At 46.0% G+C, this 143772-nt stretch overlaps 4 protein-coding genes across 9 annotated transcripts in view; 1 reads left to right on the top strand and 3 right to left on the bottom strand.

Moving 5' to 3' along the window:
- Positions 1-10926, bottom strand: part of RCAN3 (RCAN family member 3) — a 36795-nt gene extending 25869 nt beyond the window's left edge. The window contains exons 1-2 of one of the 5 annotated variants that reach the window (XM_074976232.1): positions 10791-10920; positions 9909-10000 (exon numbers count right to left, since the gene is read on the bottom strand). The gene's annotated coding sequence lies outside the window, so the exon portion shown is untranslated. Of the gene's footprint in view, positions 1-9908; positions 10001-10595; positions 10693-10790 lie in introns of those variants that run through there. The other 4 variants (XM_074976231.1, XM_074976237.1, XM_074976233.1 and 1 more) reach the window with 4 other exon arrangements.
- Positions 10927-23846: 12920 nt separating this feature from the next.
- Positions 23847-50131, bottom strand: NIPAL3 (NIPA like domain containing 3). 2 transcript variants are annotated; one of them, XM_074976299.1, is made up of 12 exons: positions 49867-50131; positions 47080-47469; positions 43672-43740; positions 43393-43564; positions 43235-43294; positions 40914-41035; positions 37837-37933; positions 35410-35545; positions 33861-33949; positions 30348-30411; positions 28411-28505; positions 23847-27103 (listed from the first exon to the last, which is right to left on the bottom strand). In XM_074976299.1, the coding sequence occupies exons 2-12, from the start codon at positions 47176-47178 to the stop codon at positions 26904-26906; spliced, it is 1203 nt and encodes a 400-aa protein (XP_074832400.1). In that variant the 5' UTR covers positions 47179-47469; positions 49867-50131; the 3' UTR covers positions 23847-26903. The 2 variants fall into 2 exon arrangements, with proteins under 2 accessions (XP_074832400.1, XP_074832399.1); XM_074976298.1 differs by having other exon boundaries at positions 40914-41059; positions 49867-50129.
- A 4549-nt stretch (positions 50132-54680) lies between these two features.
- On the top strand, positions 54681-79892 carry STPG1 (sperm tail PG-rich repeat containing 1). Its single transcript, XM_074976240.1, has 8 exons — positions 54681-54762; positions 55960-56063; positions 63061-63162; positions 64631-64804; positions 69757-69868; positions 71244-71409; positions 74679-74869; positions 79816-79892. Exons 1-8 carry the CDS (start codon positions 54681-54683, stop codon positions 79890-79892), a joined length of 1008 nt encoding a protein of 335 aa, XP_074832341.1.
- Positions 79893-85526: 5634 nt separating this feature from the next.
- On the bottom strand, positions 85527-122110 carry GRHL3 (grainyhead like transcription factor 3). Its single transcript, XM_074976239.1, has 16 exons — positions 122094-122110; positions 120301-120487; positions 119011-119072; positions 116175-116511; positions 113761-113840; positions 110899-111052; positions 109466-109577; positions 107500-107594; positions 104779-104937; positions 101635-101713; positions 99821-99954; positions 98464-98501; positions 97684-97772; positions 96991-97076; positions 95466-95530; positions 85527-86427 (listed from the first exon to the last, which is right to left on the bottom strand). The coding sequence occupies exons 1-16, from the start codon at positions 122108-122110 to the stop codon at positions 86313-86315; spliced, it is 1809 nt and encodes a 602-aa protein (XP_074832340.1). The 3' UTR covers positions 85527-86312.
- Positions 122111-143772: the final 21662 nt, after the last annotated feature.

Below are 143772 nucleotides of genomic sequence, written 5' to 3'. Positions count from 1 at the left end.
AGAGGGTGATATGGGACATCTCCCAAAACATGCCACTTTTACGAGCAGCTCAATGCAGTCCTTGGGAAGAATCCAACCATGGTCACCAGGAACTGCATGGATTCCTCAGGAGACCAAGTTTGGGTCTCCAGTGAGAGCAGCAAGGGTAAGAGGGAGGCAGAGGCTGATGACAAGGAAGACACTGCCAGTCAGCAGATTCCTCAGGAAGCTGATCCTGCCAGTGAGGAGCTCTTCCTCACCCTGGAGCCAGCACCCTCATTGACATCTGATGCTCTGGAACCCACCATTGCTGGAAAGTGTTCCTAAACATTGCCCAGAGCATCTGCCTCTGCCACCCGGGCTGGCATGAAATTTTTCCCCCTTGATTTGCAAATATTACAGAGAATACAGCATGTTGAACCCACAGTGGGGATGTTGGCTTTGCAAAGGTCCAAATGGGTCAAAGGGCACCTGAATCTGGCTTTTAAATGACCAAAGGCACATTCCACTGCCATTCTGCACTTGCTCAGCCTGCAGTTGAAGTGCTCCTTGTTGCAGTCCAGGGTGCCTGTGTGATGGAGTGGGGGGAGTGCATGTGTGAGTCAGGCTGGATGTCTGAGGCAAGCAGCAGCTCCCAGTGGCTAAGGATGACCCTGGGGCTACAACTGGCAGGTAACACCTCTGCCTGAACAAAGAGCAGGGAGGAGCTGAGCTGGGTTTTGAATCGGGGGCAGCAGTTAGAGGCTAGGAAAAGGGAGAGCTGGAAGGCAGCCAGCCTGAGGAGGGGGAAGCTACACCCCAGAGGGGCACCCCTCGGGGTCTTCTCCCCAGGCCGGGTTGGAAGGACTGTCTCTGGCTGCTATGCTGTCGCTTCTGTGAGAAACTGGGCATCTGTTGCCTAATAAACCTTCTGTTGTACCTGCTGAGTGAGAGTCACTCCTGCCAGCGGACGGGGTGCAGTGCAGGGGGACCCCTGAACCCCATCACAGCCTGTGTATTGCTTCATGAGCCAAGGGAGCAGAGGGTACGAAGAGTTGCCATTGTCACTATGGGCATCTTCATGTTGCCATTCTTGATTTTGTGGTCTGGGAATAAAGTCCTATCCTCGAGCTTTCTGTACAGACCTGAATTTCTAAAGATACAAGTCATGCACCTTTCCTGACCATCCCATGCAGATGCCAGTGAAATGACCTTTGGATCCATCAATGCCTGCAACACCATGGAGAAGCACTACCTGTGGTTTATGTACTGAGGCTAGGAGGTCCAGGCCAGGATGGGGATGTGCATTCTATCTATTGCCCTACTGCAGTTAGGAAACTCCATGGCAGCAATGCCATCCACTATGTCCTGCACATTTCCCGGAGTCATGGTCTTCTGCAGCAGACCAGCACTGATTGCCTTGTCTACCTGGATCACTGCAGTCCCTACTGTAGATCTGCCAAAACTGATTTCCAACTGACTGGTAGCTGTTGGGTGTTGCAAACTTCCATCGAGCAATTGCCACTCATTTGGGAACTGTGAAAACAGGTCTCACTTTGGTATTGCAGTGCTTCAGGGCAGGGAACAGCAAATCACAAAGTTCCATGAAAGTGGCCTTGCAAACAAGGAGGTTATGCAGCCACTGGTCATTCCAGACCTCCAAAATGATGTGGTCTCATCAATGTATTCTGGTTTCACGTCTCCAGAACCAGCACTCCACTGCATGCAATGCTTCCAGGGCAGCCAGCAACTGTGCATTTCTGGTCTCTAGTCCTTCAATGTCATCTGAATCATCTGCGTCTGTCTCATCCTCCTACTGGCTTTGTCTAATAAAATACCCACAACACTTTGGGGAGTGGCCATAACACACTGTGCAATGGCTCTGTGCTGTTGAGGATCCATGCTAATGCCATGCAGTGGTATGAGCTGGGGCAGGCTTTGGGAAAATGGCATGAAATTCCATGGGCCATTTGTTTTCCAATGGAGGGCATTTCACTCTGGGATGATGAAATCAGATACCCACAAACACTTGTGGCACATTTTTTCCCTATAACACACTGGCAAAAAAAACCCAGAATGCAAAGGGGCATCTGCATATGATTTTATATAGAAGTAGTCATGCAACATGCATTCTTCAAGTGATTTAAAAACTAATCACACAGTTATTTTAAATTTAAAGCAAAAGTAAACACACTTTTTCATCAATCCTATTTTTATGAAAGGTTCATAAAAGAGCATCTGAAAATATAAAACTTCCCTTTCTGGTCAGGCTGAAGTTTGAAAGCAGTAATGCCCAGAGAGTGGTTCACACTGAAACCTGAGAATACATCACCATATATACTGCAGAATGAAAGCTTTTGAACTAAAATAAGAGTATGGATATCTGAATCTTATTCTGGACACACACCCTTTCAAGAAAGCAGCTGACCACATTAAGACAGCATGTTGCTTTTACAATTTGATGCATATGTTGGCCTTATGCAGTACAGCACTCAATGTGCTAAAACTGTCAACACTGAATAGTTGAAAGGAAAGAGACCAGCTGTCTGTCTTGAAGAGCCTATGGAAAAAAAATGAAAGAAGGCTACATGTTGGTTTAATTAAATCAATAGGATAAATCATGTTTATTAAAATATTCCACAAGGCTAAATAAGCAGACAGAAATTCATTCTGCTCTCTGGAAGATACTAGTTATTTCTTCCAGAGGTAACCAATGCTCGTAATTATCTCAGGCAGGACAATTAACATCACCCCCGCCCCAATGTATTTGATATGTCAGCTTTTCTTTTTTTTTGGTTCTCTGTACTTACAGATGTCAGTCTGTACTGGAAATGAGATTGATCTGACGAAGTGGGTCTGTCCCACGAAAGCTCATCACCAAATAAATCATTTTGTTAGTCTTTAAAGTGCTACATTTCTGCTGTTTCGTTTTGTTAGAGGTAACCACAGTTGCTATTTCACTGGTTAAATATTTTTAAATCAACTGACCAGCAACTACTTAAGTATCTTTATTACACAAAATTTCCTCATGCACGATGCATTTTGTCAACAACAAATTTAAAAATAACTATTGTCTCTCTTGGAGGAAGTTTGAGTTTAAAAGCAAAGAACAGAGTCAGGAGGAGTAGGCCCTAAATCTCAGTTAAATTACAGATTTGTAGTGACACTTAGGGCAACTCACTTCACTCGTTTTTCTTCCTCCCCAGTTTTAAGTGGAGAAAGCCTACATCATCCTGGTATTTTAAACTCTTAGGCTGTGTCTACACTAGTCCAAAACTTTGAAATGGCCATGCAAATGGCCATTTCGAAGTTTACTAATGAAGTGCTGAAATACATATTCAGCACCTCATTAGAATGCCGGCAGCTGCGGCACTTCGAAATTGATGCGGCTTGCCGCCGCGCGGCTCATCCAGATGGGGCTCCTTTTTGAAAGGACCCTGGCAACTTCGAAATCCCCTCATTCCTAACAGCAGATAGGAATAAGAGGATTTCGAACTTGCCGGGGTCCTTTCGAAAAGGAGCCCCATCCGGACGAGCCGCGCGGTGGTGAGCCGCGTCAATTTCGAAGTGCCGCAACTGCCCACATTCTAATGAGGCGCTGAATAGTATTTCAGCTCTTCATTAGTAAACTTTGAAATGGCCATTTGCACAGCCATTTTGAAGTTTTTGGCTAGTGTAGACATAGCCTTAATGTTTATAATCTACTATAAGATCTTTGAGTGGAAGGCAGTACAGAAATGTAAACTACTTGAGAACAGATTTTTGCTTATATAACATCTGAACAATCAAATCATGTTTTGTTTCTAATAAATATGAAATGTAGTATTTGTTATCTGACACAAAACCAATTACAAAGCAGTAGTTGTAAAAGTTCTCTCATTCCATTTAAACTTGAATTATTTTATTTATTTTTATTAATAATCACAAATTTGTTCACATAAAATCAATGTCCTAAATTTAATTTTGTCTGAACTATACACAAGTGACAAATTTGAAAACAAAATGCCAAATATTTAGAAGTTATTCACTGAAAAGCATTACAATCTAGACCACAGATCAACATTAGACACCATATCCCACATCTTTTAGACAAACTCACTCTTACTTGTTAAATTGCAGCTACTGTATTCATATTCACCAGTATAAATCCTGAACTGAAGAAATGATGAAGTGAATGAAAAATCAAAATCACCATGTTCAACACACTTTCAATCCTTGTATGTTTTAGCTTTTAAAATTCAGGAGTTGGAGACAAAGTTTAATAATCAAGCAACTTTACATTCTAACAAAGTCAATGAAGAAAAAGCAACTAGTATGACTGGTAAATAAGATGCATTCTGAATTAAATATAAAACAATCAGCGTGTAACTCCTAGCAGTCAAGTGGGGGAAAAAAATCAGTCTACAGCAGTTGAAGGATGTGCATTTCAAAAGATGTATTTAAACCAGACTGGGGAATAAAGGAAAGGTGAGGGGAGTGAGCAAACAGCTACTCAGTGTAGAACTGAATTTCAAATTCCAGCATTGCCAAGTTTTAAAATCCTAGAAGTTGGATATTATACCAGAAATAATGTCTGCCACTTCATAACACTGATGTCATCAGGTTCTGCAATAATCAATTGTGATAGTGACACATGATGAGGAAAAGCATACTGAAACTTCGATTTGCAACAAATTGTTTAAAACAGACAATCTATATTATGTAAACAATGCATGGACAGAGTAAAGAAAAAAGTATAACGACTTAAATACAGATAGAACTTCAGGGTGTAGTACAAACCAATACACAGTAAAGCGGCTCAAGTATAGCATGAAGTGATCCAGTTAACAAGATGCAGATGAAGTAAAAGGTAGTAGCTGAAAAAGGCTAAAAGTAACAGTGATCCCATACTGTTGTATTTAAACTAGTCTAGTGAAATTTAACAATATTATATAATTAGTATCTTAACATGGACACAAGGATCCATTTCTAAGTAATTGCATATAAGGCCATCACTTAGCAATGAACACCCACCAACACTCCGATATGAGGCAGACAACCATCATCCTTCTTGCAGATGGGGAAAAATAAAACAACCCAATAGATGTGGAGGTTAAAATGAGTTGACCAAGGCCAGCACAGCTCTGTATCAGAGTGAATTTAAAGCCCTGGAGTTCCTGATTTGTAGATGTGTGGTCAACCATCTACATCAGTGTTTCTCAACTTTTTTTTTTAAACAAAAGTACCCCTTTTTCAAATTAAAAGAAAAATCATAAGTACCCCCCACTAACTACAAGTTTCAGATTTTTTTTCTAGCATTGCAGCACATTTGTTTAAGCAACTTAATTGTAACTGGTTGGTTGGAAGAAATTGTCACCAAGCAATAAACCTGCCATCGTACTTGTGATTGTGCAAAAAGGATCAATAAAAAATTAGGTGAACATAAAATAAATCCTTTTTTTTTCATAAAAAAGGTTGAGAAACACTGAGTTCAGGTACCCCCTGGAGGAACTCAGAGTACCCTCAGGGGTACATGTACGCCTGCTTGAGAACCACTGCTTTACATAATGATCACATTACCCCATTTACAGCATAAACACTCAAACATGAGCAAAATGCTGATGCTTGCTGAACAGCAGTTTAAGAAGTTATTAAATATATTAATGCTATAATTATAAGCATTATTACAGAAAAGGGAAGCTCTCTGACTAAAGCACAATAGCGAAGTTCCCTGGCTTCTCTTTCCAGCTCTGCCTCTTGGGCTGCGTGTACACGGGCACAAATCTTCAAAATAGCCATATTTCGACGATTACTAATGAGGCGCGGCTACACGGGGGTCCTTTTCGAAAGGACCCACACCTTTCAAAATCACCTTATTCCGATCATCAATTGTGGCATTGTTAATGAACATCATCATGTTGCGAATAGTTTGATGCAACAAAAATACTATACACCATTTTCTGATTTGTGAACTAATGGTTTTGCACAGCACTAGATTATTCACAGTGATGGCTGCAGCTTAGAGATTCTATTGCCATTATGTAGATAACTTGCTTCTCTTCACACTGACCAAAAATGAATCACCAGATTAATATTTTTATATCTGAGTGAGGGTATAAAAGAGGAAGCTTGGGTAGTTGCAAGCAGCAGCAGAGACCGCAGCTGCTCCCTTCAGCTACTGCAAGCAAAGTCTGTGGAAATGAGCACTTACTCTACTGCCAATTCTAGCTGAAACTGAGTTTCAACACATCTTTCTTTTGTGGCCAGATGAAATGAGCACAAAACTCCTGGCATTCTGCATTTTTTACATTAAAATCTTCTTTGCAAGTGTAAAAAATAATGAGGAAGGACACAGTCAAGGAGCTTAAATCCACAGCTAATATTATTTTCTATTTTTTTAAAAATAAGAATGCACCCCCTAATTCTAATGATAAATAACAAATCTAACTCTGCTCATTTTGATAAGATCTTTATTTGTTGCAGACTTTCCAAAAATATCAGTTCCAGCAAACCACAGATAGCATTGCAACAACTATTAAACTAGTTGAAAGACTAATCACAGAACCATTCAAGGCGCAACTAAAATAAGAGTGTGATAGTCAAAAAGAAAGGAACTGATGGACATATGGTACTTCAGAATTTATTATTTCCAGCAGGGTAGAGGGAAAGCTATCTTTTACCAGACTATATCCAAGTACTGTACTGTACATTTTTCAGAGTCTAGTCAAGACAGGAAAGAGGAGCACTAAAATGTGAATAGTCTGAACACCACAATGAGACTTCCAAAGCTCAGCCTCAGCCTCTGACCCTCATTCAACACGTGACCTTGGGAAGACAGCAACCTTTCTCTAAATATTTTAATGCACTCACCACTGAGAGGCACAAACTCGCTGACCTGGTTCCTCTTCTATAAAAAGGGGATAATCTTACCTTATGGGTCAGGCACTTCATTTTTAATTATTTTGACCAGTGTCTTAGTTTTATAAAAGCTATTTTTGACCAATTTTCACCCAAATTCTAGTCCACTCAAATACATCGAAATATTATTACAAAAACCGTATCCATTACGTTAGGTAAATATTAACAGAGAGAAAGCCATGCTAGTCTATATACTATCAAAACAAAAAAGCAGTCAAGTGATACTTGAAAGACAAACAAAATAATTTATTAGGTGAGCTTTTGTGGGACAGACGCACTTCTTCAGACTACAGCCACACCAGAACAGACTCAATATTTAAGACACAGAGAACCAAAAATAGTAATCGAGGTTGACAAATTAGAAAAAAATTATCAAGGTGAGCAAATCAGAGAGTAGAGGGGCAGAAGTGGGGGGGAGTCAAGAATTAGATTAAGCCAAGTATGCAAAAGAGCCCTTACAATGATCCAGAAAATTCCCACCCCGGTTCAAACCACATGTTAATGTGTCGAATCTGAATATAAAAGAGTTCAGCAGTCTGTCTTTCCAGACTGTTATGAAAATTCCTCTTCAGTAAGACACAAACTTTTAAGTCATTAACAGAATGGCCCACTCCATTAAAAAGATGGCTGACAGGTTTGTGGATCCAGAGTGTTTTTATGTCTGTTTTGTGCCCATTAACTCTTTGTCTAGGAGAGTTTGAGGTCTGTCCAATATACAAAACATCTGCGCATTGTTGGCACATGATGGCATATATGATGATAGCTGAAGAACATGAGAACATACCCGTGATTCTGTGAATAACCTGGTTAGGTCCAGTGATGGTATCTCCTGAATAGATACATGGACAAAGTTGGCAGCGGGCTTTGCTGCAAGGAACAGTTCCAGGCCTGGTGTTCCTGCAGTACAGACTGTGGCTGTGGGTGAGAATCCCCATAAAGTTGGGAGGTTGTCTGTAGGAGAGATCAGGCCTGTTACCCGGGGCCTTTTGGAGTGTGGCATCCTGATTAAGGATAGGTTGTAAGTCTTTAATAATGAGTTGCAGTGGTTTGAGTTGGGGGCTGTAGGTAATGACCAGTGGTGTTCTGTTCTTGGCTTTTGCAGGCCTATCTTGGAGTAGCTGGTCTCTGGTTATTCGTCTGGCCCTGTCAATTTGTTTTTTTATTTCTCCTGGTGGGTAGTTCAGATTTATGAATATTTGGTTAGATCTTGTAGTTTTCGGTCTCTGTCAGTAGGATCAGAGCAAATGCGATTGTACCTAAGGGCTTGACTGTAAACAATGGATCTAGTTATGCATGCAGGACGGAAGCTAGAAGCGTGTAGGTAAGTATAGCAATCAGTGGTTTTCCGGTAGAGCGTGGTACCGATCAGGCCATCCTTGACCCACTTTCGAACGAACCCCATCTACTTTGCTCTCTTTCTGTTGAAAGAACCTTTTCTGAAAAGAGATTATGCAATGAAACGCAAAATACATAAATCAGTGCCTCATTCGCATTTTCAATTTGCCTAATTTGCATTCTTCTTTCAAAAGAGAAATGCAAGTTTAGACATAGCCTATGTATTGTGATATATAGTGTCATAAGATAACTTACTGGACAGAAAACTTTACCTGTAAGAACACCTAGGCACTTCAAAAAACCAGTACCCCCTGACACTATCAACCACTCTGCAGTGCAGTATTACTGCAGGATTAGTGAGTACCTGTATATTATTTTATACTTTATTCATTTTATTGTGTTAAATTTCTTTAAAAATTGATGTTCCTTTGGTAAATGTATAATTCTTATTTAACCAAAATATTCTTCCATTCTCCCAAAATGCCAGATAACATGTATCTTCCTTTAGCCAATGTGAATTCTCTCATTTTTAGATGCTTAAGTGATATAATACACTAGGACTACTTTGATTCTGTGAACCAAATCAGGAACCTTCATCACTCAGTTGATCTGACCCCTTATTAATTCCTTTATTCCAATGAGAAATGATAAAATCTGCTTAGCACACTTAGACACCAAGAGAATGGATAATTTTAAAAATACTGAAAGGTGTGTTTTAAAAAGCTTTATATAGCATCATAAGGCCTTGTCAACAACGAGAATTTTTGGAATTCCCCCCCCCCCCCCAATTGGTCAAGAATCAGAAATAACAGGACTACCAGTGACTGAAGTACCACCAGAGGTCTTAACATTACCTTTTCTAGGTCTGCCCTGAGCATTGTTAGATGACAGAATGGAAAGAACGACAGCAAGTGATAAAATTAGCACTGCCTTTCTCCCACTACAATTGTCAGAAATTTTCCAGTAGTTGTTAGCTGTGACAAGGTCAAAACATGTACGGCACTTCAGACAGACATCTCTGTTCCCAAAATGTATAGTCAAGTGTGAAATCCTGCCAACTCAAACACAAAGTGTAATTTTACCTTTGTAAGTAAAGTCATTTAAATCAATGTGTTTTCAAGACCAGCACCAAAATTGAGAAATTACCTGTCCAGTTATAACAAAAATGGGAAATGAAGGCTCTAAGAATCAACTAAATAGTTAAATATATTGCTTTGGTTCTCACACCATAAGAATATTAAAGACCATTTCGAAAACATACAGATGCAGGAAACAAAACCATATTTTTTTTTTAAAGAGCCCACAGAACATGTGATGCCTAACCACTCTAGGACTAGACACAGAAAGGTAGTCCTGTTAGTCTGTATCTTCACAAAACAAAAAAGCAGTCATGTAGCACTTTAAAGAGTAACAAAATAATTTATTAGGTGATGAGCTTTCCTGGGCCAGAGTGACTTCATCAGATCTGGAAATCTAAAGAAGATGAGCTTTTGTGGGGCAGACCCACTTCTTTAGATTTCCAGATCTGATGAAGTCACTCTGGCCCAGGAAAGCTCATCACCTAATAAATTATTTTGTTGCTCTTTAAAGTGCTACATGACTGCTTTTTTGTTCTGTCACTCTATGACTGTTGATCCAACCTTGTGTTATATTACCATGTACTGAAAGAGAAATCAATGACTGTACCCTTAAAACAAAATGCTTGCTTGATATCTCACCTCACCCATTCTAACTGCAAATAAGAGCAAGTTGCAGATCTGACACAGCTCAAGGCAGAAATGGCTCTGAATAGGTTGTTCTGCTGCTAGATCTTCCACGCACAAAGAAGAGATGATTATTTCAGTACGGTCGCCATGCAGGCAGGTTATTATACAACTCTTTTACATTCTCTGCACGCACCAGCAACACATTGTGGCTGCGCTATCCCCTTCGCGGCTGAGACACTGACACTCCAGCAACCGGTGCCTACAGGTGGGAGGCAAACAGGCAAGCCCTCCCCCTGGGAAGCAGAGGAGCTGCGTGGAGTTACTCCACCACCGGCTTCCAGAAGGAGATCCGCAAGCCGCAGAAGTTGCAGGAGAAAGCACAGCAGCTGCTGCCCCAGGGGGAGGGAGCGCTGCAAACTTTAGGCAACTCCTCGCTCCTGGGTAGCCCCCCTCCAGCGCCAGCTCCCGTCGGGCAAAGGGGGGGGGAGTTGAAGGGAGGGGGCAGCCTGAGACGTGAAGAGCCCCCCCCCCCATTCAGCCATTCCCGCTTCACGCCCAGGCTGGGGCCCGCAGCAGCACCAGGGATGCTTCGGGGGGGGGGGGGGGAATTCAACTGAGCAAACAGCCCGTCCCCGCCCTTGGGAGGCCAGCGCAGGCCGCCGCCTTCCCTCGCCCCGATGGGCTGAGTGCGAAACCCACCGCAGCCCCAGGGCGGCTCCAAGCGCGCGCGCGCGCCCGCATCACCTTCTCCTCCTCCCCGCGCAAACGGCCACGGAGGGGCGCGGAGCGGCTCCCCGGGGGGAGTGTGAGGAAAAAGGGGCGGGGCCGGGCGAGCTGGGAGAGAAAAGGGGCTGGGGGCGGGGGAAGCGGGGGGGCAGCTCGGTCAGGACTCACCGTCCCCGCCGGGGGGGGGGTTCCCGTCGGCCGCCGCGCAGCGCCCGGCGCCCCCTCAGCGGAGCGCGAGCAGGACCAAAGGCAGGGGGGGAGGGGAAGCCGGCGCAGCGATGGAAGCAGCTGAGGAAGCTCCCCCCTCCCTGCCCCGTCTGGGCGCGCGCACTGTCGCTCTCCCAGGGGACGCGCGCGCGCGCTCCCGTCCCGGCAAGGCCGGCCGGGGGAATGACCCGGATGGAAGGGGGGGGTGGTCCGGGTCCTGCGCATGCGTCGGCTTTTTGCCCGGCGATCGGGTTTCGTCGGCTGTGCCCGGCCGCCCTTGGGGAAAGGGTGTGAGGGATGAGCGGGAGCCCCGCCCCTGGGGCGATGGGGGGAGGGACTGGTTAGGGGGCATCGCCTGAGGGGCTAATGTGGGGAGGGATTGGGGAGCTGGGTGCCTCGAGGTTAGAGAGAGAGCAGAGCCCTGGTTAGCCGATGGCTGAAGCTGGGACAAGCTGAAGTTGCCGCAGCTCCCTCCCTTTGCAGAAGGGATGGAGATGGGGGTGCCCAAGGATGCAATTCGGGGGGCATTTAGGATATACTACACATGCGTGTGTGCAGCCACAGTGGGGGAGGGGGGGTCAGATTAACATTCACAAAAACCTTCAGTGAAGATTATTCTGGAATTAAAATTATTTAATTAAAATTATTCTGGAAAGATGTCCAACATAAAAAATTGCAAGTAAAATGTTTGTGAAGGTACATAAGATAAAACAGCTCTTTGTTTGGCCTAACACCTGATATTGCAATACTGCACATACCAGGATCTCTTTTTCTCATGTTACACGTGCATCACTGTTTGTCTCTTAAGAGCGCGGGTACCTTCAGAAAGTAAAGTCACTTAAATTGGTTTTGCACTAATTGCTAGCAAGTTCTCAACCAAGAACGTGCTGAGGAAAAACTTGCCTGGAGCCCGAAAAAGCAAACTTACAGTAAAATAATCTCCATCCCCCCACCACAGGCAAACAGCCGCAGAGAAAAATGGAAACCAAAATGACTGGTTGATTAACACATTCCTCTAAAAACCGAAATATTGCTTGTGAGGTCACAGCACCTGCATTATTGCAGCAGTTTTCAGGGAAGCCCAAGGAGACCGTGTCTTAATTAGAAGTATGGTGATTTCTGTTTGTGAGAAAAGCGAGGCCCCATGAGAGAGAATCCCAGTCGTCATAGATTCAGCTGCCGACAGTGAAGTGATGGAAGCCAATGAAGGAAGCCTCCAGTGAGGAAAGTAAAGAACTAGGAGAAGGACTAATGAGTCTGTGGTGGCCATTTAGTTAAGGGATATAATAACTGGCAATTTCTTTCAATTGTACTTCAAGGACATGAAACTGGGAACAGTCACATGCAGGCATATCGTGCCTGGAAAGAAACTGACTGAGACATGCCTATGATTGGGGAAAGTGTATACATAATCGACTGCAAAATGCTATTAAAGCTGAGAGGGAGATGGGGAGAGTGGGACTGAGTATAGTGTTGGATTGCATTTTGTTACTGATAGAGAGGAATTTAGCATTAAGAGGTAAAAATGAAGAACAGTGGAATTTAAGGAATGGAAATTTTATAGGGATACAGGTTGTACCTCCCAAAACTGTGATTCTCTGGCCCAGCAGGACCACAAATGTTACTGAACCAGAGAATCCCAGGCTAGGAGGCTATTTAAAGGAGGTCAGCTGCTGGGAGCTGGCAGGAGCCCAGCAAGAGGAGAACCCGGTTGGGCTTGTGCCCCTGGGACTAGGGCAGTGTTGGCAGTCTTGCTGGAACCGGTGACCTGGGGCCTGAGCTGAGTCAACATCCTGGTAGCAGCTGCAGCTGGCAGGGATGGAGATGATGTCCTGCTCCAGACCTGGGGACAGGGCTGGAGCCAGCAATCCTGTGGTCAGCTCTGGCAGCTCAGCTATATCCAGGGTTGGGGCCAGAGTCCAGGGCAAAGCCAGAGGTAAGGGTGCCACTGAGGCTTGAGGTGGGGCAGCTGGAGGCTGGGGGGCCAGTGGGGAGGAAGCAGAGCTAATGGCCAGGTGGGGCAGCAGGCTGTGGGGCTGGAAGCAGGGGACCTCCAAGGCAAATTCCCTTACTCGGGAATGGTCAGGCCACGAGAGTGCTGGACAAGGGAGTTGCAACCTGTATTAGAATTCTGAAGTCAGTTCTATAATGTGACAGCTGGACATCTCCAAAAAATTAAGGCAACAATTGGTATGAAATCATGTTTGAATGGGTGTACACAAAATGAATATCTAAAGTTCATCTTGTGTTTCATTTGTTGCATATTTAAAAACCTAAATTTTAGCTGGAAAAAATGAAGAAGAGCTATCTGAAATGGAGCCCCACAATATTTATATGACATGTTGCTAGCATTGCATTAGTTATGAATGTTCATCCATGTTAACACTGCTAAAAATTCAAAATACAATTTTCATCACTCCCAATCCACCCAGATGCACGTCTAGCTCTGGGTTGGTAACAATGGCAGAATAAGAGAGGGATCTCTAGGAATCCATATTTCTTCTATCACAAAGTAAAAACAAGTATTGGAGGGGTAGCCGTGTTAGTCTGGATCTGTAACAGCAACAAAGGGTCCTGTGGCACCTTATAGACTAACAGAAAAGTTTTGAGCATGAGCTTTCGTGAGCACAGACAAAAGCTCATGCTCAAAACTCTTCTGTTAGTCTAAGGTGCCACAGGACCCTTCGTTGCTGTTAAAGTAAAAACAACTCATCCTGTGATGAGATTCTTTGCCTACCCCCAGCTGCCCAAAGTCTGTGATAAATTTGCATATGGTTACCTAAGATTACATCCAAACCAAGAGAACAACAAGAAGTCTTGTGGCACCTTATAGACTAACAGATATTTTGGAGCATAAGCTTTCATGGGCAAAGACCCGCTTCATCAGTTGCATGAGTGGGGTGGGGCTGGTTTCAGAGGGGTATTTAAAGAGTGGGGTCCCAGTAAGAGGGAGGGCCAGAACTGACAAGGTCTATTCAGCAAGGTGGAATGGCCCAGTATCAACAGTTCTTATCAAAAGAGGAAAAAAACAAGTCAGATCAGACAGGGGGATGTGAGCCTTTGTCAGAGTCTAATGGGGAGATATTAGCACCCAGAGCAGAGAAACTGCCTTTGTAAGCTGCGAGCCACTCCCAGTCTCTGTTTAATCCATGGTTAATGGAGTAAAATTTGCAAATAAATTGCAGCTCAGAGATTTCTCTCTCCATTTGATTTTTGAAATTTTTTTGTTTCAGGACTGTCACCCTAAAATCTGCCACTGAGCATCCAGGGAGATTGAAGTGTTCTCCCACAGGCTTCTGTATATTACTGTTCCTGATGTCTGATTTATATCCATTTATTCTTTTACCACGAGACTGTCCAGTTTGGCCAATGTAAATTGCAGTGGGGCATTGCTGGCACATGATGGCATATATTACATTAGTAGATGTGCAGGTAAAGGAGCCCCTGATGGTATACTTGATGTTAGGTGCTGTGATGATGTCACGGGTGTAGATACGTGAGCAGAGTTGACAGCAAGTACTGTTGCAGGGGCTGGTTCCAGGCCTAGAGTCACTGGTTTGTGATTTGTAGTGGTTGGTGAGGATTTGTTTAAGGTTGGCAGGCTGTCTATAGGCGAGGACAGGCCTGCCTCCCAAGGTCTGTGAGAGTGAAAGATCATTGTTCAGGATGGGTTGCAGATCACTGATGATGCAGTGGAGAGGCCTTAGGTGGGGTCTGTATGTGATGGTCAGTGGTGTTCTCTTGTTTTCCTTGCGAGGCCTGTCTTGTAGTAGGTGGCTTCTGGGTACCCGTCTGGCTCTATCAATCTGTTTCCTCACTTCCTTAGGTGGGTATTATAGTTTGAGGAAAGCTTGGTAAAGGTCTTGTAGATGTTTGTCTCTGTCTGATGGATCAGAGCAAATACAGTTCTACCTTAGTGCCTGGCTGTAAACAATGGATCATGTAGTAAACTAAGTGCATACAAACATTTGCCTGTATTTGTATCTTCCATGATAGGCAAAAAACAATTGCTGTTGAATTTCACCCTTTTGTTGATAATTTTTGCCTTCATTCTGTAGCTACGGGGAGAGGTCAGCTGCAGGAAAGGATTTCAATTTCATAGGCTGAATTAACCTGTTTTAAATGCTTTCTTTAGTTTACCTATGGCCAAGGGCAGAAAAGAATGTTAGTCTGGTCTCTCTTATTACCCTTTCCACTTATGTCTGTTCAAAGGAGGATAAAGCAATCTCAAGCATTATTAATTTCACTTCTGTGGGCAACATACTTTGCCATTTAAATGCTGCATCAATATGTAGTTATCATTTATTATTGTAGCCTTTATGGTTGTGATCAAATGCAGTGTCAATGTAGCATGTGATGCTTCTCTTAGGGACAAGAATATATTCTGCTCCTATATAGGGACTGTAATAACTCTAAGGCTATGTCTACACTAGCCCCAAACTTCGAAATGGCCATGCAAATGGCCATTTCGAAGTTTACTAATGAAGCACTGAAATACATATTCAGCACCTCATTAGCATGCGGGCAGCCACGGCACTTGGAAATTGAGGCAGCTCGCCGCCACGCGGCTCGTCCCGATGGGGCTCCTTTTCAAAAGGACCCCGCCTACTTCGAAGTCCCCTTATTCCTATGGGCAAATGGGAATAAGGGTACTTCAAAGTAGGTGGGGTCCTTTCGAAAAGGAGCCCCATTGCGACGAGCCGCATCAATTTTGAAGTGCCACGGCCGCCTGCATGCTAATGAGGCACTGAATATGTATTTCAGCACTTCATTAGTAAACTTCAAAATGGCCATTTGCATGGCCATTTCGAAGTCTGGGGCTAGTGTAGACATGGCCTAACAGTTCTTATCCATCTGTCAACTGATTCTGCATAGGCATATTTATCTAGTTCCTTTGATCCTAAAACACAAATTAATCATGTCTATAATATAGATAATTTCATCTAATGATGAAATGCAGCCATTTCAGAATGCAATGCAGTAACTGTTTAACAATATAGTGTAGCAAAATTCTACTGAACAATGGAAGCTTCTGTTTCCATCTGAAACTGTGCGGTAAATGTTGCCAGTGCCCCTGTCCTACATTTTAATATTTCCACTTTCATATTTTATAAATATAGTAGTGATCAGTGTTCCCACTAATCTTTTATATGTATGTGCAAAATAATTTTTCCATGTGCACCAATGCCTGTATGAATGTGCACCACCAGTAGAAACAAAAGAACCTAACAGTGGGTGCTCTTCTAATCACATAGGCAGCATCTGAATCCTTCCTGAGTGGCTGCACAAGCGACAGCTTACAAGGAGCTCTAGTAGTAAGTCCCGTCAAAAGCCTTTTTAATACCAGGTCATGTGGCTTTTAGTACTTTTTTCACTTGTATATGGATCCACAGTGTATAGATTTATGTAAGAGCATTCTCAGGGTTATCTTCTGCTTCACCTTTGGGAATATGGTCCGCATATAGTCAGTATCAATGAGGTTGGCGAGCATTCAATAGAGATGTATTGTCATTATTTTGAATTTCTAATCTCTATTTCATTAAAAGGCAGTGATAGGAAATGCTGATACATTTTGAAGGTCCTCCAGACTTGAGAGCAAACACGTGATATTCCATAGAGAAAACATCTCCAACCCTTCCTGTCATAACAGCAAGATAATAGATGAGTATCTCCTCAGAGAGATGCCCGCTTCAAGCACTCAAAAAAATCACGTCAGGCCCCAAAAATCATGAAGTTTTTAAAAATCAAGAACCAGAAGCTAAATAGAACCCACATTTTCAAGCTTTTCTCTAAAAGCATAAGGGGTAGACATTTTTTAAAATGTCTAACTTTCTTATATAATTACTTGAATCCAGGCAATAGGTCTTTCCAGCTCAGTATTGCAGCCAGCACCAAGTATTGTGAGATATGACAACACTGCAGCTCCCGTCCCTATAAATCTCCCATCCAGAAGTACATTTTATTCACTTTGAATATACATATCATACGTTGCTTATAATTCCCCACTGTCATGACTTCTCATAATAGGAACGCAACAATTACAATTGCACTATTGATAAAGACAGAGTTCCATAGATTTCAGCAGAAACTTTTATTAAGTCTGATTTTTGAAGAGCTCACCGAGAGGACAATTAAACAAACATGCAACACTGCTAATGAAAAATTAAATTATGGTTCCTAATGTGAAGCTGTTTATTTACATGTTTTAACATGAACAAAATTTCATAAGCAAATCATTTTATATATCAGCCAACATCAGGCCTGTATCCCCCAGAATAAAGTTGCAAGTGAGAGAGACATTTAGTATATTATTTAAGCACCTGGTACATTGAAAAGCCACACAGTTTCTACTGTGGAGACAGTAAGTGACCATCTCACAGTCTATAAAGCAGTTTTTAATTCTAAGACTTAAGGAAGGCATTAAGGGATGAGCAGAATAGCAGTATTCCCATACTCAACCATTTTAGTAAGAGCAGGAACAGTCCACTGGTTTCTCTGCACACTTTAAGGATTTGACTGTGAGAAGCTGTGCATCAATGGATACAGTCAGTGGGTTGTGAAGTTGCTTTTTGCATCTCAGGATCAAGCCTGGCATGAACAAGCTCAGATAAAATATACTGCTTAAAATATTTTTTTAGAATAAACAAACTATTTTAGAGGTTGCAAGGATGTATGACAGTGAAGGAGAGATGGAGATGTACTCCTTTTAAATTCTAATGATGAGTTTAGCTGTAAATATTTGCTGCAACTTGAATTGCAATCTATGGCCTCTCAGCCCCAAGGAGTACTTGGAAAGAGATATAAACTGAGATTTAAAATAGTCCATGTGACCTGCCCTGTAAGCGTGCTCTAGGATGGTAAATGGTTGGGAGAAGCGTGGTTTGATACCTCATGCTCTGTAACTGCTGGGGTTAGAAGACTTCTTAAAACAGACTGCAGGGTTTTTCAGAATTGCATGTGAGCTTCTGAGGGAGTGCCACACACTCAGTCCTACCAGGGTAACAAGCATGGTAGCTGCAACACAGCATTGAGGAATAATTCAGAAAAAGTAATGGTGAAGACAGGAAGAGCAAGGGAGGTGACCTGAAGACATTTTAAATGTCTTTCATACATGCAGAAAGTACTGTACTACTGAAGTACAATCTATTTGACCATATCATGAATGGCAGTAGGACCTACATAATAAAACTTACATTGGTGCAGATGCTGCACCTGTGTTAGTTTGTTTAGCTACAATTCTACCTATGTGCAGCACCCAATGCTGCGTTAGCATGGCATTCTGAAGTGGGCCAAGCTATTATTTTTGTACAGATTACACGTACAACACACCTTCACTGGAGCCACTTGCTAGAAAGCTTTAAAAGTGAGTTTTATTGAAAGCAAATGCTATGAACATTTAATTACATCTAAAAATGGCCCATTAACCCTTGAAATTACTTGAACTGCTGAAATCCTCGGAGGAAGATATTTCCCTGTACTGGGGTCTCTTTCTACCAGTAAAAGGGTCAAAGTCTGAAAGCTCCCAGGTCCTGGACAGGGAAAAGGAAGACAGAGACAGCCACATGTAGAACCAAAAGTGCGAAGAGCAGAAGGGGTGCGTCAGGGAATGGGTGCAGCATTGTGGAGATCTGTAGAAGGCTGCCGTAACTATTATGCCTGGCAACAGCACAAGAAGTGACTTACTTGCCATAGCCCCCAGTCCCTGGGCTGAGAGTTCTATGCGCTTCTAAGGCCTGGTCTACACTAGGTGATTAGGTCGAACTTAGCTGACTTAGAAAACAACAAGAAGTCCTGTGGCACCATATAGTAGTAGGCATCCTTCAGTCTGCATAGACTATGGATCGCGCCCTTTATAGTTTCAATTGAGGACTTCATTTACAGCGTCTACTGTGACTATGAAGACCCACATGAGAGTGACAGTCCTTGCTGCATCTCTTGCAGATGTGGCGGGTGTCTGGCAAGTCCTTAGTGTGCTTTCTGTGTGCTCGCTTCTCTGCTAGCTGTCTATCCTCATTTCGCCCTTTTGAAGGCCCTTGTGTAACCCCTGCCTCCATCTGCCGCGGTCGTCTGCTAGTTCTTCCCAGTTGTCCAGCTCGATGTCTACCTCTCTGAGGTCTCTCTTGCAGACATCTTTGTAGCACAACTGGGGGTATCCGGGAGGTCTTTTGCCAGTGGCTAGCTCACCATACAGGATGTCTTTTGGAATCCTTCCATCATTCATCCTGTGGACGTGGCCAAGCCAGCGGAGCCGACGCTGCCTGAGGAGGGTGTGCATGGTTGGGATTCCAGCTTGCTCGAGGACGGCGGTGTTGGTCACTCTGTCTTTCCATGATATTCCAAGGATGAGCCGGAGGCAGCGCAAGTGGAAGACGTTCAGCCTCTTTTCCTGGTGGGCATACAGGGTCCAAGTCTCGCTACCATAAAGGAGGGTGCAGAGGATGCAGGCTCTGTAGACTTGCATTTGGTGTGAGCGTACAGCTTGTTGTTATTCCACACTCTGTTGCTGAGTCTGGACAGAGTTGTGGCCACTTTTCCGATCCTCCTATTTAGCTCAGTGTCCAACGACAGGGTGTCAGTGATGGTGGACCCGAGGTAAACGAACTCGTGGACCACCTTTAACGTATAGTTGTCAATGCTGATTGATGGGGATTCAGCGACATCCTGACCGAGTACGTTTGTCTTCTTTAGGCTGATGGTAAGCCCAAAGTACTTGCACGCTTTGGAGAACTGATCCAGCAGCTTTTGAAGCTGGTCTTCTGTGTGAGACACTACAGCAGCATCGTCTGCGAACAGATATTTTGGAGCATAAGCTATCATGGGCAAAGACCCGCTTCATCAGTTGCATGAGTGGGCACTCAAGCATCTGATGAAGCAGGTCTTTGCCCACAAAAGCTTATGCTCCAAAATATCTGCTAGTCTATAAGGTGCCACAGGACTTCTTGTTGTTCTCAAAGATACAGACTAACACGGCTCTCTCTCTGATACTTAGCTGACTTAGGTCAGTTTTCTAAGCAATCAGTCCATGCTACAGGATGAATTCTGCTGACTTTAAAGGCTCCTAAAGTTGATTTTGGCGCTCCTGCTTTCCAAGAAAAGTAATGCCAAATTTGACCTTGTATGGTCAACTTTAGGGTACTGCAGACAGAGTGTTATGAAATTCAATATTCTTGACCTCCTAGAGGTGTCCCACAGTGCCCCAATGTGACCACTCTGGACACCACTTTCAGCTCCACTGCCTTCCGAGTGTGCAGAAAATGGTTCTGGAAAGTTTTAATTTCATTTCTTGTCTGGCCAGTGTGGCAAGCAGAGCAAGCAACACATCTCAGCAGCACATCAGGCCATGAATTTCCAGGCTGTAAACGAGCTCCAGCATGGAACATGCTGGAGATCCAGGGCTTTCTTGCTGTGCGGAGGGATGAAGTTATTCCGGCAGAACTATGAAGCAGCAAAAAAAAAAACAAAAAAAAAAACCACAGACATCTATGCCAAGATCTCACAGGGCATGGTGGAAAACGGATTCATTAGGGACTCTCAGCAGTGATGCATGAAAATAAAGGGGTTCCCGAGGGAAGGGAACTTTCACAAGCCCAGCAACGTTGGGAGGAGAAGCATGTGTTGTGTGCGAGAGCCACACAACCCTGACAGCACAAGCCACACTGCCATGCCTCCCTCCTTTCCTTTCCCTTCCCTTCTCTGGACTTCCTAGGGAAAAGGAAATTCTCACTGTCCCAGCAATGCAGGAAGGGGAAGCACATGGGACCACAACAACCACAGACCCCAAAGCCAGCATGTTGCCCACCCCCTTGCAGCATGCAAAGCTGCAGAAACTGTTTTTGGCGTAAGGCTTGAAAGCATGACCCCAATCTGTGCCTTACCATGACTGGAAACATTCCAAGTCAGGCAGGTCTCTTAAGATCTCTGTGAACAGAAGATGCTTAAAAGCAAAAAAATTATCCTTGTATTTAATACATCCCTATTGTTTGCCACAGAAGATCTTTCATGAAATTACTTTGTGTGTTGTAAAACTTATCTACACGGAGAGAGATTTACTAGTGTCTGGCCTTCATTTATGTTTTGTTGCACTGTGTTTAACAGCCAGCTCTGTGACCATCACTCCCCAATGCCCTCCAGCTGTTAGACTGGCACGTATCTGAAAGACAAAATGAACTTGGGAAGATACGTTCATAGAGAAAATGCAAACTGCCCACACAGACTGGGCACAGTTAAACACATGGAGGAGAACCATGCTGGAGGAGAGGAGAGCACTCAGAGAGTACAAAGTCCAGACTCATGAGGAGATATTGAAGTTCATGATGCAGTAAATAGATCTGAGATGCCTGGTTCAGAAACATAGGGCACAGACCGCCACTGCAGCCCATGATGAACTATCTGCCCTCCTTGGCTACGTCTACACATGCACGCTACATCGAAGTAGCTTATTTCAATGTAGCGACATGGAAATAGTCTATTTCGATAAATAACGTCTACACGCCCTCCAGGGCTGGCAATGTCGACGTTCAACTTCGACGTTGGGCAGCACCACATCGAAATAGGTGCTGCGAGGGAATGTCTACTTGCCAAAGTAGCACACATCGAAATAAGGGTGCCAGGAACAGCTGCAGACAGGGTCACAGGGTGGACTCAACAGCAAGCCGCTCCCTTAAAAGGCCCCTCCCAGACACAGTTGCACTAAACAACACAAGATCCACAGAGCCGACAACTGGTGGCAGACCCTGTGCATGCAGCGTGGATCCCCAGCTGCCGCAGCAGCAGCCAGAAGCCCTGGGCTAAGGGCTGCTGCACAAGGTGACCATAGAGCCTCGCAGGGGCTGGAGAGAGAGCGTCTCTCAACCTCTCAGCTGATGGCTGCCATGGCGGACCCCGCTATTTCGATGTTGTGGGACGCAGATCGTCTACACGTGCCCTACTTCGACGTTCAACTTCGAAGTAGGGCGCTATTCCCATCCCCTCATGGGGTTAGCAACTTCGACGTCTCGCCACCCAACGTCAATTTCAACTTCAAAATAGTGCCCAACACGTGTAGCCATGACGGGCGCTATTTCGAAGTTGGTGCCGCTACTTCGAAGTAGCGTGCAAGTGTAGACGCGGCCCTTACCATGTTCTGTACCCTCCCTGCGTAAGCACTCCAGAATTCTGATCAATCAAATCAGTGGTAGAAGCCTCTGGGCAGGCTGCTCCCTCTCCCATTCCATAGTCCATTTCCTGCTCCACTGTCCCCCAGCCCACTGCAGAGCCCACCTGATCCAGTCCATGAGGCCAGGGGCTCCACACCTTCCACCCTGCTGCAGACCTGATGCCATGGAGGGGAGCTCAAAGCCTTGGGGTATGGATTCAGACAAGCCACAGTCTGAATCTGGACTGGGGGCTGGATGTTCCCCACCTCTGCCTTACTGCCTTGGTATCTGGCTGCTCATAATTAGTGGCCAGGTAATCTGCCTTGGCCCTCCAGCCTGGCATGACTTTTCCCCATAATTCTCCCATAAGTTATGGAGCACACAGCAGACTCCCACCACAAGGGCAATGTTGCTTTCACTGAGGTCTAACTGAGTCAGGAGGCTCCTGAATTTGGCTTTTAAATAGCCAAATGCACATTCTACCACCATTCTGCACTTGCTTAGCTTGTAGTTGAACTGCTCCTTACCACAGTCCAGGCTGCTGGGACATAGCTTCATGAGCCAAGGGAGACAGAGGTAAGCTGGATCTCCTAGGATCACTGTTGGCATCTCCACACCTCCAATGGTAACTTTCTGGTCTGGGAAGAAAGTTCCATTCTGCGGCTTTTTGGGCAGACAAGAGTTCCTAAGGATGTACACATCAAGCACCTTCCCCAACTATCCCACACTGATTTCAATGAAATGGCTCTTGTGGTTCACCAAAGCTTGCAATACCATGGACAAGTATCCTTTGCAGTTTATATACTCTGTGGCAAGGGGATCTGGTGCCAAAATAGGGATGTGTGTTTCATCTATTGCCCTGTCAAGTTGGAGAAATCCATCGTGGCAAAACCATCCACTACATCCTGCACATCTCCCAGAGTCACTGTCCTTCATAGCTGAAGGGTATCGAATGTCTTGTCTACAGCAGCCCCAATGACAGTTCTCACCACTCCAAATTGACTGCCCACTGTCCAGTAGCTGTCTAGCATTGCAAACTTCCACAGCGCTACTGTCACTCACTTCTGAACTACTAGAGCAAGTCTCATTTTGGCATTACTGTGCTTCAAGGCAGGGGAAAGCAATTCACAAAGTTCCATGAAAATGGCCTTATACCTCCAGAAGTTTTGTAGCCCCTGCTGATCACCCCATACCTGTAGAACAATGCGGTCCCACCAGTCTGAGCTTATTTCATGGCACCAGAACCAGTGTTCCACTGTGTACAAAGCATTAAGTGTAGCCAGTATCTCAGTGTTCCTCTTCTCCAGCGGGTCACATTCATATACATCTGTGTCCTCCTCAGAGTCTCCATCGCTCCGATAGCTGCTTGGGCTCTGCACATACTACAGCACAATGCATGGGGTGCTCATAATACTTGCCACAACAGTGTGAAGCTGGATGGGGTCCGTGCAAGCATCACAATGGCATCTGAATCTGGGTACCCAGTGAAAAAAGGGCACAAAACCACTTTTTGCTGTTACTTTCCAAAGGGAGGGGGAGGCAATATGTGCACTGTGGGATGCTGATGACACACACCCAGAACCACCTGCTGCACTTTTTCGTCCTGTCAGACACTGGGACAGAAATGCACAATGCAACAGGGCAGCAGGAAATGTGGGATAGGTACCCACAGTGCATTACTGACAAAAGTTGTTTGGGGACGCGCTCCATCAAATTCATGTGCAAGCTAGCACATGCACCCTTGACTTTAGGAATTTGGTGCTAAAAAAATTGACCTTAAATTTGACCTAATCTCCTAGTGTAGATGTACCCTTAAAGGCACAGTAGAGAATCTCCTCCATGATATTAGGGATAAAGACAAACATACTAAAGAGCCTAAATATTTAGAGTTCAGGAATTTTGCATTTTATTTTAAATGCTGCTATGAAACCCCAGAGGCAGCTGCAAAAACTACATTTGAGTAACACAAAAGGACTGTAGCCTATGGCAGGATCAATAACCCAAACACAGTGTCTGAATTACATCATTATAGTAGGATCAGGCACTAGTTTATACTTCTGAATACAACGCAGACGACTCCAGGATATAGAGTTTTAGAATATTAACCATTAAATTTGAATGCATTTGTGGTTTAGCGCAGATCTGTACTGAAAAAGTTTTGGTGGTTTAATAGCCACAGTGTCACAATGCCTACTGCCTCAGTGATTTAAAAGGACGAGCTATGAGAAGCGAGAATTCTTTCCTCCACCCCATGCCCTTTTTTACCATTCTGCTTTGTATCTTTAATGGACAAAAACCACACATCCATTCACAAACAGTTGACTACTGTGGATTGAAAGCCAATAGTACTAAATCAATAAATGTCATGGGGAAATCAGTCTGTTTAATGTACTGGCAATACTAGTCCATTAACTTTGTTATCTTGCTGAAGCACAAAAAGCATGATAGGCAAAGGCAGATTTTTCTCTAGGTTTCATATGCATGGATATACAGTATTCCATTGATAAGCTATGAACTGTTATACGTGCCAAGTGAGTGAAGCAGCTTTGTGTAAAGTAAGAGTATAGAAAGTGGCCAGCTGCCCTTTGAGCTCCTTTATACATTTTTAAACTGTTCAGAATGTTCCAAAGCAGTGTCATGTATTCGCACGTGTAAGTAGCAGATATAGTCAATTCTGCAAATGTATGCAGAAGGACAAGTCTGTTCTCCTATACCATGGGTCAGCAATCAAAATAGCAAGAAGAGCCATCTTTTCCAATTTGATAAGACACTCAATAATTCAAAAGCCGCAAAGCGCCTGAATACGGGATGATCCTTTATAAATAACAACAAACCATACTTTTTGTAACCCCTAGTTTAAGAACAGCGCACGCACAATGGTTGGTAAAGTGGTACATGTTTACTGCAGGATGTTCAAACACTTTTTACATATTCTATTTCCTCACACTTTATGTGTATGTTTGTACCACTGTCTTCCTGACTTTCACTCTGGAACCTTCTCTCTCTCTGGAAGACGCAAGCGAGAGTTATCCAACGTTTCAAAATTACTTATTGCTTCCTATTTAGATACGACTTGTTCACTTTTGGGCTTTAAGATGTTCATTGTTTATCAAAAATAATGAGTTGGTTTTTTTTTTAAACTTTGTGATTACAGCACTGGGTGCCACAAAGAAGTCCTTAAAGAGCCACATGTGGCTCCAGAGCCACAGGTTGCAGACCTCTGTCCTATACGATATATTTCATCCAAATCAATGAACTTCTTGTGGATTTTTGCTCGGATTGCCAACTGGATGGACTGGACACCATTTGTGGCAATGGTATCTGGTCCAAAAAGTTGGCAACCCTAATTTTTGCTGGAGAGTGCAGAATCTGGCTGACTGTATACAAACACAAACTTTTGGAAATCCTATGTCCTCTCAACCAGTTTAGGTAGGAGTAGCCTTGTACAGTGCACTCAAAGCAATTGCTGTTGACTTCAAAGCAGCTTCAGCTTGTTTGCTATGAAGATAGGCTGAAGTGCAGCAAGCAGATTTAAAATTCCATTCTTTAGCAAGAAAGATATAGTTAAAAAGAGGACCAAAAAATGTCAAAGCGCAACTGCCTGAAAAGTAGATGTAACTTACATACAGCTTAAGCTTTACACTCTTAAAAACAGATATTTTGATCACAGCTTAAGCTTTACACTCTTAAAAACAGATATTTTGATCACATCTTTAATCTGACAAAATTCTTCTCTATCTGCTTTGAACACCTTTTAGAAGATAGAAAGTTAAATATATTTTAGCCTTTATCATGAATGAACACTGCTGTGTTTTTGTTACCCTGCTCACAAGTGGTGAACCATTCATGTTCTCTTATTCCTGTTAGATTGCCCACAAGTAATGGGCTGCTGCTTTTTTACTTTTGAAGGAAAACAAAACCTCACAAACCAGACTGAGAATTTCAAGTCTTCCACAGGGATTTGGACACCATCAAGCGTTCAAATCTTTTATGCAATTTTGAATAAAGATCTCAGTCTGAATCATTTTATCTGGAAACAAAACTGAATTTAGGCCTTACAAAGAAATACAACACCAAGAAGTTAGTAAATCTAAATTTGGACCAACTACAATGCCATTTTAAATTTCTTTCCACGTATTATTTCACTGAGTCAATTTCTGCATCATCTAATCCAGCCTGTGACAAATCTTCTGAAATCAGAAAACTGGTGATGACTATCACATGTCCTGAATACACACTGATGCTACAAAAAACAAAAAAACAAAAAACAAAAACAAAAACATTTAACATGCACATCTCACTCAACCTGAGAGAGAGGAGCAGTTACTGAGAATGCACAATATTTGCAGTCTGGGAAAAAAAAAGGAAACAGATAATTTACGTCCTTATTCCAGTGTTTTATACCATTCCTAAGACACAGTACTGGCCAATATTCTCTTTTGTCTTAGTTAAGAGACATTTTAATGCAATGTTAAAGAAGTGTTCATGAGGTAATCAACTCATCAAGGTCCAGCTTTCTGGAACTCCTTCATAGTTGACACATGATAAACCAAATTTTGTCCTGAAGTCCTGTTGACTTCAGCGTGTTGCGTCTACTGCTGGCAAAGCTGAAAAGCAGTTTAGACTCTGCACTTCACAGTGCCAGCAGTCTGGTCAATGTCAGATAACCACAATACTGGCTGTCATTTCATGTTTGCAATTAGCAACCTTAAAAGAAAGGCCCTGATTTCCTGCTAGCTTAAGATAATTGCTTCTAGGTTCACAATTATACAGAGTCCTTTATTCAAACAGTCTTGAAAATTAAGTTTGAGACTAATTTTAAACTGTACTCAGTTCAGCTTTAAATTACTCATTTATAATTTAATGGCTGTAAAAACCAAAGCAATAAATAAATACAGGCCACACTCTCGTTGCCCTAAGTCAGCTTCTTAAAGATCACTCACTCCTTTTTACTGTGCTCCAGCACACGGTAGGGCAGTGCAGAAACTCCCTTGGAACCATGTTCCTCCTGTACTATTGGCAGTGTGGCTGGAGTGTAGATCTCTGCCATGTTATCATTGTTCTCTAGGGCACCATAGGAAAAGGAAGTTTTGAGGTCAGGCTGAACTGCAATTCCTCTGTCATGTACATTCTGCATGCCTGCAGCAAGGGAAGGAAATACAGAGATTAGATGGATAGCAAGAGAACTCCCTCCCGCCTCCACTCTATTATTGACGGAATTACACACATTTCTGGACTAGCCCAGAGCCTCTTCTGCTCCCCGGCTTCTGCCAGAGCCAGCTGTCTGATCTGGACCACAGCTGGCCTAATCCAGTCTGCAAGGCTTGGAGCTCCAAACCTTCCACCCACCACAGGCTGAATTCTATGGAGGGGAGCCAAGCCATGAGCTGGATCCAAGCTGAGGACTCGGGGTTCCAAACCCCTGGCATAGAGCTTCTCCCTTACTGGTGTTTTCAAGTCACTTATAGATTAAAAGGTCTGATTTTTATTAAGATTGCTTCAGATTCTAAACCCCATTTTTATTACCACTAAGGCCATATCACACCCCTCTGGCATGGGCACTCCCTCTTTAATGTCCCTTTACCAACCCGTGACAGCGAGATAGCCCTGTTAGTCTGTATTCTTTCAGAACAAAAAAGCAGTCATGTAGCACTTTAAAGACTAACAGAATAATTTATTAGGTGATGAGCTTAAGTGGGACAGACCCACTTCTTCAGATCATAGCCATACCAAAACCAACTCAATATATGCAGCACAGAAGTCCAAAAATTGTTATCAAGGTTGGCAAATCCGAAGAGCAGAGGGGCAGCAGGAGAGGGGTGTAAGGTGGGGAAGTTAAGAGTTAGATAAAACTAATCTAAATCTAACTCCTAACTTCCCCACCCTACTCCCCTCTCCAGCCACGCCTCTGCCCTTCTGATTTGCCAACCTTGATAACAATTCTTCTGACTTGTCAACCTTGATAACAATTTTTGGACCTCTGTGCTTTATATATAGAGTCTGTTCTGGTATGACTATGATCAGAAGAAGTGGGTCTGTCCCACAAAAGCTCATCACCTAATAAATTATTCTGTTGGTCTTTAAAGTGCTACATGACTGCTTTTTTTTATCTTTACCAACCAGAACACTGTAAAGCATTTTTGGAGTAAGTGCCAATCGAGCCCTCTGGTTTCCTATTAAAATAATTGTGACACCAAAACTGCATCATATCAGCTTCATAGTGACCATTTACCCTACAATGAGCTATCAAAGACATAGAAACAACCCATCCTGAAGAGAAAATTATGGATTCATAAGTAGTTTAATAAACATAAGAAAATAATACAACTGGTTGCAACACCAAACAAATGTTAACATAACATTGAAAGAGAAATCAACACAAATGTTTATTGTGATAACTGATGTTTAATGGGCAGAATGGCAAAATATTAGACTTTTCCTGTTACCTGGCATGGCATCCATTGAGATATAAGGTTCAAATGAAATGGATTTCTTCTTGTTTCTTGTGATTAAAAAGATGCCTACAAATGCAATGAGGCACCTGAGAGAGAAAGGTGGGGAGAGGAGAAAAGATCTAGTGAACTGAATGGGAAAAGAACAAGTCAACATGGAAATGTTGTTTTTTCTGAACATGTACCAAAAGTACAACACGGAGCTGGAGGAAACAGAACCTGCAGAGCAGAGTTACAGCCCTACTCGCCAGGGGGCAGTGTCTCTTAGTTGAATAATGACTGTGGTCACAGTCGTGAGATCCATGCTGCATGCAATTAGTAAGCAGAACGAGTCAATGCTCTGTTATTAATTTGCACTTATGGGAAGCTCCGAAGTCTTGCAAAATTACAGGGGAATGGTAACAGACCAAATCTGATTCACTCTCACTAAATTCCAAGTTTCAACATTCTGACTTTTTAGGCATGTATGTAGGTAAATGTACTGACGGTTCTCAGCTCTAATGTCTGCACTGTGCAAACAAGAAGAGATCAGCTTAATTCGTACTTTCAGTGCATTAGTGTTTGTATTAATTTGTAAGGTAGCCTTAAGCAGAGGACACAGTGAAGGAGCTACATTGAACACATTATAACAAGACTCAATACTTAGAAATATAGTAAACTCTTTCACATCTGGCAGCCCCAGGACAGGGAGATCTCTGGATATTCAAATATTCTGGATAATAGAATTGTACACCTAGCAATGCCTAACACCAAACAAGATTAGCTATTAAAAAAAACAAACAAAAATGTATGCAGAGTACTTTATTTTCCAACACCAGTAGTACTGTACACTGTAAACTTATACGGTATATGCTGTATTTTTTTAATTTACTTTCACTATACTGTACTTACAAAAAACAACTAACATTTACTTATGGTTGAAATGCTGGTTATTCAAGAATTTTGGGTGATAGAATGCCAGATATGAAAGAGTTTACTGCATAACTAAGAGCTTTAATGATCTTATCTGCACTTCATGAGTATCCATTCAAGGCTTGACTGGACTCCCCCAGACCCTGTCCCTGCCCAGCCCAGCATAGGTTCAGCATAAAACCTGGGATGGATTGTCTGAGAATGATTAATTATTTGTTTGTTCTAGTCCTGCTTGGAAACCAGAAAGGCACAAAGGTCAAGCAGAAGTGGAAAAAGTACCCAAAAAGTAACTTGAGTAGAAGTGCAGCTGCTTTCACTTCTGGATACTTGAGTACAATCAAGATGAGACAGGCATGTGCACTTTTACTCAAGTAGCTTTCGGGGGGGAGGTGATGGTGACTTGTACTTACTGACATTCCCCATCCTCTACAGCAGCTGTACTTTTACTCAAGTAATTTAGGTACTTTTTCCAACTTTGACTTTAAGGTGTCTCTCCTCTGTATGTTAAAGGGGATAAAGTTAATGGGTATCAAGATTCACACTGCAGGGCATAAGCTGATAGCCATCTAGGGTGAGGAAGAAGTTTCTCCACGTGGTACAGCTGTTGCACAGTTAAACTTTTATACCCTTCTGGAAACAACCACCTTTGGCTAATGTCAGAGAGAGAAGATATGGATTTTTAGGGCTATTTTATATTATATAATATAAAATATATATATATTTTATATAATGTCAGAGTGAATGTATGGTAGTGTACACATCAATAGAGACTAGAAGACAAAGCAATAGTATGAGTCCAAGATGTCTCTTAATAAAATAATTCATGCCCCAAAGAACAACAAACTCCCTCTCCTTTCCTGCCCCCACTTTGTTATGTTTCGCCATGTTTCAATTTTCTAACACAATAAGGGAGAGGCAAATTCTCATTAGTTGTAAATCAGCGAAGTTACAGTCATTTCAATAATGCCAAAGGGGTTTTACATCAATTGAAGTCTGGCTTGGCACTTTTAAAAACATACCCTAGTGCAAACATGCATATATGGAGAACATCTTCACCGGTGAAGTCCAGGTAGAAGGTTGCTCCTAAAATAACAGGAGATAACATGAACAGATTTTAGCATAAGTGAGATTCCCTCCCCACTGCAACTGAGCAAGAATAGTTACATCTTAAAACAACGCTTCGTCCGGCAATCCAGTCATTGTCAGAAAAAAGACTGTGTAAGAGACCAGAATTGAAAATTAGGCATCTTTGTTTTAGTTTCCTCTGAAGAAGCTCTTATAAAAGGGGAGGATCGTGGGGAGGGAGGGCACTGTGGCACAATACAGGAGCTCTCCTTCCCCAGCTTCATGTGCATGGAGTGTGTTGGCACCCAGCTGCCGCTGCCTGCAATGGCGCTGAGCAGCAGTTGAGGCACCGGAGGCTGCTGCCTGCTGGCAGGCTGCGGGCAGCAGCTGGGCTCTGCCTTTGTGTGGGTGGCTCAGAACCTGGGGATGAGCGTGCCGAGAGCCGCGGGCGGTGGAAGGAGCTGGGCCAGTGTGCAGGTCCTCTCCTGGTGAGAGGGAGATGAACGCGTGAGGGGAAGAATGGGACAGGAGCAGGGAAGGGAAGATTGGGGGGACAGAGGACAGGAATGAATGATGGGCTGGGAAGGTCAGTGCCTTCTCACACAGTAGAAGCATTTGGATTTAACAGACATCCCTTCCTCCATTAGTCCATTAAGTTGAGAGTTTACTGTATTGGCACTCTAGTGTGGATACAGTTATACTGTTGTAAGGGGGCCTTATGCTGGCATAGGTCATTCTTCTTCCTATACAAAAGAATAGTTACACGGGTATAAAAACCTTTAGATGTCAGCATAATTCCATCTGCGCAAGAGAGCTGTATCACTGGTATCATTAAACAATGCATGCGTTTAGGCAAGCCCCCACCTCCCATAAAAAAAGCTATAAGAACTAGGAATTTTATTCATTCGGGGCAAATCCTTCCCTTTATAAGCAGATGAAATGTTTCTTGTAAAATTTCCTTTAGACAAGTTATATTCTAGGATGGAAAAACGCTGGCACTCCATTTCCTATCTAACATCACAACCACCTCTAAGGCTGCCATGCCAGTGATTAGGAAGAAGGCTTAGCTTATTAGCACTGAGGAGCAGAACCATATAGGCTACCCTGGCCAGAATGCACAAGCCCGGCCTTGAATGGCAAGACATGATGAGTATCTTTAATTACGACAGGAAGTAAATTCCCCAGCCATAAAAGCCTATGGTGCAGTCCTGCCAAGAGATCTCTGCACTTGCTGAAGTCAACAGGAGTTGAGGGAACAAGTCACCATGCAGGACTGGTCTCTAAATACCATGGCACCTACTCATTTAAATTTATAATTGAGGCAAACCAAATATCTTGCTGGGTGTGACTGCAATGCCTGACTGGGAACACTAGAGAAAAATCAGACCGAAAAACTGGGTCACAGCCATTCAGGGCCCTGAATGAGAAGGCCATAATCTAACTCAATATGTAATTTACAAGAGTTTCATAGCCATTGCAGAGATGGAGGCCCTGTCTACACAGAAGTGTTTTACCAGCTACCCAGGAATAACCCTCATAGTTACACAGGTTGAACCTTTCTAGTCCGGCACCCTTGGGACTTGACCAGTGCTAAACAAGAGACTTTGCCAAACCACAGGAGGTCAATATGGACTAGCAGCATTAGCAACACTTGGACTGCTTACTGGGGTCTTAGAAGACACTTAGGAGTAAATTACAGCTAAGCAACAGCACAGAACACAGAGCCAGGACTGGTGGCTGTAAAACTTTATGGGACTGTGGGGAACTTGGCCACACCCATGACAAGTGGACATTCAGCTAACTAAAATCATGCTAGATTATGACTGTTGCTTGATATATCAGATTATGGATGTTGCCTGATGACAGAGAGCTGGATTAGAGATGTTCAACCTGTGCAAGTATAATCCACATGTTTGGACTCCAACACGAGAGTGGCTTTTTCATTGTTGCTGAAATCCCTTTCCAATTGGTATACACTAAATCAATCAATGTTAAAAAAAAAGTTCCACTTTTTTACTAAAAGCACCCACACACAGACTACATTATTAAATTTGCAGATGATACCAAGCTGGGAGGGGTTGAAACTACCTTGGAGGATAGGGTCATAATTCAGAATGATCTAGATAAATTGGAGAAATGGTCTGAAGTAAACAGGATGAAGTTTAATAAAGATAAATGTAAGGTGCTGCACTTAGGAAGGAATAATCTGTTTCACACATACAGAATGGGAAAAGACTGTCTAGGAAGGAGTACAGCAGAAAGGGACCTAGGGGTTCGAGTAGTTCACAAGTTAAATATGAGTCAACAGTGTGATGCTGTTGCAAAAAAAGCAAACATGATTCTGGGATGCATTAGCAGGTGTGTTGTGAACAAGACACGAGAAATCATTCTACCGCTCTACTCTACGCTGGTTAGGCCTCAGATGGAATATTGTGTCCAGTTCTGGGCACCCCAATTCAAGAAAGATGTGGAGAAATTAGAGAAGGTCCAGAGAAGAGCAACTAGAATGATAAAAGGTCTGGAGAACATGACTTACGAAGAAAGGCTGAAAGAATTGGGCTTGTTTAGCTTGGAAAAAAGAAGATTGAGGGGGGACATGATAGCGGTTTTCAGATATCTTAAAGGGTGTCATAAGGAGGAGGGAGAAAACTTGTTCTTCTTGGCCTCTGAGGAGAGAACAAGAGGCAATGGACTTAAGCTGCAGCAAGGGAAGTTTAGGTTGGACATTAGGAAAAAGTTTCTAACTGTCAGGGTGGTCAAGTACTGGAATAAGTTGCCAAGGGAGGTTGTGGAATCTCCCTCGCTGGAGATATTTAAGAACAGATTAGATAGATGTCTATCAGGGATGGTGTAGATAGTGGTCGGTCCTGCCGTCGGGGCAGGGGACTGGACTCGATGGCCTCTCGAGGCCACTTCTGGTCCTAGTGTTCTATGATTCTATGATCTGTATAATTATATGAGTATCCATTTATACCTTAGGTAATGCTGATAAAAAACATTCCCATGGGGACAGGGCCTGAAACAGGAATATGCTCAGCCTGTAAGGATGGGAGCTGCAGTATCCTAACCATAATGTGACCGAGATTTTTACAAAAAAAGAATCACAGGAGACTCTTCTTGAGAAATCAGAAGACCTTCTCGCTAGCATCAGTCTCACTTTACTGAATGCTGTTGACATTTGACAAATAGTAGAGGCCTCTTAGCCAGGGGCCTAAGCTATATATCTAATAAGCATTCAGATCACCTACTCTTTCATACTTTCGGGCAGAGAGAGTAATCCCGTCTCAGACAAAAGCATCAAATCAGCTGTCAGATCCTCAGAGAAAGTTTTTTTCCAACAACCCAATGAGAGATTTCAAGCACAATAAACCTATCTTCCTCAGGTAGAAACCAGGATTTTTTCCCAAAGTCGTTTGCTCTTATTTTAAAAGAACACCAAATCTGACAACACTGCAAAAGTGTTTTACCTGCTGTAATTGCTGTTGCTGTGGACAGGATGTAGCCTATGCTGGCAATCTGAGATGAGTCATACAGCTGCGAGGCTTGAGTTAAAAACCTTCAATACAATGGCACACAATTCAGGTTGATATATCTTAAAAATCAATGCTCCTTATTCACAGCAGTTTAAAAGGGGAGTTGGACCCAAAGGAAAATCCTGGCCCCATTGAAACCAGTGAGAGTTTTACGATTGATGTCAACAGAGCTGGATTTCATCCCAGATTTTCAAGAAGTTTATATCCATGTTGCTAATGCCAGGGTAAAAGGAGAGTGCTGATAACTCTTCTTTCTGTAGTGCAGGGAAGAGGAACCTATCACAGGCCATTAAGCCACCATAAAAAAACTAATCAAATTGCATGCCCTTCTCCTGGCCCCAGCAGGGAGCTGCCATGGCCAGGGAAGAGATGCCCCTCCCCACCACCCCCAGCACAGACTTCGTGGGGAGGCCAATTGAGAGAAGCACTTTTGTCCCAGCCACACAACTCAGTGCTGGGGCTGGAAGAGCACCTCTTCCATGACAGCTCTATGCTGGGCCTGGCAGGCAGAGGCAGTGCTTCGTGCAGTAGCCCTGAGACTCTGCATGGGGCTTACCAGGCAACTGCATGGCTATGTAGCCGCACAGCTTAAAGGGCAGGCTGGGAGCACAGCCGGGAGTGGGAGCAGGAGCAGAGACCCTCGTATGGGGCCAGCAGCAGCCAGGACCCTGCATGTGGAGCTGGTGGCAGAGCCCTGGTTTGGTGTCTGGCAGCAGCAGGGATCCTACACAACACCTGGGGATGCTGCTGCAGCACCCTTAGTTCCCACGATTCTGTGCGGAGACTTAGGGCTCTCCTCCCCAGCCTGGGAGGACAAGCAACACTTCCTGCTCCATGGGGTGCGTGCTGTGGGCTGGATGAAATTAAGCAATGCACCAGATGTGACCTGCAGGCTGTAGGTTCCCCTCCCCTGCTGTAGCGTATGGCAGACTTGATCTATAGTGATAGCAGAGGGTTACCGGTGCTCTCCCTGAAATCAAGTCTCAGAGTGGTAACCATGTTAATCTGTATCCACAAAAACGACGAGAAGTCCTGTGGCACCTTATAGACTAACGGATATATTACAGCATAAGCTTTCGTGTATGCATCTGACAAAGTGGGTCTTTACACTGAAATCAGTGTCAAAACTCCAACAGTTTTCAGCGGGAGTCAAAATAGGGGCTTGATTCCGAAAGCTGGCTTGCAGGTATTGGCAGACGGTATCGGCATCAAGTTGTCATTAACATTACGGTTTCAGAAACAAGGCTGCTGTTCTATTGTTAATTACAATCTAGTACTTTTCTTTAATTCTCAGTACTACGGTTATTATAAAGAAAGTGGTGTTTACATCAGAAAAAGATGACAAACTTCCCACTGTCAGGACCAGCACAAAGCTAGCAATTTAATTACCTATTACCCATTTGGGTTGATTTCTAAAACACTTAAACTACATGCTGCTGCACAGCAGTAGGCTACAATAGGAACAGAGACCATATCAACTCACGTTGCTTGAAAGACCGCTGTTGCAACCATGCACACCAGCATGATATAGAATATAGGGTAGCCGAGTTGGAGGCTTCCTTGTATTGAGACAACAATCATTCCCGCCACAGCCTTCACCGTGACTACAGTCATAGATCCTGTGGATATTAAGCAAAGCTCGGTTGTAACAGCACAGCATGTATATCACGGGATTGTTAACTGGAATCTCCAGAAAAAACAGGTGGCTGCTAATACAGCAAAAGGTGACAAGAACCTCAGCCTTCCTTTTGCATAATACAGAACGGGAAGTGTGATTCTTGACTGTTTTTTTCCAGTTCTGCCACTGGCTCACCATATGTCCTTGGGTGAGTCCCTTAAATCCAGTGTGTGGGTGCTTCCCCACCTGTAGAACATGAGTATTTACCCAATCTCCACTGATGTTTAAGTAGTGCCTTCAGATCAGACAAAAGGGACTAGATGCATGCACGTATGCCTTGCTTTTGTTGGCACACCAGTTTGTTACTAAAACTGAGGAATTTTCTACACATATGTCAGGAATTAGGGTTGGGAAAAGCCAATCTTATCCCCATGTCTGCAAGCACAACTCAAGGCAATTCAGAATTAAAGTGGCCACTCTATCCATGCTCTGTCAGGCTACCAGTTAGCAATCCAGTACCTGTCAGTTCATTACGGTAGTTAACACAGTGATGGATACAAGTTGAACTTCTCTAGTCCGCCACCCTTGGGACCTGACTGGTGCCAAATGAGAGAATTTGCCGAACCACAAGTCAGTATAGTCTAGCAGCATTACCAACACTCCCACTGCTTACTGGGCTCTGAGAAGACATTTAGGGGTAAATTACAGCTAAATAACAGCACAGAACACCGAGAGCCAGGACTGGTGGCCGTAAACAAACTTTATGGGACTGTGGGAGACTTGGTTACATCCATGAAAAGTGAACATCTGGCTAACTAAAATTATGCCAGACCATAGATGTTGCCAGGCGAGAGAATGCTGGATGAGAGAGGTTCAACCTGTAGTATATATAACTTAAAGCTTGAGAGAGTACTGCAGCACAAGAATATTGCTTTCAGAGCACTGGATTATAGAGCTAGTTATAAACCAAGTGGAAGCTTTAATTCCAAATTCTCTAGCATGTCAGGTGATGCTATGACCTTTCTATTACTTAGTTTACTTGGTGTTTCTTCTTACAGAAGGAAAATGCTAAAGGGAGAAATCCTGACCTCTCTGAAGTCACTACAGAAAGCATGTGGAAGCACTGGAGAGTGTCCAGAGGAGGACAACAAAATGATTACGGGGCTGGGGCACATGATGACCTATGAGGAGAGGGTGAGGGATTTGGGTGTATTTAATCTTAGAGGAGAAGAGTGAGGGGAGATTTGACAGCAGCTTTCAACTACCTGAAGGGGGTTTCAAAGAGGATGGAAAGAAGCTACTCTCAGTGGTGACAGATGACAGAATGAGGAGCAATGGTCTCAAGTTGCAGTGGGAAGGTCTAGGTTGGATATTAGGAAAAACTGTTTCCCTAGGAGGGTGATGGTGCACTAGAAAGGGCTATCTAGGGAAGTGGTGGAATCTGTATCTCTGGAGGTTTTTAAGTCCCAGTTTGACCAAACTCTGGCTGGGATGGTTTAGTTGGGATGGATCCTGCTTTGAGCAGGGGGTTGAATTTGAGGACCTCCTGAGGACTCTTCCAGCCCTATTCTGAGTAACATCAGTGAAGTCAGGATTTTGCCCCATCTCCAGAGACTTTGCAGATTCACATTTAATCTAGAAGACCTGGGTATTTATGGCTTCTTCAGGCTCCCACACAAGGGCAGTGAAAGTGTCACAGCTCTTCCTTCAAAACTATAATGGCTCTCACAACAGTAATGGTGATCATCTTCCATTCTCCTCTAGCACCTCCCAGCTGAGGTTCTCCAGCATTAGCTTCTCCAACATCCCTGCCTTCCATTTCACAGATAGGGAAATGGAGACCCAGAGAGGTCAAATGCCTTAATACAGGTCAGTGTCAGAAGAATTCCCTGATTAAAAATCCTGTATTTTAGCTACAAGCTCCTCCTCCTATCTTAGCTGAAGTCATAAGATACTTCAAAGTGTTTTACAAACATGGACACCATACGCTGCCATTAACATCACGTGCAGAGTCTAGATTCTTATTGTAACGGGGTTCACCTGCTTGTGAGCATCCCTCTGTGGCAAAGGGGTGCCACATAAGGTCTTTGTCTGGTGGTCTGGCAGGTTCTGGGGCTAGGATCTGACTAGCCCAGTCCTGGGCTTTATTTGCTTTTCATAAACATTTCTGGAGCTAATTATTGTGATTAGTAATATAATATGCATTAAGGTTTTCCCACCACCACGAGCACTTCACTCTTTTGCTGTATTAAGGCACAGTAAAAAAAATTTTGAAGATGCACTTGAACTTACCCAGCAGGGCTACAAGCAGAAGAATAACTACTATGTAGTTTGCTTTTTTCCTCTTGTAAAAATACAGCAGCAGACAGAACATTATGATTTCCACAAGCTAGAAAAAATGAAGAAACGTGTATTAGAAAGTGAGGAATGAGGTCGAAAATTGTTTTTCTTGCAGTGTTTGTGGCTTTGGTGCTCGGGTTGGTAATGGCAAAAATACCTAGTTCTTTTCAACAGTAGATCTTGAAACTTTACAGAGGAGGCCAATATCATTATACAGGTAGGGAAATAGAAAGGGTGTGACATGGCTAAGGTCAGGAAGACAGGTCAGTAGCAGAGCCTGGAATAGACTCTAAGTCTCCTGCATCTCAGGCCTGTGCATTACCCACTAGGCCACATAGCCTCCTGTAAGCCACCTATACAATAGATTTATTTGCTGCCACAGCACTGCCTGGTGCCATGAAACTTGATGGGTGACAACAATACTGGGCAGATCTTCTCTTATTGTGGTACTGGTAATATCCATGAAAACAGAGGTAAGATCTAGCAGAGCCATAGATCAAATTCAGCCCTGATCTGAATGGATGAAATACTGTGACTTTTGCAAAAACAGCACAGTGAGATTTTCTGGGCACATTGTGCTAGTTTAATATATGGAGATACACATCTCACAGAACTGGAAAGGACCTTGGGAGGTCACTGAGTCCAGTTCCCTACCCTCTTGGCAGGACCAAGCACCATCCCTGACAGATTTTTAATGTATTTGCCCTAGACCCCTGAATAGCCTAATCAATGACTGGGCTCACAAACCTGGGTTTAGCAGGCCAACGCTCAAACCACTGAGCTAATAAAACGGGCCAAATAGCCCCAGCTGTGCACCTAGCTCACTGTCCTCATTCGGCTTTCTCTGAAGAGGTTTCTGTGGTCTCCATCCTGCCTGAGGACACTCCCCAACACCCACTAAAGTCAAGAGGGCTCTTTCAACTGACTTCAAGTGGGACTTGGACGGGGTCCTAATTATGAGAAAATGTATTTGTTTTTTCCCTTTCGGCAAAAGCATAAATGTAGTATGTGGACGTCTTTGGACACCAGGGGTGTGTAAAGTCAGGAGTGGCCTCAACGGGGGGGGGGTGTGCATGTGCAAAATTTTGTAAGTGGGATGCAGCACAATCAGCTGCTGGGTCTCACACTCCCCCACTTCATTAAAAACATTGAACAATGTCACTGTTTTTACAGGTGTGTATTCACATTTCTATACTTTTCATAAAGATCCTACACATTTACTTATATGTGCCAAAAGAGTTTTTTTATATGAACATAACCAACATTTCTGTGGGTTTGGATTACATTAGACAGGTTGTGGGGTGGGGGTCCTGCAAACTGCAGGGACAAAAAGTGGGGCCCAACATAAAAAGTTTGCTCATCCCGGTACATTTACTCCTAGGCGGATGCAGAGGTCTCCCAGGGAGCACATCAACCCATCTAGGTATTTGCCTAGTTTTATAACAGGTTATTTGAAAGCCACTAAGTCAGTACTAAGGCTTCATACAGACAAAATGACTTGTTTATACTGTCCTTTATATGATATCAGTGTTTTTCCAATGGGGAGAGGGTGGTTAACAATTTAATTTTATAACTATATGGTAAAAATAAGAAAGCAAGCAACTGTTCAGTAATAGCGTGCTGCGACATTTGTCTTTTTAAGTCGGATCCTGTAAGCATGTATTTTTTAAGTGAGGTGAAATTTTGGGAATGCAAGACAAAGCTTCCTCTTGAAAAGTATACAGTAGTCTAGAAAGGTTGAGAACCACTGCTCTGGCCTGTCACCATGGAGTAATGCAGGTTGAACCTCTCTCAATCTGGGGACCAGGCTGGTGCTGGACAGACAAGAGAATTTGCCGGACCATGGAGGGGGTCAATCATTTCTAGCACATTGTTGACACTTCTGCTGTTTCCTGGGCTCTTTGAAGACATCTAGGGGTAAATTACAGCTACATTACAGCACAGAGCACTGAGAGCCAGGACTGGTGGCTGTAAATAAACTTTATGGGACTACACAGGAAACTTGGCCACACCCACGTTAAGCGTTCATCCAGCTCATTAAAGTCATGCTGGATTACAGAGCTTGCCAGATGAGAGAGTTTAACATTAGAGAGGTTCCACCGGCAGCGACAAATTGGGGAGGGGCGGAACATTTTAGATGTGCTAGAATCCTGGCACAATAATTCAGAGAAGGAAGGAAAGCCAAAGACCGATCAGTTCTAGAAACACACGTTCTGCTTTCAATTCTGCATACATGCACATGTTCCGAGCCAGCCAGACAATTATTGGAAAAGCCCTTAGAGCAGGGACACCCTGCAGCCCCCATCTGCCCCCTCCTCTGTGTGCTTCTCGTGAACCGGGGCATCGGAGCCCTGCACTTCCTCTGTGTCCCTTTTCCCTCCCACTTCTCCTTCCCAGAGCTGAAATGCCACCAGCAGCTGATTCTGGGAGGGAGGTATTCAAAGTGCAGGGCTCGACTGCCACAGGTTGCCCACCACTACCTTAGAGTCATTAACAGAGCCAAGAACGATCCACCAGGACGATTTAAGGATTCAAAAACCTGCCTTGTAACGACAGACTCAAGGATTTCAAGCTATTTATCACAACACAGAGCAGGTTCAGGGTGACTTGATCATAGTCTCTAAGTAGCAAAATGGGGACTAAATGTTTGATAACTTGTTGCAGATATAATATGATCCAAAAGCAGAAAGTTGAAGCTACAGAAATAAAGAAAAGACCTACATTTTTGACAGTCAGAATAATTAACCTTCAAACAACATATCAAGGGTCATAGTGAATTCCCCATGACTGACCATTTTAAAATCAATATTAGATGATTTTTTAGACAATATGCTCTAAGAATTATTTGGGGGAAGTTCTATGGCCTGTATCAGACAGGAAGTCAGACTAGATGGTTACAATGGTGCTTTCTGGCCTCGATTCTTTGAAAACAGAGCAAATAGCCTTCAACATCCCTTTGAAGTGAAAGCCCCAACCACATATATTTCAGGAAGTATTGAATCCATCCCACATTTTATGGGCCACCTTACCATATATAAAAGAAATGGCCAGCTGACTAAATGCTTAGTGATGTTGTCTCCTGTCATCATCTCATGACTATTGGGTCCAAATGTTATCAGCAGGTAAGTCCCAACGATTGCCAAACCACAGCCTAGGAAGGACAAAACATAGCGTCCTTTGGCAAACCAAGGACAAGAAACAGAAGACACATTAATGGATTAGTACAGATGCCTGGGTTATACACTGCACATGCACAGCAATCCCTAATGTTGACCCCTGCAAACGTTTCATTCCTCCACCCTCCATGCGCCACTTTCAAAACATTAGAAGAGACCAGCAACATACGTGCCATGAGCTCAGAACCAAGAGGTAAGTTGAAAAGGCTTCTAAACAAATATGTGGTGGTGAGTGCTAAATTTGGGGCCTACACTGCCTGACAATGCCGCTTTAACAATGCAGTGTTCATTCTGTCAAGAGGCAGAAAGACTAAGGCTCCCACCCAGCAAACATTTACGCACCTATGTCGTTCCATGGATCTCCAATTGTATTTGTGACAGCTCAGCAATTTCCTGCAATATCCTGAATGAGGTTTAATACCCTTTGGGGGACATCATCCTAAAAATGAGTTACTGTGGTATTGTAGGCAACTTCTCTAAGATCCTGACTAATGCACTTTCTGGAAGGTATGTGGAACTTCCAAGGGTTTTTGGAACTATATGGGTAAGGTGGATTTCCTGGGTGTGTAAGGAATGCAAATGAACTATTTCAAATTCACCTTGTTGAAGCTACACCTGGGGAAGGAAAATCCATTGTAAATTAATTACCTGGCCTTGAAACACCAAGTTAAAGACCATGAGCTGCATAAAAAGGTGGATTACATACAGTTTGAGCTTGCTTGATCTGAGCTGAAGCCATGGTGCACTTATCATAGAATGCTAGGACTGGAAGGGACCTTGAGAGGTCATTGAGTCCAGCCCCCTGCCCTCATGGCAGGACCAACTACTGTCTAGACCATCCCTGATAGACATTTATCTAACCTGTTCTTAAATATCTCCAGAGATGGAGATTCCAAAACCTCCCTAGGCAATTTATTCCAGTGTTTGACCACCCTGACAGTTAGGAACTTTTTCCTAATGTCCAACCTAAACCTCCCTTGCTGCAGTTTAAGCCCATTGCTTCTTGTTCTATCCTCAGAGGGCAAGAAGAACAAGTTTTCTCCATCCTCCTTATGACACCCTTTTAGATACCTGAAAACTGCTATCATGTCCCCTCTTAATCTTCTTTTTTCCCAAACTAAACAAGCCCTTAAAACATGAAACTTAATTTTTCATGCAGCGCACAGTCAACCTGTGGAACTCCTTGCCAGAGGATGTTGAGAAGGCCAGGACTTTAACAGAACTAGATAAATTTATGGAAGATAGGTTCATCAATGGCTATTCACCAGAATGGGTAAGATTGGTGTCCCTGAGGCTTTGTTTGTTGGAGGCTGGAAATGGGAGACAGGGGAGGGATCCCCTGTTCTGTTCACTCCATCTGGGGCATCTAGCATTGGCCACTGTTGGAAGACAGGATACTGGGCTGGATGGACCTTTGGTTTGGCCCAGTCTGGCTGTTCTTATGGAACCACAAGGAAACCCTTGGGTGGGATCTGGGCTCCAGCCAGAGCCCACATTAGGGTTGGAGTTATTTCTGGTAGACTTGTCATCATAAGAGTAAGTTTATTATTGGTTTTAATAGGTTTTCTCTATAATGCTTTTTATGTTAAGAATAAAATAGCCTTGCTTACAAAGAGCTGCATGGTACCTTCTACCTGGGGGAGGTTAGACTGTCAACCAGTTCTGAAGAGAAAGCAGCAGCAGACCTGCTCTGGCAGCCTGTCTCTTCTAGGAACAACACAGTGTAGGCAAAAGGAAAGAGACATGGGTCCCCATCTGAGAGAGGGGATGGCCCTGGAGAGCTGGAAACCTGAGCAAGGTAGCCCTTGGTGGACCAGACAAGGGCAATACAGGTGCAGTTAATCTGAACTGAGACAGTATTTAAGAGATTTTCAAGGTCAAGGATGTGCCATCAGCCTGGAAAACCACCATTATCTGATTCAATACAACGCCCCCATCAAGCGATTTCTAATATCAGTCAAAGGACCTTACAGCTGCATTTTCAACAATCAACCTGACAGTTGGACAATCCATTTGTAAGAACAGCAGATAAATCTTTCAAGCGACAATGTCATTTTAAGAGTCGGGATCCCTTTAGTAAGTGTTATGCTATACAATATGTGAGGTAATGGATTAAAATTAGGCAGCATTCAAAGCAGAAATGAAATATACAGAGTAGCAGAAGTGAAACTTACTTAGAAAATCTTTGGGCTTCCACTTTTCTTTAATGAATATAATTCCTATGATTGCACTAGCTGTTAAAAGACAAGCAAACAAAGGTCTGTATACTGCGTTTTCATAAGCAATCCCATACCTGCATGTAAACAAGGATGCAAGAGTCTTTGTCCCTTACCTATGACAGACACTGCACTGAGAGGTACAATCAATGAAAGAGGAGCAAAGGCATAGGATGAAAATACCCCTAGTTCTCCCAGGAGCAGCAAGAACAGACCACACCACCATGTCTTGGTCCTGAAATAGGCCCGAGGGTCTTTGGAACCTGCCAGCCGGATGTGGCTGTACTTCTAGAAAGGGAAAAAAGTTATTAAAAAACAGGTGCTTGGGTGTTCTTATTGCTTTTTAAGTACTGGATGCTTAGGACAAGGTCAGTGTTTTCTTTCATGATACTCACCTGGAGGTTGAGTGCAATACTGATAACAAGGTGACCAAATATAGCCAGTAATGCACCAATCAAGTTTTCCTGTAAAGCAAAGCAAATGTGAAGATGTTACATTTGTCCCACGAAACCAGCAAACGTTGGGGGGCGGGGGTGCAATTCTAATCAAGGAATTCAAAATTTTTCCCTGTCTCTGAGTCCTGCCATAAGCTCTAAACACTATTCTTAAATGATCTTGAGCAAGTCATTTAGCTGCCTAATGCCTCAGTTACCCCAGCTGTAAAATGGGGTTAATACTGTCCTGGCTGCCATGGGCTTTGAGAGGTTCAATTTAATGTTGATGGAGTTGTTTGAGATCCCCATCACGAAGATGATGGAGCCCCACACTGTGTTCTTTTTCACTATGTGGCATACTTAAAAATCCATTTGCACTAAGAATTCGATATTCATCAGTGTATTGTTCAGGCAGGTTCTTTAGTCCCTTTCTTCAGTTCTAGGTTCAGCCTTTAATAAAAATTTTGACTGACCTCCAACTGTCAGGATAAGAGCTTGCAGGAAAAGATTTTGAATGTGCTTTTTAAATGAACCAATTAGTGATTCCAGAGAAAAGCAGAAAGGTAGAAACCACTGAAGACTACCACCTCTCCTGACAGACTAGTGAAGTGGTTTTTAACCAGTGCACTATGGCATGGTGTGCTGTGAGAACTGTCCAAATGTGCCATGAAATTTTGTCAATTTCCCTTCTCCCTGGGGGAGAAATTGACCACCCTGCGGACCCTGTTCCCTCCGGGAGGCAGCTGAAATGCTGCTTCCCAGCCCAAAGCAGCTGGTGGGGAGCCCCCCTTTGATACAGCAGGGTGTGGGAGGCAATGGAGGGAGGGTGGGAGCCAGTTGGAGCAGGGCTGCAGTTTAAATGCCAAGTCCTGGCTCAGCAGACTGGCAGGGAGGGGAGCTTGCAATCAGTGGTCGCTCATTTACTTAAGATCCCTAGCATGGCATTGAACAGATTTTGAAAAAGCGTCTGTGCTCGCTGCCTAAAACGGTGTATTCTGTAGTGGACTGAAAACATTAAAGTTGCATTTGATCCTTCTTGTTGTATGCACTACTATGTTGCAAAACTCTATGGTAAGATGGCACCCATAGTAAATGTAGGTAAATGTGACATTTAGGAACAATTGATTCAGCTGAAAAAAGTGGGTGGGTCATGGAATTGTTTGTCACAGTGAAGCGGGCTGTGTTATTGAAAATGCTGGGGACCACTGGACTAGTGTTTACAGCACAGCAATACTCTCAACAAGCTGGAGGCAGAATTCAAAGCAACCATGAATGAAAGCCAGGGTGAGTCATGAAAGGGACGCATATTAGGACACTATCAAAAAAGCATGGAGTGATTTCTCTGTCAAGCAAGATATTTACCATTTGTATTCCTCTAGCAACAGTCTAACTCTCATTAGGACATCATGAACCGTTTTCGTTTCAGGCACAGATATCCAAAGTTCAGATGGTACTTTAGTGTGATTCATTTAGGGTAGCGGAGCTCATGTCTGTTTCACTCTCCCCTCTCCCAGCTATTAAAGACATTGCCATTTTCCCATGCACACTTGGGCAATGGCTTTAAAGTAATAAATTAAATGAGCGGAACAGAAAGCCCCTGGATAGATGGAAGGTGATTAGGGTGCAAAGAGTTTTCAATCAGCAATGAGGCCCATCAAGCCAACTTCCCCCCAGAGCACCCAGGGGTATGTTTCCACTGCAATTAGAGACCTGCAGCTGGCCCACGCCAGCTTACTCAGGACTTGGGCTATGGGGTTACGTATTGTGTATGGACAGTGGGGCTGGTCTCCTTCCCACCACACAGGGTCCTTGAGCCTGCGCACCGAGCCTAAGCCCAAATATCTACACTGCACATAAACAGTCTCGTTGCCCAAGCCAGCTGGCATGACCCAGTCCTGGGTTTTTAACTGCGGGGCAGATGTGCCTTTAAGAGAACATTCTCCTCCAAACAGCAGGAAGGGGACAATATTATAACCCTACTGGATTCCATGTTTAGAAGCTCAGCCGGGTCATTAACTAAACCTGAATTTAGAAGGGAAAGGCAGAGGCACTGGCTCCACCAAACAGCCTCTGTGGTGCAGCTCAGAGCTGCTGGCTTGGGAGGGTCAGACATACTGGAATGTGCCCACACCAGTTCTCTCAGCAATGCTTCGACTTGCACAGCACCCAGATCTGCATCCTCAGCAAAGAGCCTTGTACACGGTTCCGAGTCATTCTACCTGGGACTTTCAAAGGGGCCTTCAAGCCCTAAGCCCCATCCTAACTGGTTCCCCGAAAAACCCCAGCCTCCGTACCTGTTAGTGAGAAAGATGGGCGTCTGGTGAAAGCATTGGGTTCGTTTCCCAGCTGCCCTATGGATCTTGGACAAACCACTTAGCATCTTTGGCCCAGTTCCCCAAAGTTATTTAGGCTCCTAACTTCCAACAAAGTCACTGAAAGTTAGGAGCCTAAATGCCATTGTTCCTCCAGGGAGACATAATAGAGGTCAACAAAATCATGACTGGTGTTGAGAAAGTAAATAAGGAAAAGTTATTTACTTGTTCTCAAAGCACAAGAACCCAACAAAATTAAGAGGGAGCAGGTTTAAAACAAACAAAAGGAATTATTTCTTCATACAACACACAGTGAATCTATGGAACTCTTTGCCAGAGGATGTTGTGAAGACCAGAACTTGTAACAGGGTTCAAAAAAGAGCTAGATAAATTCATGGAAGATAGGTCCATCAATGGCTACTAGCCAGGATGGGCAGGGATGGTGTCTTTAGCCTCTGTCTGTCAGAAGCTGGGAACGGATGACAGGGGAGGGATCACTCCCTCTGGGGCACCTGACATTGGTCACTGTTGGAAGCCAAGATACTGGGCTAGATGGACCTTTGGTCTGACCCCAGTATAGCCGTTCTTACGTTCTTTCAGGAGTTAGTTTTAATGGGTCAGTGGAACAAGAGACAACCCTCAGCAATGAGTTCTCACAAAGATTCTGTTCATTCCTCTGGGACACCTGGCATCGACCACTATGGGAAGACAAGATACTGGGCTAGATGAACCTGTGGGCTGACCATTATGGCCTTTCTTATGTAGATCCCTCTCTATAAATTAGGGGTATTAATCCTCCCTATATCACTTCCTTTGCCTCTCTTTCTTGTTTGTGCTCTTGGTCCTTCAGGCAGAGACTGAGCCTCACCATGGCTATACACAGCCCTTAGCACATGAAGGCCTCTGGGCACCGTGTAACACAAACACACAGCCTGTGATCCAAAAGCTCAGCCCACTCCAGAGAATATATTTCCAAGCGGAAATATTATTTATAATCACAGCACCATTCAGGCCAAGGTTTACACCTAATAAGCAGCATACTTGGCGAACATTTGACCTTGTAAGAATAGGGATCCTCATTCGGCAGTGCAGATACAGCTGCCGTTGCAAGGGGAAGCTGCTGGAGCTGCACATCTGGGCCATTTCCTGCTTCCATTGTGGTTTATTCATGTATCTTCTTTGCGGCTTCCTCAATGGCAACTGCTCTTCAGAGAAGAGACTCAAGCACTGCTGGTATTTCCTGGCCCATTACTTTACACCACTTCTTTTCCATCTTGCTGCCCCCGATCTAAAGAATGGCAGGTCAGTGGAATCAGAGTACATGCACAAGTGATGTTCTGCTGTCTCCTTCACCATGCAGCAAAGTGGAAATGAGGCATTGACTCCAGGGAGAGGTGTGAATCAATCAGCATTTCCAATAATCCAAGAGCACAGACACTTTGAGTTCCTGAAATTTTAAAGACACCAAGATTTAAAAATAAAAGTTAGGTAAATGAATAAGCATGAAACTTGCCACTGGAGAGCGGTGCATTTACAGTGAAGAAAATTTACACGACCATCAGTGTAACCCGCACACCTAGGCTGCGTCTACACTAGCAAGTTCTTTCGAAAGATTTTTCGAAAGAAAGCGGCTCTTTTGAAAGATCCAGTGGAACGTCTACATGCAGTCTTTTGAAAATGACTTGAAAGAATGAGGCACTCCTTTTGAAATCGCTCTTCCTCTCCCGTTGCAGGAAGAGCACCTCTTTTCAAAAGCTTCTTTCGAAAGAAAACATGTAGGTGCTCCGCGGGGCCATTTTTTTTTTCCCCCAAAAGAGCATGGGGGCTGATTTTTCGATCCCTGGCCCGTTCTTTCGAAAGAGCGGGGACTGTGTGGACCCTGTCTTTCAAAAGAGCAGATCACTCTTTTGATCTGCTTTTTTGGATGTGGACATGCTCTTTTGAAAGAAGTTCTTTAGGAAGAGATATTCCAGAAGGGCTTCTTTTGAAAGATCCCTGTAGTGTAGCTGTAGCCCTAGTGATTTACTATCCCAATTAGTGGCACCTAGCTCACTTACAGAGAGTAAGAATATGTCTCCTTTACAGCCTCAGCAGAGAGGCAGTGGGCTTTTAGCTCAAACTGTAGAAGCTCATATGCTAAGCTCCAGAGGTCTCAAGTTTGAATCCACCAGTTGGTGGTCACATCGGGTAGCCAACTGTGGGAAGAGGAGATGAGAAATTCTAGCCAAGCAAACTTTTATTCTCATAAGACGTTCCCCACAATCAAATGACTACCCTCATGCACTCAGGTGCTACCTGACTTTTAAGGTTTAGCTTCAAGAGTCCCACCCCCCCCCACCACAAACTACACAGAACTTAGTCAATCCGGGATGATACTTAAAGTGCGTGTTGTATGGAAGGCAAATATTCCTTTGTTGGATATTAAATGTCAGGTTTTGACATCTGGAGAGCTGCAGACAAAAAGCCTTCTGTCCGTTTTACACTCCTTTAGGGACAAACAGTCTTGTGTTGTACACCCAGGAGACACAACATTGCATGTCCTTCCATCACTGCACAATGGAGAGAATAGAGCAAAGAAAATGTCAATTAAAAGTGGCACTCACTACAGGGTCTGATCCTGCGCCCATTTTAATCAATGGCAGTGCTCCCATTGACTTCAATGGGAAGAGGATTGGGCTCTTAGAGACTTTAAGCTCCTGGGGTCAAGACCCACTCCAGTCGTCTGGGAAGCACCACGCACACCTGAAAGACCTAGCAGCAGCAAGCACTTTTATAGCAGCTTTCACTGGAGAATGTCAACCCACTTTACAAAGACCCAGGAAATAAGATGTATAAAGTGATCCTTTATTACAGATGGGGAAGCTAAGGCACAGCACAATTTCAGAGCCTGATTTTCAGAGGCACTGAGCACTTACAGCTCCCACTGAAACCACATGACCTTGAAGGCAACATGAGCTATGGATGCTAAGCACCCCCAACAACCCCTAAGTGAGTTGACCAAGGTCACAGAATGGGTCAATGCAAAGACAGGATAAGGAGCCAGTACATCCCCTGCTGCATCCCATGTCTTGACTACAAACTACAATTTCCTTTTCCAAGTGTTAGGCCTATAAGGCTGCAGCTACATTGTGCCCTTATCTCAAAATAAGATACACAACTTGCATCACACAAATTGCATATCCCATTTTGAGTTAATTTCAAAAGAGGCTACTTTGGGATTTGGCACTGTCTACACAGGGCCAAGCTTCAAAATACTGTGCTATTTTGAAGCACCCCTTACTCCTCCTGCACAAGGTGTAGACGGATGCTGAAATAGCATGCCTGTTATTTCAAAAAATATTTTGAAATCATGGGCATGTTTCACAGACATACAGTAGCTATTTGAGGGTATCTCAGTATCCCAAAATAGCCTAAAGGATTTACCCCACTGGTAGCAGTTAAAACAAATGCAGCAAATGCCCTTTATCTGCCCAGGCCAGGAAGAAACAAGCGATCTAGCAAAACAGCTGTCTCACTCTGCCAAGAGAAGAGCAAGATACTACTTTAGAAGGGCTACCCAACCGTAGTCCAAATCAAGAGCTTTGTTATTCGAACAAAAAAAGTTTCCTCCCATGGTCACTTCCTGATTTAGGCTACCCACTTGCTCTTTACGTGTTCCTTCTAAGCCGAAAAATAAATCTGGTTTGTATGTTTAGAGTAATGCCCAGCAAGGGAAAAAAAAAAAAGTTTAGAAAACGACCTATAAAAAAATTCACTGGCCAACAGAACATATTAAATCACGGCAGAAATTAAAGCTAATTCATCGGTTTTCTATTGCTCATGCACAGCCATAGATGCCACTCACCCAGTCTGAGTTTCAGACACAGCTTCCTTGGGTTTCCCACTTCGGCTCAGAGATGCAGGGCTCTCTGCGGACACCGTTCAGCCAGGGATGCGGATTTGCACAAATTGCTTTTGATTTCTTACCAACTTAGATGTTGCAGGCTGATGCAGTGTTTTGCTCTTCCCAACGTACTGGGATTTGTCGCTAAACATGCCAATCACTTTGTAGGTATGATTATGATTAAGATGACTGGCTGCTAGGCAGGGTGTTAAGTGCCAGAGCCAGGCTATTGGTTGGGAGTGGCGAAGCTTGTTTGAAGTGCAAAATACTAAAGAGGCAGGACATGTAGACAGAGAGAAGGAGCTGTGTTTGCAACCCATTTTGTGGGGTGGCCTCTAGTGGTCACGCTTCTGTATTTACAAAAACAACGAGAAGTCCTGTAGCGCCGTATAGACTAACAGATATATTTGGAGCATAAGCTTAGGCGGGCAAAGACCCACTTTGTCAGACACGTTTAGCGCTAACTGAGAGATCCAGAGGTATAGCGGTCACAACTAGCAAGCAGTCTTCTAGTACAGTGGTTCCCAAGCTTTTCACCACTTCCCCAATCACCCTCCCCCAAACACTTTGCAAACCCCCATCAAAGCCAATTCTATTTTCTATGATCAATTTTACTTTATCTTTCTTTTCCCCATGGACTCCCCAGCAATACCTGGGGGTGCACAGACCCCAGGTTGGGTGGCACTGATCCAATCCTCATAACCAGCATGCCCAAGGTGCTCTCCTGCATACTCCCTCATATTACCAAACAAAAAGGGGGTATAATAAAACTTCCATTAATGAAAGCCTGGCATTCCCAAGTGATTAAAACAGAGACATATGATAGGTCAGTGGTTCTCAACCTTTTCACTGGTGTGAACCTCCAAGCGTCCCCCCCGCAAACCATTTGTGGACCCCCATCAAAGCCAATACTAGCCATTAAATAAAAAATGAAACCACAACATAGATTTTTGGGCAGCAATTAATAATATTATTAGAAGAGATCTCATTTAAAATACTAATTGATTGTAGCTTTGCAATTTATTTAAAAATTATTTTCAATTATTTTTATTTTTTCATGGACCCCCTACAACACGCTCATGGACCCCAAGGGTTTGTGGACTCCAGGTTGGAAACCTCTGCTGTGGTACCTTCAAGACTAACACATTTATTTATTAAGTAAATATTAGCTTTTGTGGGTAAAGCCCACTCATCAGATGGATTTGGAGTGGAAAAATGTTTTCCGGAAATCTATCTACTTCAGGAAGAAACTCACACACATACAAGCAACAGAGAGATAGCCGTGTTAGTCTATATACTATCAAAGCAAAAAAGCAGTCCAGTAGCCACTTTAACAAAATAATTTATTAGGTGGTGAGCCATCCTATGAAAGCTCACCACCTAATAAATTATTTTGTTAGTCTTTAAAGTGCTACTGGACTGTTTTTTTGTTTTGACAGATACAAGCAGATATCTTCCTCTCCAAGTGCAAACAGATGAACACCATACCCAAAGGTTTCATTATCTGGTCCTATTACAGGTAGAACAGCGGAACAGGTAACTTCTCCCATACACCCACACCCCTTCCGGCTCCCTGCTATTTAAATCCTAGATTCTGTTTTTCAATGTAGCCCATGAGACCTTATCCCCTAACAAATTTGTTTTTCTCTAACGTGCCACAGGACTGCTTGTTATTTGTGCATTTAGAGAGGTAGCCGTGTTACTCTGTAGCCTACAAAAACTTATCCCCTAAGAAATTTCTTAGGCTTTAAGGTACCACAGGACTCCTTGTTGTTAATTCTGTATTTGCACAGAAGCCACTTTTCTGAGTTCATCAGAATAAATGTGATGTTACAGCCCAAATGGGCACGATTCCAAGAGATGCTGAGTACCCTCATCTCCTGCTCATTGCACTGAGAACAGAAGATGCTTGATTGGTCTCTCTCTGAAAAACACATGCAGTTTTCGTCTTTAGAGATGATGAGTTCAGACAACTGGTGTTCCCTGTATGTAAGCTGAGTGCTTGAACGGCCACCCAGGAGAGATTCCAATACTACCCAGCTGATGAGCAGAGCAGCCACAGCTACTCACAGTGGGAAGCATGCATTTCTATTGCTGGGGCACATCCATACATGCCTTGGTGTACATAACAAAATATATTCCACCCAGGGATGGAGAATTAGAAGGAACATTGCTGACAACTGTCAATTACATCAATGAGTGTTACTGGTGCTTAACTTTTCTCACAGTGCAGCCCAAGATGCATTTATTGTTAAAAACTTCAAAAACAGACTCCAAAGAAAAACTGCAGAGCTGAAATTCATTTGCAAATTTGACACAATCAACCAAGGATTGAACAGAGACTGGGCATGGCTAGCCAATTACAAAAGCAGTTTCTCCACTCTTGATGTTCACACCTCCACATTAGCTAGAGAGAATGGGCCATATCCTCCCTGACTGAACTGACTTGGTTTCTCCTCTCTTCATGTTCACACCTCCACATTAGTTGCTGACAATGGGCCACATCCTCGGTGACTGAACTGACCCTGTCAACTCTGGACCTCCTCCTGACTGGGACTCCCTCCTTTTCATAAGCCTACAAATTTAGGCCCTCCTCTGGAACCCCCCCCACCACTCATACATCTGATGAAGCGGGTCTTTGCCCATGAAAGCTTATGCTCCAAAATATGTCAGTCTATAAGGTGCCACAGGACTACTTCTTATTTTTAAAGTTACAGACTAACACATCTACTTTATGAAACTTATTTAAACAGGATTCTGTTGCCAGTGCATTGGCTATCATCCCAAAACAATACTCCTAGTAATAGTTAATGCTGGTTAGCTGATTTGATGATTAAAGGTATCTTAAGTGTGCAGATTATATCACTTACCGTTAGACATGATGAGACAGATTCTGAAATAACTCACTACCCCCTTAAGAACCTTAATAAGAATCAGATGTTTTGGCACACTGGTAGCTGCTGCATACCGAGCGCTTTTAAAAAAAATCAGACCCCTATTTAAGTGTCTAAATGGGAGATGAGAAACTGAAAAATCTCACTTTAGTTGTGGACGGTGATCTTTTATTTATGTTACAGGCTTATTATGCTTGTGGCTGTTCAAATACATAGTAAGAGACAGTTCCTGCACTAAAGAGCTTATGGTCTGAAGAGACAAGGTGGGAGAGGGGCTAAAACAACTTTGCCAAAACACACAGCAGTTATCAAACCCAAGTTTGATACCAATTTCAAGGCTATCACCTTAGCTACTGGACTAGGTGACTGAGTAGCCGCGGGCCAGCATAATTGCAGCTAGTGAATGCCGTACCACAGGAGCAAGCTGAGCCCCTCTACGGCATCGTAAAATCTTGTTGTTAACATTGCCAGTTATTGGTCTGTTGAATTGTTTGAAATAACCCACAGTGGGGTTGGCTGGGCTTCGCTTGACAAGCTGTGCTTCTTTCTTAATGAACAGCAGACAAAGGGGCTGCCCCATTCTTCCTTGCAGCCCCTTTATAACTGGGCCTGTAGGGATGAACACAGCTGCCTTGAGACCTGTGTGCAGAAGAAATGGCTCAGGACCATCTTAACTAGAGGAAACTACACCCGAATTGGACTACTTTCACGCAACCAGAGAGTACTTTGAAAGCTTTTCTGTGATTGGATGAGCTTGTGAGCCACCAAAGTAACAAGCAAAATGATTGGAGAATAGCTGGCTCCCCTGTTGTCTGGGCAACGGAGTGTAAACTTTCTCAGAGGCCTTCTCTAAAGCAGCCCTGGCACCCAGGTAGGAAGGGGTGGCACCGGGGTGGCAAGGCCCAGCATGCAGTGTTTCCTCCCTATGGCCTTGCAGAGACCAGGGACCGGGCATGCAATGCTTCCTCCTGCTTGAGCCCAGCAGCGACCAGGACCCCAGCATCCAATGTTTCCTCTCCCTTGCTCCAACAAAGAGTCTCGGCATGCAGTTCTTCCTCTCTTCTGGCTTAGGAGAGACAAGAGTCCCAGCATGAATTGTCTCCTCTCCCGTGATTCAACAGGGACAAGAGTCCCAGCGGGCACTGCTTCCACTCCTCTGGTTTACCTAGCACAGCGGTTCTCAGCTTGTGCTCCATCTCCCCACTGGCTAACAGGTCCACCAGAGAATTAGACTAAAAACTGACTGAACCAATTTCATCTATCTATCGACAAGCAATTTCCAAAGGGATCCGCACCACCCTTTGACATTTTTTTAGAAGTCTATAAACAAAAAAGAGTTGAGAACCGCTGTCCTATCATGCATTGCTTCATCTCCCTCCACCTAGCAGAGGTTCTTAGCACTAAACACAATGCCTGGGCCTCATATCCTCCAATGCCATCTTTAAAATAACCTTAAACCAGAGGGCCAGTATGGTCCCTGTAGTCGACATAAACCACCAGTTTTTTTTTTTTCCATAAGAACAGAGGCATAGGAATTGAGGTTTTCCCTCTCCCTCACCCCACTCCAAAGGGTGCAGAAGGGTTGATGTTTATTTGTAGGCTCCAAGCCTTCAGCCTTCATTCACCCAAGCGGTTGCACTGACGTCCAGACTGCAGGAATTCTTGGTGACAGATTCTGTAGGAATGTAAAAAACAACAATAATCAGAAAAGGAAATCCCCTGGTTTTTTAAATCTTTGCCATTCCAGCCTTACTTAGAGATTCTGGCTAGTTATTTTTCTGAATCCATACATATTTTGATATTTCCAGTTGATGTTTTAGAAACAAAATGGTGAGTCTGAGAAGACAAGTCTTTCCAGCCAGGGTTAAGTAGTTGTGCAGTATGGCTGCCTGCTTTGACAGCTTTTTTGTATCTACACGTATCAAAGGAACACCTGCTGTGAGGATTGTGAAAGCACCAAGAGGTAGAGTATTGTGAACCGGATTAACCTTTTAATAACCACTTGGCATTTGAGAAGGTGAAAAATATGTTATTCTTTGAAACTGCAGCATCAGTGAAAGAAATTTACAGGCAGTGATACCCTGAACAGATTTTGTCCACAGCTGGTTCCAGTCATTTCAGGAGCCAGTGCAGAATTGCTCTCTTTGGGCTATTTAAGCCAGTGTGCAAAGCCAACATAAAATGATGCCACATCATAATTCCCCACTTTACAAACATGTAAGTAACTCACAGTGTAAAACAGTGGACGGTCATGCCCGATGTTTCAAAAACTTCCAAGATTTCGGTCATAGTCTGTGCATCTCTGTTCCTTCCATTCATTTAGCATTGGCTACCTCTCCCTCCACCTAGCCCCACTGCTAGTGGTTTGAGAGCGTTCTTCCCTCATTAGTTTCTCTGGAACAGACCTCCTGTGTCTCTTCCCTGGTTTGACATTCTCCCCACTTTCAAAGATCATTTGAAAACATATTTCCTCCCTTGTTAACAGCATGGCTGTGTTTAAACTAAGCCTTTTGTTTAATTTTTTTCTTTTTTACCTCACTGCTTGTTCAGCTCCACTAGAAGGAACGTTAGAGTAGACAAGACACTGGGTTATTTTACCAGAATATCAACTAGTATTACCCAGATGATACAGTGATAAAACACAACAGCTGTTGGCTTCTGACTCCTCTAGACCACCCACCTTTGCTATGAAGCTGCACTGGTGGTAGCATCTCCTGGGAGGCTCCAAGTAACCTAAATTGTCACTGTGGTCAGTAGGAGCATCTTCCAGGTGTTCAGCTCTTTGTGGGATCCATGAAATGGGCTGTTAACACACCAGACCTAAGAATGCTTCCACCAAGATCTCAATAAGGACATGTGGCAAAAATGACTAGTGGTATTGAGTAATCTCTAAAGCTCTGTATGTCTTTCATCTCAGAGATATCAAGATAATATTTTCTCAGGCCTGAAGCACTTTTAAAGTGCTGCAGCAGTATTTCTGCTTTACTTTTGAAATAAAACATGAAAATGCAAAAACAAATGCTGCCTTTTCAAACTGAGGATGGTATTAATGATAGCTTTGCATTTAAGTTGCATATTTAAAATGAAATGTGGTGCTACGGTGACATATTTTCTATATCTCCACCTTAAGGATCTTGTTTTTATTGGTGTTACCTTTTAGGTTGCAAGGTCTCCTCCATTCCTTATAAATACCTCACAAGTGTGATCCCAAACTCCGAAAAAAAAGGATTTAATTCTCAAGCAAAGAGATTTCAGTATCTCCAGGTAGGTAATAGAAATGTTTGAGATGTATGACCTTTGCTGTACATCTTCTGTTCCTTCGTGATCTTGTTTTATAACAAAGCTTGGTTGAGTTGAACTGGACGCACATCTTGTGTACATGTTTTATACAGTATTCCATGGGTTGGGCCTTGGGGAAAAAAAACACAAGGCAAGAGAGCAGTGGTATTGAAAATCAGCTAGGAAAATGTTGAGATTGTGCAACCAAAAACCTCAAGTGCTTCTGCTAATAAATATCAGAGGGGTAACCATGTTAGTCTGTATCTGCAAAAACAATGAGAGCTCCTGGGGAACCTTATAGACTAACAGATTTTTTTGGAACATAAGCTGTTGGGGGCAAAGATCCGCTTCATCAGATGCATGTAGACCACGTAATTCTCAAGCAAAGAGATTACAAACTAGACTGCATGATTCTGATTAAGTGGGTCTTTGTCCATGAAAACTTATGTTCCAAAAATGTGTTAGTCTATGGAGATGCCACAACACTTCTCATTTCTGCTAATAAAAAATTTCATGGAACTACTGTTTTAATGCTCAAAACCCCAATTCACCACTGCATTATGTTGAATAATACCAATACCACCCCACTGAATGTCAGTAGGATTTAAGTACCCAATTCCCTAAGGCTCCTTTGGAAAGCAGCTTTTGTGCTTTTTTTCCTTCCTCCTCTCTATTCCAGCCTCCATGTTCTAGATTCTAAGGGTGAAGGATATTGTATCTCATCACTAATTTTTATTGTTAATTTATAGATGCTGGAACTAAGTGTGCAAGGAATGCTGCAGCTGTCCCTCGTTTGAAATGGCTTCCATTATATACTGGGTTTCTCATTTGGTTCAACAGCTCTCAGCACTCCCACAGTGAAAACTGTTCCATATACCCTGTGTCAGTTCGTATTACAGCCTAAATGTTATTTACACCTAGGCTTTGTCTATACTAGGCATAGAAGTCGACCGCTGATATGCAATTTTAGCTATGCCAATTGCATAGGTATATAGGTAGTCTGTCTTGTCCAACGATGACATCTTGAGCTTGCACAGGCTCATTGGTTGTGGACTCACATGTGGCTGAGGAGTCCAAGCTTTGAATGGCATGGGCATTCACAGTGGGGGCAAGGGAATTGTCTTGGCTCTGTCCGTACAGCTGCTGCTGTTGCTTTCTTCCTCTCACGAGCATCAGTCAGGCATACGCGTCACTGCTCTTCAAAGTTGTCACACACCTATCATGCGAGAGCATACCAGCCTGTTCGGTCTTTTGCATGCTGCTCTAGCTGATCTGGTTTTAAACCAGCATGAGCAATGTTGGCTTTCATGCAGTCTTTATACCTCTTGCGAGGCCTATCTCAATTCTTTTTGCCCTGGGAGAGTTCACCATAGAGGAGATGCTTAGGGATTTATTGCGTAGCTAAAAATCCACTTACCAGTGGTCAACCTCCATGTCTGTCTACACGGGAGAAATTCAATAGGAGTGTTCCCCCCCGCCCCCGCCATCAACCGTCCTTAATTCTCGCCACTCACAAGTAGTTCCAGGGTCAGCTTTGACCCAGTCAAGTGCCATTTCGCACATGCACAAAAACACTCGGAAGATCAACCCTGAGTGCATCAATTTTCCATGGTAGTGTGGCTCTAGCTCTAATCCAGTATATTGATTCTAATATTGCCAGATCACCAAGACCTGCTTTCTGCTCTCATTTACACCACTGCCAATCAAGAGTGACTCCATGAATGTGAATGAAGTGGCTCCAGATGAACACAGGTCAAATGCCTGCAGAATATGACCTTGCTTCTTGGAACTCCTTTCTTTATTCCTAATCTCTCCGTGCATAAAACTTCCTCATACCAACTAATGATTGTGGTATCTACTCTTCTTTGGCCAGAAGGGGGAAGTAGAAAGATACTGTAAAACTGTCCACCAGACAGCTACACTAATTCTCTTCTCTAGCCAATACAGATAACACATCCTTTAAAGGAAAAGGGGATCCAGATTTCTTAATACTTCCTCTTTTGATCGGAGGATTTTTCCATACCTCCTGCAGAAAGTTTCCTGTTCTCCATCTGGTGACGAACACTGCTTAGCTCCCTAGAAAATTAAGTCAGTTGAGGATTTCTTTAGCTTCATGCACCTTTTTCAAGGGGGTAGATCAGAGAGTTCTATGGTATCTTCATTTTTATTCTTCTTCCGCTCCTTTTCATCTTTCCCATCTTGCTTGTATTCCCATCTCAGTGATATCAAGGGTACATTATCTCAGGCTTGAATGATAATATCATCCATAGACACTGAGGACCAAAGTTGAGGGCAAATGACCAAGCTGGGGAAGTTGCTTAACTGCCTTTTCCAGGTGCCATCTGCCTGTCTGGTCAGCTTCCAAGAGTTCCAGGTGACCTGATGCAAAGTTCTGACAGAAAGGAAAGAGGTAGAGTTTTAAGGTAGTTCCACAAACAATTCATTCTATTCTGAGAATTTCCTGCCTGAAGGATGGAGCAGCAAGTGGGCCAAACCAAGTGACACAAGACCTTAGTGCAGTTTTGATTAAGCATTATTCCTAGGGAAAGGTTGGTGTGCCTCAAATACTAACACCGCATGCAGAGCTTTTTCTTTCAAACATACCTGCTCATGCCTCCATGGATCTTCAGTACTATGTACTGTAGAGTACAGTACCACATAGCTACGGGTAGAGGGATTCACTCTCTAGTACAGATTTGATGTATATTATTGGGTGTTAAAACAAAAAGCAGACAAGTAGCACTTTAAAGACTAGCAAAATAGTTTATTAGGTGAGCTTTCGTGGGACAGACCCACTTCTTATTATTGGGTGTTGTATGCCAGATATATCTGATTAACGAATGCCATAACCTAACATCATTCTATCTCAAGAGAATATCTAAACAGCAAAAAGGACTTAATGGTATGTAATAAACTCAAGGGGTGGGGAGGTGGATTTTCAAAGGCATAAATAGCAATTAGGTGCCTAACTCCCTATGTGTCTTCCAGTCAGGAAGTGTTACTCATGTAGCAGCCAGCTGAAGCCTGGTGTGAAGTAGGGGCAATTCTGTTGAAATCAACAGAGTTGCACCATTTACACAAGTCCTCAGAACATCTAATAGCTTCTATCTACAGTCAAGTCTCAAGTTATGCAGGGTTTTCACACAAGTGGAGCAGAGATGGGAACCAGGCTTCTGCCTGGTTCCTGATTACCCCAGGATTGCAGGAGCTGGATCCTGGATCCCAGAGTGGCGGGGAGCCGTGAATCAGGGCAGCCTGGTTCCCAGGTGCCAAGCAGCAGGGACCTGGGAACCAGGCTGCCACTTGGTTCTGAGCTCCTTGCCTCTTAGTGGACCTGGAAAACTGACCAGCCATGAGCTGGTCAGTTTTCCAGGTCCCCCAAGCAGGGCAGCAGTCTGGCTTCCCTCCCCTTGCAGAGCCAGGAAACTGACCAGGGCAGCAGATTTGGTCAGTTTCCTGTCCCCAGCCAGTAGAGGGGAGCTGGAAACTAGGGGCAGACTGGCTCTGGGCTCCCCTCCACTCCTTGGAGCCAGGAAACAGACCAGTGCTCCTGCCCCGATCTGTTTCCTGGCTCTGCAAGCAGAGGGGAGCTGGGAGCCAGGCTGCCGCCTGGTTCTCAGCTCCCCACCACTCTGGGGACTGGAAAACCGCTCCTGTCAGGGGCGGCAGCCAAGAGTCAGGCTGCCGCCCCTGACAGGAGCGGTTTCCCTGCTTCTGTCAGGGATGGCAGCCTGACTCACAGCTACCACCCTGACAGCAGCAGTTTCCCACTCCTATCAGGGGCAGCAGTCATGCTAACCCGAGACACACACAACTTGTTTGCGCATCTCTCGAGGGTTTACAGTACAAAGAAAAGTATGCAGAATATTTACCTACATGGCTAGCCACACTGTAACTCCCCTGACCTTATTAGGAAGGTGAGTCTTGTGGAACTCTACATGTAGATAATAGGAACTGAAGACTCATAGCCTGATTCTGATGGGTGAATTCAGTTTTATACTGGTATATATGTATTATCATCATTATGACAGCACCAACTGAGATCAGGCTCCCACAGTGGTCGGTACTGTATGTATGCATGGTAAGAGGCAGTCCCACCTTATCTACATAGAGTGGGAGGGAAAATGGATGAACAAAGAGGTGATGTCATTTGCCCATGGTCTCACAGCAGGTCAGCAACCGAGGCAGGGGTAGAATCTGAGTCCTAGGTCAGTGCCCCAGCCACATGAACATACTATCAATCATTGAGTATCATGGGGTTACTCCAGATAAAACTGGAGTAACGTAGAGGTGAACCAGAATTTGCCTCTTGCTCTCTTGAAAGAAAATGGAGCTAATACAGCATCTCTCCACAAGGATTTGACCCATTGTTATGAGGGATTTTATGAGGTGGACACTGTCTGCTAGTAACTGGCTTGTGTCCACCAGCTCATAGCAAGCAGCTGTCATTCAAAAGCATCTTTAATTTGCTAATTTCAAGGCTTGGAATTGACCTGCTGTCCTTGTGAAGCTCTTCACAGCTAGTCCTCTGGTTGATCCTGCCACCTTAGTATCCTAGTTCCAACTTGTCCTCCTCTTATATCTCTCTCTCAATTCTTTCCTTGAAGACCGTGTACTGTGCAGGTTATCCTGACAAGTGAGGAGAGACTGTCAATTCCATTTCTAAACCAACCACAAGAGTTTAGGGTTAGGTTCCTCCTCCCCTCTGGCCAATCAGAGCTCCTAGCTCTGGCACAAGGGACCTAGAGCGGGTCCCAGGACGTGATGGCATGCTTGGTAGCACATGACAACCGAAGCGCCAGTCTGATAAAGAGGTCATCCCTTACTTGCTTGTGCCTTGTGGACATCAATGCAAATACATTCCTCCAACACCCTCTCCCACTGCCTGTGCCTCTCCCCTGTCTCTATCTGCTCACTTTGTCTCCTTTTCCCACTTCCAGCTTAGTACTTTCTTTCCTGTTGACCCAATCCTGCATGCGGGATTAGATGCCTGAGTGCAGATGTAACTCCTTGCAGATATATCTTGGGAATTGCTCCCCGAGTCCTCTCTACCAACTGCTGCCTTTCTCCTCTTCAAACCCACCGCTTGTACGTTATTCCCACACTATGTTCTCTTGTGGTATCTGTCTGAATCTGAGTGTACGCTCCTCAGGACAGGAACCGGACAGGACCGGACAGAACCTCTTTATGTGCTTGTAAAATATCATGTACTTGTCCAGTGCTCCATCCAAAATAGTTTCCACTGGTAATTGACAGAGAAGGTCACATGAGGATGATATGTTCTCAGGGGTCAGGAGTCTCAGATATTTCCATTCCTACATACCTGCTTCATCTAACATTTGCATTAACTATAGGCTACTTTTCTCTCTAGGGCTTCCTTTTAGTCCAGCGCCTCCACAAATATTCATGATGTCCCTTGAATCAGATGAAAAAAAAGTACCCAAAAGTTACTTGAGGAAAAGTGCAGCTGCTTTCGCTTCTGGATACTTGAGTAAAATAATTGTGATGCATGTGTACTTTTACTCAAGTAGTTTTCCAGAGGGGCACTGGTGACTTGGCCTTAAGTACCTCTCTCTCCTCCAAGCAGTTGGATTTCTTCCTCAAGTAACTTTTGGGATACTTTTTCCCCCACCTCCGCCTTGGATTAGAGGGAACACAGCACTTTACAGAGGGTGGTTAGCTCCTTGGAGAACCGAACCTTAAAAGCTTAAAGTGTTGTTGCACTGGAGGTTGGTTTTGGTTTATTTTGCTCTCTAAACAGAATCCCGCCCAATTCTCTCTCTGAAAAGCTCAGAGGGAGAGCTGAGTCAGGAAGGGTGAGGTAACTGCAAATAATGCGTTCCGTCCACATGCTGAATTAATTCAGTCAACTCTGACATATGAGAGAGATTTCAGATTTGCTCTGAAAACTCCCAGCCTATATAAATTGCCTTGCAGACATGAAGGCAACTTAATCTCCCATTTCATATTAATTTTTCTATGCGCTTTGAGACATGCATTAAAATAAGATCATTATTCTGAAACAATGAAAACATCTGCTCATTGCACAATGACAGTTACTGCAAAATGTGCAGGGGCCCAAGGAATGGAGTGGAAAACGATACTGAAGCTATAATAATGCTGTTATTCATGTCCAATATACACCTTCCCCTGGAATGTTCTCTTCATTTCTGGTCACCCAAACTCAAAATAAAAGCTGCAGCTCAAAGAAAGGGGGCTCAGAAATAAATGACAAATTAGTCTTGGAGACAGATTGGGGCAGTGTTCCCTGTAAGCTGTGCATTTGTGCAGCTGTGCAGAAGAAATTCAAGTGCTGCCAAGCTGGTTAGCAGAACACCCACAGCTAGGCTTTGTGTTTCTGCTGGTGGTGCACATGCTTTGGTACACAAAGTTTATTCTGCACTCTGATGGAAAAAATGTGTAACCCACACCCTTGGGGTGTGCTTCGCCTAGACCACTTAGAGGAGACTCATTCTCTCTCTTAGCTGAGAGCCAGCTCGCTTTTAGGTCCCAAGGTAGAGGCTCAAGCATTAAGCTACAGAGGTCCTGGTTTTGAGGTGTTACATCTGCACATGGAAAAGATTAGAGGGAACACGACAGGGTTGTTTAGAGGAGACAAGTAAGATTTGATCAGATAGATTTGTGTAATGCAAAAACAAAATGCACAGAGAAGGTACATTCTGAGCTCCTATTTATCCTCTCTAGTCATGTGAAAACAATGATTGCTCATTGAAATTGCAAGACATCAGATTGAAAACCGACAGAGGGAAATAAAGGGGCCCCTTGCCACCTTGCCCCAGGGCCTACAGCAGCTGTCTGCCCTACTGTGTAAGCACATCAAGAACATTCCTTTTAGGTTTTTCCTTAACTGTCCATTAAGGCATTCTTTCACATTCCCATGATGCATCTGGTACTGGCTGCAGAGAGAGATGATAATGGATGAAGAATGATTGTTGCTAAGTGTTTTATATTTCTTCATTAGAATGAAATTCCAGGCCCAGGACACTATAATGTCATTCACCAATCTGCAGAGACTAACAGCACCTCACTGTCGAAGAAAGGAACCGGCTACTTCCCTTCCATGGTAAGGAGAAGATTTTGTATTGTTTAGGGCCTGATCCATAGCCCATTGCAGCCAATTGGGCCCAGATCCTCAAAGAGATGAGTCTAACTACCATTGAAATGAATGGGAATTTAAATTGTTTCCCATTCATTTCAATAGAAGTTAGTCACCAAAACCTGTGATGATATAGGCCTAATAGATTTTCTACTGACTTCAATAATAATCGCATCTTTTTTTATCACCACTTGTGGGATAAATTCAGGTTCTCTCAACTGAGAGTCTTCATTTGGGCAGGGGGTGTAAGGTATTCAAAAGCTCTGGAGCACGGGTCAGCAACCTTCCTGAGGCGGAGTGCTGAAATTTGATCTTTTGACCTCTATGTATGGTCGGAGTGCAAGTGATACTTTTTAAAGTCACTAATAGTCCTACTTACAACAGCTTCATTGTTAAATGAAGACGCAGAGCTTTACTGTTCAGGTGGTGGTTGATAGCATCAGCTGGTCTTTTGTTAATCCACAGGAAACATGGCTTTGAGCAAGCTCCCTGCTGCATGGGGGAGGAGGGATGGGGCTGAGCTCCTGCCTTGCATGCCGACGAAAATAGTTGTGCTTGCCACTCGTGGCACTGTGCTGGGGGTTGCTGATCCTTGCTGTGGAGGATCTGGGCCTACCATACAATCATGATGGATCATCTCACAAACACCTGAGACAGATAATTACTGGACTAGGCCCTGGCAGACACTGCTCTCATTAAGGCTGAATTCCAGCTTCCATTCTAGCTTGCTTTTTTCAGTTGCTCCTATGGCTTTTAAAACAAATTCTTCCAGAGCTAAAAATTTTCTGTGCTTGCTTTCAATCCACAACTCTTCTTGTTTTCCTTTTGTGTAGAAAAGCGGAGCCGTGTTTAACTTATGGAAGTAAATTAACACGCTCCGCCGTCCTCCCCTCCTGCAACTCCCATGGGCTAACTGCAGATAGTGCACTCACTCAGCTTGAAAATGGCAAAAAATAGGGAAAGCTAAGTTAGGGCTTCTGGAAATCTCAGTTTGCTTTGCAAATCAGAAGCGGAGCTGGAAGAAAATCCACTCAGTCCCTTCAACGAGTGGAATGCTGAACGCCGATAGTTTGGCCCTGTGTGTTGGAGTTTTCAGCCCATCCCATGGGAGGATAAGCAAATGCACTGACAACGTGCGTATAGCTTCCATGCCAAACAGCTGAACATCTTCACCCAGTAACGCCAAAGGGCATTAACAGTGCGCTGCACCTCCCTGGCAAGATGAGACTCCTTTGCAGTCACAATGGAATGTCATTCCCTACCATTCCTGCAGTTTAGCTGGGTTCTGCTGTATGGAAATTACAGAGGACATTGGTGAATAGCTTGGACCCAGTCTGTGACTGCTAGGATTTTACCGATTGTTGTAACTGGGTAGGCAAGCTCCCTCCAGCAATGCTGCTCAGTGACTATTAGTTTCTTTGATTTGTCTTTCCAGGAGCCTCGTCTCCCCCGCAACAGAAAACCCGGCTACCCAGCTGCCAACGCCTACAACCTTTCAATGGCATTTCAATCCAAGCTGGATTTCAGCACAGGAAACTCCAGCATGTTTCAGCAGCCTATCACTAGGAAGAGAGAGCAAACCTCCACTCCAGCACCCAATCAATACCATGTAAGGGGCAAGACCCAGGAGGTTAAAGCTAATGTAAAATTAAGTGACATGGGTGGGTAATTATATGGTAATTATTTTACTGTGTTTGATCTTGTGTAAACCATGGCTAACCCAGTCAGGGCATACAGGGCAGAAGAGAGGGCATGGCACCTTGTGCACCTGTGGCTCCCTCCTGCCTCATTGAAGTCAGGGGGAGTTTTGTCATTGACTTCACTGGAGACAGGTCAGAACCCAATGCAAGGAACAGTCCCGCTCACTGAGGATCCAGAGCACACGGGTCACCCAAGTGTTGAAAGACCCCAGGGGACCCTTGGCGTAAAGAGCCCAGCTCTGTTGAATTCGGAAGGAGAGCTGCTGCCGATTTCAGTGCAGCCAAGATTTCGCATGTGATGTTTTAGTTCTAGTAGATGGGTGGTGCAGTGCTTGAAAGATAGAGCTGGAAGCCGGAGGCTGCATCCCCCACCAGTGTAAATCAGCATAGCTCCACTGACTTGCATGACCTATGCTAGTTTATCCCAGCTGAGGAGCTGTCCCTGAGGTTCTATTCCTGATTCTGCCAGTGACTCACTTTGTGATCTGAATAAGGCATTTTTGTGCCTCCCCATCCCATCCGTCACATGCTGACAGTAATACGTGCTTCACTGGAGTGTTGTAAGTCTTACTCCATGACTGTTTGTAAAGCGTTTTGAGATTCTTGGAAGGAAGCTGTTAAAGAAATGCAAAGTATGACAAACAGCTGCCTATCAAAATGTTACACGTATCAGTCCTGGATTTTACTGTTCCCTCAACAGTGCTTTGCCAGGGCTGATATATTTGTCAGCTGTCAGATCATTGTTACACTAACTCATTCTCTGTAATTCTTCTGCTGTAGTTCTCCGAGTATCTATCACTTAGGCCAAGAATCTCTTAGCAACACAATGCTCTTTTCACCAGGGTTTTTTCACACTGTATAACCACTTCAAGTGTGAGACACATCCAGGGGAATGTGTCTGTCTCCGCACACGCTAACACTGTACAGCAGTTTAGGACAGTGAAGGAGAAAAAAAGCAAAGGAGCTTTAGGTTGTGTAATACAAAATGTAACATTTGAATTTGGCCAGAAGAGGTAGTTAACTCTGCTATTGCTGCAAGACAAACCCGAGGACCGTTAATGACTGTAGTGAACCAGGATCATCCTGTCTTGTTGCTATTTATATTAGCAATAGTGCCTAAGGGCTCCAACAAGACTAAGTTCCTATTGTCCACACACATCATAATATGGAGTCCCTGCACCAAAGCATTTACCACCTACGTAGACAAGACAAGTGAAGTATTATGCCCAGAGCCAAAGCAGAGATAATAAGTTGCTTTCCTATGATCACACAAGAAGTCATTGTTTATGAAGGGGTCAGATTCTCAGCTGGTATAAGCCTGCATGGCTCTATTGACTTAATGTGATTTTGATGATGCAGTGCACTGTACCCTTTGAGTTAATTCTGAACCCCTGTACCAGTGGCTGCACTGTTGTGGAAAGGGCATATTTTGGAAAGACAGCCTATGAGCAAGGCACTGGACTTTGCTACCCTGCCTTCCAGCTGTACAGACTGGCCTCAGCTAGTTTCCTGTTTCAAATAATTTGTGGGTCATAATTATTTTACAGATGGGCATAATGGGTTTGTAGCATGTTATTTCTTACACTAAGAATTTGCTTCTGGGAATAACCTTCTGGATTAATTACAGTCTTGCAATTTAGTGTAAGATTGTGCTGCTTGAAAGTTAGACACAACAGGAAATAATCTATTTAAAAGAGGGTCATGCCTAATAATTTATGACCATAGGCAAAGAGACAGCTTGAGAACAAACAGTGGGCCTGATCTTTTACACATGCAAAACTCCCACTGAAGTCAACAGGCATTTTCCCCTAAAACTGCAAATCAAGCCCTTGGTGTAATCTCAGCTGAAATTAATAAGTGTTGGTAAAGCCCAGACTTGAGAGAAATTAGAGCTGAAGCAATGTCCCAAACAGTATGAAATAAGAACAGCCACATTGGACCAGACCAAACAGGGGCCACTGTCAGGTCCCCCCAAAGGAAATAAACAGAACAGGGAATCACCAAGTGATCCCTCCCCTGTTACCCATTCTCAGCTTCTGACAAACACAGTCAAGGGACGCCATCTTTGCCCATCCAGCCTAATAGCATTGATGAACCGTGAATTTTTCTAGCTCTTTTTTGAGCCCTGTTATATGGCCTTCGCATCATCCTCTGGCAAGAAGCGTCACAGGTTGCCTGTGCATTCTGTGGAAAAAGTACGTCCTTTTGTTTGTTTTATACCTACTGCCGATTAATTTCATGAGGTGATCCATAGTTCTTGGGTTATGGGAAGATGTAAATAACTCTTCTTTATTCACTTTCTCCACACCAGTCATGATTTTAACACCCTTTTTCATATCCCGCCCCCCCTTACTTGTCCCTTTTCTAACCTGATGTTTTCAGTGCCTGGGCCAAATTCAGCCTATCACAACATGCAGTGTTCCTCATCCAGTGCATTCAATGACCCAATAACACCCATGTCGGTGACAGCAGACAATTGCTAGACTTATGCATGATCGCGCACAGGGAAATAATAGACGACAAAGCACCATGTCACCTGTGGCAAACACTTTGCACACAATCTGGGGCTGACCTCTCAACCCTCAGTCACAAAGGAAGTCTGTTCAAGACCTGCAAAAGACACATGGGAGCTTAAATTCACAAGTTTGCTGGACACTAAAAAATCATGGACTGAATAGAGATGCTGGATTTACAGCTTGTTACAGCAATCAATATGCCATTAGCAATCATACCCCAGCTGCCTCCCCGTGTCCTCCCTTTCTTCCCACCCCCATGGTAAGAGCTGTGCAGACAGCTGTGTGGAGCTGAGGCAGACCCTCCCCCGCCCTAGTTGTGGGGCAGGCAAAGCAATGCCTGGCCCCTGCCCCCCAAGTGCCTCTCCCAGGGCAGGTGGAGGAGCCACACTGCAGGCCCTCTCAGCGGCCCGCCTAAACTTACTGTCAGAGCCCTGCAGATACAAAATTTGCATCCATGACTTCGCTGCAATCCATTAAAATAGTCCATGGGTATAAAACCCACTGCAGGGCTCTAGAAATGGTTGTGACATGCTGGGAGCTTGTCTTCATGGACAGCACCACAGCTGTAGCACGCCAGTGAAGACACAACTCTGCCCATAGAGTGCTTCTCCCATCAGCCTCCTTAACACACCTCCCTGAGGGATGGCCACTGTGCTCTGAGGAAGTGTTCTTCTGCGGGCAGAGTCTGTCTGGTTACACAGGAGCCGTCTTGTCCATGAGGTGGAGTCGGGGCAGAACAGGGTCAGGAAGAGGCAGGGCTTAGGATAAGGTGGAGGGGAGGGGTGGAGCCTGGGGTAGAAGAGGGATTGCCCTCGGATTCACACCCCCATAGGTATGGCCCTGGCGCTAGGTCAGTATAACAATCGGGGATGTGAGTGACATAGTTATACCAATCAAGATCTGTGTGTAGACCTGGCCTGAGTACATGAGGCAAAGCTCTGTGAAAACTCAAAAACTTCTCTAGGTCATTAATGGAGGTGGGGCCAATAGAATATAATCTCTCCCTCACCTTCTCTCTCTAATACCCTGGGACAAACATAGCTACAACATCTCTGCATAGGCCAGTGTATTTTTTTTTCCAGACTTGAAATTTGGTGGATCTCACTTTTGCAGCATTAGGCGTGTGGATTGCAGCGGATTTTCTGCTGATTTCAGCAAAGTCACAGATGCAAATTTTGTCTAATGCAATGTACTTAGAACTCATTTTCTTCGGGGGGGGGGAGGGGGAAGGGGAGAAGGCCTGGGAAAGAGAGACTGATCCAATGGAAGTTGATGGGAATTTTGCTTTTGATGCATGGAGGCTTAACGCCTAAGTGATAGACTTCAGCTCTTTAAAGAATGATTTGGGGCTAGAAGAGAAAGCTAGAGGCTACATTTCTGTCATTCTAGCCTAGCCTGAATGGCAGTTTCGACCATATGGGCATGTCTACACTGCCACTTTACTGCCCTGTAAATTTCTTGCTCACCTTCCCTTCTGCAGTACAGCAAGTTACATCACTGTAAAGCACCAGTGTAAACAGGCTTCCAGCACCGTTAGCTACTCCCCTCATGGGGATAGAGTATCTGCCATGCTGGAAGAGCTCTCTCCCACCCAGCAGGACTGAGAGCTACTGCAGGCCCTGGGCAAGGTGGGAAGGGAGCCTGGCTCTGTACCTGGATAGGGTGGGGCCAAGGTAATCTGTCCTTGGCCAGACAGTGGCTCTGGAGCCCCCTCCTTCAGAGCCACAATGGAGAGGCAGAGCAGTGCTGCTGTGGCACTTCAAAGGGGGCCCAAAGTAGCACCAGTGGTGGCCGGAGCTCCAGGCCCCTTTGAAATGCCAGGCCCTGGATCAACTGCCCCCTTTGCCTCCACCACATTGGTGGACTTGCTCCCAGTACTGTGAATGCACCGCCATCGTAAAGCTCTGCAGCAGCTGCCCTTTAAATGTGCAAGTACAGACAATGCCTTTGGTTCATATGCTGTTACAGATGCTAGCATGCAGATTACTTACCTTTTCGACACACTGGGAAACACCACTTCAGACTCCTGGCTTAGTTACTTGAACAATGCCATTCATTTCGGTGGAGTTGGTGCAGCAAAGACTGGCACAGCAAGCACACAAGTGCAGTCAAGTTTCCCTGTGGGGGCTGCAGCACCCTGTTAATAACCCTCACGACCTGGGCAGTCCAAGCCCAAGAGACAAAATGAGCACGCTTGCCTGAAAACTGGGCCCTTATACCAAACCCATTTGTAGCAGTAGTTGTTCTAATTCACAATGGAGACTGGCTCTAAATTTTGTTAGATTAGTAATTAGCCAAGAGGAAAGCCAAGTCAGAGGAATTCATGGCTATTTCATTTTGTACAGGTCTCTCTAGATTTCTGCAAGCAAAGCAGCAACGTATGTGCCAGGGCAGTATTTGTGTCCAAAACTGCAAGAGGATTAGACATAGACAAAACAGAAAAATTGCCTTCTCCATGTAAGTGAGCTCTTGTGATGGGAAGAAAGGTACCACTTGTGAGGCTGATTTTACCAGGTTCTCACCACCAATATTCCCTCTAATCTTTTCCTTCCATGTGCAGAATAATTTTGTGCATGTGCAAACAAGCACCACCCAGAGAAACAAAGACCCTAGCTGTGGGCACTCTGCTGGGCAGCATTTGAATCTCCCCCTGAGTGGCTCCACAAGTGCTCAGCTTGCACGGAACTCTGCTCACTAACCTCATGAGTATCTGGGCACTCAGTATAGCACAGAGGTTGCTCAACACATTCCAGATTTGGGTCCCTTATGACATTTTGCATGGTCAGCCTCACTTCTGGACCCCAGCCCTTTGTTCTGCTTACTGTCCCACAGGTAGCTCACGCTCTGCATGGTCTAGCTGCTGTTTGCCCCTATGTCCAGGGACTGGGGTAAGTGCTCCCTGCTTACCTGGACATCCAAACACTCCATGAATGAACTCTCCACCCCCCTCAGTCTCTAGCAATACTGATGTTCTTTCTCTCCCCTCCCACACTTTCCTCCCCTTCTTGGGGGGGGGGGGGGAGGGGCGGCTTTTAAACAGTCCGGTGGCAGTCTCAGGTGAGCTCAGCTGGCCCTAATTGATTGATAGCATCCCCTCCTCTACTGCTTCCACAGGTCAGCTGCTCCTCTTTGCCCTGACTTAGCCCTCTGTTAATTTAGCCAGGCCGCTTACTTCCCTTCTCAGCTAGCCCTCTGGCCTGACCCTGTCAGAGTAGGCGAAGGGACATTACTGGGTGTCACTTCCAAGTTCTGTTGGATGGGCTCCTGGGAATTAATGCTGAAGCCCCCATCCAGAGACAGTCACACTCCTGGTAGATCTACGGGACTCGGGGGAATTGTTACAACATACTCAGGCTCCCTCCAGCTGCCTGAGCCTCAGAGAGTGGTGTGACATAGCTTGCCATAATACACCTCATCTGGGGTGCTGCCAAAGAAGGACATTTCTTCCTGGCCCTACTGCTTCATGAAGTCTGTACCCTGAAGCATGAGGATGGCTGGCTCTAGTCATTTTACATTAGGTCGTGTAACTGCAGTTGATGTTCACAGTCAGCACCTAATGGCTTTTTGCAGTTGCCAGTTTGCCTGCCTGGACTTCCCACCGGGATGCTCCTGTGTTCAGGACTCAGTGGCAGAGTAGTCCCTCATCTTCTGTGCCCTAGCAATAAGCTGCTCCAGGAAGCAATTTTTATTCTCTCATGAAATGCTTTACTCCCCAAACACTCAGTTAAGCTGTTTCCTTCTACGTGCGGGATTCCTGCTGACTCATGCCTGCCCTAGTGCAATCATTGAGGCACTGTTTGGTTTTTACATACCTTTTCTTGCATCTTATTAGGCCATTACAGAATTAACGACTCCCTCATCAAGAAGTCACCCAGGATTCTAGTGTCTTGCTTCAGATCAAGTACTCATCGGGAAACAAAGGTGACCACCATAAGCCCAGGGCCTGCAGCCTATCAGCTAAACAAACCCACAAAAGCTGCAAAGACAACTCGTCCCGCGTGAGTTGGAACCTGTGCGCTGTCTCACTATCAGTTATTGCTTTGCTAATGCATCAGGGTACAGGCAGATCCAGGCACTACAGCAGAAGAGCACAAACCTCGCACCTGCAAAGATCTTCCACTGTATCACATTCAAGCCCATACTCAGTTGCTTCTGTTGCCTTTGGTTTATAGCCATGGTGGCCAATCAGTTCTGAAGCAGTAGCCGCTATAGTGAGACACCATCTCTATAGCGGCCATGGCTACAGCAAACTGGCCACGTTATTCTGAACATATATTTATTATTCAAGACAACTAGCCACACTCAACTGACCAAACAGCCACAGGGAGTTAGTGGCTAGGCAGGGTTCAGCAGCTTTTCTGAGGCAGAATGCTGAAATTTGACCTGTGTGTACAGTCCGAGTGCAAGTGATACTTTTTAAAGTTATTAACAGTCCTGCTTACAACAGCTTCATTAACAAATAAACTAAGATGCGGAGCTTCACCATTTAGGTGGTGGTTGAATGTAAATATGTGGAGATACACATCTCATAGAACTGGAAGGGACCTTGGGAAGTCATCAAGTCCAGTCCCCTGCCCTCTTGGTGGGGCCAAGCACCATCCTTTTTTTTTTTAAATCTATTTGCCCCAGATCCCTAAATGGCCCCCTCTTGGACTGAATTCACAACCCTGGGTTTAGCAGGCCAATGCTCAAGGCACTGAGCCATCCCTCCCATTAGCATTAGCTGGTCTTTTGTTAATCCACTGGTGGCATGGCTTGAGCAAGCTCCCAGCTGCATGGGGGAGGAGAAGTGGGGCTGAGCTCTGACCTCGCATGCCAATGAATAGTCTCACGTGCCACTCTTGGCACCTGTGCTAGGGGTTGCTGACCCCTGGGCTAGTGTGTTGGACACCATGGGTTTATAGGATGGGGCAAAACTTAGCTCCCTTGGGAAGTAGGAACATCAGGATGTTTTGCCTGAAACAGCAGATGGGGTGATAACAGTGAAAAGCAAAGTACACTAACTCTAACCAAATACCCCACAACCAGTTATACTGTAGGTATGATATATGACCCGCATTTTACAGATGGGAAAACCAAGACATGCATGACCCAGTGAAAGAACAGAAATAGACTCCAGATCTCCCAATTCCCAGTCAGAGGCTTTAACCATGAGACCCTGTTTCTTGTCCCCTAGTATAACCAGTGCATGATCTCACTCTGAGATTATGCATTGTGGGTAAAGAACCACACCTTGGGATTGTGAAGTATGATTGAGAAGGGGAATCACACCCATCTCAATGACTGTCAGGTGAACCTTGCACAGCTCCAAGAGTCAGTTCTGTTTGGATGAAGCTTAGAGGCTTCTCTGAACTTCACTGAGGCAGGTCTACACTACCCTGGAGGAGTGACCCACTCAGGGTCGATTTTTCAGGGTTTGATTTTGCATGTCTAGTGTGGACATGTGAAATCAACTTCTTAGGGGTCGCAGTTGACCTCTCTACTCCTTGCAAGATGTGACTAATACGGGAGGTCAACTGGAAAAACTCTCCCATTGACCTTCCCCGGTATAGATGGCCAAGTTAGCCAAGCTCAGATACATCAATTTTAGCAACACAATTGCTCTAGCTAGAATTGTATATCTGCGGTCGACTTTCTTAGCCTAGTGTAGACATAGCCTGAGTCTGCAAACCTGAGGTGGACAAGAGGCCCTCCTGCAAGCTTTCAAACACTCATACCGAATAGAGGTAGGAAGAAGAAGGCCCTTTCTTTCCCTTTTGGCATCATTCTGGCCAGGCAGATAAATCCGCCTATCAGCAGGTTATTCAAGTAGATTTATTTTGATCACCACCCTGTGACAGCAACATTGGCTTGCCTGAGATAAGATTAAGATCAACTATAAATTCTTGACCAGGGAAAGGTATGAGGAGTATAGGGGCAAGTGCGCAGCACTCGGCACATAGGCGGATATATCTCACAACTGAGGTTGTGTGAAAGTAGTGGAACGCTGTAGGGCCGTGATGAGCAACCAAGACTAGTGAGTGGGTCTCATGGGCGGCCCTCTTTTATTTCAGTGGGCAGCTACATCGTCACCACCAACACAGTCCCCTGGCTAAAGTGGCTTTGCTGATTGTGGTTGTGCACCCGTAGTAGCTGCAGAGGTAGTGTACGGCTCTCATGATCAGCACACCTCACTTTACGTGCATGGCACTTTAGTAATAACAGTGAGGACAAAAAAATAGAGAAGACAGCAGAATCTGGCAACCCTGTGTGTGGGCAACATTGAACCAACATCTTGCAGGCCACCTAATGAAGCTGGCCCTCGAGCCGCAGGTTGCCTACCACTGCTGCAGGGAGAGAGAAGTAATGCCAGAAAGCACGATGAACATATAGGGCTGGGGGAAAGGTACCTTAACTTCATCATGCAGTGACATTATTGGCAAATATCAGAAGGACCAGTGGCCATGTGCCAAAATTAGGCTCCATGAATACAACACACCCTGGTGCAATGGGTACAGTGTGTATAGCGACCCACATCCGTTCAAAGCAAGCTGTGTCCACACTACAGGGTGTAGCTACACCTGAGCATGAGAGGGGCTGGTGTGGGACGGGCAGTGGGGAAAGGTGCCAGCATCAGGGAGGCTGCAGTGTAGACAGGGAGGCATGATGTGGATGAATAGCGAGCCAGGTAGGGTGTGTGCTTGAGTACTTAACCACACCCTTCAGGTCTGTCTTTATGCAGTGAAGTCATGCCTCGTGGGCTCCCCGGCTGTGTTAGGACCTACTGATGCATGTTCTGGGGATGCTGTTGAGAAAACAAGGGGTACCCTGTAGAAGCCAATCCTGCTCCCATTTAAGTCATTGATTTATGAATATGAGGCCACGTGCTCAGCTGGAAAAAAATGGCACAGCTCCATTGACTTCCGTGGAACTGCCCTGACTTATACCTGCTGAGCATCTGGCCCTAGCGCTAGGTGGCAGCAGGGTTGGGCCCATCATCAAGTTAATATGTTTGGTAATGAAGTTAAGAGGCTTGCTACATGGCTGTCTATATGTACCCAGCTTTGCAAAGCACGTGATCCAAGACGCTCCAGACAGCTCTTTTCTCGGTCATTCTCTAAAGTGTTTAGCTTTGAAGGTGCCTAGGGGATTTGAACTCCCAGCTACTATTGAGTTTCAAGGAAATGTCAGCACCTAATACCATTAGGCACCATTGAACATCAGCGCTTTTACTCTCAACCCCCTCTCTCAGTTTAGAGTGTATCTCAATTCTCTTTTCTTCCAACAGGCAAAAGCAAAACTTGAATTTCTCTGTCCCAGCCATCCCGCCTCCTAAAAACCCACCATTGCCTGGGCCAGGGCAGTATGAAATAGTGGACTATGAAGGCCCACCAAAGCATTACATCTCTAGTGCTGTATTTGTTTCAAATACGGGCCGGTGGACAGGGGACGCATCTCAGCAAGGGATACCCGGGCCAGGTAAGAATAAAAATATCGCTACAAGCTTTGTATTTACATATCACTGAAGAGCTCAGGCCACTTTCAGTAGCTGACTAAGCAGCATTGTCCACTTTTTTACAGTTAGGGAAATAGAGGCACAGAAAGGTTATGGGTCAGATGTACAATGTTATCTAGGCACCTTAAGACGTGGACAGGAGTCTTAGTAGATTTGCCAAAGTGCCTACTTGGGAGCTATTGTTAAATCCCACTAAGCACCTATCTGAACCCTTAGGCAGCTAAACACTTTTGCAAACATGAGGCTAAATGGCTTGTCCAAGGTTTCACGGAAATTCGCTGTCAGAGCTGGGAATGGTACTTAAGTCGCCTGATTCCAAGCCCTGCATTCAGAACACTGTACCATTTGTTTAAAATCTTTTGAGAACAGCATGAACGTTTGCACAGTGTTTGCCATGCTGGTATTGCCAACTCTCAGTATGTTTGACAAACAACTTGGGGAGTTATGTTGTGTTTGGAAAGCTCCCATTCAACTCCCATTGTTAAAACCGAAGTTTTGCCTGTGCTGTCTTAATGCCACGTGTGGGTGGCGAGGGTGCAATGGTTAGAGAAGAAGAAAACTGACTCATGAAAAAAGCCGAGTGTTTGCACAGCCAAAGTGGAAAGCAACATTACAGGTTATCATGGCCCTGAGTCTCCTGTGCCTTACGCCACTTTGACACAGGTCTAACACTGGTGTAACTCCACACATTCAAAGGCAGTTGCTCCTGATTTACATCAGCACATGTGGGAGTTGAAGCAGGTCCCATAACTGTACCCAGGAAATGCCTGAAAAGGTGGCGGAAGGGACGTACTGAGGGAAACTAATGGATTAGATGTACTAAGATTTCCATAAGTAGAATTTGCCTTGTTCTGATTACCTACCACTGCACACACAGAGGGGGAGATTTTTGTAGCTTTTCCTTCCACTTCTGGTCCCATTGAAGCCAAAGGGCCTTCTCACCTCACTATCTGCTCAGTGATATTAGGCAGTGGCTTTCAACCTGTGTGCCGTGGCACACTGGTGTGCCATGAGAAGTGTGCAAGTGTGCAGTGAAACTCTGACACTTTCTGCTCAGCAGATCTCTTTGCAGAGCCCCTGCAGGGGGAAACTAACGAACCCGTGCCAACTGGGGCTCAGGCAGCAAGGCTCCCTGCTCCCTGCTGTGCCAAGTGAGGAGGGAGGCAGTTTAAAGACCATGTACCAGCTCCAACAGGCTGGTGGGGAGGGGCAACATTTATGAGTAATTGATTCAGATGAAACAAGTGGGTGTGCCGTGGAGTTGTTTGTCTCATTGAAGTGCCACGTTACTAAAAAAGTTGGGAACCACTGATATAAGGGATCCAGATCAGTCCCTTATGATGTTAAGATTCTTAAAATGTAAGGGACAAACTAAGGACCAGATTCTGTCACCATTGCTGGATGTTGAGCAGTTCCTCACTCAGCAAGTATCAAGTGTGTGCGGAGTAGGGAGTTACTGAGAGTGAGTAAGGCAGGTGGAATCTGTCCCTGACTGCCCTTTGGGTGATTAATAATTGCCATGAGTAACATTATTTCCCTATTGTGAGTAAGTTAGGCGTATTTGAGGAAGTAAACAATACAAGAAATACGACCCTAAGTCCCTGTGACAGATTAATGCCTGGTTTGGAAAGCAGACAAAAGCAATTTTGCTATTATTTACAGTATATGATTTTAGTGAGCTGTAGAATTTGTCCTATTGGCAGTGCTGGTGAATGTCATACCAGGTTAAAATGGTGCCGTCCTTTCCCCCATGTGGGCTTAAGGCAGGAGAACCAGCGGGACAAATTTTACTAGAGCAGTTTCTCAATTTTATTTGGCCACGGAACACTTTTAAACTTGAAAGAATTTTGTGGAACCCCATTCCCAGGCTTGAACCACTCTACCTGCCCCCTATCCCCCAGCTTAATCCCTCTCAGCCCCAAACCGGCTCCCAGGACTAACCCGTCTGTGGCAATGGCTGGGGAGCCTACGCTGGGCAGCCATATGTGCCCAGGGGAATGAAGGCTGGAGTGAAGGTGTTCTGCAGGTGGGGGTGAGCTGAGCCACGCCCACCAGAGGAGTGTGGCCACTCAGGCAGCGAGGCGAGTGCGGGGTTCTCTGCAGCTCCCTGTCCTGCCGTCGCTGAAATAATGGAACTAAATTCAGTTGGTTTAACGGACGGATCCCTCCTGCTGCCCTGCTGGCTGTTAAACCAATTAAGTTTAGATCTACTGTTTCAGCAGCGGCCGGGAGAGAGCCGCAGAGGAGTCGGCTATTGAAATGGAATTTTCTCCTGGAACCCTTGTATCCACTTCGCAGAACCGCAGGGCTCCACAGAACACCATTTGGGAAACACTGTACTAGAGGATTGCACGACAACCATCAGCCATATTACATCTCAAAGACTGAGCATGCCCAGTAAGCAGGCGAAAATGCTGAGGATCCCTAACTACAAGCCTGCTTATTAGATGTTGGGCCAGATCCTCAGCTGGTATGAACTGATGCACCTGAATTGAGGCAAATTAGGAGGAGCATTGCCAGCAGATTTAGGCAAGTGATTATTTCCCTTTATCTGACACTGGTGAGGCCACATTTGGAATATTAGGTCCAATTTTGACCCCCTTCCCCGCATTACAAAAAGGATGAGGATGCATTGGAGCGGGTCCAGCAGAGGGCAACAGAAGTGATTTGGGGGCTGGAGCACATGACCTACGAGGAGAGGCTGAGGGATTTGGGTTTATTTAGTCTACAGAAGAGAATAGTGAGGGAGGGATTTGACAGCAGCCTTCAACTACCGGAAGGGGAATTACAAAGAGGACAGAGAGAGGCTGTTCTCAGTGGTGACAGATGACAGAATGAGGTGCAATGATCCCAAGTTGTAGTGGGAGAGGCTAGGTTGAATATGAGGAAAAACTATTTCACCAGGAAAGTGGTGAAGCACTGGAATAGGTTTCCTAGAGATGTGGTGGAATGTTCATCCCTGGAGGCTTTTGAGTCCAAGCTTGACAAAGCCCTGACTGAGATGACTTAGTTGGGATTGGTCCTTCTTGAGCCAGGGTTGGACATGATGACCTCCTGAGGTCTTTTCCAGCCTCATGATTCTATGATTCTATTCTATGATTCAAATGAAACTCTGCCATTGTACACCAGCCAGGGATCCAGCCCAGAGTCTTTCCAGACTGTTAAAAATGAATTCAAGATGCAGCAGAGGAAGTAGGGATAGAAGTGCTTTGAACAGAAGGCAGTAAAAGTGTCTAAAGTTTTCCTGTCCCATAGAATAAAATTGAAAAATCATGCACATGCATCGTTAACTTGTAAAACATCAGGACATGTCCTATAATCACAGACCCAGCTGCCAGCATCCTTTCTGGCATTAGAAAATATCAGAAATCCCATTCTTTTTACCTTCTACCTCCAACTTTGCATATGAGAAAGAAACTTCCACTGGAGCAAAGCTCCCTGCTGTGAAATCTTTATGCAGCATTACCCCACATGCACTATTCATAATGTAATGCCAAATGGCACAGTATGGTATGACTTGCATGCCGTCCAGATATACTGTGCTGTGTGTGTATTTGGTAGGGAGAAAGGACATCAAAATAACAACCACCTAAATGCAGGACAATTTAATTAATAGGCTTATATTATTGCGGTAGCCATGTCAAAGGAGGTTTGGGTGACAAATACTTGATGGCTGGTTTTTAGGATGCCCGATATTTAATAATATGTCCAAGGGTTCAGGTTAATCATTTAACAAGCACCTATAAAGAGACAATCAGTCAATCCCAAATACAATCAAGGTGATCGTTGGATCATATTCAAGATTAAAGGAAAGTCCAAATGAAGGATCAGTGCCAGCCTTTGGAACTAGAATGCCGTGTCATAGCTCATACCCTTCTCTAATGACAGTGAATGTTAATGACAACATTAATGAAAGTGTGGTTTATCAACAGCATATGCAGGCATACTATCACAAAGGTCCAGGAGGCTAAGGTGGCTCGGAACTCACATGTTGTTGTCATACAAGTTTGAGTTGATATGCAAGGTGGATATAAGGGCTTGTCTATACTACGTGGAAGTCAATCCAGTGAGGGTCAATTTTCTGCGGTTTGATTTTGTGCGCCTGGTAGAGACACACAAAATCAAGCTATCTGGGATCGGCAGTCAACCCCTGTACTCCTCAATATCATGAGGCATACGGGAAGTTAATGGGAGAGTTTCTCCCATTGACCTGCCTGTGTGAAAATGGCCAGGTAAGTTGATTGCAGATAAGTTGATTCTAGCTACGCAATTGCTGTAGCTAGACTTGCCTATCTACGATTGGCTTACCTGCCTAGTGTAGACCTGCCCCAAGTCTTTCTGCCTTCACTAAACTTTTCAACACTGTGCTCCGCACCATTGGCTATTTTCACTAAGGAGTTTCTGTGCCCCCCCATTTCCGTAGCATCTGAGCACCTCACAGCCTTTTATGTATTTATCTTCACATAGTGCTGTGGGGTAGGGAAGTGCTGTTATTCTGCTTGTAGAGAGCAAAACAAAGGCAGAGAGAGATTAGCCTTATATCCTTAAAGGTTGGTTGATTTCAGTAGAAGTTAGGCACCTACATACTAACCTGGCCCTAAGTGATTTGACCAAACTCATACAAGAAGTCTGTGGCAGAGCGTGGAATTTCACCTTGGTCTCCCAAAACCAGACTAGCATTCCCTGCTCTCATCTTCTTGACTCATATTGAATATGTCCTTATGCCTCATGTAGTACCATTGACTTCAGTGGCAGAAATAGGTACCTACTTAGCATGAATAAAGGTATAGGAATCTGCATGTTATGTGCCCCCCTCCGCCCGTCCTCCAGCAAAAGACACCATAGTTCTTATATTTGTCACTAATCTGAAACTTGCATTTAGCTCCTTTATGTATCTTTCTCATTCTAGGTACTTATCTTCCAGAAGCACCAGGGAAGAAGTCCTTTATCTACAACATCGATAACAAGTGGATTCCAGTACTGTAGGCATCAGACCCTGCACATTTTGGAGAAATTCTGCCCAAGACTGACTCCTTTCTACACCAGCAGAGCATCCGCTCACACGTGAACAAGCTCTAGCATCCCCAGCACCCGCGTTTTAACTGGCCTTACAGTCTGGCATCCGACACTGGTATTTTGCACATATTGCAAACTCAGAGGCGATCATTTGCCCTGAGATCTCCCAATTAAGCTGTCATTGAACAATTCATGCAAGTATTACTTGATTCTTTTTTACCCTTATGTAATTAGGGGGAATTTATCTTTGGTGCTGATAAATTCTGGTCATCTCTCGGCCAATCACGTACAACACCATATACCCGCGGTAAGCGAGAGCTTGCTTTTTATCTCTTGGTGGAGCTGTGCCTCTCCTGACCCTCTGTTTAGACCTCCAGCTTTTAGAAGATGTGCATGCTGCTGGCTTAGGTGCACCCTCTCCGTCTAACCACAAAATAAATCTCTGTATGGCTGAGTCATGGCAGTAATACAAATAAATAATTATTATGAATAATACTAGCCTGTGTGGCGCAGTCTCGACTACTCACCAACCAAAGGAGGTGTGACTAGGAGAAGTTGTCTAGTACTGAGTATCTGACTGCAGAGACTTGGAAATGCACCTGTCTAGCTTCACCGGTGCCTCCCCTCACTTGCACAGCTGTATCGTGGAATCATAGCAACACTAGACCTGCAAGGGACCTTCAGAGGTCATTGAGTCCAGTCGTCCGCCTTCACAGCAGGACCAAGCTCCATCCAGACCACCCCTGATAGCTGTCTATCTAACTTGCCCTTGAATATCTCCAGTGAGCTCCACTGTAAATCAGGAAACACTCCTCTCAAGTCAATGAAGCCATGTAAATTAACATCCACTCAGAGACTGGCCCCCAGAGGGCACCCTTAGATACCCATTTTGCACTGATGTAAATGAATGCATGTTTGGTTGCACACTGGCAAATCAGCCCCACACAATATGCTACCCTGCCCGTGTGTCGTGTAAATAGCTGCACAGCAAAGCCCGGGGCAGTCTGGGATTTTAGGAGCTCACATTTCCCATATCAATCAACTTAATTTCATAGAATCATAGAATCCTAAGGCTGGAAGGGACCTGAGGAGGTCATCGAGTCCAGCGCCTGCCCATACAAAGCAACTCACAGGGACTTGACATTGCATGGGGAAGGTGGGGAAGGCAGATAGAAGATATGTGAAACTGAAATAATTAGATTCAAGGGAAAGCAATGAAAGTTACAACACCCTCACTGGCACTTTCTTCAGAGAAACCATCCAGTGGGGGCTGAGCATGTTCCTAGCACATGGTGCGGGTTGCGAGACTGGGGAGGTCAGGGCTGGGAGGACAATACGGAAGGACATTTTCATTTCTACGGTGTTCCTGCTCTGATGACTTCAGTGGGACATGCACAGTCAGGTCCAGGCATGGTTGTGATCCACATGCAGTATTGATGCCACAAGCTTTCAAAATGTACACGCGGCAGCAGGTGCTTTTCTTCTGATCCAGCAGTGAGGAGAAGTCAAATACCCCGGACTAATTTTTTTCCAAGTTGGTACAAACCAGCCATTATCTAGACCTAGCTGAATTGCACTTCAGCAGGAGCTTCTCCCATTTGTCAGCATGAACTCCTTGCAAGCACAAGTGGGTTCATACTTTCACATGACCTTTAGTTGCCCTCAGGACTTGCTGCCCCAGAGCCGCTTCGGTTGCACTTTAATCTTCTGCAGGGGTTGGTGGGCTCCGGAGGGAGAGTCAAGAATGTTCTCGCATACCTGTGAGCTGTGCTTTCCACAAGCTCTACGGCAACTCGTCTTTGCTGGAAGGGATGAACCGATCCTGAGCAAGCCAGCAATGTCAGCAAAACACCCACCTTAGGCAGGGCGGCAGGGTGGGGGCAGCGCCTGTTTTCACACACTGATGTGAATCAGCTGGCATTTGCTGAAGTCAGTGGTGTTTCCTTGAGCTAAAGTGGGTTTGAGATCTGGATGAAGACAAGTTCATGTTTTGCTTGCATCAGAATAGGCTCCTGACCTGTGTGCCCTCTAATCTTTTTTTCCATCCATGTGTGGAATAAATTTTATCTGCACCCAGGCATGTGTGGATGTGCAACACGAATAGAAACACACACTGGCAGCTGTGGGTGCTCTGCTAATCAGCTGGGTGGCACCTGGATCTCTCCTGGGCAGCCACCCAAGGACTCAGCTTACAAAGGAACACTGCTCCTGATCCTCCACTGTGCCGCATTTATGTAGCCACTGAGACCAGGGCAAAGCAAGTAGAACACGCTACCTGCTTGGAACGGTGGAACTTTGTATTGCGCTAGTGCAAAGTGCTGCAGCAGCTCCCAGGGAAACAATTTCCCCCTTGCAAAACTCTCAGCCAGATTCTCAGCTGGTGCAAAGTGGTACAACCCCACCCAAGTTGCCTGTACTTGTAGTTAAGCTAAAATTGCTTGTGACCTTATTCTGCTTTCCTGGTAAAAGGCACAAGTAACTCCACTGAAATCTGTGGAATTACACCCATGTGACGAAGAGAATCCAGCTCCAAGGGCAGATTCGTTTGATGTAACTGCACTACGTCAGTGGATTTATACCAAGGAGAAATTTGGCTCTTAATTGCCATCCACCTACCATAGGCATGGCCATAACCAGGTTATGGATGAATCACTTCCCTTCGTTCGCTTCCCCACCCCACTGAAAAATCGCTCTGGCCTTTCCTCTGTGCCGTCCCAGACTGCTGGGGGTACATGGCCAGGTGCCCATTTGCAGTCCCAGAGATGTGTGCGAGTGTGGGACTCTTGGCTAAAAGGAAATATGATGCGCTTGGAGGGTGGGCAAAACTGGATTTTCCCGCAGAGCAACTGACTCGCTGAGGGATTTGTGGTGATCACGGCTCCCTCACAACACGATGGGAGGGAAACAGAACGACGCGTTTTCTTGCAGCCTCTGGAAATCTTGACTACGCCAGCTCATCCCCTAACCCAATCAGGCAACTTCTCTGCAGGCTCTGAAAACTGCCTCCTTCCACTGCCTCCACTCCCCGATCTGCACACAGGCGGCACCCCCTGCTCCACCCTCTCCGTGGGAGACAGCAACTATTATGGAGAACACAACTGCACTGCGTGGGAGACGCACATCGCCAAAGGACACTGAGGGAAGACCATAATCACTGAACTAGAAATAACCCACAAGAGTCAGTACCTGAGATTCTTTAATGGCCACAGGAATATTAATTGAGAACTAACCTTACCACTGAATCTCTCTGGGCCGTGTATTTCCACAGTTCTCTCCCTGTTATTATGGCTTAGCTGCATTATGTGCCACCCACCTTCTGCAAGGCCCAACACACACACACACACTCCTTGCATCCATGGCCCATAGATGACCTACACCTCCCACCACCACCCCACCCCTGCTAGCCCACTGTGCATCTGCCCAGCCCCACACCTGTGCAAATTGGCAAAAGCTCAGTGGAAACCGACTGGGCAAATGAAATTAATGAGCAGCAGGTTTAAAACTAACCAAAGGATGTTTTTCCTTCATGCAGCACACGGTTGGCCTGTGGAACTCCTGGCCAAAGAATGTTGTGAAGACCAGGAATTTAGCAGGGTTCAAAAAAGACCTAGATACATTCACAGAGGGTAGATTCATCAATATTGATTAGCCAGGATAGGAAGGAACGGTGTCCCTAACCTCTGCTTGTTAGAGGCTGGAAATGGGTGACAGGGAGGGATCACTTGATGGTTAGCTGTTCTGTTCACTCCCTCTGGGGTATTGGCATTGGCCACCGTCAGAAGACCCTGTGTGGCTGTTCTTATGTTCTTATTTAGTTTTTTGTTTGTTTGTTTGTTTTGACCCCTTAATGCTTAGTTCTTCTCTGGCGCTTTCCAGCTAAGGGGCCTCACAGCCATTTCCAAAGATGGATTTCATGCTCAGTCCCACTTTACAGATTAGGAAACTGAGGCAGCTATACCTGGGAGTGACTTGCTTAAGGTGATGTGGTGAGTTAGGGGCAGAGTCAGGCATCAAAGCCAGAAGTCTGACTCCCTGTCTGGTAACCAGGGATCCACACAGAGATGTCACAGAGCTTTAGCAACCTGGCAAAGAGGCTGGGGAGGGGGATTTATTCTAGACTCCTCAAGATCCTTGCCTGCACCCCTCTTTTCCCACCACCCATCTGCTTCCCCAAAACCCCTTTTGGGCTCCCCTCCTGACTCAAATAGGAGAGGGGCAGGAGGGGCTGGCAATTACCAAGAAGCACTTCCCCACCTTCTACAGCTCCCTTGTGGCTAGCTCATCCTCTTCTCCACTGGGGCCCCCATCCATCGCCCCTCCCATGTGGGCCCACTTGGAGCAGCAAGGAGCCTCCTCCAACCTCCACTGAAGCAAGAGCCCTCACTCACCCCACCCAGGAATGGCCACAGGGGATCCCTCACCCTCCCTGTCTGGAGCAGCAGGGGTGCCCTTCCCTCTGCTGAGGCCTCTCACTATTTACCTCAGCCGCTGAAGACCTGGGCCTGCTACACACTGAGCCCTCCCGGGAAGTGTTGGCAGGGAGCATTGGAGTTAACCCCCCACTCAGAGCACAGCCAACTGACTTTCCTGTTCTCTCTGAAGATTCAAACAGACATCACTGCCCAGGTTACACCTGGGTTGTGGTTTCACACTTTTCTTCCCAGCCACAAAGACTGGAAATTTACGGTTGTGTTTTAAATGAAGGTTGAGACTGATACAATAGTCATGGGCCGATGACATTGCCTGGTACCAGAGGGCCCTACCGAGGGACGGCTGTTGGCTGAAGATGGAGGATCAGGAAGCCTTTGTAAGGGGCCTTCAACAGTTTGAACAGGCCTCCAAACTTAGCCATGGCCCAGACTCACAGAGGCCCTGATCATACTTAAGCCAAAACTCTGCAGTATGATGTAATTAACAACCCCTGAAATTTCTCTCCTGCTTCCTAGCCATGTCAAAAGGCACAGGTGCGCTTTCCTCTTACAGTTCCCTTGAACAGAAGCACGAGCAGAAGGTTCTGGGGATTCCTGCTGTGGGGAGGTGTAGGGAGGGGGGGATGCTTGGTCTTCATTTCTAGAGGGGAAGGGATTAGGAAGCCCTCCAGCAGACCCAACACCCCCTTATTCAAGGGATGGATGAGAAGTCACATGAAGCCCCCTTTCTAAAGGGTCAAAGCTGCAGGCAGGTGTCAGAGCAAGGAGCACTGGGAGAATTGGCCCCCGGGGGAGCAGTAACCAGGAGGAAGCAGGTGCGAGGGATTCAGGAGCTGGGAAGGGGCTGGGACTGACCAGGAGCAGGTAGATAAGCTACAGGCCTAGGTGTGGCAAAGTACCCGAGAGGTGGGAAGAGGAAAATAGTGGAATTACCCCTAGCTGGAAATCAGAAAGTGTGATGCCTTTTTCCCAATGCATAGAAGGGAAAAAACTGCCCTCTGTGTAAAGAGCCAGGATTCTGCATGATAGGACCGAGTGTGCGGCAAACAAAACAGCTTCCAATCCTCTCTGCCTCCTCCCGCTTTCCCAGGGCACCCTGCTCCTTCATCGCAGAGGCCCACGAGCCCCAGCGCCACCGGGTTCCACACGCACACTCCTGCTTTCATCTCTGAACCTTTATTACTATGGAATATACAAAACCCCCAACCGCACAGGTCTAAAAACACGCTCCTGGGGAAATGTGAAGCAGCCGGTCTTGAAATGCTCTCAAAGTCCTGTGCTGGGTCCAATATAAAAACATGGCATATTTATACATATACAAAATATAAAAGGAATGGTACCTTAGTAATATATAAAACAATGGCTGACAAGTGGTATTTACATCTGGGGCAGGGAGGTCGGTGGGGGGCTGTGCTCAGAGCCGGCAGTATCTGTTTAGCAGCCACGTTTAAATGCATCTGTGAAAGTCTCTCTGGAGAGAGGAGCTGCCAGCTGGCATCAGCCCCGTTTGGATCTGCCTGAAGGTTCTGCATGGCTGATGGTTTAGGAGGAAGCTGCTGCCGAGGGTGGCGTCAGCAACGGGCCCAGGCAAAAGGTGAACAAAGGGCAGTCACTCATCTATGTGTATGAGTGGATCCGCTATCCGAACCATGAAACCAAAGCTTGGACCTGTTGCCTGGGGCAGAGGGAAAAAAAATACAAAATACAAATAATAATAAAAATAATAATAATAATAATAATAATAATAATAAGTTCAACAGAGAGAAGTTCCACGTTCACATTGACACTGGATTGTCCAAGCACTTCTCCGAAGCAGCGTCGTCGCCACGCTGAGACTTTCTGCCCCAGGGGAAGGTGTTCAAGCGTACGCAATGAAGCGTGGCTTGGGCTGTGTTCTGTTTGGATCCAGCTTGCCAGCTTCGGGAGAGAAGTCCAAGCCCAAGTGCAGCCCTGGGTGCTTTTAGAGCTCCTTGAGGGTGATCTGGATTTTCTCTTCAGCTTCCACAATGTCCAGTAAAAAAGCCACATGGTTGCTGTAGTGCTGAATGATGTTGTTGTCCATGTTCACCAAGATGCTAGGAGAGGAGAGACACTGGATTAGGGGAGCATATTGGCAGCAGTCACGTCAACAAGAGGAGCCCGTGTGTTGTGGAGCGGTGAGAACTGGGCCTCCTGAATTCTTGTCCTGCCCTTTCCCACTCACTTGCCTGTGGCCTTGTGCAAGTCCAGGCACTTCACTGTGCCTCAGTTTCCTCCCAGGTGAAATAACAGGACTAGCCTCACAGCATTGGGAGAGTCAGATAATCCTTCACCAAGTGTCTGGAACATGCAAAGCACTACACAGATCCTGAGTGTCCCTGTTACTAGCCACTTCGTATCCAGACCCTGTTGGGACAAACTGGGTCCTTTCTGGAGCTCAGCAGTAAGTCATGGGCAGCCGATTTAACTGCAGCAGCAAGCTGGGCAGAAATGCACAGAATACTGGACTGTCCACTCAGCAGGGACGACAACTACCACAGACCCAGCAGCAAGGTGGGAGAGGGGCCCAGCTGCCTGCCCCGGAATGGGCAAGGCTAACGAAAGAAGGGGCATGGCTTAGGCCAGTAAACCCCGCCCCCATACTCCCTCAGAGCCATGCACAGAGCGGTGGCACAGCGCTGCTACGTCATTTCAACGGGGCCCGGAGCTCTGTCTGCGATTGCTATCAAAGTAGTAGTAGCTGCAGCAAGAGCTCTGGGCCCCTTTGAAACACTGGGCCATGCGGAAACTGCCCCCTTTGCCCCCCTCAACCCTCGCCAGCAGGCCTGCGTCCACATTATCCTGCCCCTGGCTTCACTGCATTCGCGAGCTGAGCTGCAATGCAGAGAAACAGCTGGGAGAGTTTTTCCCATTTAAACCACCAAGGCCCTGTGTATAATGCAAGCGTTATACACCTGTCCATGCAGAAAAGCAGAGGTGGATTAAGCTTTTGTGGAGTCCTGAGCCAAAGCAAGTGGGGTCCCCACCCATCCCTTCTACCTGCATTGCTCCCATCTCCCCCCAGGCTCCTGCTGGGGAAAAGGGGTTGGGGTGCAGGGGTTTCCTGTGCCCACGCTGTGCTCCTGCTGGGGAGCTTTGTTGGGGTGTGTCCCCACCACTCCCCACAAGGAGGACCACATAGGCAAAGCAGGGCAAGTTGCCACGCCCTGACTCTGCTCCCTGGCAGAGACGCCTGGGCATGGGCCCAGTGTTTCATGCAAGCTGAACGCTTGGGCAGCCACTCAGGAGAGATTCAGTGGTTGCCCAGTTGATTAGCAGACTGCCCACAGCAGCCCACAGCCAGCAGCCTCTGTTTCTATAGGTGCTTCTCATCAGCACATGGACGGAAAAATGTAGAGGGAACACGGCATAGGCCCCGTTGGGGCTAATCCGCCACTGCCAAGAAGAACACATGCAGCTAGAACTCCTAATTCTTTGCTCCTTCCCAGCAGCCCCATCTTCCCTGGCCATGAACTGATCACAATTCACAGACAGTCATAAAATCAACTGCTTGGAACCAGAAATGAATAAAAATGTGGAGGGGGAGACATTTCACCAACTGACTTAAAGCCAAAGCTGGGGGTCCCCATCAAACCAGAGTTCCTCATTAAAATACAATCACTGTCACAGGGCATCAGACAGCTCTGTTCCCATAAATCACAGGAGGAACTGTTTTGGAGTGGTGAAGTGAACGGACTGTCCCTCATTGCACAGGCTTCTACTGGGCTCCTGAATGAGGCAAGAGCATTAACTGTGCAACTTTCACAAACAACAAGTAGCCCTGTGCAGCAGTCCCTCTACGTTTTATCTTTCATGGGCAGAATAACTTTTGTTATGTGCACCAAGGACTGTGCAGATGTGCACCACCAGGAGAAACACAGGCTGCTGGCTTTGGGTGCTCTGCTAATCAGCTGGGTGGTACCTGAGTCTCTCCTGAGTGGATGCCCAAGTGCTCAGCTTACCAGGAACACTGGTCCTGTGGCACCTTAGAGGAGAACAGGTTTATTAGGTAAAACCCATGAAAGTTCATGACCTAATAAATCTGTTTAGTCTCTAAGGTGTCACAGGATGACTTGTTACTTGTGAAGCCGCAGACTAAACTGGCTGCCCCTCGGAGACTATGGACAATATTCAGAATGCTCAGGAATAAAGAGGCTTCTGTTTCTAGCAAACCAGGTATCTTAGCAGATACCGAGAACAGGCCAGAGACTCAGCTGGTGTAAATCATCAGAGTCCTTTGCCAGCGAATGGAGACACTCCATTTGACAGCACCACAGCACATCCCTTTCATGCTCAGGCAGTGCAGCACTGAGGAGCTGTTTTCTTGCGGACGTTCTAAAGACAGGCTTTGGACTTGCGACCCATGCGGAGTCATTTGCTCTGCATTTTTCAGAAGATCTCAAAATGCGTTGTCAACAGGTTGATTTCATGTATCTAGGCCCTTTCACTGATGTGCATTAAACACAGGATGTGGGTAAACAGAGACGCAATTTAACTTGTCCAGAGTCACGTACTATCACACAAACCCAACATGGAGGTCCCAGCCTCTTTGGCAATGAGTCTGGGAGAGGACAGAGATCCCGAGGTTGTGGGGGCAGACAGAAAGGTGAGTGGATGGAATGGAGGAGACACAGAAACAACATAGTCGTGGAATAGGATCACAATTCGCCCAGCGGCCAAAGTCCCCCAACCCTCCACTTAGATTCTTCCACCACTTGTCCACTTTTGTACGAGGAGCTCTGCTTTGTAAGCTGACTCTAGTCATCCCAGATGTAGGAAGTTGCTTCCTGCTTTAAATTGAGCAGAAGTTTAGGGCTGTGTCACACAGGCGTGCCCCATGATGCTGCTTTCTGCAACCCAAAATCAAGAGGGCTTTAAATGACAAATGAGGCTTCTCCAGAAAGTCCTTCATCCACCTGCGGCTGGGAAAGGCATCCGGTCCAGAGGTGACTTGTCCCACCCAGTCTTGTTTCAGCTTTGAAAAATGCTACTTACTGATAAGAAGGGGTGAATACCAGTGTTCCCTGTAAGTGGAGAGCTTGGGCTGCCACCCAAGAGAGATTCAGGTGCCACCCAGCTAATTAGCAGAACATTCACAGCCACCCACAGTAGGAAGCAGGGTGTTTCAATTGGCGGTGCACATCCACATGTGCCTTGGTGCACATAACAAAATTTATTCTGCCCATGGATAGAAAAAATTAGAGGGAATACTGGTGAACATGTCAGCTCTGATTTAAAAAGAGAGAGAGAGAGACAAATGTGTCTAGTTGCGAGAGCAGGCACCTGGGAGACCATTCCCAGCTCTCCACCAACTTCCTATGTGACACTAGCTAATCACCACATCCCTCAGTTTTCCCATCTGTAGAATGACATAGCTAGTATCCCCAGGCACTTGGGAAGTTTCTAATGAAAGCCCACTATAGATGCAGAGTAAAGTTCAAAATATTAACTGAATCAAACCTTCATCTAGGTCTGAATCAGACACAAGCTTTAATGGGAGACTTGGAAAAGTTGGGTCAACTTTCTATACCAGCTGTTTGCATGCTGCTGCACTTGTTGCCAACATGGGAGGAGATTCTTTGCATCCAAAATTACACGAGTTCTCTCTCATTCACCCTAAAGCAGGGGGCACTGGAAGTCATTCAAACCTCATGCTACTAGGTTTCCAGTCCAAGTTCTCAATCAAAAAAAGATACTGGTAACAGAAATCCAGACTTTAGATCACAGATCAAGACCAAAGCCCAAAGCTTGTCCATTGCTTCTACTGAGTCATCCTGAAATTCGCTTCCTCTACCTCTGGGGGACAGGCACAGTAGGTCACATTGTTGATAAGGATCTCATGATTCTGTGTCCTCAGATGGTGTAAATCATGATAGCTCCATTGAGCCACAACGGTTTATACCAGCTAAGGCCCACAAAGCAAACAGCAATGAGAAAGAGATGTGCTTAGGGTGGAGTAAAGGCATGAAATCATGCAAAAGGAAAATTAAGGCTGGGAGATCAGGAAACATTTCTCAATATTCTTAAGATCTAGCAGATTGTAGCAGAGTTTGAATTAGAGTAAGATATGTCAGTCCTGAGGGAATTTTGCAATTTTATTATGGTTCCAAAGGCAGAATTTCCCCAGGACAAGTATGTGCTCAACAGTAACTGGTGGCACTGAGTTTCAAAGTCTAATTACAAGTTGCATAGGAAAGTTTTCCATTTGCTTTACATGTGTTGCTTTTGAATTTCATGAAATGCTTCCTTGTTCCCCCATTTGGGGCAGGGATAAGAACCCTTAATTAATTCTCTCTCAAGCATTTGTTACTTTATAACTTGAACTTCGTATCAGATATTGACATCGTCTAGATCATGGGTGTCCAACCTTTTGGCTTGCCTGGGCCGCATTGAGTGAAGAGGAATTGTCTTGGGCCGCATATAAAATATATAACATAGTTAATGTATATAAAATCACATAATAATGTTAAAAGTTTACGATCTTGTGGGGCCGCATTACTAGCTGTCCAGGGCCGCCTGCGGCCCGCGGGCTGGACACGCCTGGTCTAGATGGTGCTTGGTCCTGCCATGAAGGCAGGGGACTAGACTGGATGACCTCTTGAGGTCCCTTCCAGTTCTAGTGTTCTATGATAGTAACAGAATAAAAAAAAAAAAAAGTCAAGCCTTAGGTGGTTCCCTCAACCAGGCCAGACAATTTCTCCTGCCTCCCTGGAACTCCTCTGTGTGGGGGACGCAGTTGTGCCAGAGATTCACACAGCGGGGCAGCGTAGTCAGTTCTGACCTACGTTAGCAATAACTAAGTAGTTATCCCAGCCGCCACAAGGTGGTAGGGGGGCCCGGCTCTGCAGCCTGGAAGGAGCAGGGTCAAAGGCAGAAGGGGCCTAGGGCAGTCAGCCCTCAGTGCTGATGGACCACGGCACTGGCCCTCCTCATGGCTGGAGCAGGCTTGGGGTGGGGGGGCAACTGCCTCCTTTGCCCTCCCGCCATCCCTCTGCTGGCTGCTTGGTGCCCACATCACTAGTGGCAACCCCAAGACAGTCTCAGCAAAGAAGCCATTGAACAGGGGACTGAGCGGCTTCAGATAGGTCTCCTCTGGGTCAAGGTTGAGGGGGAGGCTCAGGGTGGGACTTGCACCGCTGCTGCCCACAGGGTCCTTGGTCTTTGGCTAGCAGGTGCCAGTCTCCAGGGCTGTCAAGCTGTAGCTTAAGGCCTTGAGTGAGGAAGCAGCTCAGGGCCCTACCTAAGCACGTAAGTCCCCGGGAAGTCAGGGCTACATGTTTGCTCACAGCTATGCATCTATTTCAGCACTCTGCTGAATGTGGGCCACGAGCCATGGGATGGGCTTTTCAGAGGCTCTCGGGGTGGCTGGCTGCTCTGTTCCCGCTGGCATCAGTATCGAACTCCCTGACCGACGCCGCTGCCATGTTCAAAGATCCCGCCAGAGAAGGCCATTTTGCGCCAACTCACACAGCGATCAGCAAAACGGGGCAGCAGCAAGAGTCACTTTAAGCTGAACCTGGCCGCTGGTGGTACTCCCCTCCCTCCTTGTTAGGTGCAGGGCTTAGCCGGAGACCCATTACCAAAACCTCCAGGGCCACCTACTGCACACCCTGGCATGGTTTGAACTCTCTTCTAGGTCTCGCTCTGTGCTGAAATCCTGGGCCTCAGCCAGTACAAACAACGTGTTCATTTTCAGGCAGTCACTGGTGCTTGCAAAGCGCAATCCTATCTCAGTGTGTGGGGAGGACGCTCTGTCTAGATTTATGAAAAGGCTCCTAGCAGTGTACGCGTCTTTCCACCCGTCGGGCGAAGGGAGGGCACACTTGGGGGAAGGGGTGGCTCGGAGTTATTGAATTCAGAACACATTCTGGACAACAGCAATTAGCTCGTTCCCAGGGATGTACCCACTCGCTGAAGTCAATGGGCCAGATCCCCTCTTAAGAATACCCATACAGTGCTGCGTCAGCCCAGCATCCTGTCCCCAACAACGGCCAATGCCAGGTGCCCCAGAGGGAATGACCAGAACAGGCAATCACCAAATGATCCTTCCTCCATCACCCCTGCCCAGCTTCTGACAAACAGAGGCTGAGGACACTATTCTTACCCATCCTGGCTAGTAGCCATTGATGGACCATGAATTCATTTTTTTTTTTTAAGCCTGTTAAAGTCCTGGTCTTCACAACATCCTTTGGTGAGGAGTTCCCCAGGCTGACTGCGTGTTGTGTGAAGAAAGACTTCCTTTTGTTGGTTTTAAACCTGCTACCTATTAATTTCATTTGGCTGCCGCTAGTTTTTGTGTTTGGGAAACAAAGAAGTAACTTTTCCTTACTGACTTTCTCTACACCGCTCATGATTTTATAGACCTCTATCATATCCCCTCTTAGGCTCCTATTTTCTAAGCTGAAAAGTCCCAGTCTTTTTAATCTCACCTCACAGAGCAGCCACTCCAAATCTCTAATGTTTTTTTTCACTGAACTTTTCCCATTTGGCAGAGCTATGCCATTTTACGCCAGTGGAACATTTTGCCCATTCCTTTCAGTGAGGATCAAGCCCTGCAGGGGTTTTCACATGTGAAACTGTACAAGAGACACCAGCCGTTAACTCAGTGTCTCTCACTGCTAGGAAAACACAGCAGAGGAGTTGGCTTTATTTGCGCATATCTTAGTGGGTTGGAAGAACAATGCATGTTTAAAGTACATTTCAGCTAATGCCCCAAAGCAGTGCTTTTTCTGTGTTGGTACTTGCCGATACTGAATACTGGCGCGTGCGCGCGCATGCGCGCACACACACACACACACACACACACACACACACACACACACACACACACACACACACACAAGCACTGCCCCAAAGCAACTATGGTTCAGCAAACGCCACACTACTCTGCAAATCCAAACACAGTAAAACTCTCCCCTCAGCATCCTGGGGCACTCACAGAGATTAGGGGTTTTTAAGAGCACATTTACACTAGACCTTAAAGTCAATCCTAGATATGTAATTCCCGCTATGGCAATCGTGTAGCTGGAACCAACATATCTACGATCGACTTACCTGACCAGCCTTACTGAGGGAGGCTGAAGGAAGAACCTCTCCAACTGACCTTCCTTGGTCCTCATGAGAATGAGGAGCACAAGGGTCAACTGTCAACCATGATAGCTCGATTTCACATGTCCCCACCAGGCACACAAAATCAAACCTTAGAGGATCGACCCTGACCATGCTGATCTCCCAGTAAGTGTAGATGTACTCTTAGGTTGCCTTACAAAGAGCAGTTCAGAAGCAGCAGCTTTGGGGCTGACCTAGGAACTGGAAGGAGAACAGCAGTAGGCTGATGAGGAGTTGGCTTCATCTGTATGGGGTCCACCACCAAATCACTCACTAACTGAACTAAGAAATAGCTGATTTCCCAGGGTCCCCCCCGCATTCTCTTAAGGGCAAGCATTACACCAGCTCTTCTCTTAGGGGAGATGTGTTTGTCATGGAGGGTGTGGGGGCATACCCTGTCAGGTCTGGTTACACCTCAAAAATCACACTGTGCACATGGTTAGGTTAGAAAATAACCCAATCTCCCACCTGCTGTGCCAGCACCGGGGGCGTTTTCTCTGGGGTTACTTGGCAAAGCAAGCAAGACGCCACTCAGGTGAAATTCTTGAGCCCTTTCCAGGCAAAGGATCACCTCGTGGTTAGGTGGGATACTTCAGTTTCTACGTTCAAAGCCTCCCTTTCAGACAATGGCAGATTAACGAAGCTATTCTCTGTCTCCGAGGAGGACATTGCTCTTATTTGCTCTTTGCAGCTTCCAAGTGATAATTACCAAAACCTCCAGTTACTACACAAGAACGTCAAGCTGCAGCTCAGGGGCCGCAAGACCACTGTTTTCCAGACACAACAAGCGCCTCAGCAGGGGTAGGGCATAACGAAAGAGCACTCGAGGGATTCTTTGTCTGGCAACATGAGCCTTTTGACAGAAGATTAGCAGTAAACCGTTTGCCTGATTGGCTTTACAGTCTGAAAAGATCAGCTGAAAGCGAAGAGACCCTGTTCCACCACCCTGAAAGTGTCTATTCCCCTAAAGCTACTATTGGGTGTCACCCATTGTCCCTCTTGTCCAGTAGCTTGTCTCCAGCAACAGCCAGTACATGAGCATCAGGGGAAGTGGGCAGAACAGGATAGTCGTGGAGTTTTCCTCTCCCAGTTTCTGGTGGTCAGGTTTATGGACACCAGAGCATGGGGCTAAATCTCTGGTCATCTTGATCAGCGGTTCGCAACCTTTTCCAGACGGGGACCCATTCTGACAATTCAGGAAGACTTGGTGACCTAAGGCACTTCAAAAATGGGGTGGTGGAGCAGAGCCATAACTAACTTATTTTGCGCCTGAGGCAAGAATGCACAATTGTGCCCTCTCATGTTTGCATATTCATATAGTTATTTCATTTAAAAAAGGAAAAATGCATTAATAATAATAACACTATGTTTATTATAGTTAATTATTATTATAGTTGACCTGAGTTGTGGTGGGGGAAAGACCATCATCCCCAAACCACTACCCCCCCCAGATCCCCCAGTTTAAATCCCACACTCAGGGGCTGGAGGGTATACAAACAAAAAATTAAACCTGACAGATCAGAAGGTGGGGGCAAAGCTTTCTACCTGCTCTGTTTTCTCTGCAGCCCAAAGAATATTCAGTGTCCATGCTGGCCAGTCCCATGAGGACAAGGCCTGGTGCCAGTTATGCATACTAGCCGCGAGAAGCAAACATTTGTCCCGTACAGATTGAAATAAGATAAATTCACTTGAAGTTCAGACTCCCTCTCTCAGAGATTGTCCAATAAACCACTCAACCAGCTCCCCCCAACCCCACCTTTCCTTAGGCGGCTTCACCACTCAAAATAAAGTCAGTATGAACAAACATTATCCCACATCGTTAAAGGGCAGAAAGGGTTCTGTGTTTTATCTCCTCCAAACGGCACAGACCTCACATAACTTTGGTATTTATTATCTTGTTAAAATACAATTTCATCCCATGGCTAGGCACCAAAGGGTACACAGATTCTAGGCCCCCAGTGCAAATAGAGATTGGAAATTTGCTTACCCTCGTTTGCATTTTTTATAGACTTTATAGATGCTTTCTTCAGGCAGCCCATATTTTTCTGAAATCTGTGGGAGAAAACACGATACTTTTCAGTCTTTTTGCACCTGCAAAAATGAAGTTTCAGGAGATAAAATAAAAGGGATCTTTGCCTTTGGGTCTCTCAGTGCTGGAGGATTCCCCCCACCACCACATCTCCGTATAAAAATAATGTTAGATCTCCTCACACTGCAGCTATTGAAGCTGTGACAACAGTAACTTGGCTTTTTGCTGATGCAGCAGGGCTCAGTGCATTTCAGAAGACGTGGATGCTACAAGTGGCTCCACCACTAAAGTGGTATGTGGCATTGGGAAGTCTCCTCTCTGTTTCCCTTCCTTTCCCATCTCCATCTAATTTATTTAAGCCCCAGAGCTGCAACTACCTATGCAGCGAGAGAGATTAATGCACCTGTGCAGAGTCCCTGGATCTTAGAGCTTTTGGTTTGATGCTGCTCGTTACCAACAAAAAGTACATGTCTGGCTCTGATAGCCCTGAATCCCTCCTGAGCAGGAGTTTTTGCTTAAGTTTTGGGTCAAGCTGAAAAGGCTTCTAGCAGAGGCATCATGAGCCCTTTGATGATGCTCTGAGAAGGTTTAGAAGCTGAGGGAGAGTTTTTCATTCACCCAGCAACATTTTCTCTGAAGGCTCTTGTCTGCATTGCCACAGGGAGGCAAATATAATCTGACATTCTGCAACCTGTCCCTGCTCTGTTTTTAAATGTTTGCTAAAGCAACCACCCCCCTCTAAACACTGGCACAAAGGCACCACTGGATCATAGAGGGTTACTGTTTGTTTTATTCCCACCCCACCCCACCCCAAAGAGGAGCTGGGGTTATCAGGGATTCTTCTGATAATCATCAGAGAAATATGCCCTGTATGCTCCTCAAACAGAGAATTCCAGCCCAAGGTAGAAAGCAGACAGACTTGCCCTGGCTTCAGATCTCAAGGAGATAGAGCCAGGGAACGGTGAGGGGCATTTTACAGATATAAAATATGAAAACACTAATAAAAGGAGAAACCAGATCACAATATAAAGTCCCTGGAACAAAAGGCTGCACTAATAAGGAGAGTAGTCACCTCTCACACGATTGACCTCAAAGCTTTGGCTGACTTATTCACTGGGGTGGAATTCTGAACACAAGGCCTATGCCCCACTGAGAGTCTTAAAATGGGGCTGATGTGAGGTAAAAGTAGCGCCCAGTCCTTGTGCCAAACTCCTGCACAGGAAGCGAACTCCACTGTAGTTTCCTAGAACTCAACTGCAGGGCTGCCGGTGGAGCGGATGGGGGCACAGCGACTAAAAAGGAATCAGGGCTCATGGCGGCCACTGCTACCACGGCAACGGTCAGAGCCTCAGGGCCTTTTAATAACTCCTGCTAGGCCCCAGCTCTGCCTCTTCTTCCCCAGACCCTACCCTGGGGGCCAGGAGACAGCCCCACGACCCCTTTGCCCAGGGCCCTAGCCATTCTGTGGGCAGCCCTGACTTACAGCATTTCTGAGTCCTTGGAGATCTGGTGTCTTCAGCATGAGAGCATCGAATACTTCCTCAGATTCCCTCCGCACGTACAGCAAGACTGGGACAGACAACAGGCAGCTGTTAAGCCATGGGTTGCAGGTATTGGCAGCACATTTGCGAAGCTCGCAGGATCCCATTTCCGTGGAGATCCTGAGTGAGCAGGGCCAAGCGAGTAACCACTTGCAATAGGAACTGAATTCCCCTCAGGATATGGAAGCTAGTTATGGGGATTGAAGATTATGGAAGCAGTTAGGGGCAGGGACCTTCTGTTCTATGTCTGCACCACGCCTAGCCCCATGGGGGCTGGCAGAGCAGCTGACAGATGGTTGGGCCCCTGAGCAATGTGGGGAGGGATGGGACCTCAGGCTGAGGGGGTGCGGCTGGCCATCCCTCAATGCCTCACGGACCAAGCAGCACCCTCAGAGCCAGCTGGTACATGTAGAATGAGGCTCCGGAGCACACTGCCTGGAGCTCCAGCAGCAGTTCTAAAGGGCTCAGGCCTCCAGCTGCTGCCACCCTCACAACTACAACGGCAGCCAGAAACCAAAGCCCTTTAGAATCACCGGGGCCACTGCCCTCTTAGCCCCACTCCCATCGGCAGCCCTAGGGGCCCAGGCTGTGATTTGGGCTGCTAGGTGCCATGACCTTCTCGATAACAACAATACCTCTCTTGGCATCTTCTTCTTTGGCTAGTTTGGAGGGTGAAGGAGAGAACTCATCCGAGAAAGAGGGGCAGCTCCGTTTTAATGGCAACCTAAGTAAACACAACAGGCGCCTGTCAGGAAGAACTGTGACAGGAGCAAACATTCCGACCATGAAAGCAGAGGTTCCCAAACAGGGACGACAGAATCACTACCGGCATTGGACTGCAGCCAGGACACTGAGAACACCCCTGCATGGAATGCCCTGGGATCGTGGGTGATCGTAGGCAGCGAGGGGTTCGGTTGGACATCTCAGGCAAAAGACAGGGAATGACTGGGCCCATTGCAAAAGCCATGGAAATTAATTAAGTCTTTCCATTGACTTTAGTGGGCTGTGGATGAGGCCAAGGTGGATATGTGAACTTCCTCCCTCAGTGATTTTGAAAGCCTGGATTTCACTCCTTCAGCTTCTTGTCCAGCTGTAGCTGATTTTGGGTAACTAAGCCCTTCCAAGCCTGTTCAGGGATTATCTGATTTTTTAAAATGTTGTGTTCCCTGATTATCCATAACTACAATATTTACCCCAAACTACTGGGCTTTTTGGTTAAAAGGGAAACAACCCAGCTGTCTTTTTGTGTGTCATCTGAGTCCATTCTGCACATGGACTCATTCTTTACAAGACACAAGACTGCAGCCAGCTGGAAGGAGTGCATAAGTGGAGCTCAATGGGTATCAGAACAAGTACTGGCCCAAAGAGGTGAGAAGATTGATAAATTCTCCCTCCAAAGGGGGGTCGTTTCCTACCTGTTTATGTCATTTGGAACAGCAGTAGCAGGAAGCACCTTGAACAGGGGAAGAAAAAAAAAAGTTTTAAGCCCCTAATTGGGCTCTCCACTAAGATGCTCATCCTCATGTAACATATCACGACGCGATTCTGTCCTAGGCTACAGCCATGTCACTGAAGGCAGAATATGACTTTGTAGGGTCCAGGGGAGCGAGCTGATTATGGGGTGAAATCCTGGCTCTATTTAAATCCAGGGTAGTTTTGCCAATTACTTCAGTGGAGCCAGGATTTCAAACATCGATTCTTAGCTAATCCCCTGCTGCCTGAGCTGGCTGGAGGCTTGGCACCACTCACTTAGTGGTATTATCTCTGTTTCAATGGGAAGAGCCTATCCAAATGCAGGGCATTCAGGAGTCTGTGGAGGCGGCATGCAAGGCCTTGTTGTGACGTGCCATGGGTTGATGCAGTACTGTGCAAACGATGGCCTTCTGATGATGTCATCACTAGAATTAGAATAATTCCACTGGGGATGGAACAACATGGGCGAGTCTCAACCATGCTTATTTTCCAAAGGTTGGAATTTTGCACAACCATTTCCCCCTTTAAACTAACTTTTTCCCTGGGAAAATGTAATTAAAGAACACCCACACATACTCAGTCTTTCTGACTAAGTGAAAGCCTGAGGGAATTTCATGCATCTTGGTGTCTCTCCCATGGATGACAGTCCAGAATCCACATCTTCCCAGAAACAAAATGAGCTTGAATCTCTGTTGATTCTGAATCCAGAACTTGGTTTCCCAGTGGGTTCATGTGCTGCAGCCCATGTTCTCTTGTTCCCCAGCTTGGACACTCTTACACTAAAATATCATTCTGTTGCAAGACTATCGAGAGGACATAGCGTTGTCATGGCTGAACATGTCCATTTTGGACAAACTCAGGCTGGTGGCAACTCACGCAATGGCCTCCAGAGGAGTACTGATCTCTTCTGAAGTCCAGCTCTTGTCAGACAGAGAGAGGATCATTGAGGCAGGAAAGAAGTGAAGGACTATTCCATGGGTGGAGATGTTTTGAATGGATTATTTTTCTAGGGAGTCATTTTCAGCAAATGTTTATGTTCATTCCAGCTCTTCAGTCCACTGTGTAAATGGGCAGGTAATACTCACACAACCCTTCTTGAGAAAAATTTCCCTCAAGTTCACCTCTCCAATAAATCTCCCTTGACCTTGAGATTGTTGGTTAATAGGGTTGATGCTGTGGGTTCTTTTCTGTGGTACATGACACAATTAGCTCCTATCTCTATGACCCAGTCCACTGACTCAGCTTTCAAGTTGTGTGTGTGTGTGTGTGTTTTCAGGGAAGGTTTTTACAAGGACTTACCACACCACATCTCTGAAGATTTGAAAAATGGACATTTGGAATAAACAAGACTGGCTCGGTTTCTAAATCTGTCTCTGGCCTGAGGTATGTGATTTCGTTCCCTCGAAAGCCAGACAGCAAACAGCCTTTCACACCTATGGGTACAATGAGAAATCTTGTGTCAGAAAAGCTTTAGTAGTCTGCAATTTCACTGCATCATGTTATGACAGATTCAAGCACATGCACTGAGAAGAAACAGCCCAAAGCTTTAAGAGTGACTCATGCAGAGTGCATGAAACCCTAACTCTTGCCTGTAAATCTATGAGGCTACCCTGTGCAAATCTGGGATACATTAGGAGTAGAGGCCATGGAGTATTTCAAAGGGCGGTTTTATTTGGGTGGTTAAGCACTGGAATAAATTGCCTAGGGTGGTTGTGGTATCTCCATCACTGGAGATACTGAAGAGCGGGTCAGACAAACATCTGTCGAGGGTGATCTAGATGGTGCTTGGTCCTGCCATGAGTGCAGGGGACGGGACTTGATGACCTCTCAAAGCCCCTTCCAGTTCTAGTCTTCTATGATTTTATTTGTCCTTGTTGGTAAAGCCATTTGGGCTGGTGAAAGTCACTAGCATACCTGATGAGGAGGGGCAGCAGCGGATGGAGCTTACTAGACCCAAAGGCCCTGGTGGCACAGATGAGAGAGGGACCACCAAACCCAGACATCAAAGGAACACGGGCAACAAGAAATAAAACAGGAATGGGAGGGCAGGTCATAAGGTTAAGATGAGTAAACTGGAAGAAGGCATGGAACAGAGAACCCCAGAGAGCACCCACTGCTGCAAGACCAAGTTCAAAGAGTCAATGCTGCTCAGAAGAACTGTGCTGAGACCTATGTATGGATCTGGAGCCTGAAAAAGTCCCTCCCAGGCTGATAGGTGGCTGGTGTTGGTCCCTATCAGGAGGAGGTTAGCAGCCCTGAAGAAACCACAGAACAGGAACAGCAACATGAGCCCCTCCATTGGGCTTACAAGCCTCACTCACTACTTGAAGGAACCGCCTCTAGGGGCCCATTCAACAGGCTCCAGACCATCAACTCATTGCACATGGACCTTCGGCTACTGACCTTGGATCCAACTGACCACGAAGTGAGAGAAGACAAGTGATACAGCATATAGAGTCTGAGCCACCCAGCCGCCCCAGACCTGCTCTTCAAAAGCTTCTCTTCCATGAAGGAACCATCTGCCATTTGTTACCCCAGTGTCTGTTGGCACTAGCAGGTGCCCTACGTGAACAAGCCCACTGGAACAGACTTGTGCAAGCAGCATGGCCTTAGGAAAGGTGCAGCTGGGAAAATTAACGTAACAAATCCTGGTCACTCTCTTCACAAGTGTTAAGTTATTTTGCATTCTGAGGGCAGCTACAGATTAGCCCAGTTCTCAGACTGCGCTTTCAAAGCACGTTCCCAGCCAGCACCAATAAATCCTCCCAACACCTGGCTTGGCCACTGGGATAGTGAGATACATGGAGGTGGTTAGAGCTATCTGTCTAGCTAGGAACTTAATCTCTGCCCCTCTCGGCAGGATCTGAGCAAATTGCTCCAAGCCACACAGTGAGCCAGTGACAGAGCCCAGGTGTACCTCTCTCCCCATCCTGCCTGCCGGTCTGATGCTAATTTCACTGGGCATGGGTAGATGTCCTCCTAGTGCCCTGCTTAGCAACTTGCTCTGGGCCTGATCCACCACTCGTTGAATTTAGTGGAAGGATTCCTACTGATTTAAAGGGGCTTTGGATCAGGCCCCTCACTCCCTCCTGGTCGTTAGTCCTTGTACTAACCGTTGTTATTGGAGTCCAGGCATTTCCCTTTCCTTCTGAACTGCTTGCGCTCATCATCTCTCATTTTCCTCTCTGCTCCCTGTACAGAAGGTTAGGCAGTTATTAGAACGAACTGTAGTTTAACTATAGCATTAGCAAAAAAGCAGTCCAGTAGCACTTTAAAGACTACCAAAATAATTTATTAGGTGATGAGCTTTCATGGGACAGACCCACTTCTTCAGATCATAGCCATACCAGAACAGACTCCACTGAGCAGTTCTCCACTTTACACCAAACGTCCTGGGGAAACTGAGGCCCGGTGAGGCTAAGAGACTTACCCAAGACCAAAAGGGTGAATCTGTGGCAGAGCTGGGATAAGCTCTGAGGTGACTGGACTCAGACCATGCCTTACTTTTGCCTTTTAATATGCTAATGAGATTGAGCTAAATCCCCTGCTGGTGCACGTTCACTGAGGTCAGTGGAAATTGTGCCTCAGCAGAGAATCTGGCCCCTTGTCATTGGTTTTATTGGACACCTGTCTCTTAAATGGGGATAAACAAAAGGCCACCGACCCTGTCAGTCTCCATGCCTATTGATGTGACAGCTGTACAGGCACAGAAACAAGGTGCTGTTCATGATGACACAAGGTTTGAAAAGGTCCAGTAGGAGCCTTTTAGGTACAGCCATACAGGTCAGACCAAAGTTCCATCCAGCCCAGTGTCCTGTCTCCTGACTGTGACCAAGGCCAGGTGCCCCAGAGGGAATGAGCAGAACAGATAATCACAGCTGGATTGCTCAATCCCCCTGCGCAAGTCCCATCCCCACTGCACCCCCTCAGATAAGCCTCTGCCCTGCCACTTCCTGCGCCACTCTGCCTCCTTTCTGTCCCCACTTCTTTCCACCCACTCCCACAACTTTTCTCTATGGGTGCTCCAGCCCTGGAGCTCCCACAGAGTTGGCACTTAATGCAGGGAATCATCAAGCGATCCATCCTCTATCACCCATTCCCAGCTTCTGGCAAAGAGAGGCTGCCGCCCATCCTGGGTGATAGTCATTGACTGACCTGCCCTCCATGAACTTAGCTAGCTCTTTTCTGAACCCTGTTATAGTCCTGGCCTTCACAGCACCCTCTGGCAAGGAGTTCCACAGGTTGTGGACCATGTGTTGTAGGAAGAAATACTTCCCTTTTGTTTTAAACCTGTAGCCGATTAATTTCATTTGGTGACCCCACAGTTCTTGTATTATAAGAAGGAGTAAATTGTGCTTCCTCATTTAACTGTCTCCACACCAGTCATGATTTTATACCCTCCATCACTGCAGTTTTCAAACTGTAGATTGGGACCCTGATGTGTGTCACTACCCTGAAAGGGGTAGCCAGAGCTGGGCATTAGACTTTATGGGGCCTGGGGCCAAAGCACAAGGGCTGTGACTCTGCACCCGTCCCACTCCTCCAGCCCAAGGCACTGGGACTTAAGGTTTGGTTTTGACCCACTCCGCAGCCAGGGTTGGCAGGGGTGGCAGGCTCAAGCTTTGCTTCCCACTCCTGGGGAAGGTGTAATAATTTTTGTTGTCAGAAGTGGGTCACAGTGCAATGACGCTTGAGAGTCCCTGGCTCTATCATGTCCCCCTTGAGGTGTTTCTTTTCCAAGCTGAAAAGTCCCAATCTTATTAACCTCTCCTCAGGCAGAAGCTATTCTATATCCCTCATCAGTTTTATTTGCCTTTTAATAATGATAATACCACCCACCCCATTGTTTGTACATTGCACTATTCACCTGCAGATCTCAAAGCAATTTACAAAGGGAGAAAAGTATCATTTTTACAGATGGCGAAACCAAATCACAGACAGAGGAAGGACTTGCCCAGCATCATCTTGGAGGCCACTAGCAGAACAGGGACTAGAACTCAGACCTGCTACATTCCAGCCTTGTAGTGCACGTGTGTCATCCTCTAAGCCACAGTGCCTCCCTGTTGAGTTAATGCTGACTGCCTATCTACCTATCACCCTGGTAACTGAGCACCTGACCAGACACGTAATCTGTTTTAGATCAGAAGGTTCTGTGGCAACCGGATGACTCTAAGGATACGTCTACACTAGCCAAAAACTTGGAAATGGCCATGCAAATGGCCATTTCGAAGTTTACTAATGAAGCGCTGAAATATATATTCAGCACCTCATTAGCAGGCGGGCGGCCGCGGCACTTTGAAATTGACGTGGCTTGCTGCCACGTGGCTCCTTTTCGAAAGGACCCCAGCAACTTCGAAGTCTCCTTATTCCTATTTGCTCATAGGAATAAGGGGATTCTAAAGTAGCCGGGGTCCTTTTGAAAAGGAGCCCTGTCTGGATGAGCCGCACGGCGACGAGCCACGTCAATTTCGAAGTGCCACGGCCACCCGCATTCTAATGAGGCGCTGAACATATATTTCAGCGCTTCATTAGTAAACTTCGAAATGGCCATTTGCATGGCCATTTCGAAGTTTTTGGCTAGTGTAGACATGGCCTAAGAGCATAAAATTTGATCAGCTGAAAGGGGACTATTAAAATTACTTAAATCTTTTTAATTAACCTATCATTAACTTCACTGACTAATTAACACTTAGGATACCGGAAGCCCTTCTTAAAAAGATTCCACTTCCCAAGGGGCAGGGACTCCGAGTCAATAGCCTGGACACTGCCCAGAGGCCCTTCATGAAAGCAAGACCAGACCAAATTTAGCCTTTCTGATATTTCTAAAGCTAAGAAAAAGCCACCCCCTTTACAGTGGAAAATACTGGCTAAACATCAGGAAAAGCCTTCGCAGACTGAGAGCTACCAGACTGCAAATCAGCCACTCAAGTGAAAGGAGTGTGAAAAGCTTGAGTTTTAATATTTTATAGGACTAGAGGATAAGTTGCAGGGCAGAATGGATGGATTAAGCCAGGGATGGACAGGATGATCCAATAGGTCTGTCCATCTCTAACTTCTGTCAGCTGAGTGATCCTGCTAATCTGGCTAAATGAGCCTCCTCCCATGGAGATGGCTGAACCTGTCTATTCAATATTGCCGTCCCCTGTGGGTTTGTTCTGGGCCCTCACCACCCTCCAACTCCAGGTCTCTTGTGCTCATTTGGAGCGAGTTATAAAATTCCCTGGAAGCAGTTCTCTGAAGCAAGGGAGATGCTTTACCTTATCGCAGAAGATCTTGATCTGACAGACAGCTCGGTGCACCAGCCGGTTTGTCCCCGGGCCATAGTCGTAGGTGTCGATCTGGAGGTTTAAAGGGACGCCCTTCACTCCTTTCTGGGAGGAGAAGTCTGTGCTCAGGCAATTCACCCCAATAAAAACCTGCAGATAAGAAGGGAGAATGTCACTGCTTGAATGCTAACCTGCAAGCCTGGGATTTTAAGTGACAGAGGGAAGGACGTAATCAAAGGCAATTGACCCTGATGAGATTGATCTGTCCAGCCTGCCCAATTTTCATCCAGCATGTATCCAGACACGCTTTGACAATCTCAAGATAGCAGATTCTCTGCTGCACTGCACCACATTCCTGCAGTCATTTACACCTGCCAGGAGGGAGTGTAACACTACCAGTCCAATTCAGTCCTGCCTGATGCCTAACTATGCACTGGTGTAAATGGCTGCATCAGGTGTGGGATGATGGGGAATTTGGCCCATAGGCTGTACTCGCTATATGCCCATCATGACCACGTACTGCCTCTGTGCTACGGCAAAGCCATTTCCCTTCCTCGTGTCTTCCCATCTGCACTTTCCAGACACTGGCTAAATCAGCCTCCTTCCATGGAGATGGCTGAAACTGTCTATTTATTGCCCTTTTCTTTTAATAAACAAAGGGAGAGGAGTACAATTTTACTGATAGGGAAACTGAGGCACAGACAAGGGAAGCAACTTGAAGGCCAGTAGCAGAGAAGGGAATAGAACCTACATCCCCCACTCCCCACACAGTACAGTCCACTTTGGTTTGGCTAGTTTTGATGCTCAGCAACCTGTTACTCCCAGCCCTGCTAAAGGCCTCATGAAGCACTATTAAGTCAATAGAAACACTCCCGTCCCCATCAGCAGGCCATAGATCAGGCCCCATGTTTGCTGCGAATGTTCTCTCAGAGATTTCAATAGTGCGAGGATGCTGCCTGGCTGACTCAGGCATGCCCCTTTCTTACACACAGACAGGAGCCCGTTGCAGAGGCAAGGTAGCTCACCAAGGCATCACAACAGGGCTTCCTTTGGCCTGAATGCTGGACCAGTCTGTACAGTGTACACCACTGAACCAAACTCTAATCCCTGTTTGTGATGGAAACCACTGCACGCCTGCCACCCCCAGCATCCCTACTTCCAGCACCTACAGTCCTTGTTGTTACTTAAATAACTAACTCACCTGGGTATCACTGTCTGAAAAAAGCCACCTCCAGTGGGAAAGGTGAAGGGAAAGCTGAGCTTATACATACAGCCTTAGTTCTACCTCTAAAACAGTGTTCCCTGTAAGCTCAGCACTAGGTCAGCCACCCAGCAGAAATTCAGCTGTCAGCCTGCTGATTAGTAGAGAGCCCCCAGCACTTACAGCTGGCAACATGTGTTTTTATTTGTGGTACACATCCACACAGCACACATAAAATTTATTCCGCACATGCATGGGGGAAGAAAATTAGAGGGAACCGTGCTTCAAAACCACAAAGTCATCCAGATAACCTGGGTATTTTCCTTGTAGCTTTTGAAGACAGATACTGGGACCAGTTCCTCAACTGTTATAAATCAGCACAACTTACTGAGCCCTGTGCTGAGGATTTGACCCCCTTGTATTCTGAAATCAGGTCTTGCCAGGTCTTATAGACCCAAAAGAAGCCATTTATCTGTTGTATTAGCTTAGCGTGGATAAAAAGAGGAATTATGAATGACAATTTGCATAAGAAATACAACAGCCAGTCCCATCTAGCTGGCCTCTCTTGGCAGCTCCCAGACTTTTCAGCTCTCTGAAGTCGTACGCAGCCCCAGGCCAGCGTGCGGACAAAGTTTCTGGTAACAGCTAAATTGTATTTGGCTGAGGTGCCCTCCCCAACCCCCCCAGGCCTGCTGCATACCTGGCATATTTCCATTTTTGACAAGTGCACCTTACAGACATTTGTTAACGTCCTGGGGTTGTAAAAGAGGAAGATCACCTTTGAGCTGCAAGCCGGGCTCTGCTGTGATCCGAGAGCAAACCAGAGTTTTCGCAAGCGGCTAATTTAAGAAGCCCAGTTTGATTTTTCTTTTGGTCCTGTTTTATCCGGCTCGTTTGTTGGTTGACACTTCTTTCACCTTCCCATTAAAACTGGTAACAAAGTATTAATGAAGAGCTGGTCTGAGCAGATGTATGGGAGACCAGAACTTTCCAGGGTATGTTTAAGTAATACAAGAGGATTTTATAGATTTTTTAGGCCAGAAACGAACTGTTGCAAGTATTCAGCTGATCACCTGCACAAAACAGGCCAGGGAAGTCAATCTGGCTATTCCTGTACCAGTCTGAAGAAGGATTCTTGTTCCTTTATTTTTTTTGGGGGGGTGTGTGGAGAATGGCAGGGGTCTTTCCTTTCCTCGCCCCCCACATGCTTTGCCTATGTGCCTGGCCCTGATCTCTGCTGAAAGAGGCTTTCTGTTTTCAGACTTAAACACCCATCCACACTAGAAAAATGAACCTGTAAGTGGAAGTTTTATTAGCTAATGTTGATGCACAAGCACACAGAAAAGAGGTGTTTCTCCCCTACTATCCTCATAAATAAACAGGGTCAGGGAAAAGAGATAATTTTGGATTGGAAACTTTGTGTGTCTTTCAACTGCAGGGGAAAGAGGACGAGCGTGACTGTAACTGCTTCGGAACAAGCCTCTCCTTTCCCCAACATGACTAGTTCATACCTTTGCTTCTTCGTTGGCGTTCCACACGAAGGACAAAGCATTGTATGCCATCTCCTCAAGGTGCTGCACCGTGTTGAAGTTTTCTTTGCAGTCAGCTGAAATGCACCAAACAAGAACTTCACTCTTTGACTGCAAAACTAGAGCCACCTCCGGGGCCACCCTGAGTTTTTTAGTCAGATACGCAATTCTACACACGCATGCGAGAATGTACCCTTTCTGGGGTCTGACTCTGCATGTACGCTGCCTGGGAGGTCCCGCTGGCTGAAAGACATCCATGTGTGCTACAACAGGATGCCTTCAATGTTCATGTTCAGGGGCAGGCAGAATTGTCCTATGGCCACAGCCAGTCTTGGGGTACACAATGCATGAATTGCATAACTGGGCGAGATGCCACGCCATTGCATTGCATGTGTTTTCCAGTCTAAAACAGCTGTTCCCCAAAGACTTCAGAGCAGTGATTCAACTTCCCCACACAGGATACAGGTGTTTCATTCTCTATACAGTTGGATCAGCTCAGGTGCACAGAGCCTAAGGGACAGGCCACAGGAAAGTTGTGAGTGGCTGAACCTATCATTTATACCTGTGAAAACTGACTGCAGACCTCTGCGAGATCAGCTTTATACACAACGACGACAAAAATCTGACTTAGCAGCAGGACCCTGACTGAACTCCCAGGGCTAGATTCCCTGGCCTACTTGGCTCCTTTTGTACTGCCTGAGGGTGCAATGGGAGTGGTGACGCTGCAATAGCTCTGCTGCAGAGACCACCAGCTTGGAAAAGACTACAACAGATGCGGAGCAAGCATAGCAAGCTCATGGACACACCCCTCTATAGCCCATAGTACAGCTGATGTTCTGAAGGTCCCACTCAAGGTGGGAGAGGGTAGTGGTTGGAGTACAATGTGTTCTGACTATCCGCCTGCCAAGGAATGGTCCCTTAGGAACTCTTCTCTGCTGGCATAATTTAGAGCAGCCACCTAGGCTGTTCAAACCTTCCCTCGGGTCAGTGCAAGAGCAGAGTAGCACGGAGCCACAGCCTGGTGCTCAAAAGCCCCCACCTTGCTTGGCTGCACTCAGTGGAAACAATAAAGCAAAAAATCTGGCCACTGACTATCTACTCTGGCCACTAGGCCATGTTTTGAATGGACAACGCACTTGTCAGGTTAAATTCAATGCATCCCAGACTTACACAATTCAACAGGAACAGGGTAAGGCTTTCAAAACTGTCTAAATAACATAGGTGTTCACTTGTTGACTTGGCTCCTACCTGGCCATGTTTGTTTGGAAAATGGAATTTAAGTTCCTATGTCATTTAGATGCTTTTGAAATTTTCAACCGAATTCTTTAAAAAGTACTCAGGCAGACAGGCATTGGAGCCAGGAGCTCATTCTGCAGCTTCTAACAAAGCCTGGAGAGAAAAGGGTTTTCCACAGAGTGAAAATTTCACTGATTTCAAAAATGTACCTCTCCCTAAGCAGGATGAGAAGGCAAAAATCTTGAAATGTTTGTCACCTGAAAAGCTGGAGGAAAACAAAGTCAAAACTTAAAAAAAAAATGTGGTTTAGGTTGATCCAAAAATCTGAGCATTTAAAAAAGGAATCTAATTAGCTTAGATTTTGAAACAAAAGGTTGTTTCAAATGGATAAAATGGAATTTTCCATTTAGGATTGTGTCAAAATGACCCACTGACAATTTTGAAAATTTTCTTTCTCCAAAAACTGTCCAAATTAATAAATTTATCCAAGCTGATCCTTTCCCACTTTTGCCAAATTGGTATTTTTCACCAAAAAAATTTGGTCAAAAAAAAAAAAAATCCCTGTTCGGCTCTGTTTCCTAACTCCCCAAGGCCAGACCATGTAGCAGAAGTTGCACTATTGTGTAACGAAAATGGCCAGGAACTTATGGTAACAATAGGTGAGAGCATCTATATATTCGATGTTCACCACAGAGAAAGCCCCACTGCGTACCAACGTCAATGACTCTCTGCTTCGCTGTAGGCTGACGCGAGTGCCAGTGCTTCCAGAACTTCAGCTGCTCCATGGGATTCTTTTCATTGTCAAAAACAACCATCACAGTGCTCTGAAAAACAAGCAGAATAGCCCCAACATTAGTATATACCGTGTGTTAGCTATATTTAGCGCTGGGGTAGCCCTTTTCTTCCACAGGCCTCAGTGCACTTGGCAAAAAACAAATTGTACTCTTCTCCCCATTTTACTGCTGTGGAAACTGAGGCCCAAGCAGGGAAAGGACTTGGCCAAGGTCACATGGTGAGTCAGTGGCAAAGCTGGGGATCAAGCTCTTCTGACATCCAGCTACAGGCTCTAATCACAAAATCATCCTGTCTCCTCATCAGCCATTGATGTGGTGTGCTGTAGAGTCCTATCCCCATTGTTAATGCATGCATGGGGCTGGGATGGCCTAAGGGTTAAGATATTTACAAGGCCATTCATTGCTACTATTGCTCTGCACTCAGCTGGAATGTTTCCATGGAGAACCTTCCAGCACGTCATGCACATTTCTTGGTGCTCTGTCCCATCACTGCCGGAGGAGGGGACACACCTTCTAACCAAGGAGACTCTGGAACATCAGGTCCAGCTTCACCAGAATTGCCATTCTGTCCTATCCACGTGAGCCATCGGGCTGTGTTATGGATATGGAGATCGGCTTATATATAAAGAACCAAATGCATCCCTGTGCCTGGGGGTGCAATTTCTACTTCCCCTTTCAAGTGCTACAAGGAGCGTCTTAGCACAGATTAGAGTACCCCGGTGGCTGTTCTAACTTGCTGTAAAGGCCATAATGGGCCATCGTGGAGAAACAGGATTTCCAGTGTGCAGGTCTGCTTTGGCTGTGGTCTCTGTCCCGTCCAGCCTCCCCTGGAAAGCCCCGCTGCCCCCAGGTTCTTTTGGCTTCATGCCAGGAAGAGAGGTCCTCTACTTGGGGGAGTATCCCTCTGAGGAAGGGGAGCTAGCTAACTCTGCATGGCCTGTCCTGTGCTTCAAATGAGATGGTGTAAAGGGCCCACACGCCCCTGATGATCAAGACCCAACTGCTTGGCCGTTCTGCTGAGAATGCCAGCACAGTGGCCAAGTCATTAATTGGAGCTCTCGCTTTAGGGTGGGGACATACTAGAAACCAGGCTGAGACCATCTATCCCCCACCAAACACATACACAGGTTCCCAGACAGCCATCATGGGATTGTCTCTTGGGTACCTCCCACCCGAGTGACAGAGGAAAAGTCTATGGTTTCCAGGTGCTGGGTAAGACGGTGTCTGCTGACATGCCATGCTCTCTCCAGCCTATTCATCTCCTCAAGCCAACATGAGCAACAAAGCCCATCTCTCTCGCTGGATGTCCATTTATAGCGTCTGTCAGCAGGACAGCCAGTGTGCCTCTTACCTTCACTTTATTGGAGGACAAGTGTAAACATTTGCCGTCTCCGGCTGTCCTCAGGGTGATGGGGTAGAACTGTCCTTTGTTGAGGTAGGCCATGGGCGAGTCCCCAGACTTGATGTGAATGGCTTTGGGGGATCCCAGGGTGTATTCAAAGTCACTTCTGTGGAACACAGGAAGAATGAGGAATAACCAGCCAATACCACTGCAGTCTGTACTCTACCAAGAAAGCCACCATAGCCTCCTGAAGAGGTGCTAAGTTCCACTGTTACCAGATGGAAACACACACAATCGTCTCTTCTCCACTCTCCTCACCTACCTTACCCCATTACCACAGTGCCTCACAACTTTTCATGCATTTAACCTCACAATGCCCCCAGGAAGCAGCATTTGGGCAGAGGCTTGAAGTCAGGATCTGAAACAGTGTTTTAACCACTGCACCATACTGCCTCCAAACTTCGTGCTGACAGCATAGGAATCCCCATATGTTCCTGTAACTGGTACATTGCTGTGCGGTGGGAACCGATTTACTGCAGGACAGATAGTGCTTCCATGCCTTCCCAGAATAAACACTGATCATGACAGGATGAAGGCTTTCTGAATGCCTGAAGTCAGGCCCCCCGGTATCCTTGTGGGATGATGACTAGCAGTCTGATGGCCAGAGGTGCTGCACACCAGGGTTCCCTTTAATTTTTGTCATCCATGGGTGGATTAAAATTTGTTGTGTGCACAGAGGCATGTGTGGATGTGCACCACTGACAAAAATCACATGGGGGCGCTCTGCTAATCAGCTGGGTGGCACCTGAATTTCTCTTAGGCAGCTGCCTAGGCATTCAGCTGACAGGGAACACAGCTGCATACCAGCAGCTACAACTCCATTGAACAAGAGACATAAATGGTCAGAACTGGGGCCAGAACCCAAGCCTACTACCTCCTGCAGTAAATGTATCCAAGTCTCTGCTGCCACCTGAGACTTGGTTTATACAATGCTGAGACTGGCTGACAGTTGACAGTGACCAAAACTTATATTTTAGGTGCTCAGGTTTTTTTTTTTTTTTACTTTCAGCTTCATGCCCTCCACTAGCAACACTGAAACCCATTCTGAATGCATCTCTTAATTAGCAAAGGGTTACTCTCTGTAGGAGCATCTGGATACTGCACTAATGCAAATAAATTAAATGCCGGGTCTCCAGCAAACCTCTCGCCTATTGAGTGAGCTGTTGTCTGAGAAACAGCAACACATCAACAGTGACATTCATTCACCTTCTGCGATCTAGTCCCATGTTTAAGACTGTGCACAGAACAGGAGAGATCCATCTGTGGGAGGGCAGGAAACATCCCTGATGGATATTAAATTTCCTTATGCCTTCAAAAGACAAGGTGATGGCAACAATTCAGTCTTCTGCTAAATGAAAGCAAGGACCCAAAATACTAGATGAAGAGGGATGCAGAAATTTCACTTGTGTGGCTTGTTCTCTGGGTTCTTTCTGTCATTTGTCCCAAGACCTGGGCCTCTTTCCAGGCAGCTGACAGAGACCATATTTCAGCCCCAGAAGCTATTGGTGCAGAAAGTCCCAGAAGCAAGGGAAAGGATGCAGAATCTGAAGCAGCAAGAATGGCTACAGCAGTGAAGGGTAAGAGGGACATGTTTGTCAGAGCCAGCAGTGGATTCAGACACCAGCTGTTCCTGCACTCACTTATACCCGTGACCGTAACCACCATTGAACCAGGAGCCTCTGGAGCTGCAGTCTGCAGCATATCCATATCTTCTTTGGATTGGCTGAAAGGGACTTTTAACCTCAACCCACCAGTGTAACCCCCTTGATGTCAGTGGCTTATTCCTGATTTACACCAACATAAGTGAGAGGCGGATCGGCCTTCTGGAATCCTGAATGCATACGGTCTCAACCTAAGAACCCAGCAGGGACACTGTGCAGTGGACAAATGGCCCTTGGCTGGCTGCAATTGCAGGGGAAGGATCTCTGCCGGTAAGTGAGGTACAAGCTGAATTGGGGGTTGTCTGAGCTGCGTGGGGAAGCCTTCCCCAGCATCCTCCGCCCTCATGCTCCAGCGGGATTGGGGCCAGACATCACTTGGCTGCTCTATCTGTAGCAAAATTAACAGCATGGAGCCCGGAGTCTGGCCTTGCTGAGCTGTAAGCTCACAACAGCAGGTTCTCTTGCCTTTGCCAGCACACCAGGTTTCCAGGTGGAGACTGGGAGTGGGGAAAGGTGCTTTTCTGGGAAGGTGGGTTTGGATGTAAGGCTTTGGTCTAGGCCCTTTTCATACAAGTAAGCTCTCAAGCCCTAACCACTAAGAGCCCATCGCTTACACAAACTCTGAAATTCACCCTTCTGTTGGGAAAAAGGCAGAGCGCTCCTCCTCCACACATTATGGCAGAGGGGCTGAGGGATTTGCTGGCCACTGGGCAAAGTGGAAGAGGCAGGGCCTCGGGCAGAAGAGGCGGGGCTGAGGGCAGCCAGCCCTTAGCACCACCCAGCCTGTGCTGTGAATCCTCCCAGCCTTCAGAGGTGCCCTAAGCACATGGTGCAGTACTCCAGCAGTGATTTAAAGGGCCTGGGGCTCTGGTTGCTGCAGCTCCAGGAACCCTTGGCCCTTTTGAATAACTGGGCCCTGTGACAGCTTCCTCCCTTTGGCAATCCCCTACCCCTGGTCAGTGGGCCTAAGCCCCTACACCAAGGACTTTATTCCAGATTGGCTCACCCTTGTGAAAATATTATTTGTATAAGTCTGCCAAGGTCAGTGCCCACCCAGACTCGCAGCCTGGCAAATGAGAATAGGGGATGTGAATGCTGCCAGGTGACCTGGAAACCAGGGGACAGGTGAGAGTAAAGGATTGTGCATTACCTCTTAGTACCATCAGTGGGGTAACCCTCAGAGCACGGCTGGTCCAGCTGGGATTTGAGGATATCGCCAAAGAGCAGCGACTATAGGGAAAATCAAACTAGAATGACCAAACATGGGATTTTTCCCCTTCCACTTTCCCCCCACTGCACCAGAGATTAACACTAGCAACTACAAACATGGCAGGCAGCCAGTCCTGGAACCTGAAGACTTGAACCATCTTCCCGAAGTCAATGCAAAGACTGTTCATTCAATGAGAGTTGGGTGAGGCCTCTAATGTCAGCCTTCCTTAGGCTCCAGTAGATCAGTACTGCATGATCAGACCCAGAATTAGACACACTCAGGGCATTCCTTACCCATATGCAGAACATGCAGCTGTGTTGGGCACTTGGAAATTTGGGGCACCCCTGGGTCTTAATATCCATCCCCCTCCCCCGCCTCTTCCTTCCCCTGTTCAGTGGCTCTGCTTCTGGGGAGGATCTAGTTAACAGTGACAAACCCTGCCAGACCTCTTAGCAGAGCACGGAGCCTGTGGAAGAGCCATTCAAGTGGCAATGAAGCCATTTAAACAGCCATGTGCCAATCCCTGTCAAATTCTGAATTTACTGTGTTAATCTATAGAACGTTAGTTTAAACTATTTCATTAATTAGCGTGTTGCTGAGGATTATAAAAATCACACTTCTTAAAAAACAACAACAACCACCTCCCATCTGGAATAGGCACATCAATTTAATAGTACTGCAAAGGGCCCTTTAAACCCTAAGGACAGCCTCGGAGACACTGCACAGAACTCCACCTCTCAGCTGGGGATATTTCCAATTTAGGCAAGCCAGGTTGGCTCCAATGAGCTCCAGGATACATCAACACTACCTGCTTAGGGGTGGTCTTCTGGGGTTTGATTTTGCGTGCCTGGGGGGGCAGGGGACACGTGAAATCAAACTCTCAGGGGTTGGCAGTCGACCCCTTTACTCCTCAATCTCATGACAGTTAGGGATGTAGATGGGAGAGTTTGACCTTCCTCAGTGAGAACAGCCAGGTAAGTCAATCCTAGAAAAGTCGATTCCAGCTATGCAATTGCCAAAGCTGGAACTGTGTATCTACAATTGACTGTATAATCTAGTGTAGACCTGCCTTCAGTTTGCGCTTTTCCCGGCCAGGAGGACATAACACTTCCTGCTGTGTCAGCTGCAGAGGGTGGAACATTTTTGGACAGATCCCGAGTCACGCTACTGACGAAGGGTCGGGGCGACTTCAGCAGAGATGCAAATGGTGGGGTGTGGGCAACATGAGGGGAAGTTGCTAGGGAGATGGGTGTGAGCACTTACACAATGTGGCTTGCTCAGATCAGGCCTTTCTGCACCATGAGTAACGTACACACCCTGGGTGGAAGGGTGTAACAGGGCAAACAGACAGATGGAAGATTAAGAAGCCCCTTCACCCATTCATCTTATCACACCCGCACACCTGCCTGGATGTCGCTCCACACCCCTCAGTGTGTCAATCACACTTGTTTCATACAATCCTTGCACGCCAACGCTGTGCATATCACATTCCTGCATACATGAGGGCTTACTCCACCCATTTAAATCACTGCTGCATTTGACCCTCGGACTTCACTGGGCTCCATATCCACTTACATCAGGTCTAAGTTTGGCCCTTGGCCTAAACTAGAACCACTTCCCACCCAACTGCATGGGACTTATTCTATATGGATGCATATTGCAACTCATTGGCAAACTGCCTCAGTTGATCTCAAAGAGCTTCACAGAGGAGATTAGAATCTCCATTTTGCAGAAGGGGAAACTGAGGCCTGGAGCAGGAACAGTGGTGTTAGAACCTAGGGTGCTGCGCCAACCAATGGCTTGATGTAGTTTCCATCAGATACAAGATTTATCGGTGTGCCCCAATGGTTCTCTGCACCCTACTATATGAACAGTTTCAATGCTACTGGGTCACCCTGGCCTGCCAATGGTGGGGGAAGAGGGGAGGAAGGGAACAAGGGCCCCAGGGCCTGGTCATTCAAAAACACCCAGGTCTCCTGGCTGCCACCACTACTACTGCAGCCATGACAGCAGCAGGTGCCCTGGGCCTTTTAAATCACCACCAAAGCCCCAGGCAGTGCTGAGGGCTGGCAGGGTGGAGAGACCGCATAGTCTGGATGGCACAGAGCATTGACTGCTCAGTTCTGTCCCTTTCACCTGAGGCTCCACCCCTGCCACCCAAAGTCCCACCCCTTTCAAGAGCCCAGAGCCAGTCCCCACCTTGCCCAGTGGCCCAGCAAGTCTGTCAGCTCCCCTGAGGTCACCCAAAAGACCAGTGGCACAGCCAGAACTAGGAGCCAGCTCTCATGAGTCCCATTCTAGGATGCTAGCCACGAGGCCCCACTGCCAGCACGTAACCCACAACAGCTCCTGACCTCCTGTGGGTCATCTTTGAAAGTGCTGTCTGGCTGCCATCTCTGCTGCGGTGGCACCACGTGGACGGTCTCGAAGAGGGAACTCAGCGAGCTGTTGTCATACATGTCCCCTGAGGTGATGGTGTAGCTTTCGGGGGGATGCTCCAGCTTGCTGGTGCTCGGGAGGAGGGCAGCCGGCTTGTGGGGCACAGGGACACCCTCTAGACTCAAGCCATTCTTCTTGTGCAGGTCGGAATATTCTTGGGTCCCGGAAACGTTTTCAGCCAGAAACTTCATGAGGTGGGCAGAGCCCTCGAAGGACGAGATCTCGGGGTCATACTCCATTCCATGGCAGCTCCTAGGAAGAAAGGATCCCATCAGAAATGGAGGCAGGAGTCACTGGGCCATGGGCTCACAGAGCCAGCTGAGGCAACAAAGAACTACAGGCCAGATGGAGCAGCATGAGGTCTGCTGGGGGAGCAGACATTCGGAATCCCAGCACAGCCAGCCCTTACAGAATGAAAACAGGCGATGTCCTTGCCTCATCCTTTGCCTGTAGCTGCAGCTCGAGAGCCCAGATGACAAAAATATATTTGGGAAGAATCTCAGCCTACGAGCCACTATCACTCATCCAAGGCAGAAGCGAAAGAAGTGTCACCCAGGGGCTCCATTTATTTGATTAGCGACCCTTATTTACAAATCCCACTCAACAAGAACGCTGGCAGTTCTAACCAAGTTTGGGTCACCTTGCTGGGCCCAGATCCTGCAAAGTCCCTCCTCAATTCCCAATGGCATAAGAGGCCGGTGGAGGTGCTCAACACCTTGCAGGATCACCGAGGGTTTGTAAGGCAGCGGACAAGCTGTTAGCAGCACTAACTGGTACTTAGGGACAGGTCTGGTTTGCAGAATCAGGATTTTAGTTCAGCTCCTCTCTGCTTGGGACATTAAATAATAACAGGAGGTCATCAAGTCCAGCCCAAGACAAAGAAATGGTCATATTGCCGGTGTGCGATCAAGAGAAAGGCTTAAAAATCAGTTCTTAAAAATTGTGGTTTTATTGGATTTCTGGGTTTTGAGCCTTGCGTAATCAGGTGCTTCTCTGCAAACACCAGGGTTAGAAACCTACTTAATGTTTTTTAAAAAAGTGGTGATTCTCACACATATTCACATGACTCCAGGAGCCAGGGATTTGAGAAAGCATGTTTAGATTCGGGAAAAAAATCATAAGAGCTGGCAACACTGTGGGGGCAAGAGGGACAAAGCCTGGGCGTAAAACAAAGCTGAAAATTCCAAAGTATGATTGTCCAAAAAAAGAAGATTTTTTCCTTGCAGAAGAATAAAATGCAGCCATCCCAGGCTACCTAGCCAAAAGTACTTCACAGACAGAATTTGTCCTCTGGGCCACACTCTGGTACTGCCAGGCCTGCAGCCCCAGCCTAGCTGGTGGTGATAATTCACCACTACTAGACACAGCCCCATGTTAGCCACCCACTCTCCTCTGGGAAGCAGTGTTCCCTGTAAGCTGAGCGCTTGGGCAGCCACCCAGGAGAGATTCAGGTGCCACCCAGCTAATTAGCTGAATATCCACAGTCAGCAGCCTGTGTTCCTACAGGTGGTGCCCATCTGCACGTGCCTTGGAGGGAAATTTATTCCACCCATGGAGGGAAAAATTGGAGCGAACACTGCTTGGCAGCCGTGGCTGTCCCCAAGGAAGTAAAGCATTAGCAGCAGTTCCTACCCGCCTTGCTTCAGCAGCTTCCATTTTAGGGATCCACTGACAAGTGGCTCCTCAGAACTGTTTAGATTACGTCCATGTTTGGAGCATCAATAATTGACCCTGCAAACTAACTATTCCCCTAGCTCTTGTGCTTGTGAGGGGAGGGGAGCGTAACTGTAACCCCAGAGGCATTGAGACCGCTGGCAAGGCAGAGCGAAGTCTCTGTTCTACAGCCTTGGCTGAGAGCCAGGTGGCTTTTAGCTCATGCTGTAAATCAGGGTTGTGCAAAGTGGGGGGGCATGAAATTTTGTGAAGGGGAGCGCAGCATGATAGGGTGCAGGGTCTCAGGCTCATCCATCTCAGGAAAAATGTTGAAATCTGTTACTGTTTTTATGGATGTGTATTCACAGTTCTAGACTGATTCATAAAGTTTTTACATTTTACAGACTTGTTTTTTTAACATGTGCCAAAAGGAGGGTTTTTTCCCCTCGGAATATAGCCAACTTTTCCAGGGGTTTGGATTACATTAGACAGGTACTCAGCTGGGCAGGACCTGAAACTCTCCTGGGCAGCTGCCCATGTGCTCAGCTTAGCGAGAACACTGGTCAATAGGTCCATTTTCAAGCAAGTGGTTCAAAAATAGTTAGGCTGACCAGCCTGCCAAGGTACAGAGTCCAGGAAGTGGCCATTATTGTCTCAATTAAGTCTCTAAAAAGCCTTGCAGCCCACAAGGACATGCTGAGCAAGCTGGAAGCAGCTGAAAAGGAAAACTCTTTATCAATTCAGTGAGTCCATGATTCCCTGCCAGTGACAGACCAATAACTCCTCTGCCCTGGCCGATTGTCAAAAGGGCGCCCTAATGAACAGATCCTCGGTTTGTAAAATCAAACTTGTTCCATTAAATTCAATGGGGATAGACCCCTTGTGGTGTAAATTAGTATAGCAACATGGAATTGAGTGGGGTAAATCCCCTGCTAGTGTGAAGCCACAGAGATCTATTTATGCAAACGGAGAACCAGGTGGAAAGAATTTTTAAGGGGTCTCTCTGTGAATAGCCTCCCTGTGCTCTGAAGTCTGTTTTAGGCAGCTAACAGATCCATCATGCAGCAGACAGCTAGAGAGAGCTGGGCTTGGGCTAACCTTTTTCCGAGTTCACTGCGTCCCATCATACTAGGTGGAAGGACCCTCTTCTCCTTTGGGACCTGCGAAAGGACAAAGCAAAGGTTTCCTTATTGCCAAAAATTTGCATATGGAAAGATGAGGAAAAATTAACCCTGGTTATAATAAGCACAGGTGAGCGGCCAAGGCCCTGGATGAAGACTCAGATCAAATTCACTTTGCTCCTTTCTCAAATGCCACGTGACTTGTGCCTCATTTTCCCTTAGCAACTAAGGGAGATGCATAGATCCAGATATTCATAACTGCGAAGTTCTTGGGATTTATCTTCATGGGGAGCCCTGTGAAGTCCCTAAGGGCTTTGTCTACACTGGCACATTCATCATTAAAACTTTTGTCGCTTGGGGGTGAAAAAACACCCTCCCGCACCACAGAAGTTCTAATGATGCAAAGTGCCCATGTGGACAGCACTTCGCTGGCAGGAGTTGCACTCCCAGCGATGAAGCTACCGCCCCTCATAGGAGGCAGGTTTAGTCAGCCGTCAGGAGAGAGCCAGCGATGAAGAGTGGCTACACAGGGCCCATAGCTGAAAATAAATCATTGAGCACAAGTGAAGCTTCCCCTCACAGGCACCGACTTCGTGAGAGCATCGGAGCCGGCGCATGCGTGGAAAAAATTACTGGGTGCTCAGCAACTATCAGCCACAGCTGATCAGGTAACTAGGGCCACCACCAAGCCTCTAACTGGGGCCTTGGGGAGGAGTTTGGGGGAAGCGAGAGAGCAGTGAGCAGCAGGCAGAGGCCTCGGGGAGGTGCCAGAGCTGGGGCTGGAAGAAGTGGTGAGAGTACAGGGCTGGGGGGAGAGGGGCTAAGTGAAAACAAAGCCTCAGGGAGGGGTGGAGCATGGGCGGGGCAATAGAGAAAGGGCGGAGCCTCAGGGTGGGGACAGCACAGGTGGGCCATGGGGAAAGGGGTTGAGTCGTAGGGAGAGGTGGAGCATGGGTGGAACCTCAGAGAAGGGCCAGAGCTGAGGTGTAAGGATTGGGTCCTGAGGGAAGGGGCTGAGGTAAACAGAGCCTCAGGGAGTGGAGGAGCATGGGCGGGGCCTTGAGGAAGGGACGGAACATGGGTGGAGCCTTGGGGAAAGGGGCGGAGCAGAATGGGCCTCGGGGCGGGTGGAATGGGGAGGGCTTTGGGGAAAGGGTGGAGTGGGCAGGGCCTCAGGGCAGAGGTAGGGATGGAACACCCATAGGGAAAACTAAAAGGCAGCACCTATAAGGCTAATGAGGCCGTCCGGTGCCCACTAGGAACGTACCATGTAGTAGTCGTAGAGAAGGCTTAGGGCAGCCACACTGTCATCGTCTCCATTCACTCTCATCATGGCCTTGGTGGCAGCTGTCAGGGGGTTCTCCAGGTAGCTCTTCCAGGCTTCGTCTTCGCTGGTGTAGGAGAATTTCTGGAAGTTCATGCCGTCGTTCTTCAGGAGGCACACTGACCTGAAACTGAGACGGTGAGGTGGGGGGGTCACGGCAAGCACATTTCCCAGGGTGCCTTTAAATGGGCCCAGAATTTCTCTGGCTCATTTAGGAATCCCAGCCCATTCCAGGCCCAGCAGCACCATTTGCAGCTGTGTTTTCCCTGCATTAGGACCATGTCCTCTCCTAACAGGAGCTATGAAGATGAGCCCAGCAGACAGACAGGAACCTTCTGTTGCAGCCATCCTGCCGGCACCATGAACAGATAACTCAGGATACGTCCATGCTACAGGGAAGATTGACCTGGTCAGGGTCGATCTTCTCGAGTTCGATTTCACACACCTGGTAGTTTGATTCTGTGCAACTCTATCTGGGGTTGGCGGTCAACCGCTGTACTCCTCGTTATCATGAGGAATTTCATCATGAGAGTTTCTCCCATCAACCTCCCTCTGTGTGGACGGCGAGGTAAGTCGATTGCTGATAAGTCGATTCTGGCAACACAGTTACCTTAGCTAGAACTGCATAGCTACAATTGACTTAACTCCCTAGTGTAGACCACACCTCAGTCCCAGCAGGGGGATGGCAGCACAATAGAGCACCCTTTGCTACTGCTCTGAAAAGAAGCGGCATACCCTGCAGCTTGCACCTGCTGCCAACTGGCCAGCCCCACTCTGGACACATTCTACAGCTGTGGGAGGGGGCGGCACAGGGGCCAGTTTGCACACAGTTCCTTTAATTCAATGCAAAAGAATAATGTGATGCTGCAAGCTCATGGTCCCCCAATACCCTCCGGTGCTAGTGCTGTGGCAACAGGGGTCCGTGAGGAGGAGAAATGATTTGTGGGAATGCATGCCACATGGCCTGGCAGTATGTATCCAAATCTAAGTCATGATTTCCTTACTTTATCAGCTTTAAACCCAGTTCTAACATATTCTTTTAAAATAATTGTTCAAGTGATCTACAGATTTCCCATTTCAGAGAAGAAATTCCATAGGCCTGATTGTGCTATTTTATCTACACTGAACAGTGCCTGATCTGTTTTCTCCACTTACAATTTCCTCCAGTCTCTAAATTTTGCTTTAGTAGGCTCTCAGGAGACACAACTAGCTTGCTGTGAGAGCACCCGGGCTTTCCTCTTGAAACCGGAGTGCCCTGTCAAATGCCACCTAGCTTATTAGCAAGAGCGCCCACAGCTGGCAGCATGTGTTTCTACTGGTGGTGCACATCCCTTGGTGCACATAATAAAATTTATTCTGCTCATGGATGGAACAAAAATAGAGGGAATATTGCTCGCAACCCATAGTATTATTCAGCAGACGAGAGCCAACAATGTTGTTTTCCCTACAGATTCTGTTGATCATACCTGGGCATGACCACAATCCACCTCCTATGGCATCACCACTACAGCTGGGTGGTACTTTTCAATAAAAGCATTTTTTTATTTAAAAATATTAAACAATTTTAGTCAACAAAATTCCACAGGAAATATTCATTTTCTATTAAATTGGGAATAGGGAGTTGAATAAAACAAGCACCCTTCTCCCCACATTTTTGAAAAAATAGTTTTCAGCCGCTGAGAACTGGCACTTTTTTGACTGCAGGCTTTTCAGCGAAAAACAAGTTTATAGAAAACTCCAGCTGGTTTCTCATTCTGGGCAAAACTTTCTGGGTAAAAAGATATTTCTCAACCAGTGCCAGTCATCACGGGTTTGGCCTCTGTCTGTGGCTCACAGGGCCTTCTGGACTCCATAAGGAGTTCTAGGGTTTAACCTTAAGTGATGGGGTCATTTTCAAACGGGTGTCCAGTTTCATTCTTGTGCTTCATCTGTGCTCACAAGACCTACTATTGCTTATTCCAGTGGTTTTCAACCTCTTCCCCCTCCCCCGCCATTTGCGAACCCTGAAAAAACTACAAATGGGGATTTGGAGCTGTCTGGAACCCAGACATGGTCCACCTCCACACATCACAAGATGAAAACTGCTGGGTTATTCTGCTCGCCCATTACCCACAGGTATAGGTTTAAGGAGATCACTTTCACGGCTCTTTGGGAAACATGGCCATGGAGGAACCAACCCAGCCAAGCAAAAGAGGACCCATAGGCCAACAGGTTGAAGCTGAAATCTATGCCACTGAGATTCTGGGCCTCGCTTTCCCCCAGTGGCGCTGTGGACAAAACAACAAACCAGTGCCCAGTTGCTCCCAGAATAGAACCAGACAGACCCATCCTGGGAGAAGCAGCTGCTTGTTCTGCTCTTGACTCTTGTAACATGCTGGCCTCATGAGTTTCCTATTTTTCCAGCCTCCCGGTATAATGGAGATCCCACATTTGTCCTTCACCTCTTTGGATGGGGCTGATGCTTTAACCTGAGTTTCACTCAGTACGTGAAACTTCACCAGGTGTCTGGTGAGTTTCGTCGACTCTGGCGGTTCTCACGCTGCCCGCCCTCTCCTTCAGTGCCTGTCTCTAAGGAGAGGAGCCTGGGGATGACTCAGATTTCACTGCTGTCAAGCAGAGCTGTTCAGTCCTGTCCGGGCAGGAATCCTTACCCGTCCTCAATCCAGGCTGCTCAAGGAAGAACACTCAGCAGCACAGCCTGCTCTGGGGGCGAGAAGCTTGCAAGCTGCAGAAACGCACACGCAGGAGGAAGACAGAACAGCAACGTGCAGAAGGGGTTAGAAAAAAAAAAATCACATGTGAAAATGAGAAAGGGGTTGGAACCAGTACCCCAGAGCCAAATACTTCGGAGGAGCATTCTCATCAGGAGCCAGACACTTTGACTCCCGTGTACCACCATTAACGCCCAGGCAAAGGGATTTCACAGCTGACGTAGAATGAATCATACGTCTCCACTATGCGGTGGACACAGCCCTGTCACTAAAAGCCAGATGACGGGGTTTCGACAAAGCAGTGTTCGCAATGTCACTTGCTGCGGCAAAACGTTGTCATTCGTGGTGAGCGGGGGGGGGGGGGGGGGGGGTTAAGCACCTGTGAATGACAGAAGTTGTGTCAATCTAGTGCCAGTGTAGACACACCCTCAGAAAGATATCAGTCAGGGGAGCCGACAGCCGTGCTGAGCCCCAAGGAGAGGTGGGGGGGGAAGGGAGTTCCTTGCTCCTGGAAGAGGCGGGGCCTTGGGCAGAAGGGGTGGGGCCAGGGACTTCCAGCTTGCAGGGCTGCCTGGAGCATACCCTGCCTGCCTCCCGCCAGCCCTCACAGCTTCCAGGTGCTCCAGCAGTGCTTTAAAGGGCCTGAAGCCCTGGGCCACTACTGAGGCCACAGCAGTGGCAGCCGGGGAGTCACAGGCCCTTTAGAATCACAAGGCTCTGAAGCAACTGCCCCCTGTGTCCCGCCCCCCCCGCAATCGGTGGGGATGGCCTCCATTTTAAAGCGACAAGAACTTCAAGGGGAAAGTCACTTTTGCTTTTCTAACTTTCTGTTAAAGCTGAGTTACGCTAAACCGTTAACACACAGTATCCGGCGCTGCTTATTTAGAGTCAGGTGATAGTTAAAAGAGCCTGGCTGAAGCTTCCGTCTTGCTGGCTGGGCATCGCTCTTCAGAGCGTGCTACACAGGGTGAATTCTGAAAATGTGGCAACACAGTGGTTCACACCAGTGGAGAATCAAGCCAACAGCGACATGGGCCCCAGCAATATTTCTTCTCTCTCATTTGCTTTCTAGCTCAATGGCGGCGGGGTGGAGTTTGTATGGTTGTGACTGAGAGGTGCCGGTGACTGCCCTGATCAGTGTACTAAACGCTTGTCATTCAGGGGCTGACAAATGATTGTGCAACACACACACTCTCAGACAGTGACAGAAGCACCAGAACAGAGAGTACATCTACACTGCAGCTGGATGTGCAATTCCCAGATCAGATAGACATATGCAGATGAATTACAGATCTGCTAATGATACCAGTGTGGCCACACCAGCAGGGGCTGGCTGCCTGAGGATGTATGCAAGATCGCAGAGGAGGCTGTGCTCAGGCAGCTGTGCCAAGCTACTGCAACTACTCTGCTATTTCTAGGTCATTAGCCTGAGCAGTCTCTCAATGGTAAGCAGCACCATAAACACACCCTGAGTAAGAAGTAGCTAGGAAAGCCAAGGATACAGACAGAACAAGCATGGCCCTGAGAAAACCCAAGACAGAGAGTGCTTTTGGCTTAAGCACTGGCGTGGAACAGTGAACAAAAAAAACCAAAAAACAAAAAAACAAAAAAAAAACAAAACCACACTCTATACAGTTGTTTGGGTCGTCTTGTGTTCAGAGAAGCAGGACTTTGTCCATTCTTTGTAATGAAAAGTATTGCAGCAAAGACACCTGACTCCCTCATCAATTTCTCCTCCTTATGGAAACAACCCACCAGGTGTTAACTTTTGACCAAACACTCAGATCAAAAAGGAGTAACACTGTCATCCAAAGCTGATTTTTCTGCCAGTCCCTGATACAAAGTCAGCTTTGGATCTGAAATCTCATGGCTCTTACTCTCAGGAGGAAGATCGACCCAGTGAGGGTCGATCCTCTGGGATTCGATTTTGTGCATCTAGTAGTTCAATATCATGCATCTTTATCTGGGGTCCAGTAGGGATGTGCAAAATCAAACTATCTAGCGTTGACAGTCAACCCCGATCTCCTCAATATCACAAGGAGTAAGGGAGGTCGATGGGAGAGTTTTTCCTGTTGACTTCCCTCTGTGAGGACAGCCAGATACGTCAATTGCAAATAAGTCGAGTCTAGCTACACAATTGCAGCAGCTAGAATTGTATACCTACAATCAACTTTGATGTCTAGTGTAGACCTGGCCTCAGTGACAGAGCCTCTGCAGCCAGAACTGTCTGGCAGAACAGAATCCAGCTGCCACTTCCAGCTCTGTGCGGTTAGCAGGGTTAACAAGAGTCTCGTCTACACTGCAGATGCTTGGCTGATATAGCGACACCAGCAGAGACGCATCGTTTACATGATGAATTGGGTCTTTGCCCATAAAAGCTTATGCTCCAAAAATCTGTTAAGTCTCTAAGGTACCCACAAGACTACTTCTTGTTTTCTCATGTACATGCAGTGCGAGTTCTGGTCAGCATAGTTGTGTCTACACGGGGAGATTTGCCAGCTAGGGTGCATGTTTTTACCCCCATCCTTCTTGACCGCTATAGCTATGCTGACAAAATTTTGCAATGTAGATGTGGCCTCATATATAAAAACACGGTTGAGGGCTGGGAGGTAGCAGGTATCATCGAGGGAGCAGAGGCCATTTTTAGGGTTACATTTCAGCCTGTTGATGGACACGGCTGTAATTTTCCATCATGCTGTAGTTAGTCTGTGGCAGGGGTAGGCACCCTGCAGCCACTGCGGTTCATCAGGGTTTTGTGTGTGCTGGCCGAGACATTTTGTTTATTGTTGCCCATGCGCAGGGCTGCCAGATTCTGCTGTTGCCATCTATGTAGTTTTTTTCCCTACTGGTATGACTAAAGTAACACGCACATAAAGCCAGGGCATGTGAATTGTGGGGTATGCAATCTGACCGCAAGCGCCATGTGCTCCCTTGGCAGCCAATCAGAGAGCTGCTACTGTTCAGTTGGCACATCCTGCAAATTCTAGGTATGCAAGTGCAGTGAACAAAACTACCCTGTCCCAGGAGATTTTGCTTACAACTATCTTGCAGCCCCCTGAGGAGGGCGGCCGCTCATGCGGCCCTGCTCACTAGCCTAAATACCATGCAGCAGCAATGGGCGTTCTCCAGCCCTGAATCACCACCTCTGTAAATTGGGGAGAAGGAGGGGGTGGCAGGAAAGGGATGAGCCTGACCCCACACCCCAGATTCAAACACCCAGGAACTTTGATTCCAGCTCCATTCCAGCCACCACCCTGTCAGGCCCACACCCTCCCGGTTGCATTTGTCAGGCTGTCGCTGAGCCCAGTGCAAACTGTCTGCTTTCTGTTTGGTAAAACAAACTTTCCTTTTACAAGCAGCTGCCTTTGTGTAGCCCTCAGCCTAAAAGGGATCAGCTATTGAAACAAACACACGGGACTGCGGGCGTCTCTCCCCATGTATGCAGAGAGCAGTCCCGGCTGACCCATGGTGTCACATGCAAGGCAGCGCCTCGTATTTGGACGAGCGCTGTCTCTTTGTTTCCAAACCATTTCGAGTCTGTCTGTGTGACTCCCCCCACCAGTCCCGTCTCTCTCAGTGGCAGCTCCATGGTCCCGCTTTTATTTGCCAGCTCTATCCCAACGGCGGCCCCCAGCCATGGATAAACACGGGGGTTATACAGAGACAGGAGGATAAGCCCAAAGGGAGCAAGATGGAACAAGCAGCCAAGCGGAACCCACTCACCCCCACCATTTATTTTCCCTTTTGTTGAATTAGAGGTTTCTTTTGCATGTATTTCTCCTCCCCGGCATCCTTTCTGTCCTCTCCCTGGAGGCTTAGAGCTGCTGCATAAATATGGGTCACAGCCGCTGTTGCCTGTAAGCTGAGCACTTGTGCAGCCAACCAGGAGAGATTCCACTGCCACCCAGCTGATTAGCAGAGCACCCGCTGTAAGTGTTTTGTTTCTACAAGTGGTGCATATTTGCACATGCCAAGGTGCACATAGAAAGAAATTATTCCACACATGGATGGAAAAGATGAGAAGGAACACTGATCCAGAGGCACAGCTCAAATCCAGCTGGTCAGCAAGGGTGTAGCCACAGATAAGTATGGATGCACAGGTGCAAACCATGAACACATAGAAACTAATAGATAAAAGTCTCAGAGGGGAGCTGTCAGTGTTCCCTGTAATCTAAGCACTTGGGCAGCTGCCCAGGGGGATTCAGGTGCTGCCCAGCTGAGTAGCATAGTGCCTCCAGCCACTCACAGCCAGCGGCATGTTTCTATTGGTGGTGTACACCTGCACTTACCTTAGTGCACATAAAATTTATTCTGCGCATAGATGGAAAAAAAATTGGAGGCAACACTGGTAGCCATGTTAGTTTGTAACTTCAGAACCAATAACCAGTCCTGTGGCACCTTAGAGGGTAACCAATTTATTAGGTCATGAGCTTTTGTGGGTAAAACCCCCTTCATCAGATAGGTTTTACTCACGAAAGCTCAGGACCTAATCCAGGAGTGAGCCAACTTTTTACACTGGGCCCCCACTTTTTGTCCCTGCAATTAGTAGGGGCCCCCCCAAGTCTGTCTAATGTAATCCAAATCATGGGAATCTCAGTTATGCTCATATAAAAAAACCAAACAACCCTTTTCAGCATGTGTAGGAAAAGAAGCAGAATATAAAAACATAATGAATCGGTAGAGAAATGTGAATACATATCCACAAAAACAGCCATGTGTTTCAACATTTTTTAATGAGATGGATGAGGCCGACACCCAGCAGCCGACTGCGCAGTGCCCCCTTATGAAATTTCACGCACACTCAGACGGAGCCTGCCCCCCACTTCGTGCACTTGTGACCTAATCAATTGGTTCGTCTCTAAGGTGCCCCAGGACTGCTTACTGTGTTTAAACAGATGGAAGCTATCACAGGATTCTTACAGTTGCCAAATACGCACGTAGGGCTGTGCAAGGCAGGGGTGGGGGCGGCGTGAAATGTCATAAGGGGACACCGCACAATTGGCTGCTGGGTCTCAGGCTCATCCATCTTTAAAACGTTGAGATCTGTTACTGTTATGATGGATGCGTCTTCACACGGATATACCGATTCAGACGTTTTTACATTCTACAGACATTTTCTCACACGTGCCGAAAGGGTTTATTTACATACCAACCGAACAAAAATTTCCATCATTTTGGATATACTAGACAGGTTGGGGGCCGGGGGAGAAGCTGCTAATTGCAGGGATGAAAAGAGGGGCCCACTGTAAAAAGTTTGTTCACCCCAAGATATGTCACTCTCCTACAGACTGCGTCGGCCCACCACAATCTGCTGACTGTGTTTCCCACTGGGGCCATTGAGCGTAGTGATTCAAAATTCCCCTTCTGTCTCCTGGCTTCCAGGGCACTCGCAGCAAAGACGGCCTACAGCTGCCTTCCCCTCCTCTCACAGGCGGGCGGATTGTGCGTGAGGGAGGATAGTGGACCGTAGGGAGGCACCCACCCAGACACAGGGCAGGCGTATGCATGAGATCATCAGGGAGGGAAGGGCAGATGGAAAGGAAAGGGGCAGATGCAAAGGGAGCCCGAAGGAAGGGACGCGCGCCGTGCCAATGGAACCTGTAGGCGCTCAGCACCTTGCTGGATGGGCTTTCAGCAGAGCGGGGACGAACAAAAGGGAGACCTGGCACACCCAGCATGGGGGTGGGAGGGAAGAGGGCAGGGCCGCACTGCGGGGGCGGCCAAAGGGAGTAAACAGGCTTGTGGGATGTGCTGCAGGTAATCCCAGGCGTGGATTAGCCACAGCCCTGCTGCCCCACACCTCCTTTCAGTGTAATGTCACCACAATTAATGGGCTTTATCCACAGCCCATTGAAATCTTTCCCCTGGGCAGGGTCCACCTGTGCGTCTAACATGCAACATGCTCCCTGGCCCTGTTGAGTGTGTGTTTGTAACTCAGAATCATTTTATCTCTTCCAATCCATCCTAAGGAACTAAGTCATTATCACAGGTAGGGAAACTGAGTCAAGGGAAATGCTGTTACTTGTCTTTCCCAAGATCGCCCAGCCAACGGCAGAGCTGGGACTAGAACCCAGGAGTCCTGAATCCTCATCTCAACAGACATTTCCTCCTTTTCTTGTATGAGAGGGCGAGTTCATAACCTGGTGACAGACCTGCAGGCACATCTTCCTTCCTTCCCAACACCATCACTGAGGCATTCACACACACACACACACACACACACACACTCACTCTCTCTCTCTCCCCTCCCCCCCCCCCCCCCCCGAAACACGCACTCACAGTACCAACTACGTGATCTAGTCAGCACAACAAAACTGCACATGTTCGTTAAAGCTCTTTTGGAAAGATCTAATCTGAGTCCACAAAACAAGCCCTCTGATTTGTTACCATTTCTGCTAAATACTTGGCCGATATGTTAATTAATTAATTATCACATTTTATTACTTTTCAGGGCCCGAGCAGATGTTTGTTAAGAACCTGATTTTCAGAAGGGGCCAAGCACCCATTGTTTGAAAATAAGGTTCCTTCAAAGTGCCTCTAATTGGGCACCCAAAAATCACTACGTATTTTTGTAGCAGCAACGAAGGGTCCCGTGGCACCTTATAGACTAACAGAAAAGTTTTGAGCATGAGCTTTTGTGAGCACAGACTCACTTCATCAGATGCTTGTAAGTATTTTTGAAAAATCTTGGTCTGAACCCCTGCTGACTTTGTCTCTTATTTATTATAGACAAAATGTAAATCCATGAAGGATGGATTGAGAGAAAGAGGGAGAGAGAGAGATCTTCATGCTAATACACACACAGATGTATTTTGGATTATCAACTCCAAGCACCTAAAAAAAAATCATGAGAACCCTCCTTCCCAAATCACAAGATTAGCTTAAAATTGTGAGATTTTAAAAATACGGAGTTCTGAGTGCTTTTTATTGGCCTTCTTATTTTGGACTATTTAGGTGTCATATTCTCAAACTTGTCTCTGCAATTAGGAGGACTAGAGGTTTACTTTATAAACTGAAAACTGAGATTCTCACATATTGACCTCAGTCCAGGAATGGGGGCTTTAAGGGGGAAACCCCACCAAATATATTAAGACACAGTAATAATCATTAGAGTTGGCACAAGTGGATTCAGTCTTTCAAGCAAAAGTGAGTGTCTTTGACAGCTCTTCAAATGATCCAGTTTTAATCCAGTAATTTACTTATTATTTAATTTGTGATGGTTGACGGAGATCAAAGCCTCATTCTGTTCTATGCAGGTGCCAATTCTGTCTTCATCACCACAGCATCCAAGGACTTTAAATAACCTGACTAGATCCTAAAGTCACGTGAATTTTTGAGAATCTCAGCTTTCATTTTGAAGAACAACTAAGCACCAGGCCTGCTGACTGCAGGTGGGACAGAGAGAACAGTTGCCTCTGGGGCCCAGCCTTCGAAGAGGGCCAAGATCTCCAGCCACTGCTTGCCACTACTTCAAAAGCTGCAGGCTCCTTTGAAGAACCAGTAGCTGTGATCTATTGCTCCACATCTCTATGGGGGGGGGCAACTGCCCTTGGCCCTGCCCCTTCTGGGGGCACAGAGCTGGGCTCTGCTTCTCCAACTTTGCCCCAGACCCCTCTGTGGCTGTCAGCCCTGCTGTTAAGCACAGAGAGGATAAGTGACTTGTGCAGGGTCGCTCAGGAAGTCAGTGGCAGAGAGTAAAGAACTTGAACCCAGTTCTGCCTATTTCTCTCTCTATGCCAACCCTTCCATGACAATTGCCCATGTATCTTTCTTTTTCTGCCTTCCTTCCTTTCTTCCCTGCTTGGTTTTACTTTCTCTCTGGACCCCAGCTTTCCCTTTCTTTCTTCTGCCTTCACTTCTCTCCCAAGTCTCTCTCTATTTTCCCCGCTCAATCCGTAAGTTATGCTTCAGCCTGTCTGACTGCCAGAAGCACAAACGGCAACCAGCGCCGTTTCCCAACATGGCCTGTACACACTGTAGCACATGGATCTCCCATGAGCAGGTCTCCCAAAAGAGGAGGAAAAATCTTTCTTCCCTCATTTAATCATGGAATTGCATGAGATTTTTCAAATAACACAGCTGTTCAATGAATATAATTCACCAAGTTCTAGGGGTAACAAAATTAAGCCACCAGTTTCCTGGAGACAAGGCATACTGGATGCCAATGACAGAATGAAGGCAATGAACAAGAACTTGGCAACTGTTGGCCACTAACAGCATGTCAACCAATGTCATCTCATTGTCACCTTTTGCTCTCCTATATCCTGTCTTTGAGGGAGATCAGTGTTCCCTGTAAGTTGTGTGCATGGAGGGCCACCCAGGAGAGATTCAAGTGCCACCCAAATGATTAGCAGAGCACCCCCAGTTGCCAGCACACATTTATACTGGTGGTGCATATCCGCACACGCCATAGTACACAGAACAAAATTTATTCCACATGCATAAAAAAAATTACAGGAACTTTGAGATTGTATAAGGGACTTCCTGTTTGCTCTGTATTTGTACAGCACCTAGCACAATCGCATCCTGATTCCTACCTGGAGCTCACAGGAACTAGCATGATACAAATAAATAATAATCACCATAAACAATGGAACTTAAATCGCTAAGACCCCTACAAATCAAGCATTGGAGTTTCAGCCTGAATTTAATTGCTGTCTGCTTATGCCAAAATGTAATGTTTTGTCAGTTCTTTACTACGAACATAATCATTCTTGACTGTTACATATATGAAAACTTAGGGCTCTGATCCTGGAATGAGCACCAAGCCAATCCACAGAATTTAAGTCCGTGCTTAAACGCTGTGCTGAATTGGCTCCAAGTGCGAAATATACTTTTTAGCCCTTTTCAGCTGATCACTTTAGGTTGAGCAGAATTCCAAAGAGTGACTCTCAAAATACAGAACAAGATCCTCAGCTGGTGTAAATTGCCTTAGCTCGCTTGCCTGCACTGAAGCTATGTTGGTTTAACCCGCATGGGAACCTGATTCAGAATATATAAAGAGAGATACTGTATTAATGTCAATTGAACTTTGCTCTGACTCTAGGATTTGCTCTGAACGGTTCTGTTCCCTTTACTGTGCATTGTGTTGCAGTTATCTGAATTTTTAATTTACCAATGTCTTTCTACATCATTTTCTAAAAACAAAATCCATAGTTAGCTTGCAAATATATATTGCTGCCGGTACGGTTAGCTCCGCTATGCTTTACAGCCAGGATTTAATAAAGGGCTTTAACTTTTCATTCACCAGGAGCATAACTCAAGTTTTAATAACACACCTTGTGCATGACAAAAATTTGCTTCTGGCGATCATGGTTTCGACCACAAAACCACAGCTGGGAGTAGCTCTTGATTAACTCTTTCAAAGCCCCATGCTGCAGCAGTGCGGTGTTATACACCTGCTTCAGAGAGACAGCTGGATTCGTTATAATGTCTGTATTTATATCATATGCAAAAATCTCCTTTGCCAACTTCTTTGTCATGAAAATTGCTATGGAGGAAGGGGGATCCTGGTCATTTTGGGCCAGATCTCCAACTTGATAAGCAAAAAAAAATCCCTTTGTCATTCTCCAGAGTATGGGACATGTGGGTCTCTTTCAGGTTTAAACTAGTATAAATGGCAGATTCTGTAGAACTTGACATCTTGAATATGATTTGAGAACTTCAGTAACTCAGACTGACGCTAGGGGCCTATTTCAGGAGGAAGTGGGGGCTTGGGACGTGCTGGAAGTTAAGAGGCAATGATTATGATGGGTCCTTCCAGCTTCACCATCTATGACGTTTATAGAGCTGTGCTGATTTATACCAGCTCAGGATGTGGCCCTTCTTCTCCAGGTCTTTGAACCATTTGCCACATGTGTATGGTGCTAGCAGAGCCAGTCACAGGCAGACTCGAACCTGGGACCTGTAAAGCTTAGTGGAGCAGCCTCTACAGGTGGAGCTAAAAGATGCGTGGCTCTCAGCTAACGTGGTAGAGCAGACTCAGTCTCTTTTGTAAGTGGCCTAGGCACCATTACATGGGATGGTGAACCACCCCTCCAGGTGTGTTGGGTTACTGTAGGGAAAAGCTGAGCACCAGAAAGGACGGGAAGCAGCTTGAGCGGTTCCAGCTGGATTCACTGGGATCCTTGTCGTTTTGGGCCAGATCTCCAACTTGATAGGCAAAAAACCCTTTGTCACTCTCCAGAGCATGGGGCACATGGGTCTCTTTCAGGTTTAAACTAGTATAAATGGCAGATTCTCTAGAACTTGACAAGTGGTTCTTTGTCCATGAAAGCTTTTGCTTTAAAATATCTGTTAGTCTATAAGGTGCCACAGGACTTCTTGTTATTCATCCATGGTGTAACTCCATGGAGGTCTTGGGGGAGAGGAGGACTCTTGGGACCTCAGGACCAAACATTTAGAGGGTGACAAGTGGACAGCAATGAATCCAGCTGGAACGGCTCAAGCTCCTTCCCACAGTCTTTGCCCTCGAAAGCTTATGCTCCAAAACATCTGTTCGTCTGCATCTTCAGAAATAACAAGAAGTCCTGTGGCACCTTATAGACTAACTTGGCTACCTCTCTGATGCTATGGATGAATGAGGCCCAATGGGATTAACCCACCATTATTAAGAAAACAACAAAAAAAGAAAGAGCAGTCCTGTGACACACTAAAGACTAACAAAATGATCTATGAGGTGACAAGCTTTTGTGGGACAGATGACCACAGATCTGAAGAAGTGGGTCTGTCCCACAACTGCTCATCACCTAATAAATCATTTTGTTCATCTATAAAGTGCCACAGGACTGTTTCTTTGTTTTGTGAAGGTACAGACTATCACGGCTGCCTCTCCGCCACTGTTAAGAAGTTCACCCTCTATAACGTATCTTACACAGTAGCAGAGAGAAAGCCGGGCTAGTCTATGTGCTATCAAAACAAAAAAGCAGTCCAGTAGCACGTTAAAGACTAATAAAATGATCTATTAGGTGATGAGCTTTTGTGGGACAGACCCACTTCTTCAGATCATAGCCATAGCATGATCATAGCACCCTGCCTTAAATATTGAGTCTGTTCTGGTACGGCTATGATCTGAAGAAGCGGGTCTGTCCCAGGAAAGCTCACCATCGAATAAATTAGTTTGTTAGTCTTTAAAGTGTTACTGGACTGGTTTTTTGTTTGATATCTTACACAGGTTCCTCTCATTCAGGGACACTGTTTTCCCCTGTCCACTGTAGCAGAGCCAGAAGCCCAGGGCTGTCTGAGAATGCTTGGTGGATGGCTTTGGTGTCACGCTGTTCCCATCTCCCTTATCTCCCATCATTGCTCCCCCTGCATGGCCTCAGGGCCATTTTCAGCTCCAAGTACTCCAGGCCCATTGTCCTCTTAAATTGTTTCTCTTTAGAGCGCCCTGCAATTATTGGCTCCCCCTGCCCACATGCAGCGTGTACAGAGCATCAGCACACAGTGGCTTCCACCTACCTCAGTTCTTGGGCCAAAGTTGTTGGCAGCTGTGGGCTAATAAACGAAGCTGAAGTCTCCCCAAATCTGGAAAACTACCCAAAAATGTAAGCAGTTTGAAAGTTGTCAGTTCAAATGGATTCAAGTTAGCTGCAGGGGGCCTTCCACCTGGGCAGGCAACTCTACAAAGCAGCAAATAAGAACCCTTCCAAAGATGGAGACTAGATAGCAACCTCTGCATTTTTATCAATCACAAAGAAGATGCCCCTTTCACCAATTCCCTTTGTTACATCTGAGGACAAGGGGGAGGGCGGGAATGTAGGTCACGCAACCATGTAATTCACTAGGTAATCATCCCACTGCTCCAGAAGCAATAGAAACATCTCATTCTGCACACACACTCTACAGTATTTAGGTACTAGCTCTTATGACCTGACTCCTTGCTAACTAAAAATCAGAACAACTTCAAACTGTCCAAGGAGTTCAAAAGGGAAAAAAAAATGAAGACACCTCTGTTCTTTTCTCAGACCTGTAATAATGTGTGTGTGTGCATATAATAATCATTTGCATGTCACATTTTCACTGTCCTTTACAATCATTAACAAGTTAATTCTCAGTACTCCAGGAGGCAAGTCAATTTGTGTGTAATTGCACACATTTTTAAATGCACCATTCCAAAGCTTCATAGATATCTTCTCTATATACCTTATATTCTATACACAAATGAGTGAGCTTCTTTCTAGCTATCTCCTCTTTGATTTCAGTTGGACTATCCATTTGATTAAGCAGAATTTGATCTCCTATTTATCTCTTTCCCCTCTATCAGTCCTACCTCTACCACATAATTTCATACCAATGGGCCCATTAATATAAAACTTGTCCTTTTCCTACATATCCTTGACCTTTGGTTCATCTGCTACCCAAATGCATATTAACAGTACAAAGTATTTTCAATCCCAAACATTAAGGAGTTGCCAAGTTTTGGAGGAACAGTTCCTTGCCCATGAAAAACTGCCCTACAATATACTTGTCAGAATGTTTTCCTTTCCTTCTGCTCTCCATAAATAAATAAATAAATAAAAATCATCTCCACTAGTCATTTTTCCCATAAGATCCCTGGTTGCTTTTTTTTTTCTCTTCAATGAATCTTTTTTAAGAACCATCATTCTACTAGGTGTCAGCACCACATCCATTTCTAAGGTTATGATAAAATCTATTTAGTTAGGTGACCTCAGACACTCTTCCAGGACTGATTGAGTATTTTTTTTCCAATTAGAAGGTACTGGAAATAAATCAACAATTGTACCACATGTTGGATTCTTTTGTTCAGGAAGGAGGTATAAAATTGTAGTTCTGAGATAAATCCTTATATGTCAAATTTCAGTCTAGGGGAAAACTTTATTATCACAGTTTTAAAGAGATATCACAGTTTTTCAAATGGCACTAATGACTGGTAACAACAGCAGCAGAGGGTACTGCAGTACAGAAAGCCCAAGTAAGAATGGTTACAAATTAAGTTAAAAAAGTGAAAATAGCTTGACAGGCAGATTAAGCCTATGAAGTCTAATTCATTCAGATAAGAAGTACTTAAATCCTGTCTCAGATGAACTACTTAGAGGATCAGTTAAATAAAATAAAAAATGATCTACTTACTCAAGTTCATTAGACATGCTTCCCCAGATTTCCAAATCTTTGCAGACAGCAAATGCTGATGACTTCTCTCTTCTAGTACCTGCTAAATACAGTCATGGCCTGTGAAGTGAAGTGTTTGATTTATGTTGAGGTTTTTGTGTACAGGTATTTTGCTGACAGGTAAGTTCCCTAGAGTTCAGCCCCTGATTGGCTGATGAGACAGGTGCCATAGGACAGGTACACCTTAAACAGGTGCAGCTGTTAACCCTTTGTGTGCTGAACCTGGTAGAAATGTGGAGCCTGGCTCAGATGAGGAATCTACCCGTTTCTAAAGAGGAGGAGGAAGGAAGATGGGAAATCCCTCCAGGGAAAAGGGTATGACAAAAGCAGGAGTAGACTCACTTACTCATTTATGTGATAGTGAGTTTCACATTCGTGTTCAGTATCGGGAATGCATTTTATACACTGCAGAGACTCTGTCTCTCTCATGCAGCAAGACACTGATTTGTTTTTTGCTGGGTCTATCTGGAAGCACTCAGATAGACACACACCTGGAGTAAATTAAGGCTCGTATTTCCCTGTCAGTTTTTGAAAGACACAACCACTTCCTCGTTTCCCTAGTCATTCTTCCCATACGGTCACAGGTTGGTTTCTTCCTCTTGGATGAATCGTTTAAAAAAACACATGACTCCCCAGTGTGACAGGTTGCCTCCCATGTCAGTAGACACCACATGAAGGGATGCTTCCATTGGCTGTGCTAAGCATGTTAGGGAACAAGAATTCTGAAATGTACCATGTACCATGTACCACGTGTGTGTTACTGTCCTGTTTTCTGATACAGCTCATAATGACAGCATCACTCCAGCACACCCAGGAAGGCAAAGCATAGTGCCAGCGTAATGTCACTTTACCACAATTTCAAAGAGCACAATGGCACAGGGCTCCCCTGGCAGCAGCGCTGTAGCAACACGGTTGTAAACAGACAAAAGGTTTACGCAACAAGAGAAAACTCATTGAAGATTCGAGCGCTCCCATTCTCGCCGGGTAGTTTCTGTCCTCTGTGTTGCAAGGAGCTGGCGAAGGATGGGCTCGGTCGGTGACTCACTTTGGCTGGGCATGGAAGGCAGGAGAGGATTCCAACGGACATGTTGGTGCAAGCCTGAAAAAGAAAGAAGGGGAAATAAAACTATTCATCTCTCCCTTTCTCACTCCCTCCAATCTGTTTATCTGCCTGTGTCAGCCGGTGAATAAAGGGAGGGAGTGAAACTGTTAGCTAGATAGACCCCTGTGTGGGAGAGTGAGATGGTGGGGAATGAGCTTCCCCGCTTAGAAGGCAAAGGGCCTGAGGCTGCCCCAGGCAGTTGCCAGGGACCCTGCACACCAATTGCCTGTGGCATTCACCACCCACTGGCTGGGCCAGCTCTGTGCCCCAGTGCAAGGTGTTGTGCTTACAAGTGTAACTGCCCACAGGCAGAACTGAACCAGGCACTTAGTTGCAGGAGCCTCTACAGTTTGCACTAAAAGCCACCTGCCTCTCAGGTAAGGCTGCAGAGGAAACTTGTTCTTTCTCTTTGTAAATGGTCTAGGTGCCACTACATGGGACAATGAACCACATCTAGGTGTGGGGGTTACATCAGCAGCACGGGGCGTGCAGGAGAACCTGATCCCATGTACAAGGGAGCTCCACTCCTAGGGACAATATTTTGTTAAGAATCTCATTGCAGGGATAGGTTCATGCTTGTGTCCTCTTTGCAGGCTTGCTCATAGCCTGCTCCTTTAAAATGCCATGCAGAGAAGGGCCAGGAGTGCGAGGCTCACTGTTGTTAGGCGCAGAGGACTATGCCTGGTCTGACCGTACTAGCTCTCATGCGTGACTTTGCTCACACTTACCCTGGAAAGCAGCTGCCTCAGAACCCCATGCTCTGGGCTGTGCTGGGACCCACAGGGCTCAGGCCTTTGGCAGGCATCATCCTATGTGTATGTGTGCCCACACATACAGGCAGCACATGCATACACAAGTGTACATACATCCCGGCATACACGTGTACACAGATATATGTATGTACACACACGTATAACTGCCCAGGTAACTGAATCAGCACCTCTACAGTGAGTAGTGGCGCAGTATTGTAGCCTACCAGGACTGTCCTTAGAATTTAAAGGGCCCTGAACAGCAGGGCTCACCTGTCCCACTGCACCACTTCCACTGTGGGCCAAGGCTTCTTTCTCCCGCCATCATGACTTCTGCCAGGGAGGTGGGGCTAACAGATGGGGGGAGGGGCTGGAGAAGAACCAGGAACACATGGCTGCATAGGGGTACCCAAAAATTTGGTGCCCTAAATTTTCAGATGCCCTTCACAGCCATATAGTTTACCTATGCTCAGGGATTGCCCTGTAGCCTATAGTACTAGCTCCTAGGTGAAGTTCACAGAAAAAGCAAAAAGGTTCGTGCTGGCAACTGGGGAGAACTGGGCACCAAACAACACAATTTTCAAGGGCAAACACCGGTTTGTGCATTTGGTAAAAGCTGAACTTGCAGATGCTGCCGGTGTGTTTTGAAGATGCCCGTTGGAAATGTGGCTCAGCATGTTTGGTTCCTTTCCCACCACAGATGTTCCTCATAACGTGATATTAGTCTCTGCGCCTTCAATCCAAGACACTCAACAAACGTCACAAACATTCAGTCAATGCTCCCAATAACCACCATGGAGACAGTGAAACATTATCATCCTATTAATAAACTTGGCAAATACAATTCAGATGGGGCTGCCATAAGGTGAGTGCATAACTGGCTGGATAACCACTCTCAGAGAGTAGTTATTAATGGTTCACAGTGGTGCTGAAAGGACATAACAAGTGGGGCTCCACAGGGGTCTGTTTTGGGACCAGTTCTACTCAACATCTTCATCAACGATTTAGATATAGACAGTACGCCTCTGAAGTTTGCCGATGATACCAAGCTGGGAGGGGTTACAACTACTTTAGATGATGGCATCATAATTTCAAATGATCTGGACAAACTGGAAAAATGGTCTGAGGTAAATAGGATGAAGTTAAAAATGCAAAATACTCCACTTAGGAAGGAACAATCAGTTTCACACATACAGAATGGGAAGCAACTGTCTAGGAAGGAGTACTGCAGAAAAGGGTGTAGAAGTCATAGTGGACCACAAGCTAAATATGAGTCAACAATGTGATGCTGTTACAAGAAAAGCAAACACGATTCTGGGACGTGTTAACAGGAGGGTGGTGAGCAAGACACAAGAATTCTTCTACTCTACTCTGCACTGGTTAGGCCTCAATTGGAGTATTGTGTCCGGTTCTGGACACCACATTTCAAGAAAGATATGGAGAAAGTGGAGAAGGTCCAGAGAAGAGCAACAAGAGTGATTAAAGGTCTAGAGACCATGAGCTAGGAGGGAAGACTGAAAGAATTGGGCCTGTTTAGAAAAAAGAAGGTTGAAAGGGGACATGATAGTGGTTTTCAACCACTTAAAAGAGTGTTATAAGGATGAGGGAGAAAAATTGCTCTTCTTGGCCTCCGAGGCCAGGACAAGAAGCAATGGGCTTAAACTGCAGCAAGAAAGATTGAGGTTGCACATTAGGAAAAACTTCCTAACTGTCAGAGTTGCTAAACACTGGAATAAATTGCCTAGGGAGGCTGTGGAATCTCCATCACTGGAGATATTTAACAGCAGGTTAGATAAACACTCTGGATGGTGTGTGGTCCTGCTGTGATGACAGGGGACTGGACTTGATGACCTCTTAAGGCACCTTCCAGTTCTCGTGTTTGATTCTAATATTTCCACTGGACAGACAGGAAAACTGAGGCAGTGAGTGGTTATGACTGCACAGCAAATAAGTGGCAGAGCTGGGAACAGAATCCAGAACTCCTGACTCTAAGCACATTTTTCTCACTGCCTGAACCCCAGAATTAGTGCACAGGCCAGAAATGGAGAACTATTTATATATAATAAGACCACATAGCCCTTAGATTACACTTGGCATCTGTAGAGCACCGTATGAAGCAGGTCAGTACAATTATTTCCATTTTACAGTTAGGAAAACTGAGAGCTGATATGGCTTGCCCAAGGTCACCCACCAGCAGAGCAATGACTAGAATCAAGCTCTTTGGAGCCCGCACCAGACACTCAGCAGCGCTGTCAACAGAAGAGGAGTGGAGAGAGCATTGTGCAATCATTGCCCTGTGCTGCTCCAAGACACACGCTAACTGCTGATAGACACGAGACCATCCAGGCCCCACCATTTTCCTGATTATGGGCGTGGTGCCCTGTTGGTGTGAATGCATTGTTCTGTAAACTTTTTGAGACCACTGGACACCAAACTCTTTTTTTTTAGGACACCTATGAAAATTTTCTTCAAAATTTTTTTTTGTCAGACCAAAAAACCCCAAACAGCAACATACACAGCAAAATCAGAATGAAGTAATTTCATCAGGTATCTTAGCAATGAAGAAGTGACTCTGTATCTGGTTTTAATAGCACGTCATTTCTAGTTCCTACACCGCCATATAGATAGAAAATTAGAGGAGGGCAGGAGGCGAGCACAATATTAGTCAACCTGGCAGTGTTGCCGGACCACTACCGCTCTGGCAAGATGTGGAAATAAAATTAACGCTTCCATATTTTCCATCACTGTTCTCATCATAAAAAGGTGATTTATTGTAAAACTTTGAAGTATTTCTCCAAATGCTCACAGCACACCTGTGAGCTGTACGCAGAACACCAGTGTTCCATGGAATACCATTTAAGAAACACCATGCTAATATATGTTATACGGCACCGAGAGACCTCCAGGCCTGGGCGCCTAGATGTTCCCTTCAACAATAATTTCAGCACTTTTAATTATTATTTTCTCTTTTTTTTTTTTTCATTCGCCCTCCAGGAGTATCAGACAGCAGGGTGGATTAGGAGAAAAAGACCAAGAGACACATTCCCTCTGCCCACAGACCTCCCACTTCACTTCCCTTCCCCTCCCCTATTAAATATACCTTGGGACAAAGGCCTTTTATGAGACTCTAAAAATAAAGCACGCAGCACAGTCAAGTGCAGAACTCCATGCCCCAGATTTCAGAGCACTCTAGAGCGAGGGGGCCAAATATTGCTTGCGGTTGCCTTCTCTCTAACATAGGAAGGTTGCACTTGGGTGTGTTTCACTCAGGCTATGTCTACACTAGGCAAAGGAAGTCAACTGCAGATGTGCAGTTCTAGCTACGGCAATGCAAAGCTAGAATTGATTTATTTGCATTCAGCTTACTTGGCTGTCCGTACCGAACAAGGTCAACGGGAGAGTTTCTCCCATTAACCTCCCTTACTCCTCACATCTCAAAAGGAGTACAATTAACAGGGACCCTTGAGAGATCGATTTTGCGTGTCCTTACCAGATACATGAAATCAAACCCCAGAAGATCGACCTTGACTAGGTTGATCTTCCAGGCTAGTGTAGACATAGCCTCAGTCCACAGGAGCCTTCTGCCTAGACACCTAACTGATGGACCCAGGAGTAGCTCCGCTAAAATCAGTTGGCCGTAGCCGTGTGAAAGACATCAGAATCAGGATGCTGATGATGCTCACATAGCATGTAATTGGAAAACAGCCGGAGTGTCAGCCTGACCCAATCAACAGACACAGCACAATGACCTAGGTTCTGATTCTCTCTCTGTGCTTCTATTTCCCCTCCCACTTCCTATCTACACAGATTGTCCCCAAACTGGCACTAATACACTTGAACCTTGAGAAAGTTGCCTGACAGATAATGGAATTTTCCAGATCATGGGGGTTTGCCATAAGGAAGGGTAAACAAAGTCTATTACTAGCACTTTTGCATGTACAGAGCATTATAGAGTACTGCACATGTATAACGTCTTAAGATAAACCCTTAATGTGCTGTACTTAAATAGCTATTTTGTTTTCATTATCGTATGTCTGTAATGAAGCAGAAAACCACTAATTGTACAGTGCATTGCTGTTCAGAATCTGATGAAGTGAGTCTTACCCACGAAAGCTCATTACCTAATAAGTAAAACTGTTAATCTTTAAGGTGTCACAGGACCACTTACAGCGCTGTGTCATTTCTCATGTTGACAAGTTAAATTTACGCTAAACAGTATATGATACCGACGTAGATATGCTTTTTGTTTGGTTGCACTGTATTTAAACTTTGTTTTTATTATCATTATGATGCTCCAGCCACGGGGTGGTTTGAACCAGGCGTGATCCTGGATTCCAGACACCTGGATTAAGGAGATTCAAGCATAGCAGATTTCTGGGCATGGATTCTTGTATGACCCCAAGTTAGAGGAACTCATTTAAAACAATGGCATCATGTGCTTCAATATGCTATAAATGTCTTTCTAATATGGCTTCTGAAGACCAGCCTAACTTTGGACACTCATAAACGCCTTTCCCCCAACCTAGCCATCTCCTCTGACTACTTATTGGGATTATTTTAAAATGCGTTCACACTGTTCTGCCTGGCTGGGGGCGTACTACATATGTCACCTTTCAAATAAATCTCCAATGGATGGGGGAGACTGCTCTTGAAGGGTGCAGCAGGCTGCATTATCTGTCCACTTGCAGGACATCACGCATTGCCTAGGGCAAGCTGTTAGCTATCCATTCCAGCAGTTCTGTGACAAGCCTCCAGTTTCAGGCCCACTCAAGCAAAGGTTGTTAAAACACTGCAGCAATTAATAAAGCATAAGAGGAAGAAGCCTAAGCTAGGTTGGAGGCAGCGGTCCTGCCCCAAACTGAGGGCTGGTTGCTTCAACTACTTTCTCAGCACTAAGGTGACTTTTGATATACACAGCACCAGAAATCTTTGGGCCCAAACCAGATGGTCCTGTGTGGGTAGAACTCCCACTGATTCATTGGGGAACTCGGCATGAAGAAGAGAAGTGAAATGTGAGCTGAGACTATCTTATTGGAAGGGGGCCGTGACTGTCTTTAGGTTTTGTGATTGTTCAGAGCCTAAGGGTATGTCTCGACCACACAGAAGGTCAACCCGGTCAGGGTCCATCCTCCAGAATTCGATTTTGCACATCTAGTAGACCCCCGTACTCCTTGATATTGCAAGGTGCAAGGGAGATTGACAGGAGAGTTTCTCTCATCAACCTCCCTCTGTGAAGACAGTCAGGTAAGTCCATTACAAATTAGTCAATTCCAGCTTCAGAAATGCTAGAGCTAGAATTGCGTATCTACAGCTGACTTGCCTGCCTAGCATAGAACAGCACAGTAACACAACAGGGTCCTGTTCCACCAATGGGAGACAAGGCACTACTGCAATATCAATAATGCGATCCCATGGCCTGTGGTTTGCAGGCCACATGCAGCCCATCAGGTTAATCTGAATGCAGGCCATGAGACATTCCACTGATGTTAACCATCCACATGCCTAGTGGCTGCCATTTTCCATTCCCAGCCAATGGCAACTATGGAGGCGGTGCTGAAGGCAAAGGAGTTGCCGGGACATGCTGGCTGCTGCTTCCTGATGCTCCCGGTTGTGAACTGCAGCCACTTGGGAGTGGCAGGGGATGGTGCCTGTGGATGGTCAACATCAGCAAAGTGTCTCGCAGCCTACCAACAGATTACCATGATGGCCTGTAGGTTGCCCA

Source organism: Carettochelys insculpta, chromosome 24, assembly GCF_033958435.1.
Source record: "Carettochelys insculpta isolate YL-2023 chromosome 24, ASM3395843v1, whole genome shotgun sequence".
Lineage (NCBI taxonomy): Eukaryota > Metazoa > Chordata > Testudines > Carettochelyidae > Carettochelys > Carettochelys insculpta.
This window is presented reverse-complemented; position numbering and strand designations above follow the sequence as displayed.

Excerpts from the sequence above, each read along its gene's own strand:
- NIPAL3 (XM_074976298.1), bottom strand. The coding sequence starts at position 47,178 with ATGGAAGCAGGAAATGGCCCAGATGTGCAGCTCCAGCAGCTTCCCCTT. Across the intron at positions 41,060-43,234 it reads GAAGCCCAAAGATTTTCTAA|GACGCTATGTTTTGTCCTTC; the intron begins GTAAGTTTCACT and ends GGTTTGCCAAAG. Across the intron at positions 37,934-40,913 it reads GGCCATTTCTTTTATATATG|CTTGTGGAAATCATAATGTT; the intron begins GTAAGGTGGCCC and ends CATTTTTTCTAG.
- STPG1 (XM_074976240.1), top strand. The coding sequence starts at position 54,681 with ATGGCTGCCTGCTTTGACAGCTTTTTTGTATCTACACGTATCAAAGGA. Across the intron at positions 56,064-63,060 it reads AGAGATTTCAGTATCTCCAG|AATGAAATTCCAGGCCCAGG; the intron begins GTAGGTAATAGA and ends TTTCTTCATTAG. Across the intron at positions 71,410-74,678 it reads GCAAAGACAACTCGTCCCGC|GCAAAAGCAAAACTTGAATT; the intron begins GTGAGTTGGAAC and ends TTCTTCCAACAG.
- GRHL3 (XM_074976239.1), bottom strand. Across the intron at positions 109,578-110,898 it reads TGTCCTCCAATAAAGTGAAG|AGCACTGTGATGGTTGTTTT; the intron begins GTAAGAGGCACA and ends CTTGTTTTTCAG. Across the intron at positions 104,938-107,499 it reads ACGCCAACGAAGAAGCAAAG|GTTTTTATTGGGGTGAATTG; the intron begins GTATGAACTAGT and ends TCTTATCTGCAG.